The 125,013-nt window shown below is 40.8% G+C and overlaps 3 protein-coding genes across 6 annotated transcripts; 1 reads left to right on the top strand and 2 right to left on the bottom strand.

Moving 5' to 3' along the window:
* Positions 1-1,492: 1,492 nt before the first annotated feature.
* Positions 1,493-39,560, top strand: atp2a2a (ATPase sarcoplasmic/endoplasmic reticulum Ca2+ transporting 2a). 2 transcript variants are annotated; one of them, XM_053625563.1, is made up of 21 exons: positions 1,494-2,226; positions 7,339-7,356; positions 7,462-7,544; positions 12,052-12,156; positions 13,593-13,731; positions 25,378-25,458; positions 25,671-25,756; positions 25,999-26,463; positions 28,619-28,707; positions 28,817-28,919; positions 29,447-29,578; positions 29,696-29,815; positions 29,991-30,209; positions 30,617-30,952; positions 31,269-31,489; positions 31,942-32,144; positions 33,180-33,265; positions 33,408-33,541; positions 34,577-34,694; positions 35,490-35,610; positions 38,954-39,560. In XM_053625563.1, exons 1-21 carry the CDS (start codon positions 2,109-2,111, stop codon positions 38,965-38,967), a joined length of 2,991 nt encoding a protein of 996 aa, XP_053481538.1. In that variant the 5' UTR covers positions 1,494-2,108; the 3' UTR covers positions 38,968-39,560. The 2 variants fall into 2 exon arrangements, with proteins under 2 accessions (XP_053481537.1, XP_053481538.1); XM_053625562.1 differs by lacking the exon at positions 38,954-39,560 and having other exon boundaries at positions 1,493-2,226; positions 35,490-37,959.
* A 1,725-nt stretch (positions 39,561-41,285) lies between these two features.
* Positions 41,286-50,732, bottom strand: anapc7 (anaphase promoting complex subunit 7). The gene is made up of 11 exons (XM_053625564.1): positions 49,448-50,732; positions 48,392-48,578; positions 46,955-47,074; positions 46,742-46,853; positions 46,450-46,603; positions 45,929-46,071; positions 45,681-45,798; positions 45,199-45,395; positions 44,832-45,056; positions 42,996-43,146; positions 41,286-42,513 (listed from the first exon to the last, which is right to left on the bottom strand). The coding sequence occupies exons 1-11, from the start codon at positions 49,546-49,548 to the stop codon at positions 42,324-42,326; spliced, it is 1,698 nt and encodes a 565-aa protein (XP_053481539.1). The 5' UTR covers positions 49,549-50,732; the 3' UTR covers positions 41,286-42,323.
* A 1,955-nt stretch (positions 50,733-52,687) lies between these two features.
* Positions 52,688-93,311, bottom strand: rapgef1a (Rap guanine nucleotide exchange factor (GEF) 1a). 3 transcript variants are annotated; one of them, XM_053625568.1, is made up of 25 exons: positions 93,151-93,311; positions 86,834-86,982; positions 86,554-86,732; positions 86,102-86,258; positions 85,874-85,965; positions 83,635-83,790; positions 78,920-79,040; positions 78,424-78,604; positions 77,862-78,326; positions 76,172-76,374; positions 71,303-71,464; positions 66,931-67,023; positions 64,800-64,876; positions 63,838-63,943; positions 62,654-62,729; positions 60,964-61,048; positions 60,590-60,682; positions 59,901-60,086; positions 59,612-59,696; positions 58,695-58,789; positions 57,834-57,912; positions 57,653-57,754; positions 57,457-57,554; positions 57,199-57,327; positions 52,688-55,790 (listed from the first exon to the last, which is right to left on the bottom strand). In XM_053625568.1, the coding sequence occupies exons 1-25, from the start codon at positions 93,176-93,178 to the stop codon at positions 55,640-55,642; spliced, it is 3,348 nt and encodes a 1,115-aa protein (XP_053481543.1). In that variant the 5' UTR covers positions 93,179-93,311; the 3' UTR covers positions 52,688-55,639. The 3 variants fall into 3 exon arrangements, with proteins under 3 accessions (XP_053481543.1, XP_053481541.1, XP_053481542.1); XM_053625566.1 differs by lacking the exons at positions 66,931-67,023; positions 71,303-71,464; XM_053625567.1 differs by lacking the exons at positions 52,688-55,790; positions 66,931-67,023; positions 71,303-71,464 and having other exon boundaries at positions 55,814-57,327.
* Between the last annotated feature and the right edge of the window lie 31,702 nt (positions 93,312-125,013).

The following is a 125,013-nucleotide window of genomic DNA, read 5'->3' on the forward strand; positions in this document are numbered from 1 at the left end:
ACCCCACGGTGTTGGGTTGTACTGTTATCATACCATGAGTTTGACCCCATAGTAATTATAATGGCAATGTCCGAATTGTTACAGGACTGCAATGCTGTAATATACCATCTTCCTACTAAAGCTTGTTTAAAGAGCGTAATATAGTCTGGATTTAATTCCACTGAAAGTCAACAAAAATTCCAGCATCGAACCAGTCAACATTTGGAATCGTCACTGTCGTCTTGAAGTGGAACAAATGGAGAGGTTGTCCTGGGTGGGTATCCAGGTGATCTACTGACGTGCAGTGGACCTATTTGATCAATATTTGCTGGTCAGAACTATAGGTTGTGTCCTCTTCCTTGGCATCATGCCTGACAGTCCTATCTGGAACAGCAGCTTTTAAAAATAGGAACCAGGGGGTCATGAGGTCTACAGTGCAAAAGCTATTTTGCGGCATCTTTTAAACATTCCCACTCTTGCTCACTGGTTTTGTACGGCCTACTGAAGAGGCCACAAATATACCGTTTTCCTATTCAATAGTGTGAACAATGTACGAGACTGCACGCATGATTTAGTTTAGCCTGGCCATGAGATTGAAATTGTAACTCATAAGTATGATTTTACTTCTATGCTCGTGTGCGATTGATCATTTGTAAGTTCTATGTATAATTTTTGACTTGAATGTATAGGCGAATCAATTTCAAGATATAAATGCTTGAAAAAAAAATGTTCTCCTGGAAGTCATTATAAAAGACGTTGGGAACACTTCCATTAGTTGCAAAGATTTCACACAACAAATGGAAGTTGTGAAAAAAAGCTTTTTTTTATTTTCCAAAGAAGTGGAAAACCTCTTTTCTCATAGGATGTAATGATATAAGTACCAACATGTCTTGTGGCTGAATGGGCTAACTGTGTGCAAAAAAATGACCACAGGCACAGCTAGAAAAACCTACTGAAACCTAGCTTGCACGTTCTCCCCGTGCTTCAGGGGTTTCCTCTGGGTAGTCCTGTTTCCTCGCCCAGTCCAAAGATATCTGTTGTAGGCTGATTGGCATTTTCAAATTATGTGTGAGATTGTGCCCTGCATTAGGTTGGCAACCCGTCCAGAGTGTCCCCCGCTGTGTGGCATGAGATCCCTGGGATAGGCTCCAGGCTCCCTGTAACCCTGTGTAAGATAAGTGGTACAGAAAATGGATGGATCATTTTCCTAGAATGTGAAATACAGCATAATCTTTCCAGATGTCTGTATAAAAAAAATAAAAAATGACTGAAACAATGGAGATACTTGAGAGATACCCAGAGATACTTAGGTAATAAGTTCACTCCCCCACCGCCCTGTGTGACTCTAATCCACTCTGAATACGGTTTACAAAGTACGACAATCTCAACTCACGACCAAAGGATATTCTGGAATAGGAAAATCAGGCTGAAAATTGTACAATTGGTATATACAAAACAAACAAACAAACAAAAAAAAACCCCTTCACTAGGGACCTGTTTCTTCATAGTGAGGTAGGCAGGATGATAAGTTGCGGTTTGGGACGCACCCCTGTGTGGTAGTCACTGAAGGCTGGTCGCACGAGCTCCCCGAACGCCCCACCTTGTCCAATGAGTGTGCGGCGCGTGCGGCGAGGAGGGGCGTCCGCGGCGAAGCCCACGCGATAAAACAAGAGTAAACGCGGCGCCGAGTTGCCTTTGACCAGCAGGACTCACCGGAGACTCGTCTCCTGACAGAGCGCGCGCGCACTCGGGCTGAGTGGATGTGATGTACTACTGACCGAGGACGTCTCTCTCTCTCTCTCTCTCTCTCTCTCTCTCTCCTTCTCTCTCTCAGCTCCAACCTCTTCGGGGAAACAAACACAAGACCTTTTTTTTCTTCTTCTTCTTTTTCTTTTTTTAACCCACCCGTGGATAAGGTTCCCGGGAAACCCTCCGCATCTCTCCTCCGTCTGAGCTGCACAACTTTCATCCGCGTCTGTCTGCCGTCTCAGCTCGTGCTGCTAACCTAAATGTTCTGTGCGCGCGCAGAGACACACGGCGCTTTCTGATTCTCTCCTGGAGGAAAGGATTTTCTTTCTGGTCCTGATCTGAGTCCTGACACACACACACACACACACACACACTCAGCCATGGAGAACGCTCACATGAAGAGCGTGGAGGAAGTTTACAGCTATCTGAACGTGAACGAGAGCACGGGGCTGGCGCTGGACCAGGTCAAACGCCAGAGAGAGAAGTGGGGTCCAAACGGTACGTAGGTGCTTTTAGACCCCGACCTCACACACATTTAAATCTCAGAAACACTGCGCATTGACAGCACAGCGAGACGGTGTTTTCCCCCGACTCGTCGTCCGTCTGTAAACCGGTGAATGTAGTGACGTCATAACTCACGCCCTTTTTTCCGCCTTTTTCTGTCATTTTACAGTATTTTACAAACGGATCCGTAGTGACGTCATGTGTAACACGTCACTGATTTGATTCTAACCTGTCCCATTTAACCTTCAAAATGTATTTTTATTTTTTATTTTTAACTTTTTTTTTTTCTTCAACATGAAACTTTGTGCTTGACTCATTTATTATATTGAACATGAAAAAACAAAACAAACAAAAAAAAACCACAAATGTACTTTTTGGTGCGTCTGTTATACCCATGGATGGATTCGTAGGCCCTGGGCCGCTCTGTCCACCCGGCTATGCGTGAACCGGTTCCCGGAGCCCTGACCAGCTCACAACCCAATGTATACGATTCATTTCAATTCGAAGCTTTATTGTCGTATGCATAGTACTGTACAGTCTAATGAAATTCTTAGTTGGATGCCTGTCGTCAAGCCAAGACCAGACGCTAAACATACACAGTAAACATACAATAATAATAAACATATATAGTGTTGACATTACCGTTCAAAAAACACATTAGTGCAAAATGATATAAAAGTAAGATAAGGCGAATATAAAATACTCACGTATTTGAACAGTCTCGGTTCTGCTCAGAGGAAGGCCCGTCTTATCGTAGGCCACTGGATCCTTTCGTCACTTTTCACCTCGCAGACTTCTCACCCGAGCTGTTTAACAAGCTCGGACTAAAAGGCCAGCAGTGATAGCATGTTTAGTATTCCTTGGTCCATTTTAATCCAGAGTTTGTGTTCAATCTGACCCATTAGTGGAAATCAACATCCTGTCAATGTCGTAAGTACTATTCAGATGGAATGAGACATTTCTGGACATCTCGCTCTTAAGTCATGTTGCCATAGGACGTCTGTAGTAATTATGATTGATGCGTATGGGATCTCTGTATTGGAAATGACCGAAATGGGAGTGTCTTCACAATGTAGGCATGCTCATCACAGTAAAAATTCCATGCTTACTAGGTACATTTTAATACAAGCTGATTGTTTTGACCTTGATTAGTCAGTCCCGCCAAGATTTTGCGATCACAGAAATTAAAGCGAAATCAAGGAAACACAGCAATTTTCCCGGGAGCTCGCAATTGTTCAGAATTACCACAGATTTTCCGAAGATTTTCCGTGACGTCATCGCAACGCACATTTACGCAAAGCCCGCTTCGATTCATGTGTGCAAACATGCGTACAGCTAAAAGGTCTCATTTACCATAACATGTATGTAGGCCATAGCTGTGCTAGGAACTCAATTAATTAAAACACCCCGAAGCATTGCTTCTCTGAAAAGTCCTGTTAAACTATAGATAGACAGACAGATAGATAGATATATCTATATCTATATCTATCTATCTATATATATAGATAGATAGCTAGATAGATAGATTGATAGTTATATAGATAGATAGTTATATATTATATGTACTGTACATATGTACATTATTGTTGTGCATTTTAAACTCGCTTGTCACTTGATTTTGTTTTGGAGAAGATAGATAAGATTGCTTCCTGGAATGTGTTTATACTGAAGAAAAAAAAAAAAAAACTGAAGAAAATTCCACAGGATATAACAGATTTCTTTCTCAGATTTGGACAGGACTAAAATCCCACAATACTCCAGTAATACCTTCCCATCTAAAACTAATCTACTCCAAATAAAGCTTTATTTTGCGCTTAAACCCGATTACACACATCGCTGTTAGGACTAACCACAGACAAGACAATTGGTTTTGTGTGTCTGTACTGTTTCCCAAATACATACATGTATTCAGCATTGGTCATTTCCGATATTATTATCTGTCTGAGCTGCACAAAGTCAATAGAAACATTGAGCTGTACATCCATTGCTAAGATGTGAACAGGACATAAAGGTTAAATAAATGAAACTACACTAGTTTTGACTATTTTAATCCACCAATATAGAGCCACATCCAGAAATATTGTGCAGCACAGGTTCAAATTTCAAAACCCTTACAGCAGTGAATATTAAAGCAGCGTCCAGGGACCTCCATTGGCTCATAACATATAGATATGGGGTCCGCTCACTGTGCTTGAAAATGATATGAACCGTTATAGAAGTTGTCGTACTTATTATCAACGTTGTACTCCCTGTTAACCGGTCACTGGTGTTGAATGAGTTAATCCACATCTCAGTAACTTAAAAAACAATGATAAATGATGTCAGCTTATATCTAATTGTTTTATATATATACTCAGCAAAAAACAGAAATGTCCTCTCACATTCAACTGCTTTTATTCCCAAATCTCTTAACATGTGTAAATATTTGTATTAACATAAAAACATTCAACAACTGAGACAAACTGAACAAGTTTCACAGTCCCTGAATAAAGGGGGGGGGGGGGGGGGTCAATATCAAAAGTAACAGTCAGTATGTGGTGTGGCCTCCAGCTGCTTTAAATACTACAGTCCATCTCGTCCTCATGGACTGCTAGGGATTCCCTCTGGGTACTCCGGTTTCCTCCTCCAGTCCAAAGACATACGTTGTAGGTTGATTAGCATTTCCCATCCTGTCCAGGGTGTCCCCCAAGTTCCCTGGGATTTAAGCTCCAGGCTCCCCAAGACCCTGTGTAGGATTAGCAGTACAGAAAATGGATGGATGGATGATATTAAGCACGGCTTGATGTCTGAAATCAGAAAAACACTTGCTAATTTTGAAATTGAAATGACCAGTGACGTTTAAAGTTAAATGATTTTCAATGTTAATGTCAATTGCATTACATTAGTCATTTTAATAGAAAGTCAGCCATGTCAGATGCTGTTTTGAGCGTTGTATGGTCAGGGGTGGGCTGTATGGCAAAATTACAAAGAAGAAAAAGAATGGATGCGGCCCAAGGCAAAAAGCGGTGTTATCCTTACTACCTAGAACATATCATACTTTGTATTGATCTGTTTATAGTCACACGCCTGAAACAAGTTCGCTCCTGTTATCACTTACATTATAGCAGCTGTAAACATTTCCCTTACCTGCCTCTCTTCTTTTGAACTTAATAAAACAAAACAAACACACAGCATGTCATGTCATGTTACCTGTCAAGTCCTATGTCCTGATCAATCTTAACAATAGAAAATGGAAATAGAAAGTGTCCCCGTATAACTTTAAGAATCTTACTCACTCAGTCACTTTCAGTCCCACTGGATGCAGTGCCTATCCTGGGAACACTGGGAATGAGGCGGGAATACACCCATGATGGGTTGCCAGTCCATCGCAGGACACCATTGGCACACACACGTACACACACTCATTGACATCCTAGGGGTAATTTATTTTAGTCTGTCCACCTACTGGCATGTTTGTTTGTTTTTTGGAGGTAGGAGGAAACCAGAAAACCCAGAGGTAACGACAAGGACACAGGGAGAACACTGATTGTAAGATTTTACTCGAACTGGAAATTTATCATCACTGTCTCATATCCAGACACTTTGCTTTCTTGAACAAGTGTCATTGTGAGTTGAGTTGTCATTTATAGCAGAACAGACTGAACCAACACATTTCCATCGGCTTTGGGCTGTTCTGCTTTCTCTGTCCCTTCTGGCGTCCTCAGACTCATACTGAGACTCTGCCATATTTCACGGTAGGCTAAATATAAATCTATACAAGCTGTAAATGCGTTAGCTGTGTTGACTGGCTTCAGCTAATTTGATATGATAACAGTGCAAAAGCCATCATTGGGATGAGAAGAAAGTATCCATGGACCCAGAAATGCTGCTTTCTGCTAAACATTCCAAGAAACAGTGTCTAAAGAATCAAGAAATATATTTGTAACCATTTTAATAATAACTTTCTATGAGGTACTTTGCACTCTTTTTTTCTATCACTGCTAATGTGGACTGTTCAGGCTTAGAACGTTTTTATGATATCAAAACTAGTTGAATGACTTTGTTTACCTCCTGACCTATCCTGGAAAAAAATGTTTTTAAGGAATTCCCCAGTTGCATTTTAAGGAATTATTCCTCAAATACCAGTGTGATAACAGATAGTTTAGACTGCGTTTTAATTCTGTTTAAGGTTGTAAAACCGTTCTATTTTAAACCAGTGAAGTGTCCTTTCTCAATTGAAGAAATGAGAAAGTCTGATTAATAACATTACTGAGACAGTATGAGTAGAATGAATCTCCAACCAGGATGTTTTTGATACTGTAACTTCAAAAGAGGGAATACATGGGAAATTGGAGAGGGAACGAGTGTTTATAGCTGCTGTAATGTAAGTGCAATCAAGAAATCGTTTCACTGACATTCCACAACGGATAAAAAGTACCATGAACCCTTCATTAATGAATGTAAATTGTTACTGTTGAGGTGGGGCACAGTGGTTAAATGGTTTGCCTCACACCACCAGGTTTTGGGGTTTGAATCCTGTGTCAGTGGAGTTTGCATGTTCTCCCTGTGCCTCGGGGGTTTCCTCTGGGTATTCTGGTTTCCTCCCCCAGTACAAACACGTGTTGTAGGCTGGTTGGCAAAATTTCCAAATTGTCCTTAGCGTGTGAATGTGTGTGCGATTGTTCCCTGTGGAAGGGGATTGGTGAGGGAACAACTATTTATCCCCCAACTTGTGCCACAAATTCCCTGGGATAATCTCCAGGCTCCCTGCAGCCCTGTGTAGGATAAGCAGTATGGAAATTGAATGGATAGATAGAAAAATGCATAGATGGATGTTAGTGTTGACAAATTGCTGTGGCTTAAGAGGAATAAATCATTTCAGGGTATACTGGTATTGGAAAATAATCACTAGTAATCATCATCATCATCATCATCATCATCATAACAAACTGTTGATTATTTTCCTATAAAAGCAGATCCCATTGTGTTTTTTTTTTTCTTTACTTAGTAAATGTAATAAACACTCCTTATTTGTTTAAGCCTAATGTGAGTATTTAGTTGGAAGTATTTGCAATATTGTAATGAACTTTTCTCTTTTCTTCTCTTCTCACGTCTCACTGTGTGCAGAATTGCCCGCTGAAATAGGTAATTATCTTGTTTATTAATTTGCGCATTTATTTAAAATGGTGTTAAATAAATAGCTTTGCAGTTTATTAAAACGGATGCTTATCGAATTCTCCTGTCCCCTAGGAAAGTCATTATGGGAGCTGGTCGTTGAGCAGTTTGAGGATTTACTTGTGCGGATTCTCCTGCTTGCAGCTTGTATATCATTCGTAAGTAGAATTATCGAAAATAAGTGAGAATCTGTTTGTTAAAGACATTCAGATATCAAAGTCTCTAATTTCTGTATTAAAAAAAAGCTCAAATTAAAATCGTGTATTTGCTAAAGCAGACTTGGAGGGTGTGTGCGATGTGTTTTTGTGTGTTTTCCTGCGGTCATGATCGCATGTGGAGGTGCAGATGGCTTGTATGTTTCTCATGCCTTCGCCGTGTCTGGAGTTGCTCACAGATCAGGAGGTTAAACAGCTGAGAAAGCTGCTCCTGCTCAGGAATGGTGAGAGCAACATTCACTGCGATCGAGTGTCTGTCGCTATCCACCAGACAAGGCGTGTGAGCCGGACACTGCTGTCTTACTCTGACGTGTTAACACTCCTTTCATTAGCCTGAAATGCTCCTGGAGGAAGTGGTGTAAAGCCATGTTCCTTTCTGTCTGTCTTTGTTTCTTCATTTCCTTTTTATTATGTCTGTTGTTCTGTCTGTCTTTCTGTATTTCTTACTGACGCTGTTGCTCTCTCTTTCTTTTTGGTTGTATTCGTTTTCATTTGTTACTGTTTCTATCTTTCTCTGTTTTCTTTTTTTCCCTTGTATTTGTTGTTTATTCATTCATTTCATATTCTTCTTTTTTTGTCTTTTTCACTTTCATTCTCTGTATTGTTCTGCTTTCCATTTTGTCTTTTGTTCTTTTCCCTTCCTTTCTCTTTTCTTCCATGTATCTTTATTTCTTTCTCCCCCCCCCCCTTTTTTTGGTAGACCCATCTAATGCTCTTTTATTTGAATTTATTCGGACAAATCTTCAGATCAGGTGATTGATTTGCACTTGTGTATCTTGTGGTCTGAGCGAGGTCATTGCTCGGTTAAGCCGTTAAGTCTGTGAGCGCGTGCGGTGTAGTGAACTCTGAACCAAATGGTCGCGTGGGCCGCTTGCTACATCACAGCAGGCAGAGGCATGCGAGCCAGATGCCCACTACGCAGTGTACAGTAGAGATAGCAAGTGTTGGGCTTGGTTGTGTGACAGCTCTCCCAGAACACATTAGACCCGAGGGTATCGCTGCAGGACGAATTTAACTTCTGACCTTCAGTGGGATGTTGGGTGTTCCAGCAGCTGGATTAATTGTCCAGTGGTGGAAGTATTAACCATTGGCCAGTATTAAATATTATCCAATACCACTAAGCAGCAAGAGTGTGGGTCATGTGGATGATGGCTGCTGTTCCACAATGTTCCACAACTTTGCTTGTGACTTCTTTTTTTGCCAGGTATCCACATTACTCCTGCATATCCTATGGTTACTAAGGACCATGATGCTTGAATTGGGATCCATAGACCCCTGGCTATGTTACAGACAATGACATTATAATCATTATACTTATTATTATGCTATTATAGTTATAACCCTAATTGATTGGTCAGTTGAATCGAATGGATTCCAAAACTCGGTATCAAAAGAAAAAGTATAAATAATGTCAACTTTAACCTAAATGCAATTGTAATCAAACTAGGAAGTGTTAATGTGATACAGAATGTTTTGAATCTACATTTTAGTATAGTGTAGCATGTGTAGAAAGCTCCAGAACAAAAAGATGTAATGGCTCCAAGTAAGGAATAAAACACTAGGGGATGTTGTTATAGGAAAACAATCAACAGTGTGTGGTGTGATGTCTGACGCAAAAGCGGAGTTACTGTTATCACCCCCAAAATCGACTATTTTACTCAGCAGTTTGCTAAAACGAACAATTTTATATTGATTAAAGAATGACACATCGTTTTTTTTTTTTTTTAAATCTGTTAATAGATACGTTTAATGTTGTGGGAAATCAGCAAAGTAGGTTTGTTTCTGTAGCTGTAAACAGTTACTCCCTCACCAGCTTCTCTTTTTTATTATTATTATTTATGAAAGTAATAAGAAACAAAAAAAAAATGCAACTTGTTTTCAAGAAACAACAAAGCACCAAAGTCGTTCGTCCTGGAGAGTTTACCCTGGAAGAAACCGTCATGGAACAACTTCTGACAAAAAGTGCTGGAGGCTCCTTCCATAAACGTGTTCTCACAGAAAACCTGACCATATCCACACGTTTTATTAACGTTTATGATAATGTTTACAAGTTCCTGTGTAAGTTGTTACCATATGTATAATAATATATACGGACACGCGCATTAATATAAACCTCGTAGCTGGAACTTCTGTCAATGCTGCTGTTATAGAAAACTATTCGACAGCCTCTCACCAGAATCGATTATTCAACAGAACTGTGGCATAAATAAATATAATCCTACATGTTTGGCCTAATGGACCTAATATTCGAATTGCCCAAAAGCAATATTACAGCAATTAAACTGTCACGTCCTAAATACTAAGTATATATCGTGATAAAATAACCACTTGCTGCATAAAATAGGATTTACCCAAATATTATAAATCTAATTTTTATTCTGATATTATATATATATTTTTACATGAGCAGATTTTAGTTTCAGTGTAGCCGTTTTGTCTGTAATTTAGCCAGAAGACAAGAGAATGTGCACATGATCATATTATATTAGGACAGTGAAGGAAGCCAGACTGCAGCAGCGGCACTCTCCTGTGCAGCACAGAATTTCGATGCTGCTTTGTGTGACTTGTCAGCCGATCGGCTCGGTCATGCTCTGATGGCTGCCTTGCATTTCCAGTGAGGGATGAATCACTGCAGATGGTGGCTTTACGCATATAAAACAGCAACAACAAAAAAAAGGCTTTTGAAAAACGGGTACAGTTCAGGAGTGCAATCAGTACTGGAGGCTTGCTATGCTGAGCTTTAATGTTTGGCACCTTTAAAACAGACAAGTGGATTACTAAACCTAAACTGTATGTATTTAGTCTGGAGCTGTATATCAGCATCTAAAAACAAGATGGACATGTAAACAGCACAGGGCCACGCATCAGAAACGCATGAATAACATCAGATAGTGTATTTCAGGCTGTAAATTGTGATTACAGGATTATATATATATATGTATATATAGGTATATATGTATGTGTGTGTGTGTGTGTGTGTGTGTGGTGCTGTAGCAAGTCTCTACAAGAGCCTGAATTCATAGCTTTATGGATTCTATATCAACTTTCCAGCTTTTTTTTTTTTTGGAGGGCTACGGCACTGCAGAGTTTAGCGTTTGACCTCATTTCTTCATTTAACACACCTTATTAAAACTCATCAGCTAATTAGCAAGCCCTTCACAGGCTGAATTAGGTGTGTTGGAAAGAGAAAAACAAATCTCTGCAGTGTTGCGACACTACAGACTTTCTACTGTAGTCATAGGAAATGCAGCACTAAATACTTAAATAATAGTCTTCAGCGAGGTTTTCGACGTATGATTGGCGGTCTTAGAACATATAACGTGACACGCTGACTAGCATCCGATTTTGTGCCATTGTCACCGAAGACAGCTGGGGACAAAATGCTGACAGTTTATTAAAGAATGACCTCAGAGATTGACCGCTGCTACAACACTCATCTCAAGCAACGTGGGATTGTGAAACTCTCTGGATAAGTAGTAACATGACGAAATGTTAATGGACAGAAAAGAATATCCGTATTACCCCAAGCTTAATGTACTTACACCATTTTCTGGACAAACCTGAATCATGCTATTTAATGAAATCAGCAGAATGTAGTCACTGAGATGCCAGTGATCCTGACCCGTTCTGCTCTCCGGACCCGCCCGATCCATCCTGATGCCCTACTTCTGGTTGGAGTTCTCATCAATTGGAAGTCACATGCTGCTGCTGAGGATGGCCCTACATGGTGCAGCCTAAAGATCACCGAGATTACTGAGGATGGTACCACTGAAAAACCATGAAGATAGCTTTGGACCTCAATTCATATGAACAGTCATGCTATGATGGCTTAGGACTACAATTACCACAAATAGTTTTGCACTCAAGTCGCCATCATTGAACAGTGGAGAAGTTCAACAAAACAGACTTCATGTAAAAACTGTAATGAAATTTGACCATGTAGTATTAGCACATTTATAGAAGGGATTTATTTATTTATAATCGCACTGTCTGGTGTTACACAGATGAGGACGGGTTCCCTTTTGAGTCTGGTTCCTCTTACGGTTTCTTCCTCACATCGTCTCAGGGAGTTTTTCCTCGCCACCGTCGCCTCTGGCTCTCTCATTAGGGATAAATTCATACATTTAAAATGTATGTCCTGAATTGATATATTTCTGTAAAGCTGCTTTGGGACAGTGTCCGTTGTTAAAAGCGCTACACAAATAAAACTGAATTGAACTGAATTTTCTTTAATCACGGGTCTATCGTTAGAGGATATTCATCGTATAATCTGACACGGAGAACACATGATCATATAATGTGTACTGCACTTCAGACGAGATTTTACTGAGATCATCATGTACAATGTGGCAAGTACAAATATTAAAAGACTGCTGAAATGACAGTCTAAAAGGAACTTCAGTCATGTGACACCAGTATGAATACGGTATCTCTCTGTGTTTCTCTCTAGGTTTTAGCCTGGTTCGAGGAGGGCGAAGAGACAATAACAGCCTTCGTGGAGCCTTTTGTAATCCTGCTTATTCTTATAGCCAACGCCATTGTTGGTGTGTGGCAGGTGAGTTGATATTGGCACTTAATTCATTTCTAAAGTTGCACTCTCTTGCACACTTACACAGTTTGTAATATTTTGAGCCCCATGCCCTGTTTCAAAACTAGATATGAGTTTTAAAGTGATGTGTTCAGTTGGGGCTGGAGCTCATTTCAGGGACAGAAAAATGTAAACAGAGCTTTTAAACAGCTTTATATGAAGAAATTGGACCAATCCTTTGCAGGGCAATATTTCAAATCACAAAACTGTTAAAGTCCCTGTGAAGTGTCTTGAAACGCATAGCATTATTCAACATATTGACATAATTTCCACTGAAACAGGAAGTCATGGCGGGACAAATCGAGTGGCTCCTCCCCCTTTTTAAATAGCCAATAGCGTTTAGCTTACCTCACAGCCACAACCATGGATTTTTATAATGTTTGGAGTGGGACACTTCAGACTCTAAAGAGCATTTGATTGGACAGAAAATCTGATGGGAAGCTGAAGTGCTGAATGATGTCATCAAAATTATTGATCCGTATTGATGGTAGAGAGAGAGAGAGAGAGAGAGAGAGAGAGAGAGAGAGAGACTGTACATTTTGAATGCAAATATATCTTCTAAATGCAAATTTTGTCATTGTTTTGGAGCACACTAGCTTATAGATAACCTTAAGGCTAACATATTCATACTAAAAGCCATAAAACTTCCATTTTGATTTCATGGGGCTTTATAGTGTCTTTGAAGATGTCATTATTATATGTCAAAAGCACTTCTAAAAATTACAGACTGCACCTTTAACAAGTGTTTCCTTAGTCCTTTATGAAGGAGATTCTTTTTTTTTTCAATGAACACTGATTGAAAGCAGATTTGCGTATACAAAAATATGTGGTGTGTATACATCTAGAAACCTTTTTAAAATTACAAACTGCACCTTTAACAAGTGCTTACATAGTCTATTTGTTTCTTTGGTTATGTGGTTACTTAGTCCACTTTTTTTCAGTAGTACTGATATAAAGCAGACACATATTTTAAACAATTTTAGTTTTTTCCTTTTTTAAAACACACAAATATATGGTTGGTATACATCTAGAAACCTTTTTTTAATTATAAAACTTCACCTTTAACAAATTACTTAGTCTAGAAATATCAATTTTTTCCCTCACAGTTGGAAAACCTCCATACTTACAAATGGAGCACCTTGATTTTTCTGTCTGATTTGTATTTATAATAAATCGAGATCTGATTCTTCCTCCTGAACCTGTAAGCTAAATAAAGCGTCTCAAATTGGATCTTGCCAAAAAAGCTCTTTTCTTTCACAAAAATTCCAACAAAGATCTGGTGTCGCAGTCATAAGCACGAATCACTCAAGCAGAGATCGTAGTGTCTATGCAGGTTTAATGCAGACAGCCTTTTTCCTGCCTGTAAGCGTCCCCTGTGTCTTGTTTCCTTGAAAAATTGACAGGAGCGTAACGCTGAAAATGCCATCGAGGCACTTAAAGAATATGAGCCGGAGATGGGGAAAGTCTACAGACAGGACAGGAAGGCCGTGCAGAGGATCAAGGCCAAAGACATCGTACCTGGGGACATCGTGGAGGTAGCTGGTAAGACTGTTGATTATTAGGGAAAAACTCATGCAATTCCTTAAACATGCTCTTAAATAGCTTATTATGTAACGACGGCTCTGAATGCAGGGTGCTGTGTGCCTCTCTGTGCTTTGATTAACTACTATGAGAGATGCCATACACACACACACACACACACACACACACACACACCTCCACATTACATGCCTCTAGCACAGCTTTTGTCCTTCCTACGAGCTCTCAGCCTATCTTTCCTCCCTCTCATACTCTCTCTCTCTCATGCACACACACACACACACAGTGCTCACACATCGTTCACACAGCCCTCTGCTCAGTCAGCACCTCTCCACATGTGCAGAAATTCCGAAGAGTTCACAATCATACTGGAATGAAAAGAGGAATAAGGCTTTGATTTATTCAAGTCTACCACTTCGAAAAGTTTGGCAAGAGAATTTTGCATGTAGAAGCAGGCCAGCTTTTACATTCACTGTGTCGTGTGGTATATTTTTCACAAACCTGTTAGACCAGGCTTAGAAATTTTGGAGTACGAGTGTGGGATGTTGGCAGAGCTCGTAAAGGATTTTTAACTCTCTTTGTGCTTTTTTTTTTTTTTCCTTCTTCTTCTTTTGTTCTAAAGTAGTGGTCAATGTTATTTTTATCCGCATGTCGAGATCATGGAATGTGCTATGTATAGATCACAGTGACAATAGTGAAGATGACAGGTGTTGAGCTCTTCATGGAGGCCCAATCACCTCGTGTCCTCTGTCCTCACTGCCATACTGGAGTATTGCATTGTGTGACGTGAGGGATGGTCCACACAAATGTCAGCGTCGTCTCCAGAGTGTGACAGAATTATAATTGCAGTTGTGACTGGATAATTACTGTAACAACCTCACAATGTTCCAAAGTAGACAAACAGACTATTAATGATATGGAACATTTTAAGTGAAGATCTAGTGAGAACTGAATCACGTATATAGATATATATATTTTTTAATGTAGATGGACACAAGCTGTTAATCTTGCAGGGTAAATGAATCCAAATGCTTCCATGGAAACCTCTTTTCAACATCTGAGCTGTTTGTTAGAGTGCTGGTACGACATTCAGCAGTGTGAATGATGATCCGCTGCTCTGCTGCTAGGTGAAGAGGCAATCAGTTATCAGGATAAATGGAATGAAATCCTATTAATGAAGCACAGACAGAGGTAGCAGGAACAATACACATTAACTCGTACAGCATTTGTCAATTTGTAGTGTCTTGCTGAAATATTGAAATAGATTTTCTATAAATACAGCGCAATGTTATTTCATGAAACAGTATCAGTCATACCGAGGAAAAGAAGAACGATCAATGGTCATGTGTCCAGTCTAGAGAAAAAACTGACAGTGAGTCGTTTGGTAGCCGAAAGACTCGACTCTTGCGTCAAATTGAGCTGACTCACAGAAAAGATTCGGATTTGGCACCTACGAATGCTGATAGAGAGTGCTGTTTATTACAGTGCTTACAAGCTGAGCACTGTATTATGTCATATTTTGTCTTATTATTTCTTATTATAGGATTATGGAATCATTTATCCATCCATCATTTTCTATACCGCTTATCCTTCAGGGTTGTGGGGAAACTGGAGCCTATTCCAGGGCTATCGGGAGCATGATAGAGTCTTTATTAATCACATATACATTACATTACAGCACAGTGAAATTCTTTTCTTCGCATACCTCAACATGTCAGGAAGTTGGGGTCAGAGCGCAGGGTCAGCCATGATACAGCGCCCCTGGAGCAGAGAGGGTTAAGGCCCTTGTTCAAAGGCCCAACAGTGGCAGTGCTGGGGCTTGAACCCCCGACCTTCCGATCAGTAACCCAGAGCCTTAACCGCCAAGCCACCACTGCCCCACATCCGGGACAGGGTGCCAGTCCACCGCAGGGCACAATCACATACACATTCATACACTATGGACACTTTGGACATGCGAATCAGCCTACCATGCATGTCTTTGGACTCGGGGAGGAGTACACGGAGGAACCCCCGCAGCACGGGGAGAACATGCAAACTTCGCACACACAGGGTAGTGGCAGGAATCCAACCCTGGTGGTGTGAGGCATCATTTAGAATTTATTAAATCTTCAAGTTTAATGCTGCGTCCCAATTTGCCTGGTATCCGTCCTAAATAGTATCCGAGATTAGAATTAGTTTGTCCCAAATGGTAGTATATTTAAATGAGTATCCCAAGGGTACCTGGATGGTCTACTATATCCGGTCGATTTTCCGATAGAAAAGTGTGGATCCGTGGGCACTTTTTCAGCTAATATTTTCCACAACTCCTTGCACGAGGGAGAAGGTTTGCTTCATCGAATTCAACCTGCAAACATAGCGGATGAGTGTAATCTCGATGATGCGTATTTTAGAGAGGCGTAAATGAAATGTGGACAAGTCAATCAAAGGAATGGTAAATTCAATTATATGGTATAAATTAAGTAAGGAATAATGAATGAGGACAATCTGAAATGCAACGAAGAGTAACTAGGCAACAACGTTTTCTTTCGTTAAACGATGTGTTAGTGTGTCCCAGTACTTGCGTACTCTTTTGCTACACACTCAAATGTTTGTCCTTTTTCATCACAAAAGGAGCACATGCTTGTAGTGCATAGTATACGTAGACGAAATGGGACGCAGCATGAGATTTTCCCAATGAAATACCGCGACAGTGTCAATTCCAACTGATGATGTCACAGTGGGCTTCACAGTCGACCAATCAGCAGTTCCGCTTTAAAACTCGCACACAGCGCAAGCGCACTCACTCTCTCCCTCGATCACTTTTTTTTTTCAAAATCTTTTTTTCATTCTCCTTTTTCCTTATCTCCCTCTTTTTTATTTCTATTCGTTTCTTCTCATCTAATGTTCTTCCTATCTCATCTTATCTCTTCTTTCTTCCTTACTGTTTTTCATGTTGTCGTTGTTCCTTATCTATTCTTTCTTCAACTTTTGACAATTCTCTCTTCATCTGTGCTTCATTCCCTTCTTTATTCCATCACTGTCACACCCTTGCAAGTTTTTCCTTCAGGAAATGTAAACCTAGCTTCTATCTGTTACTTACTCTTACTTCTCTTAATTTATAAGCATGGAACTGGCTTCACAAGCTTGTTATATGCTCATAAAAGAAATTCCAAACAGCAACTAATAAATCACATAAAGTGAGTGATAAGTACAACTCAAATAAAGACAAACAAGTCTTTTGATTCTATATATGAATGTTTCAGTAACAGTTCATATCAACACTAGAGCTTAACATAAACACACTAATTACTGAGGCAGAGTCTAAGCTACCGTCGACATTGCCAGTCAGAGGAACATCTAGCTATAATTGGATTTCCCCTTTTATTTTTTGTAAATATATCATATTGTGATATGATATTCTTGCCATATTGTCCATCTCAACATACAATGGCAATGTCAATCACTGATACAGATAACCACAGGTCAGAACGTTGTCAGCTTTGTCCTGATGACAGCCAGATTATCTTTGTGCTTGCAGAAATAATTTGCAGAAAAAAAAGAATGTCCATGAGTAGAGTAAAAATAGCAGAAATCAGTTTCAGTGTTCAGACTTGACATACAATCTGCTTTCACCCATAGTATTGGAGAGAAGATCTAATTTTACTGCCGGTTTTAATCATCTTCAACGATGTGAAGTTTTGTTTTCAGGCATCTGCACATTCGAAACCTGGTGAGAGATGTTTGGCTCTTGGATTTTCTTTCATTGTCATCCCCCTGTGGTCTTAAAATGTGCCAATTTATCCATCACGTCTTGAACACGTTCTTGCACAGCGTTGACAATTAGGTTGGTAAACACAGTGATAACGATGAACAGTGACAGTGAACTGTGCCCACATGTATTATTGACTTCAGAGGGAGGGAGGCTTTCACCTGGGGCTCTTGGCCGAATGTGGAGAGGATTTCATAACCTCACGTTTTTTTTTTTTTTCACCTTCTAGCTCGCTCAGGATGCAGTCTGGAAGGGATTGTAGAACTGTAAGAGAGTTGACCGTGAACAGAATTACAAACAGCACAATCCGTCCTGACCGTCGGCACCTAACAGGGTCGTGTGTGTTTTAGTGTACGTGTAAGTCTCGTCATCATGTAGCCTGCTAGGTGCATATTGGGTAGTAAATTATGCACAAACCTCATGCTCTCTTGTCATGTCTAGAAGGATTAGTAATATTTATACCACTGTACCACTGAGCTCTAAATTCTGATTGATCAGACGGTGTTGATTAATTTTCTATAACAGCAGGTCTGACCATATTTCCAGCAGCAAGGTTTATATTAATGCATTTGTTTTAAGAACAAGTTACACAGGGGATTCTCTGGCTGTGTTTAATATTGTTGCTATGGTGACGTCTTCTTTGATGTTTATTTTTGGAAGGAGTCTCCAGTCTCAGCACTTTGAAACCGTCAGAGGTAAAGCTGTAATATTATATTTTCTGAAATGGGAACAAGATTTTGGAACTAACTTGTTTTTACAGATGTTCCAGGTCTTTAAACATAACTAAAAGGATAAAAAAAAAATATATGATGTGTTCTTCTGTAATAATTCAAATTAGCGCTCTGATATAAGACTCCTAAAACACGTCGGGATGTGCTGCATTTGCAAGTAATCAACTTTGGGGTGGTAACGGTAGCTCCATCACTGATTATTTTTCCTATAGCAGCGCTCCCTGTTGTGTTTTATTTCATACACACAGAATCAGCCGTTAGAAATGAACACGCAAAGTGATTAACACACAATCGAATCGATTCTGTATACAGCCTTGTGTATTCATTTAATGATGTATAGTGGTTGTAAAGCACAAAATGGCCACAGCTGAGGATAACCCATCCTACACCTTTCGCTCCGTCTTCTCATCTTTCCAACTGATTCGAAAGGCGATATGTCATACAGCACAATATGATATGTAATGGAAATGTTATAAGCGTTTGATTCATGCCTTTTAGTAACAGCTGTTGAGAATAAGAGGAAATCCCCCTCACATCAAGCCGGGTGGGATGCACATTGTAGCCTGTGATTGATAACAGCACTGAGTTCTGCTCCTATTGTTGGCTCCCAGAGACATGACCGAAAAAGGAAACGCTCGGACGGTACCTCCTCTTGCTCCTCCTCCTGTCCCAGGCAGGCCAACAAGCCCAACCTACTGTCCTCAAGAGCGCTGAGATTCCAAACACGCCGGCCGGCATGCAGGATTGCTCCAGAGCTGGCAATCATCTCCCGCCACTGAGGAGGCTCGTGAAGAGGACCGGGGCTGCTGTCAGGTGTATTGTGCCCTCACGCTGTCAGCAAGGAACCGCAAATGGCTGCGCTGGAATGAGTGCACTCTGGGCGTTGATCGCTGACAGGAAAGGAACAGGTGCCTAATGCACACTTTACTGTTAGTTACAAGCATCAGAACGAGTATCTAAGCAGCGGATGTCTTCTTCTGTTCTTCTGATTCTAATCAGTCAGATCCATTAGTTTCGGTGGGTAAGAACATGACCCTATCGCGTGTATAGATGTGATCCTGAGCTGCACACTTCGGTATGGTGTGGATTTCTCTAAGGATGTAATGAAAGCGGTAAATTTGAGCTATGATAACATCACAGTTCAGTTTATTTAGATAACACCTTTTTTTGTATTGATAAGTATCACATGGCAGCTTTATATAATATATAACGTGAAATGAACCAGTGAGCAAAATGAGTGCCATCAAAAGAAGTCAAATGTATCCACGCGAACATGTAGAAACCCACGTATTCGTTTTTGTTGGCGTTTTTCTTATTCATTGTTTGTTCTGGGGTGGATTTGGGGGGAAATGCTGCAAAATTCCGATCATAGGTTACATAATTTTATCAGTGGAATAGACTGTAAGTGATGCACTCAAGATAAATAATAATAAGATCAAATGTTGAGTACAATATTTAGGTTTTTGCACCAGTGTACCTGCAAAACAGCACTCAAAAACTACACACGGTTTTTAGCGAACGTCTATAAACATGTTATTTTCCATGGAAAAATACAAAATTTGGAACAAAAAATTATTTTTTTTGCCCAATTTAAACCCCTTTATTATGTTGGAAAAAAAAAAGTTACAGCCATTATGTTATGAGTCAAAATGACTTCCACAGTTTAAATACACACAAAAACAGCAAAGAACAGCTTAAAACAGTAAACCTTTTATCAAGACATATTTGCGTATAAGTTCATGACCCTAAATGAGGAAAGTCCAAAAATTTCAAAGAGAAAAAGAGAGATTAACCAGTATTTCAGCCATCTCAAATGTGGAAATGGGTCAAATTGACCTATAACATAATAGGAGGGTTAAGCTACTTGTTGACACATGGCCTTTTGTTTCTCATTGAACAAGCTAGAAAACAGTCATAACTTTATGCTGCAAACTTAAGAAGTACGCTAGCATTTTGAATTCATTGGCCAACAATAATGAACTAATAATGAACTGAAGAACTCTGATGTTTGCTTCCAAATGATTTATATCATTAGCGCAAAGAAAAAAGTCTGATCTACGTTTGCTCATTATCAGTCATTGTAATCAGTGGGTAATTCTCTTCCGTTTCAGCTAGCTAAACTCACTTTTTCCTGCATGACATTACACTTGTTGACAATCCTTGCCGTTGACACTGGCCACCTTTTACCTACGCCCATGTGTTTCATAACTAGTTCTGCTGTAGATGTTTTGTCTCTCGAGCTTGAGTTCCTACTCATCGCTCTGCAGATGGTGGCAGTCATGTTTATTTAACCTCAGTGCTCACTCTCATTGTATAGAGGAAACCACTTAACAAGATCCGTGTAACTGCTTATTTAAAGCAAAGTGCTGGGAACTCTGTAAAAACTCCAAGCAGCTTATCACCGTCTTGTTCCGTCTTGTCACCTACACCGTGTTTTTTTTTTGTTATCGTGTACATGATTGATTTATATGGCAGGAGCTATAGATTTGCTTGGCCTTTTCTCCCACTCCTCTTTTCAGCACCTGTCTGTGACTCATGTGTTTAGTATTGTGCTAGTTCTGGGTATGCAGTGTGTCCTGTGTAGGTGTTCTAGAGGGCTCAACGCTCTCAAACTGCCCGGTCAAGCTGAGAGGAGGCGGATATACAAGTGGAGAGGGAGGATAAGCAGCTAAACAGCAAGCGGAGGAGAGAGGAGGACAAACCCGTACCTGCAGGCCACTCTGCAAATAACTGTGCCAGGCTAGGCTTTGAAGCTGCTACTGTAGCTTCTGAAAACTCTTGAAGTGCAAGATGTGTTAAAAAAAAAAATGCGTTTCACCACTGATGTATTCTGGGTCATGCTAATATTTATGCATATGGTTCTTCAGTAGATGATCAACGATTGGAGCAAAGGAACGCTTCAACAAATCATATGCTTTCTTATACCACAGCGCTGCTGAATTCTTGAATCTGACTGATCAGAAGGTGTCGATGAATTTTCCATAACAGCAGCTCTGACCGTAGTTTTGGCTGTAATTTAAACGGCTTATATTAACACATTTGCTCTATCTAATATGTTGTCTATAGTTGTTATTCTGTTTCTTTAGTAGCAACATCTTCACAGCAGACACTCCACATAATCTATATCTGGTAATAATAACCAGATTTTAATAAACCTTGCTATTTAACAAAGAAAAACATTTAAGGAAGGAGTCTCCAGTGTCAGTGTTTTGTAACAGTACATTATACACCAGGGGAAAGTCTTTAGGATAGAGGACTTTGCGCTGTCTGGTTTCTCTGTAACGTGACAACCTGCATGTTTATCTTAATAACTTTAAAAAAAAAAAAAAAAAAAAAAGAATACAGAGAGGCTGGGGAGGGAACGACTGTTTATAGCTGCTATAACATAAGTGATAAAGGAACTAACTTGATTCACATGACCGGTGTGATTGTATGCTGATAAGATTTTAAGTCTAAGCATTAAAGATTACAGTCAAATGCATCTCTGAATAACCAGAGTTTAATATTCAAATCAGTTCATAACACTTGCGTCAAACATTTAAGTTTTGCAGAGGTTATGGGTTATTTGTGTTATATAAGGAATGAACAACTTGGGGCATGCTGTTATAGGAAAATAATCAACAGTAGGATGGTGTGACGCGGTCCAACACGTGGCAGAGTTCCACCTTCATTATTTATTGTCAGTAATAGTGATAAAGTCTTTATTAATCACATATACATTACAGCACAGTGAAATTCTTTTCTTCACATACCTCAGCATGTTAGGAAGCTGGGGTCAGAGCACAGGGTCAGCCATGATACAGCACCCCTGGAGCAGAGAGGGTTAAGGGCCTTGCTCAAGTGCCCAACAGTGGCAGCTTGGCAGTGCTGGGGCTTGAACCCCTGACCTTCCGGTCAGTAACCCAGAGCCTTAACCGCTATGAAGCTATGACAGCTGTACACAGTCGTTCTTTGAGGAGACTCCTTTCATAAATGCTAAATAAACGTCACCATATCAGTGGTTATACATTTTTCTTTGTTAAATAACAGCATGTTTTTAAATAAATAAATAAATAGATAGATAAATAAATAATATCCGCTTATTATTAGTACCATGTTCATCAATGTGACCTTTTACACCATGTGTTGTTGACGCATGTACGAATTTTCATGTTCACTTGCTCAAGTTCTATTTCTGCCCCTCATCATCAGCTAGAAACCGTATACAATACAAAACTAATGTGTAGACTACAGCCATAAATTAAATCAGTGCATGGCTGTGTGATATATTTCAGCCTGTAGACATGCTACAGCAGCACTCTCTCATCATTCATTTTAGAACTTTGACAAACTGCCTCTGGGCATAAATCTTACCAGAATAATGATTTATTTGGTCATATACAATAGTGATGCATGTACATAAGTATGTAATAATCTAGCAGTTGACAGACACTTGGTATCAATTCAAAAGCCTGTAACCTGAGCTGTGTTGCCTTTTGTGTAATAAGGTGTAAAACATCAGACTAAAAACCTCTCTCGGACCTCCTTGTGGTTTGAGTGATCAGATTTGTTTTAAATCTGATTTTTTGTGGGGGCATTTACATATACATTACTATTAAATAATCTGTCTCTGGATATATGAAAATCCTGTGTAGACAGGATCTTTGTCTATTTCTGAGATTGTTTTTTTCCAAGCAAAACCCAATATATATTAAATGTAAATAGAGCCCTGAGGTGTTGCTGTGTAATGGCACCTGACTGATGCTCATTGCATTGAAAAAGCAGCATGATATTCCCTTTGAGGTGGTTATAAAACATTCAGGACCTTTGACATTGTGTAATTAAATGAACAGGACTGTAGCTGCTGGCTGAGCTGTCCACCATGATGTACGTGCAGTATAACAAGTCCATAAATCTTTTACAAGACAGACGTCTCTGCAGGTACAGCACCATGGGAGCAACGTCTTGTGGTTTAGTTTCATTCAAACTTCTAGTCTTTAAATCATGTCCACAAACGAAGGAAGCTGTTGAACAGCATGTCCACTTCACACCCCGTCTGACCTCCGCGATGCGCTCATCCTTATTTGCTCGCTGAAATGGAATCGCTTTGCCTGCAAACAATGCCGGCTGACCTTCAGTGAAGTCTGGCACCCTTCATTCAGTACATTGTTCCTCATTTAGCAAGCTGAAACAAGTGCCTGAGCAGCATTAAGTCTTTCTGAGAAGAGAGCTGCCAGACTGGTACTCCGGTGCCCTCGCCCCTGCAGCTCTGGCCGATACGTAACGCGGCCCGTGTGTAAATCCGCTACGCTAAGATCAGGTTGCACGCGCCTACATTCTGGCCAGCGCCAAGACCACGAGGCAGCCATTGTTGTTGTCCATCATTTGTCACATCACGGTATTCAGCAGTAGCCTCAATGGAATGGTGCCGATTGACATAATGTTAAGCAGTAAACAGGTTGATGTATATCTCAGCAACATCACAAGATTTATGTATGTGTAATTTTTTTTAATCAAATATGTGGCTGGATTTCCTTTAAGAAGCCAATACAGTTGAACCCTAGACGTGCGGACAACAGTGTTATTGAATTACATTACACATTCTCCATGTTTGCTGCTTATTTGTATAATGGTTAAGTTTTGGGTGCAGAGAGCTGTTCCAGCTTCCAGTTCCAGTTTCACCCCCGGTTGTTTGATTGACAGCCGAACGCTCTGACCTCTTGCAGCTCTTCCTGTTGCAGGCAGCTGTTCTCGTGCGTCCACATTTAAACCTGATCGGTGGTGCATCAGGGAACAGATCAAAATAGTTTTCCCATGTTTGGCCCGGTGCATTGTTGCTCCCATGCTATTTTCTTCTCTCCTGCTCAAGGGCACGGGGAATGCGCGTGAGATTATGGGACTGTTGTTTTTTTTTTTTGTCTGGAAAAGGGAATCTTCTCCAGTCATATCTTTGTCTTGGATCTTGTCCTTAATTCTTTTGCAACTGCTTGGGTTGTGGAAAGAATTCATGCATAAAAGAGTAATTCATAGATAAGTTATGACACTTTGGAAGGAGATGATCTTTACTTGGAGTGCGTTTTTACATGGACTGATTACGCCAACATTTTGAAATCAACAAAATGACACAATAGATATTCTGTTCATTATATACCGACTTCCGTCCAAAAGTTATGTCCGGGTTTAAGCAGGGAAAGTTCCCGGTCAGAAGTCACTGACTCTAAATACTGCCTATAACTCATTTGCTACTGCAGATACCAATGACGAACTCGGGTCCAAGGGTTATGGCTTCTTCTGTAGGTCACATGATGCAGGATGTACATGATGAGACCTCATCCCATCTGGAGGAGAGCATGGTAGAACATTGTTCCAAAATCTCCTCAGAATATCAGATCGGTTGTGTCATGGTTTGTGTGGAAATGACATCGGTACTGGACTGTTTTAAACATTGAGTAGGGTTTCAACTTTTTTTGAAGGGGAGACAGGAAATGTGGATACTTCATGTCCTGAGATATGACAGCGATGTGTCTTTAAGAGAAATGAATGCATTATATAGAAATGCCAAAGCAATTGAGACAGCATTTGAATCTGAGGAGACTGTATTCTCTTGGTGTGTATTATTACATGCTCAATCAGTCAGTTTGCATTTGCAAAATGAAGCACATGTTGGACTAAAAAAGTCCATTTCTTTAAAAGGCCGCATAGAGCAATATAATTCTTGAAAGTGCCAAAATATTGGCAAATAATAGCGTTATACCAAAATATTAAGGAGACAGTTTGTTATAGGTAGAATGTTGTGCTTGAGGAGAAGTGCTAGCACTGTTTGCCTAATTTCTGAACAAATAGGATTAAATATTAAAGGCTCATGGTTGGGAGACAGCGGTCAAGGTTTTCTGTTTTTCTATTCTGTATTTAGTAATGGGTCAAGGACATGACCTACTACCAACCCACCAACCTACCAAGCTATTTATTATATTTTGGTGTTGTCTCATGAAGGGTTTTGAACCATTCCACCATCAAATGTTAAAAAAAAATACAAACAATAAAGTGAGTGTCCTGGTTTAACAAGTATCTAAAAGGTTTTAGTCTTTGAGTCTTTACATGAATTTTAAAGTATTGTCACACACACACACACACAATCTGATTTTTGACCTATTTGTCCCTCTTTTTTCTTTTTTTGCATCTGTCCAGTGGGAGACAAAGTGCCTGCAGACATCCGTCTCTGTTCCATCAAGTCCACCACACTGAGAGTGGACCAATCCATCCTCACGGGTAACAAACGGCTAAATATACACTTATAAACAAACACAGCAATCAGAGCACTTAATAGGAATGATGTGTGCATGTTAGCATGATTGTGTGTATGTGCTTATTGCGTATATGTGTATATGGAATATGAATTATTATCATTATATATTCCTCTATATACTTATACTTTCTATACTACATAGGCACTTTCTATCTTTGTCTGTCTGTGTGTACAGGCGAGTCTGTCTCCATCATTAAACACACTGACCCTGTTCCCGACCCTCGAGCTGTCAATCAGGACAAGAAGAACATGCTGTTCTCTGTGAGTGCCATCACACAACGGCTGTGCTGACCTTTCGGCTAGTTATCAGTGCAGCCCTGTCACTTCTTTGTATTACTTTTGTTAAATGGCTATACAGGAAAAAAAAAAGAAAAAGAAAACACTCTGGCTGATCTTACTAACTGAGCATTTTTGGAGTAAAAAAAAAAAGAACAAGCACGAAGGAATACATGCTTCTGAAAACAGTTTTGTGTAACTCGTTCGATTTTTTTTTTTTCATGTAGGGTACTAACATCGCAGCGGGTAAAGCAGTGGGCGTGGTGGTGGCCACGGGTGTGAACACAGAGATCGGCAAGATCCGTGACGAGATGGCGTCCACGGAGCAGGAGAGGACGCCGCTGCAGCAGAAGCTGGATGAGTTCGGTGAGCAGCTCTCCAAAGTCATCTCGCTCATCTGCATCGCCGTGTGGATCATCAACATCGGCCACTTCAACGACCCGGTGCACGGCGGCTCATGGATTCGCGGCGCCGTCTACTACTTCAAAATCGCTGTGGCTTTGGCTGTGGCTGCAATCCCTGAGGGTCTGCCTGCTGTCATCACTACCTGCCTGGCGCTGGGCACACGCCGTATGGCCAAGAAAAACGCCATTGTGCGCTCACTGCCCTCTGTGGAGACACTGGGGTGCACTTCGGTAATCTGCTCGGATAAGACTGGCACCCTCACCACCAACCAGATGTCTGTGTGCAGGGTGAGTGTGTGTCTGTCTGTGTGTGTCAATACTGATTAATGAGCATTAAAATTATGCCTTGCGTTGTCTTCTTTCATCAGATTAATCTTGTTCAGATTCTGGACTATTCAGGTACATGTTAGTGTCCTGAAAAAAGACCAGATACAACAAATAATGACTGTAGTCTTAGGATGTGTTTGGTTTCATGTTGTTATAGGAAAATAATCAGTGACCAAGTGGTGTGATGCAACCCGAAGCGAAGTGAAGTTTCAAAGTGGATTATTTTCCCATAACAGCATGTCTCGAAGCGTTTTATTCCTACCACATTATTACCACAGCAATGGAACGTCATACGTTTTATCCATTTACAGATACATGTAATGTTGTGGAATGTTCGCAAAACACAAATCACTTCTGTGTTAAACAGTCACTCCCCCACCAGCCTCTCCTTTTTTCTCTCTTTGAATTTAATAGGACAAAAAAATAAAAAGACGCAGCTTGTTCTTGTTACCAAGAAAATAAATATCCCTCAGTTCTAAATATTTTCCCGTGGCGGAAAACTTAAAAAAAAAAATTAGGCATTAATAGCCAGTTATGGTGTGGCGTATTAACAATTACTGCTGGCACTATTGTCAGAGCTGCTGTTATAGAAAATTATTCAGTACCTTCTGACCAATCAGAATCAAGAATTCAACACCACTGTGGTATAAATACATATAAGGTCAGAAACTCTTTTGATAACAAGTTTAAGGCCTTTCTGTTATGTGATGTGCTGTAGTTCATAACTGAGCCATTTGAATCCGATATGCTGTTCATCTTCTACCGCAAGCAGCCAGAGATCTGCGCTCTCTCTGAGTGTACATCCTGCAGCACTGTTTGGTGTTCTCCCACTCTCTGGCCCGGGAGCTCTGCTCCTCTTCCTGTGGAGATGTAGGTTGGCAGAAACACAAGTCTCAGATCAGTAGAAGGAATGTACAGACTAAAGAACACTTGGACTAAGAGCTACGACTCTGAGAACAGTTCGAGAGACAGCAGTCGCAGGAAGAGCTGCGGGTCTCGACTGTAAAATCTGATGGGCATCTGCAGGAATGGTTTTATTCCAAACCAGGAAGACTGTTTAACATGTCCAATTACGTATTTATTTCTATAAAAAGGGCTGTGATTACTGTAGTTCAACCAGAACATCTCTGAATGGCTCAGATTCGCTATTCATACTGCACTGTATTGTGGTGATTTCCTCTCCATCACTGCAGTCTACCATATAAGCCAAAGATTTCAAAAGTTATTTTAAAACCTATTAAACCAGTTCTCCGAACCTGTCTAGAGCCCGTCGACATGGGACTGTTTCCCAGAAAAATTACAAAAATGAACCTCTTCATTCTAAGACATGTGCGGAGCGTGCCCCAATTAAACACACGATGGTTTTAATGTGTGTGAGAGATGACAGCTGGGGTTTTGAGATCTGGGAAAGACATCCCGTGAAAAGCAATGTGAATGTGATGAAAATACAAGCTATCCCTTTCCTAGTATGAGAAAGATAAAGGATTGGAATATGATTTATAGCACTTCACCATACAGATGAATTAAAAGCAGCTTTATAAACATCACTGATTCATTCTAAGGAAGTAAATCCTGAAAGGAGTTAATACAGAAATTGCACACATGGGTATTCAGACCTCAGACGTACTGGAACTACAGACTACTCAGACTAAACAGTTGTGTGTGAGATGTGTGAAGGGTGGAGTTAGTCCTGTCCTAAACCCAGCTATGTCAGTTATGCACAATTTTGAGCTTGGACTCCAAGTCTTCTATGGTGTCATCTTATATATACTATAGCCCATCACCCATCACCCATTTCCATTCAATGCCCGCTGTAGCCTCAGATTCCTGTTTCTGGCTGACAGGAGTGGAACATGACGTGGCTGTTGTAGCCCATCCACTTGAAGGTTCAGCGTGTTGTGAGTTCTGAGATGCTTTTCTGCTCACCACTTTTGTAAAGAGTAGTTATTTGTTTATGGTAGCTTTCCTCTCAGTTCCTGTTAAGTCTGGCCATTCTCCTCTGACCTCTCTCATCGACACTGCGCTCCCGCCTGCAGAACTGTCCCTCACTGGATGTTTTTTGTTTTTCACACCATTCATTTCTTCTTTGTAGCTTTAACAAGACTTTGTTTTCTAGATGTTCATCTTGGACAAAGCAGATAGTGAGAGCTGCGCTCTGACTGAGTTCACCATCTCTGGATCAACCTATGCACCTGAAGGAGAAGTGTGAGTGTCTCATTACCTCATATCTCAGTTCAACTTAGTACTTTTATTATAAAATATTTCCTGCTTGTGAGCTGTCTGAAGAAGCTCCTGCTGTCGTGTCTCATTGCAGATATGTGGATAACCGACTAGTCAAGTGCTCTGCCTATGATGGTCTAGTGGAGATGGCCACTATCTGTGCTCTGTGTAATGACTCCTCTCTGGACTTCAACGAGGTAGCACCACACACACACACACAAACACACACACACACACACACACACACATGTGTACCTGACAACACACACTCATATTTACAGCTGAAATATCCATGACTTTGTGTTAAAGGTGTGGTTTGTAATATTAAAAAATGTTTAATAACAATATTTTCAAATATATTTTAAAGTGATCTGATATGTTGATATGCAGTCGTTGTTTTTATGGTTAGTTTTATTCATTTAATACTTCTGTTGACATATTTCTGGCCCAGAAACTAGTTCCACCAGAAGCATATATGTGGGAATATGGGATCATATGAAAGCCTGATCAGTTTAACTGTTGTTGGTTGGGGCTGGAAAACTCAATATTCAATCAATCAATATGTCAATATTTTCCCTTCATTTGCAGTTCACCTCTGACGCAGCGGAGGGGGAAAAATTACAAATCGCTCCTTTAATTTGGCAGTCATTTTTCAGTGACGTGAATGACTGAACAGAGATTTTTGACTTGTTTGTAAAGCTAAAATATCAGGGTGTGTCTGTAGGCTAAAGGTGTGTATGAGAAGGTTGGAGAGGCCACAGAGACTGCTCTGACCTGCCTGGTGGAGAAGATGAACGTGTTTGATACAGATGTCAGGAGCCTGTCCAAGATCGAGAAAGCCAATGCCTGCAACTCAGTAAATATCTACAGTTCAATTCAAATAAATTATAAACACCACAATATTGGACGGATTTAACACGTGTTAAGGCTCAGTGGCATAAGATGCATGTGTGTGGGTGTTTGTGTGTCTCAGGTGATTAAGCAGCTAATGAAGAAGGAGTTCACGCTGGAGTTTTCTCGGGACAGAAAGTCAATGTCTGTGTATTGCACCCCCAGCAAGGGCAAGTCCACCACCAGCAAGATGTTTGTCAAGGTGACTAAATATGAGCCATGCCAGATGTGAAGAGGATTAATGCCTTCAGAATAGAGGATTAATGTCTGTTAAGTTGCGTTTTTTAGAGGTGTAGTTAGAGCACGGCATTTATCTCTTAACCTGCCTCCTCCATCATGAATTAAACAGGACATTAACGCTAAATCCCTGTTTGCAGGGAGCCCCAGAGGGAGTGATTGACAGGTGTTCGTATGTACGTGTGGGAGCCACCCGTGTGCCCATGAATCAGGGCATTAAGGATAAGATCATGTCTGTGATCCGGGACTACGGCACTGGACGGGACACGCTGCGCTGTCTGGCACTGGCCACCCGGGACAACCCGCTCAGGAAGGACGAGATGGTTCTGTCTGACACGGCACGCTTCGCTGAGTATGAGGTACTGCTTAGCGCCCTCATATCAGCCTCTCTAGAGTTTTACTTTAAACCTTTACACTGTACTTGCTGTATACTATTTGCTTACCTATTTTATTAAAGGTGCAGCTTTTATATTATACTATATTATATTATGCATACGCTATAATATTCATGGAATATCAAAAAAATACCTTCATAAATGATTTGCAGTGTTGCCATGCAGTGAGTTGAGATGATGAGTTTCTTCGCTTCAGGTTTCAGCTCACATTTATTCCTGTCCAGAAATAAGCTCACCCCTTTCTTCTTCTTCTGTTTTTGGTTTTGTTTACAGGAAGTCTTTAATATTATTACATTATACTATGGACATTCAATGAAAGCTTTCCTAGTGACTTGAGATAAAGAGTTCCTCTCCTGTTCTGTTGTGTGCAGTCTGAGCTGACGTTTGTGGGCTGCGTGGGCATGCTGGATCCTCCCAGGACCGAGGTGTCTGCCTCCATCAAGCTGTGTCGTCAAGCCGGTATCCGGGTCATCATGATCACAGGTGACAACAAAGGCACGGCTGTGGCCATCTGCAGGCGCATCGGCATCTTCTCTGAGGACGATGATGTAACCCACTTGGCCTTCACGGGCCGTGAGTTTGATGATCTTTCCCCCCAATTGCAGCGCGAGGCTGTCATGACTGCACGCTGCTTCGCCCGTGTCGAGCCTTCTCACAAATCTAAGATAGTGGAGTTCCTCCAGGCCTTCGATGAAATCACTGCAATGGTAAGAGCATCAAAACCAAACCTGCGCTATTATGTAGATGTGGAATATTCTAGAGCTGGGTGGTACTGGTTTGATCGATTCAGCTGTAAAGTTCGAATTAGTTTGGAGTCAACAATCCAGTTCTTAGGTATTATAATAACATAGTTGGCATGTATTTGTTTGTCATCTCAATTACAGATTCATGCCATTAATGTACTTTGGAGTAATTACCGAAAAATAATAATATATATGACTTCATTTTAATTAGTCGATTACAACTACTGTACAAACTAAAACTGTTCATTATCGGTGACTGTCACGATCACTTCCTGCACAGACGGGAGATGGGGTGAACGATGCCCCTGCTCTGAAAAAGGCAGAGATTGGCATCGCCATGGGCTCTGGCACTGCCGTGGCCAAGACAGCCTCGGAAATGGTCCTTGCCGACGACAACTTCGCCACCATCGTAGCCGCCGTTGAAGAAGGTCGAGCCATTTACAACAACATGAAGCAGTTCATCCGCTACCTCATCTCCTCCAACGTGGGGGAGGTCGTCTGGTCAGTCAGTTTATCACTTGAGATTTTTTTTTGTTTATTAGAAATCTGTATGTGATGTGAAGTACCAGTCTCACTGGACCTTTTGCTTGCTGGTTTTCTCTCTGGGGTTTGGAAAAAATTAGGCGATAATAGCCAGTCATGGTGTGACAACATTAGTTAAGAAAATAGAAAGGTAAAAGTCTACTTCTGTTTGTATAGAAAGTGCACCATCTTGTATTCTACTGCTTTATGCTTCCTAGGTGATCAGATTTGTGGGTTGACCTAGATGAACTTGAGGCGAAATGAACCACTATTGGAAGTAACTGCTGATTACTGCATTATAAAGATCCTGAAAATGTGCTCTGTTTCTGTTAGTCCTGTGTTCTTCTCCCAGGCTTGGATCTCTGGGTTTGTGTGTTCTGTGTGTAATGGTGGTGTAATGGTGTGTAACGGTCTTTTTTCTTTCTCTGCAGTATCTTTCTGACTGCAGCGCTGGGCTTCCCTGAGGCTCTGATCCCAGTGCAGCTGCTGTGGGTAAACCTGGTGACAGACGGCTTGCCTGCCACTGCGCTTGGCTTCAATCCCCCTGACCTGGACATTATGAGCAAACCACCCCGCAATGCCAAGGAGCCCCTGATTTCCGGCTGGCTCTTCTTCAGATACCTCGCCATTGGCTGTGAGTTAATATGCTTCTTAATTGATGCCTCAAAACTTGTGTGTAAGATTCTAATAGACTGTTTAGGGCAAACCCAACCAGACTGGGTTCTTCCTGTCAGTCAGAAGATGCTTTGATTCCCTGTCCTCCCATGACCAGAGCTGATAAAACGTGTCCAGGATTTCCATGCTTCTGAATCACACTGAATCACACACTCTGAATGGCTGTAGGATAACCTAGCAGAGCTGAAAGATGAGAAAATATGTCTATGCCGCAAACTAAGATGGTGGAACAAAAGTGGTAAACGAAAAAAACAAAAACAATAGTGGACAACGTACTTGTTGTTTGGTCATATGATGGTCTGTCTGCTTCCTGTTTGACAAAATGTTCAGACAGATTATTGTAAGCTGTCCCAGTTCAATATTCTTCTACAGACTTGCCAATCTTTGTACATTTTGCGTAGTAACTCTGTATTTTAACTTAACTCTGTATTTTAATACAACTAGCAGTACGCTAGTTGCATTATAGTTGTACATGTATTGAACCATCCCATATTAAAATGCACGCCCTGGAAGCCCCGCCCCCTTCTCTGAGTCCGGATTAGTAACGTTTTGGCCAGTGCTCTCGGCTCAACTGAAGTGACGGCCCCGCTTTCAGTCCAGGTAAATGAAGATTGGTTTATGAGTGAGTTCATTATTATGAAATACAATCTATCAGTGTATGTATGTACTGTATGTATGTATGTATGTATATATGTATGACTTTGGTAACTATATTTATTAATGAAGCAATGATATTTTTCTTTACATTTTAAAAATTTTTTATTACTGTTTACTGCGTTATTCTTCTTCGGGGGTTGACAGGGCTGAAATCTGTGTAGTTTTATATGTTTATATCCCCTCTCTAACATATCAACTTCCATGTATTACAGTCATGAAACTCTGATCTGAAACTCTAAACCTGGCAGTGTGGAGGTCCCTCAGGAGTGGGCTTGAGAAATTGTGATGTAGCGAGCTGTAGGTGGTAATTGCAGTGTGTCTGTGCTGTGTCTCGTAGGCTATGTGGGAGCAGCTACTGTGGGAGCTGCAGCCTGGTGGTTCGTTGTGGCTGATGACGGCCCTCAGGTCACCCTCTACCAGCTGGTGAGTGTTCGGTCAGGCTTCAGGGCTGCACGTGGGATGTGGAACTGTTAATAATAACAGTTCATTTGTTCAAGCCTGACTTTTCTCCTTCGTTTTATTTTAACTGGTATATTTCCTGTCTGGTTCTTTTTGTTCCTCTCAGAGCCACTTCTTGCAGTGTTCTCCTGAGCATCCTGACTTTCACGATCTGGAGTGTCACGTGTTTGAATCGCCATACCCCATGACCATGGCGCTGTCTGTACTCGTCACCATAGAGATGTGCAACGCTCTAAACAGGTTTATATCACAGAGAAACACACACACACACACACACAAGCAATGAAATAATGCAAGTTCAGTTGGATAAAGCTGGTTCCAAAGCTGGTGTGAACCATTCCAAGTTTTGCAAAAGGGACAGTTCTGAGCCAGTAAACACTGACTTAGTACCAACATGAAGCTATAATGTCAGGGGGTGTGGGAATGTCTTATTTTATCGCTGCCACTACAGTTTTATAATAACTCAGTTTTATAATGATCATGTAAATAAATGCTTTGAACATTTTTTTATCGCAAAAATTTTTTTTTTAGAGAAAGCATTAATCAATGATGAGAAGAATAACATTTTAACAGGTAACTAAAAAACTAAATAGAATCAATATTAATTAACGCTGAAAAAATGTCCGTAGAGCATCTACCTACCTGGAATAAAGAGCCAAAAGCAGTCAGAACATGTATCTCTTGTCTTGCATGCTATTGTTTTCTAACAATATATTTGTGAGGTGATGCTGAAGGATTTGATTTTGGAAAGGAAAAGAAAACCTTCCTAAAACCGTAAAAGCAAACCTTGTAAAAATCCTCCCACGTGGTCATTGGAAAACTCCCACAATTAATAACATTAATTTAAAGCTCTCAAAAGCAGCAGAAACAAGATCAAGATCAGCAGATCCATAAACAAGCCCTGTGCTGGCGTTTATCAAGAAATGCAGTTATCAGTTATCAAAAGCCTTTGCACTGAGATGAGGATTACTGGTGAAGGTGTTAGGGAGATTTGTTGGAAATCACTACTTGGTGTAGTTGTCAGTGAATCACTGAAGGGCTCACTGAGAGAACGTCTGAAAGATGTCTTTTATTCTTCAGAGTGTTCTCGAGTGTCCTATTTTTATTTCCGCAAGTGACGCATAACTCTTAAGCTTGTACGATTTTATAACAGCACACACTGAGTCATCATTTTCATGCCGGTCTCCTTACTGTCAGTCTTTTGTTACTATGAAAATAACAGCGTGTTATCTTCTTTAATCCCCATAACAAATCTCTCTTTCCATTCATGCCCAGCCTGTCGGAGAACCAGTCTCTGCTGCGCATGCCTCCGTGGGAGAACGTGTGGCTGCTGGGAGCCATTTGCCTCTCCATGTCCCTGCACTTCCTCATCCTCTATGTCGAGCCACTGCCGGTAAGAATGAATGTAGGACAGAATGAGGAGGAAATTTAGGAGGTCCACGGATTGACCGAATTTAGTCTAGCTGAAGCTGAGAATAGGGTTTTATATATGTTCTATCGTTCCATCTACCTATCTATCTATCTGTATATCTATATGTAGGAAATTATCTTGTATTATGATTCATGTACTCTTATCTGGGTGATGATCTGGATGTTTCCGAAACTGAATTTGAAGGCCATAACAAAACTCTTTTTGTTGACCCAATGGCAACAAAAACTAAATAACCACCTCACTCCCCAAACCCCAAAAAACAGTATATGTGGATGTTTAAATGCCTTTGTTTGTTTACATTTTGCAATATTTTTGGAAAAAAGTTTGGCTTTAATTTGAATGAACTTAGTGTTAGCTTTTAAGCTTTAAGGGATATGTTTTTGATATTACATCTAACACACACACACACACACACACACACACACACACACACACACACACAAACACACACACACACACACACACACACATACACATACACACACACACACACACACACACACACACTGGAACGTGCCGGCTCACTCAGGCGAGAAAAGGGTAAAGCTGGTTAAAATCTCACACCTGCTGGTTATGATGAGAGGAACCACTATGGCACAACTCATCAAGTGGTCCGGATTCGAGCCAGTAAGGTATTGCCGTTGACTGAACGAAGTACTCGTAAAAAATAAAAATAAAGTACTTGCTTGGCAGTTGCTTGGATTTGCCTCTTCATGGAGACATTCTGAGAAATTCTTCCCCTTCTCTCCATTTCAGGTCATCTTCCAGATCACGCCTCTGAACGTGACCCAGTGGATGATGGTGCTGAAGATCTCCGTGCCCGTCATCCTGTTGGACGAGCTGCTCAAGTTTGTGGCGAGGAACTACCTGGAGCCGGGTAAAGATTTAGCAGTGGGGGCACAGCAAGAGAGCTGGAGTGTGTCTGCATGTGTCCAAGGCATCTCCTGGCCCTTCGTAGCTCTCTGTCTCCCCCTGGTGGTGTGGCTGTACAGCACGGACACTAACACGAGCCGCTCGCTGTGGTCCTCCTGACTGACCGATCACTGACTGAGAGCTGCGGTGACAACCACCACCCATTAACCCAGAACCACCATTAACCCAATCCAAGAGAATGTTTGCACAGGAATCCACATACTGTATGTTTGGTGTTTTTATAATTAGCTCTAAGAGTGATGACTTTATTATTATTCATTGTTGTAACTGTTCCATTTTAAAGCACACATGAATTGTTTTTATATATAAATATATAACAACTATATTATTATGAGATGTTATAAGCAGTCAGTGGATGAATATATTTATTAGCTCATTTTTTAAAAGCGGCATGGACCCATTGGACGTCCTCGCTGTCCACACTGTGTGTATTCATGTCTCAGTCCTGTACAGTAAAAAAAAAACCTCACATAAATTATATCCCAGATTATATTGTTTTTTTTTAAACACCCCTTTTCTAGTTTATGATATTTTGAAGTACAATTCAAGTACCACTTTTTTTCTCAAACAAATGGTTATTTTCTGCATTTGGCAGAATTCAGCTACCTCAGTTCCACTGCTGTCCACTTAACTTTAAATCTGATTTTTGTTTATTTGATTCTTTTCCCCCTTAGAAAACCAGTGTAGCTGAATATCTTTAAAGGGGCAGTGTGTAATTTTTTTATTCAACACTGAAGATGCGAGTTGAATTACAGTGAAAACCCTGATAGGCCTTTTCCATAACCCAACCCTACCGCACCCACTCTGTTCAAACCTCATGATTGGCATCTTAAGGAAGAGCAGCTCTCTTCTGGTTGAGGGTGGAGCTCATTTCCAGGCCAGAAAAAAATATAAAGAGAAGGCTGAAATGTATAAACAAGTGATATCTTTTCAATGACAGTATCCGAATCATATTTCTGTTCAAGTTATCTTTGAAATGATATGATTATTATATGTCTAGAAACACTTTTAAATATTATAGACTGCACCTTTAACGATTGGAAAAGGAACCGCTCTGTCTCCAAGCCATGATAAAATACTATTATATCACATTGATAAGTAGAATATCACATTGCTAAGTAGGTTTTTTTCTGTAATCATGCTGTACTTGGACACAGCTTGGAGTATATTTTTTATTAATTTTCCGTATGAGGTTGCGGAAAACGTGCACAATGCTGTGGCTTTACACATAGGTAAGCAGTGCTCTGTGTGTGTGTGTGTGTGTGTGTGTGTTGTACGTAAATGAACATACATTTGTTTGAATCGTCAATTCCTGCCATTAGAAAAGGAAGTTTGAGACTATGACAGATCCTATTTTTTTAATATTAGCTGTACTTGATAAAGAATGTCATAACTCTAGGCTCCCCGTTTGAGAGCATGCGTAACTCAATATACGACATAATAATAGTAATACTTGGCTTTTTCTCCCATTGCTTTGTGAGTGAGAACATAACTGTAACTTTCTGCTCCTGCACCTTCTCATGACTCTACTCTTACTAATACTGCAGTATTGCATTTGTATTCTTATAATGTGTTTTCTTTAAGTATCTAGTTGTGCAACCTTGAGAGGCAGGGTTGCCAGGTCAGCGCGTAAACAATCCAAAATTCAGAATGTGACGCATCACGAACGGTGTATTAAACTCCACAATTATGACGAGCATGGAGAAACGTATTGTAGTACGTACAAAGTAAGATCATGAATACATTTTTAAAATATGCAGTTTTTATAAACCGTTCTTTCTCTAAGCCCCTTAAACATCATAAATAAGAAAAACGTGCGCTAACGAGTAGCTCAATTCACTTTTCTGTTCTATAATGGATAATTGCAGTTACTGTTTCCTTCAAAGAAAAGTCCTGCGTACTTCCAAAATATTGAAATGTAAAGAATTGAACACTTGTGGGCATGCTGTTATAGGAAAATAATAAATGACAGGGTGGTGTGATGCTGTCCAATACCAAGCAGAGTTATTGGGGAGTGTTATCGGGCGGCTGTGACTCAGAGCGGGTTGTCCACTAATTGTAGGGGTGGCACTTTAATTCCTGGCCCACATGACTCCATATGCTGAAGTGTCCCTGGGCAAGACACTGAACCCCAAGTTGCTCCTGATGGCAGATTAGCATCTTGCACCGTGTGTGTGTTTGTAGATAGAATCACTTTTGTAGAACCACTAAGGTTAAAAGGCGCAATATAAGTGCAGACTTTTTACCACCCCGAAATTGATTATTTTCCAATAACGGCACATTGCAAAGTGCTTTATTCCTCTTACGCCACAGTTTCCTGGTTTCCTCCCCCAGTCCAAAGACATGTGCTGATTGGCGTTTCCAAATTGTACATAATGTGTGTGAAGACTGTGCCCTGTGATGTGTTGGCACCCCGTCCAGGGTGTCCCCCGGCTTGTGCCCCGAATTCCCTGGTATACGCTCCGCGACCCAATCGAAAATGGATGGATGGATGGATGGAATAAATTCCATTGTGCTTTTTATAGTTACGTGTAATTTTGTGGAATGTCTGCAAAACAAGTCAGTTCATGACATCACTTACATAACGTCATTCTCTCACCAGCCCCTCTTTTGTTCTCTGATCTAAGCTAATAATAAGCACCAAATTCAGCTTGTCACACAAATGAAAAACCAAAAATCAAAAATAGTCTGTTCTGTAGACTTCCCCCACAGAGGAACGTGTAAAGCGTTGATGGCGAAATCTTCCGTCATAAATGTTAAATAAACATCTCCTTACAAAAAAGCTTCACCAGGCTTGCATTCACTTTTTGTTGGATTTAAATGTTGTACCATGTCTCCCATACAAGTTCCCTGTTAGATCGAGCGCAATAATATAACCTGTGATTTGCCTTGAAGCTGCTGTTAGAGAAAATGAATTAATACTGTTAAGTCCCAGTCTAGGTTGGTCTCCTTCTGACCAATCAGAATTAAGAACTCAACAACACCCTGGTATATAATAACTTGATAAAAATCCCTTCAACCTGCAGGACAAAAATAAATTAACTTACAGCAGAGTTCGACAGGAAAACTGCAGACTTGGCAACCCTTTTAGAGAACTTAAAAGCATTTCTGCCACAGCGATGTATTTAGATAAGCAATGCATTTGATATAGCTTTTATTGATCACATGATGTTCTTCAGTCTTTCACTAAAGCTTATGTAACAAAACATTCCTTTCTTTTCATCAGTCTTTTGATATGATCAGCCTTTTTTTAATCTTTCCTTTTCTGTCTCTTTTTCCCTCCTCAGCACGGGCCCTGTGAGCCTGGCCCGGGGATCAGTATCCCTTGCAGAAGCTGTAAAGGTTTTATTAGTTTAGCTCGTGTGTTTTGAGCAAAACCACATCCTTCATGACCTGCATGCCAACTGCTACAAAGAAGTTATATTTTAAAAAATAATAAAAAATAAAAAAAAGTTTGTTAGTTGAGTGAGAGGTTCTACAGTAAAGAGACTAAACTGAGTGAAATGTTAAGGGAAATCAGGGTGCATGCCCCTTTAAGCTAATCAACCATGATGCTGGTAAAATGATAAGCTTTTGTATAGCACATCAACACTTAAATGTATGTATTTAAATACCAGCTGGCATTAGTGACAGGCACCTGTTATTTCATTTCTTTTTTTCCTTTTCTTTTTTTTTTGCAAAAGGACTTGTTTTATTTTGTGAGATGTGTAGATTAACCAAATGATTGTGACTGTAAGGGTTATTGCTTAGCACAGTGACATGCTTCCTGTTCTAGAGCAGATATTATACTATATTTTTTTGTTCCAGTGACGACTACAGGCAAGACGCCTCTAAACCAGTGTCTAATGTTGTAATTATCACAATGACTTGTGGTTAATAAAATGATAAATGACAGCGTGAGTCTTTCTTTGTATGAACAAGCTCACATGTTTGATAGATCGGTTCAAGAGGAGTATTTATTAAAAAACAAAAGCAAAAAAAAAAACAGCCGTCTAGACTATTTGCATATGACAGGCTGCTGAGAAACATACACTCATTATCTACCTCTATCCATCTCTATATACCCCTATCCACGACCATCCATCCATCTCCATCTATAAAAAATGTTGCTCAGCTCATGCACACATGACTGCTATTATTGGTCTAAATAAATAAATAATAAAAAATAAATAAAAAAGAAGCTGTGTAGACTATTTGCATATGACAAGCTGCTGAAAAACATACACACATTAACTACCCCCATCCATCTCTACCTACCCCTACCCACCACCATCCATCTAACCCATCCATCTCTATCTACCCCGATCCATCTCTACCTACCCCTACCCACCACCATCCATCTCTCACAACCCCTATCCACCACCATCCATCTAACCCATCCATCTCTATCTACCCCGATCCATCTCTACCTACCCCTACCCACCACCATCCATCTAACCCATCCATCTCTATCTACCCCGATCCATCTCTACCTACCCCTACCCACCACCATCCATCTACCCCTATCCATCTCTACCTACCCCTATCCACCACCATCCATCTCTCACGACCCCTATCCACCACCATCCATCTAACCCATCCATCTCTATCTACCCCGATCCATCTCTACCTACCCCTACCCACCACCATCCATCTACCCCTATCCATCTCTACCTACCCCTATCCACCACCATCCATCTAACCCATCCATCTCTATCTACCCCGATCCATCTCTACCTACCCCTACCCACCACCATCCATCTACCCCTATCCATCTCTACCTACCCCTATCCACCACCATCCATCTACCCCTATCCATCTCTCACGACCCCTATCCACCACCATCCATCTACCCCATCCATCTCTACCTACCCCTATCCACCACCATCCATCTAACCCATCCATCTCTATCTACCCCGATCCATCTCTACCTACCCCTACCCACCACCATCCATCTACCCCTATCCATCTCTACCTACCCCTATCCACCACCATCCATCTCTCACGACCCCTATCCACCACCATCCATCTAACCCATCCATCTCTATCTACCCCGATCCATCTCTACCTACCCCTACCCACCACCATCCATCTACCCCTATCCATCTCTACCTACCCCTATCCACCACCATCCATCTACCCCCATCCATCTCTACCTACCCCTACCCACCACCATCCATCTACCCCTATCCATCTCGAACGACCCCTATCCACCACCATCCATCTAACCCATCCATCTCTATCTACCCACCACCATCCATCTCGAACGACCCCTATCCACCACCATCCATCTACCCCATCCATCTCTAACGACCCCTATCCACCACCATCCATCTACCCCATCCATCTCGAACGACCCCTATCCACCACCATCCATCTACCCCATCCATCTCTAACGACCCCTATCCACCACCATCCATCTTCCCCATCCATCTCTAATGACCCCCATCCACCACCATCCATCTACCCCATCCATCTCTAACGACCCCTATCCACCACCATCCATCTACCCCTATCCATCTCTACCTACCCCTATCCATCCATCCATCTCTATAAAAAATGTTGCTCAGCTCATGCACACATGACTGCTATTATTGGTTTAAAAAATTAAAATAAAAAAAAAAGGAAATTGACAGCAACTAAAGAATATGTCATGATTTATTTGTTAACATTGAAAAATAGTATTATTCACAGTTCACAATGCCACAATATTGTTAGAAACCTTAGAATAAAAAATACCTAACACCACAAAGAGCACTTCAGGCTACATGAATTAAACTTGATCAATACGCTGATGGGAAACAAAAGTTTTCTTCTTTTGAAAGGGTTCGTTCTTCTGTACGGTTCTTTACTTACTGACGTCGGGAAAACTTGGATGAGGAACTATATGCGGGAAGAAGAAAAAAAAAGGGGGGGGGGGGGACTGTTCACAAAGACATCTTAAAAAAAAAAAAATCAAAATTAGCACAAGGTAAAGGAAAAGTCCACCCTGAACCACAGTAAATATGTTTCTATTGAAATATGTGTGATGTGTTCAGCAATTCTGGTGATAGTTTGTTAGTCTGTGCTGTATTTTCATTATTCGTGTGAGAAGTAAGAGAAATCAATGATCTGAGACACATGTGATGACACTAAAGCTTTGCTGTTGGGTCCTAAGAGCAAACGAGCTATTAAGTTCATGTTTCATTAGAAAATGGTTTGTGAGAAATCTTGCTATGGCAAAACTGGAAGAGAGAAAAATAAAAATAAAAAGTGACCAGGCTGCTCGAAACAGAAGCAGCATCACCATTAGATTCAAAATCGAAGCGCTGATGCAGAGCAGAGTTGTGTACAGTCACGAGACCTGTGTAAAAGGCAAAAGACAAACCTGATATAAAGGCATTGCTTTTGTTACACAGTGCCAAAGTGGTTAAAGTGTTTCCAAGCATCAGTGCTGTTCTTCAGAACGGTGCAACGGTATACGCACAGATTCGTCAGGCTTTTCTGTGCTCAGGCCTGCGCAGACACCAGCTCCCAGCCTGCAGGAGGCGCTGCAACACTTTCTGTAGGCAAGGCTTATACAGAATGCCTCAAACTCCACCAGAGTTAAGTGTTGATCCAGGATCAGTTTGTGTTCTTGAAATCCTGCTGAGCGATGATATGAGTCAGAAGGAGGCTGATCCGAGATCAGTGCTGCCGCTACTGCATACCGAACCACTGCTCCTGGTCGGCCCACTGCGCGGCCTCGCTGTCGCTGCCCTCGAGGTCGCCTTCCTCTCCGCTGCCCTCCATGTCGTCCCCGTCGATCTCCACCGTGGCGTCTGTAGGGCTCTCCTCTTTCTCCATCTTCTGCATGCCCTCTAGAGATTTCTGGTCATTTGGATCCAAACTGTGGGATGACAACACACTATTAAGGCTCAAATGGCTGGGAAAAGGGCATCATTTGACTTTTTATTATTTTTGTGTGATGCAATGAAATCCAAATGCCTGAGCAAACATTTTCCCCATCTCAGAGTTTCCCGCAAGGAAGCTAAACCAGTTAAACCACTTTTAGATTAGATTGTATAATGATGCTTTATTAGGAAAATCTGGGGTCTCAGATTCCTGTTCTTTGCTGACAGGAGTGGAACCCGACGTGGTCTTCTGCTGTTGTAGATCATCTGCCTCAGGGTCTGGCGTAGTGTGAACTCGGAGATGCTTTTCTGCTCACCACGGGTATAAATAGTGGTTTTGAATACATTTACCGTAGCCTTCCTGCCAGCTCGAACGGGTCTGGCCATTCCCCTCTGACCTCTAAAACTGCATGAATGAGCAGGTAAACAGCTGCGAAGTGAAATACTCGTCAAGGTCTTCAAAAGAAACCAAGATTACCTCAGCGCTATGCTGTACTGGTCCATGGCCTCCTGATACTCGTTAACAGCGACTAGAAAATCACCCAGCATTCTGTGCAGCATGCAGTCACTCTGATTGGCCAGTGTACTTCGCAGAAGTGTTATGCCTTCGTCGTATTTCTGTTCTCGACCTACGCAGGACAAAAACACACAGAAGGTTTAGTGAAAGTAGCAATACCGTAAAGTCCAATATAGAGATTTCCAGTATGTACTTGTTTTTTGAGTGGTTGTAATAGTGGTAGTTGTTCACAGTAATAGAGTAATAGTGGTAGTAATAGCAGTAGTTGTATTAATAGTAGTAGTAGCAGTAGTGGTGGTGGTAGTAGTAGTGGCATTAGTAGTAGTTGTAGCAGTAGTGGTGGTGGTAGTAGTAGCGGTATTAATAGTAATAATAGTGGTAGTAACTGTAGTAATAATAGTGGCATTAGTAATAGTTGTAATAGTAATAATAGTAGTAATGGTAGTGATAGTAGTAGCTGTATTAATAGTAGTAGTAGCAGTAGTGGTGGTGGTAGTAGTAGCGGTATTAATAGTAATAGTAATAATAGTGGTAGTAACTGTAGTAATAATAGTGGCATTAGTAATAGTTGTAATAGTAATAATAGTAGTAATGGTAGTGATAGTAGTAGCTGTATTAATAGTAGTAGTAGCAGTAGTGGTGGTGGTAGTAGTAGCGGTATTAGTAGTAATAGTAATAATAGTGGTAGTGGTAGTAACTGTAGTAATAATAGTGGCATTAGTAATAGTTGTAATAGTAATAATAGTAGTAATGGTAGTAATAATAGTAGTTGTATTAATAGTAGTAGTAGCAGTAGTGGTGGTGGTAGTAGTAGTAGCGGTATTAGTAGTAATAGTAATAATAGTGGTAGTAACTGTAGTAATAATAGTGGCATTAGTAATAGTTGTAATAGTAATAATAGTAGTAATGGTAGTAATAATAGTAGTTGTATTAATAGTAGTAGTAGCAGTAGTGGTGGTGGTAGTAGTAGTAGCGGTATTAGTAGTAATAGTAATAATAGTGGTAGTGGTAGTAATTGTAGTAATAATAGTGGCATTAGTAATAGTTGTAATAGTAGTAATGGTAGTAATAATAGTAGTTGTATTAATAGTAGTAGTAGCAGTAGTGGTGGTGGTAGTAGTAGTAGTAATAGTGGTATTAGTAGTAATAGTAATAATATTAGTAGGAGTGGTATTAATAGTAGTAATAGTATTAATAGTAGTAGTAGTAGAAATAGTAGTAGAAATAGTAGCAATAGTAGTGGTAGTGGTAATAGTAGTAGTAGTGTAGCTTTTAATGCCACGTCAGCATCTGTGGCTATTTTGATGGTAAATACGGACTTACGCAAATTACAAGCGTTGCATAAATATATTCAAAATAAAACCAAACAAAAGGAAAATACAGCAGTTAAGATTATACAAGATGTTTTATATATGATAAAAATTCTAAAACCTTTTCTGGTAAAAATTTAAGTCAGCTTACTACTCACTAAAAACACTGTCTACTTGCATTAAAAGCAGAACAGTCCAATAAAATATATTTAACGGAAAGCGGGGACTTGCAGAACATACATAGAGTCGGGTCGTCTTGTTGGTGTGAGAGGAATAGAAAATGTTGGGACATGATCATATTGGGAAATAAATCACCTTCAGGGTGGTAACAGTGACTTTGCTTTGTATCAGACCACATCTGACCACGCCATCATTAACTGTTTTCCTATAACAGCATACCCCCTAGTGTTTTAATTCTTACATTAGTAAAATTACTCTCAGAAGCAGTACACAAATGAACCACAGTTATGGTGAAGTGGTTACGCACTGAGGAGCTCTGCTTTCTTCACTACAGCTTTGATGTAGTCTGGCCGCTGGGCGAGCGCTTTGTCCAACAGGGTCTTGGCCTTCTCCTGGGTCATGGGGTCCTCCAGACACACCGTGGCCAAAATAGTGAGGGTCTGGGCATTGGCACCGAGAGTCTTATAGATGTTATTGGCCATGCCCATTGCCTCACGGATGCCATTGGACGCCAGGTAACAGTCGATCAGTCCTAAGAACCCAGGTCAAAAATATAATCAAACCACATCAGATATGGATCCCAGAAATGCGCCGTGTAAAATTATAAGCCACTGGTCATTCAAAGAATAATCCAATTATTCTCAATAGTCCGATTCTCCAAGTGATGCTCCTACCTTCGTAGCAGTCCAGACGACACGGTGCCAGCCTCATGGCCTCCCTAAAGTGGATGATGGCTTCCTGCACCCGGCCCATATTGCGCAGAGCAGCACCTTTCAGAAGCAGAGCCTGCACGCTGTTACTGTTCAGCTGAATGGCTTTGGCCCCCAGGTACAGTGCTCGAGAATAGCGCTTACTGTAGAAACTGTGGCACCTGGAGGGGGAAAACACCCACCCCAAAAAACAAAACAACTTGTGAGCTACAAGTGTATTGCATTAGTTATTAGACTGCCAAGGCTCACCTTTGAGCCATTTTCAACAAAACTAAACCAACATGTGAATGCTGCAGCTCCAGGTTACAGAGGCACAAACGAATCCAAAGGAAAATGAAAATATACCGCACATCCAAACCCACCAGGAAATCCAGAAACACACTCGTACCTTGAAACGCACGTAGCAATTAAAAACGAGTGGCGGGAGAGCAGTTCATCTTACTCACCCAGATATTACCCAGGGTTCCGCGTGCTGATCCGAGATGTTAAACAGTCGACCACCGAGAACTTCCACATCCTCCAAATGTCCTTCACGAGCCATAAGGTAGCCGTACACATCCATGCCTAACAGCCGGCACAGTGCTTTCGTCAGCATTCATCCGTCACAGTGTCCGAACGCGCTAAGCGTTCGTCCTGAGAAACTTTTATACAGAGCCACAACATGGACATGACAAATATACATTAAACTGCCTACCTTTGATTAAATAGGGGTCGAGCATCTGCGCCTGCTCAAATTTCAGAATGGCGTTCTTGGTGTCTCCGGCTCGGAAGTACACATCTGCGAGGCTCACCAACAGATCCACGTTATCCCTCAGGAGAGACTTCTTCTCCAGGGAGCTGTAGGAAATAAACCGGTAGGAGAACGTGACCATACGTATAAGCCTGCCTTAAAAATGCAAATAAAATAACAGCAGATGAGCCATTAAACAAATTAACAACCATTACATGAGACACAGATGCAACGGTGTTGCTTTTTAAGGACCATTAAATAATTAAAGCAATGGATCAGCATTCCCACTTAGACCAAATGTAATCAATTAGCCATGACAATTTAATTCATTATTGTCCAACTTGTAAAATAGTAAGGATAACATATTCTAGCCATTACCATTTTTATTAGTTTTATTTCTTTTAGGTAAGTGGTGAAATTGATTTTTTCTTCAAGTCATCCTTTTATAAGCTATATAAAAAGTCTATATGAAGTGGGCTCCTCACCAGATTGTATTGATGGCTCTGTGATTATCTCCTCCATGGATGAAGGCGTAGGCTTTGATCCAAACAGAAAGCCAGTCCAGATTGGGGATACTCTGGATCACATCCATGGTCATGGAGGCCACCTCCGCCCCTTTCACAGACAGAGACAGCAGCCCTGCAAAGCATCCCGATACTCACACTCATCTTCCTGAAACATTCGGTACTTCAAGCTCATCGCACATAAGAGCTAGAGACTCCCTGTTCCTGTCAGTAACACCACCAGTGTACGTAAAAGATATTTATAGTCACATACCAATAATAGCATCCAGCGCGAGAGGACACTGCCTCAGGACTTCCTTGTAGCTCGTGACCGCTGATCGTTCCTGTCCAGCCTTTCTGTACAGATTCGCCAGCATCATGTTGATCTGTTGGAATCGAGGCATCGTATACATTTTCATACATAATGAGATGAGTAGACTTCAGGGTAAAACATTGATCAGGTTTATCAGAGGAAATGCGGAAACACCTTGGGAGTCCTCTGCCTCGAGGGGATCCCGTCCAAAACCGAGATGGCATCTTTGTCCAGCTTCAAAATGGTGTAACACTCTGCAATCTTGTACTTCACCTCAATCTCCGAAGGCAAGTTCTGCAAAAATAAATAAATAAATGAAAACTCCATGACTTAACAGATTCCGTGCAAGTTATAAAACACAATTTTGCATTGTGCTAAACATGTGCTCCTAAAGTGCCAAAGCACTGCTAAAAACAATCCACCCTAGATGACTTGCATAATCATTTTTATCATTTAACATGTGATCTTCAGTGCAGTCCAAGATTTATTCTATAATTAAATTCCGAGTTGACTTCAGTTGAAAATTTCTCAACATTTTGGTCTCGTTTCACGTCGGTTAATGGTTTCCTACATAGCCCACACTGCTGTTTGACTAGTGGTGCCAGTGTGAGTTAGTCCTCACTTCATCTCTACCTAAACACAGTGATGCAACAGCGCTCTAGTCATTTAGTCTATCCTGTTCTTTCACATTTTCGTCAAAGATCATCAAATTGTTTTCAGAAGTCAGCAAAACTTTAGTCCAGGGGTGTCCAATCTTACCCGCAAAGGCCCAGTGTAGGGGCAGGCTTTCATTCTAATCAAGCAGGAGCCTGATGGGATTGGTTGGGTTTTGTAAACTCGAAACTAATCCCGTAACCCTGAGGCCGTTCAACTACCATTATGGTACAGGCCCCTGAGAGACAATGAACTGATTCTTTGGACGTCGATGTTTTTAAATCACTAGTCTGGGGGAACACAGAGACGGGAGGTTCTCCCCCAGGCAGACATACAGCCATAACATTAAACCCAACTGCCTAATATTATGTAGGTCCCCCTAGTGCCACCAAAACAGCTCGGAACCCTCAAGCCATGGACTCCACAAGACTTCCGAGTGTGCGCGTGGATGCTCATGACCCTGTCGCCAATTCACCGGTTGTCTTTCCTTGGACCACTTGTGGTAGGTACTAACCAATGCATACTGGGAACACCCTACAAGACCTGCAGTTTTACAGATGCTCTGACCCGGTCATCCAGACATCATAATTTGGCCGATGTCAAAGTCACTCATATCCTTACGCTTGCCCATTTTTCCTGCTTCCAACACATCGACTTTGAGAACTGACTGTTCACTTGCTGCCTAATAAATATATCCCACCCCTTGTAATGAGGTGCCACTGTAACGAGACAATCAAATGTTATTCACATCACCTGTCAATGCTTTTAACATGTTATGGCAGAATATGAGAAAACGTAAAACTAAGCATTATTAACTGTTTTGGCATAATAGTTGTTGACTGCAACTTGTATGATGTGATGATGGACAGGTTCAAACAGTGAAAATCAAATGTTGGGTTTTTTTTTGTGTGTTATAGGATGAGGAAACACTGGTATAACCAGTAGTGAACATGTCACCTGGGTTTGGACTGAAGACGTGCCTCCTGTGCTGGATGGACGCACTTTAGACGTTTTACTCAGCACCTTTTTCTGTTGCAGGGCCATGTTGTACTTGCAGGCCGCATTTCTGTACTCTTTATCGTGAAATATGGCATCAGCGTGATACACCAACAGCTGATACTTCTGTGCTGGAGAGAAGAGCTCCCTGTGGGACAAACACACTTTACACACTACACACACACACTGCAAATTTAATATCCTTAGCTTTTAACTGTAAATAAAGTGAGCTTCAACAGCATGTCGTTTTGAACTAAAACATCTGGGCCCAGCTGTTCAGAAGCAATTGGATCAGATCTCGGCCATCGGATCGGATCTAATCTTGAAAATGGGTTGTCCAAAAGAAACAAAAAAAAAGGAATCTGAAATCAGATTAGATCATGTAATCCAATCGTGCTTTTGCTCTGGATCAAACCTTCAGTCTGTGTTGTTCAGAACTTTTTAGAAGGACTGGGATACCTGTTAGCCAAAAATAAATAAATAAACAGATAAATAAATAAACAAACAAACAAATAAATATCAGGAGCCCAGCAGAAGGGTGGATTCAGGGAAGATTTCAAGAACAAAATGTAAAAAACTTTAAAACTGTTCAAATAATACAACATTTATGTCATATAGTATACACGTTTATCCAATCCAATCCAATCCTAACCAATCCATGATCCAATGCAGTGTAGCTTTGAAAAACCGACCGTAAAGTCAGATGGATTACTTGATCCTGGATAGCAAAACACAGGATTTTCTAATCATTCTGATCTAGATGGAACTTTTTAACAGCGGGGCTCTCGTGGTCCCTCCGGAAGTTGGCTGAAAAGAAATAGTAAACATTTTGCAGCTAGCAAGTCGCGCTAATAACAGCTAACGTAGCTAGCCGCTTAGCTTGCTGTTCTGACAAAAACAAGTCGCAGTTACAGGTGTAGATTTAAACGCGTAAGTTTTTCCAGAGCTGTAGAGGTTATAAACAGCAGAAGTGGCAGTGCTACAGGAAGGGCTAGTTGAATTAGCAGGAAGACTCACGGGTTGTTGGTGCTCATAGTCAGCAGCAGGCTGCTCATCAGCCGCACGTTAGAATGAAGGCCCGCAGCCGCCATGTCCCGCACATGATCAATAACATTCATCCTGAAATTAATCACTGATTAAACACGAAAACTTCTGGGGTTGTTTGGGTTTTTTTAGATGTAATCAAGCAGCTACCGCGCGAAAGATGCTGCAATGTGGGAACATAAACGCGAGATTTTCAAAATGGCTGGAAGACAGGTTACATTTCAAAATATAAGTCTGCTCGAGTACAGGGGCGTGGCCACGCTAACCGTCTCGACTTTAGTGGGCGTGACTAGTCAATGCGCTAACTCATAAATGGGCGTGGTCATATTAACCTGCTGGCTCATAAATGGGCGTGGTCATATTAACCTGCTCGCTCATAAGGGGTGAGGTCACATTAACCGCTCGCTCATAAGGGGCGGGGTCATATTAACCGCTCGTTCATAAGGGGCGGGGTCATATTAACTGCTCGCTCATAAAGGGCGTGGTCACATTAACCCGTGAATGCCACAGCCTGTTGTGGAGTATTGTTGCTGACCATGTGCATCCCTTCAAGGCCACAATTTACCCTTTTTCTGCTAATGGCTACTTCCAGCATGATAATGCACCGTCATAAAGCAAAAGTCCTCTCAAACTGGTTTCATGAACATGACAATGAGTTCAGTGCCAGTCACAGGATCTGAATCCAATAGAACCCCTTTGGGATGTGGTAGAACAGCATGAAAGTCCATCCATCCATCCATCTTCTATACCGCTTTATCCTTTTCAGGGTCACGGGGAAATGGAGCATCAGGCACAAGGGGGGGTACACCCTGGACAGGGTGCCAATCCATCGCAGGGCACACACATACATATCACATATACATTCACACACCCATTCATACAATTTGGATACACTTTCATACACTTTGGACCCATCAGCCTACCATGCATGTCTTTGGACTGGGGGAGGAAACCGGAGTACGCAGCACCGGCAGAACATGCAAACCCCTCACTCACAGGGCCACGGTGGGAATCAAACCCCCGACCCTGGAGGTGTGACGCGAACATGCTAACCACTAAGCGCCCACAGCATGAAAGTGCACCTGCAAAATCTGCAGGAATTGCGTGATGCAGTCATGTCAACATGGACCAAAATCTCAATGTTTCCCGCGTCTTGTGGAATCCACGCCATGAAGAATTGAGGCTGTTTTTGAGAGCAAAGGGAGTCCATACCCAGTATTAGTACAGTGTTCCTAATAAAGTGCTCAGTGAGGTTTTATGTTTATCAGTGTTTTCATCTACATCCCAATTTAAAATATTGCATTTTCAAATGCATTTTGTAAAGAGGGTTTTAGTGCAAACTAATATTGATATTTGATAATTGATTAAAAAAACCCCAATTTATTTCACTTGAATGGGATTATATGTTAATTTAATTAACTTAATGCATGCATGACACTCATTCCCCAAGCAGTGAACAAAAAGATTATCACCCAACTGGAGGGGAAAAAAAAAATCCAGAAATTATACATAGCCTGAGGATATATACTTTATAGAAAGTAAAGTTATGGTGTAAACTTTCAAGAAGCATGCATGTTTGATTTTTTTCTTCTTTTAATTTTTCATTTGACTTATTTGCTGATCTAAACGCAATGCATCCATAACCCAGATCTGATCTCCCTGTTGCACTGTCGGTCTACGGCACTGATGTGTTAGTTGAGAAGGAGATGTAGTAAGATAAGATTTTACTGTCGTTACACTGGCACTGGAATTTTGTTTAGCAGCAATCCTGCCAACACGCAGTTACAACATATACTATACAATTTGGGAAATAAAGTAGAGATGCATAGACGTATCGGCCTTTAAAGGCAATTTTTCACGCTTTAGAAACATCCGATGATCATGGCCGATTATATCCTGTCAATCAAAAGAGGGCGGGAAAACACATCGATTTCGTGCTGTGTGTAAAGATGATGTATCTTGTGTAGAATGACGACAAATCTGCAGTTTGTAACCTCTGTACTGATAAAATTATACACCGGACGCTGCAGCAGTGAAGCGGGAGTTTCGGTGTCGAGTCTATTTTTGTTTTCCGCGCTCCTCGAGCTGAATTAAAGCGCCTGTACGCTGTTGAAAGATTTAAATGAAGGTAAGTTGACAAAAAAGTATATATTTCACAGAAAAATATATTTGTAGAGTAGTATATTTCATATCCAGTGAATATTAATATATAAAAATGTTTATATTATATATTACCAGTTTGATGTTCAGTGATGAAGTAGAAATGTTTTTCTTTGTGGCGAGTGAATGTGAGACTAACAGGAGGTTTTTTAAAGTTCAGTCAATGTTATTATGAATGAATAACATTCAATAAGTTAAGAAATCTTACTTTAATCTTCAGAATTTAATTAATGTGTTAATGTTAGAGTAATGTGCTTTCTGTTTATGAGACCAGTTACTGTGAAACAACTTGTTGAAACGGAGAGAATAAAGTTTTTATTTGCATTTCTTTCAGAATTGTGGAATTAATTCTTATTAATTTTAAAAAAGGTATAAAAGGCAGAACTATCGGTATCGGCCGATATCACTCCGAATAATCGGTTAACGGTATTGGCTGAGAAATTTAGTATCGGTGCATCTCTAGTATAAACTAAAGTATTAGTTAGTTCCGTCCGCGCAGCGGGGCGCATCGGGCAACAAGCATTCGCCAGCGGGCTCGGTCGGAAGCGTCGATTTCCACATCTTCCCACTTGACATCGAGCGCTCGTAGATCTTCCATGAATGTTCGTCGCCAAGTAAAAACTAAAGTATATCGTGTATAAATGCAGTCTTAGTGCAATTGATAGGACATACAGTCCCTTCGGAAATTCTGATCTATCGTTTCGTATATCTTTTGATCTTAAACCCAAACGCCTTCAGTGTACAGCAAAAACAAAAGAACCGGCCTTACAGTTCCAATACTTTCGGAGGTATAATTCATGACTTACCTGTGTCTTACTGTTTCATACCGAATAAAATGCTGTGGGCAATGATGCACTCCTCGATAAGTTAATTGAACTGCATATATAAATTTGTAGACCACGGAGTATGTCCAACACACCTTCAAGTCAGGCTCTCATCAATAAAAATAATGCATCAGCATAAATACATGCGAAAAATCTAAATGGGGAAACGGTTGATCTCCTGGGATTTTCACAAAAAACAGTCTCTAGAGTTTACACAGAATGGTACTTAAAAACCATAAAGATGGCTTTGGATCTTGAGTCATATGAACAGTTATGTTATGATGGCTTAGGACTAAAATTGCCACAAATAGTTTTGCACTCAAGTCGCCATCACTGAACAGTGGAGAAGTTCAACAAAACAGACTTCATGTAAAAACTGCAGTGAATTCTCCTGCACAATTTGACCATGTAGTATTAGCACATTTATAGAAGGGATTTATTTATTTATAATCGCACTGTCCGGTGTTACACAGATGAGGACGGGTTCCCTTTTGAGTCTGGTTCCTGTCAAGGTTTCTTCCTCACATCGTCTCAGGGAGTTTTTCCTCGCCCCCGTCGCCTCTGGCTCGCTCATGAGGGATAAATTCTCACATTTAAAATCTATATCCTGAATTCATGTATTTTTGCCCGTTGTTAAAAGCGCTATACAAATAAAACTGAACGGTACGAAAAACTAAAACCAGTGAGCTGCAGATCCATGATGTCATCATTGATGAGAGGGGAGAGGAAATTGGCCAGCCTGGTTTGAGCTGACACGAAGTCTACAGTAAATAAAATATCCACTCTTTACAAACAGGGTGAGAAGAAAAGCATCTCAAAACACACAACACGTCAAACCTCAAGGTGCGCTGTTGCACAGTGGTCTTCTGCTCCTGTAGCCCACCTGCTTCCTCCGCGTGGTGTTCTCAGATGCTTTTTACTTCACCATGATTAAGTGATCCTCTTCACCTGTATCGGCATGACTTCACGCACTACACTGCTGCTACATTGGATAACAGCATGGATGAGCAGTTGTACAGGTGTTCCTCTTACACTGGCCAGCCAACGTTTAGAATAATAGTTTAAAGGAGCAGAAAGAACTGCATTTGCGGCTACGTCTACATTAACCGGATAGATCTGAGAACGGCATTTTCACTTTAAAAATCTCGCTCGTCGACACTGAAACAGCGGGAATCGCTTACATCCTTATACCGCGCGTGCGTAAAAATATACGAAGCTTTGGCCTGCATTTCTGTCAGGCGTTTATTTAAAAATGCAATCTGAAGGTTGTACAAGGCGATATTAATCTTGAACAAGGCTATCAAACTGGATAGCAGGCACACCAACTGCAGTACATCGTCCACCAATTTGTTTGTTTCGAGTCGAAGGGGTCCCATGACTGCGTCACATGACCAAAAATACGTTTTCGAATATCGGCGTTTTCGAATAACGGTCCACACTACAACGCAAAAACGGCGTTTTCAAATGTATCCACGTTTTTGAAAAGCTCAGTTTTCACTGGACAAAAACACTGGAAGTGTTTGGAAGTGGTTAGCTGGGTGCTACCTTGAGGGACAGAAAAATCTAAACAAAAGCCTGAAGGAAAGAAATTAGCAAGATCCAATGCAGGGCAAAACTGTAAATCACAGCTTATAGAAGATGTCTCTGAAATTAAATGATTATTATAGGCTTAGAAATATTCCTGATAATTACAAATTCTCAACGTACTTGATCATAATTCACAGAATAAATTGAAATTGTGATATTGTGGAATTTCCTTTTGTTTTTTTTTTTAATGCTTTCTAACACTAGTTTGGACCAAAACCCGGATGCAGGTCTCACAGCAGAAGCCGCAGGGTTTAAAAAAAAAAAAAAAAAAAGAAACTCTCTTAAAGCAAACATGATGAGCAGATTTTTTTTTTTTTTGAGAAAAATGTTGGAACTACAGACAGCTAATATTTCATTCTGTCAGTTGTACTGATCACTGACTGGGACTTTAATTCCACATCAATCCTTGTAATAAATGACTCCAGCAGTATTCACAAAGCCCACATCACCCTCACAGAATTCCTTCAGTCTTCTATACAGGGCTGAGCTCGGCATGGCAGCTCTTCATAACCTTATTCTTTTTGTTTCAAGTGCACACATTTGAACACTTTTCATACCGTTGATCTGGAGAGAGCGCATCAGCTTCTCCAAAAGTGTCCGTGTAAAATGTCTAACATTTAAAAAAAAAAAAAAAAAAAAAAAAAAAAAAGACACGTTATACAAAAATAAACGACAAATCATTGCACTATATGAACAGCGTTAGGCACTTGGTATCAGGTTATGAGCGCACACCGTAATAGAGAGAGTTGTAACCATACTACAGAGACGTAAAGTACTCCTACACACCTCAACACTTCCATCTGGATGACTTTGTATAAGCGTTAAATCACAAACATGAAATGTGGGAATCTGCAACGAGCGTATTTGCATCTACCAAATGCACACGACGATATAATTCACAACACGTGATATATTCCTCTGAAAAGTAGACACTTTTTAAAAATAAATACAACTGGAAGACTTGGTGTGAAGTGGTGTGAAGCCTTTTGTTTCCAGACAGTACGCATCACAATCGGCAAACACAAACGTTCATTATTCAGAAAGACCGAGGACCAGTGAAGTCCTGAAAAGGGACATGAGGAACAGTGTTAGGAGTCCGGCTAGCTCTGGTTAAACCTGTTCATGAAGTCCCATCACCTCAACGGGGCGACGTGAGCGAAGCTGTTTGTACATGGATGTAAAGTGCTAAATCTGTTGAGATTTCAAATCATGCCTTTTATAGCAACTGTCTATGAATACCAAGACCTAGTGCCAAATGCTGCAAGCTGTTGAAATAGGGACACAATAAATCCTTCTAAAGTCCGTCGTAAACAGTCGTTTATGTGCATTTAAGAAAAAAAAAAAAGAAAGATATCTATCTGGAGCCATGCGTCCAGACACTGAGGTCTTACTGACCCTCCCACTGCAACGTCCTGCACTCTCCCTTGCAAAATGTTCACAGGACAAGACGCAGTGCATTCCCCAAACTCCTGTAAACTTGTGAAAACGTTGTACGGTTCCCAACAGTCTCATAGCTGCCGTCATGGTCGCCTCTTAATTGCTTCTTCTCACAAGTCCACTTGAACAGAGTTTATTCATGCTGGGGAGCGAAGCCCTACGTCTTCTCCTCCCGCTCTGTTTTGCGGCGCGTGATGTTCCGTGGCTTGATCTTGAGAGAGAGCTCCCACAGCGCCTCCTCGGCGAGATGGTCACTGAAGTCGTTGAAGAAGGATACGATGTCATCGTTGTGTTTGAGATCGTAATGTCTAGAAGAGGAAAGGTTTACCGAGGGTTAATATGAGACGTACGGCATGAAGAACGCAGTGTTTATACACGGGATGTAAAGACCACACCGCCGATGTCGCTTGTTTTTTGTAACGCTACTCGGCGTGCAATTTTATGGGCTATTAAGCAAGGGAGAAAACATAAAAATAAATCAACACTGGGGCAGTGTGATGTGGCCCAATGTGGGGTCCAATTGTTACCATATTCTGCACCCCTTATCCTACGCGGGAGACTCCCTGGACGGGGTGCCAACCCATCGCAGGACACACTCACAGACCCGTTCACATGCTACGGACAATTTGGAGATGCCAAATCAGCCTGACCTGCAGCCTACATCAATCAGTATACCGTACAACGCATGTCTTTGGGCTGGGGGAGGAAACCGGAGGAAACCTCTGAAGCATGGGGAGAACATGCAAGCCCCGTGCTCAAAGTGCGGAGGCAGGAATCGAACCCCTAACCCTGGAGGTGTCATGCAAGCGTGCTAACCACTAAGCAATTTGCCAAAGATTATAATTTCTATTAACTAAATGAACAACATAAAGAATGGCATGCAAAATAAGTTACCGCTTATACATTAGAGCAGCTAACAAATAATCATTTCCGTCACTGAACACTTTTTTGCTCTCAGATTGTCACGTTAGAGTGAAACCGTGACAGAAAACCTGAATGCTACCATCAAATCACTGACACTGGAGACTCCTTCCATTAACGTTAAATACAGTTGCCATATCAATGCTTATATGCTTTCTTTTGGTCCCAATAGCTGTTGCTATAGATACAATAATGTATTAAAATGAGCGTGATACTAGTACCACTACTACTACTAATAATAATACACCTGTGATCTGCCTTCACAGTAGTGACAGCCGGAACTACTGTCTGACCTGCTGTTACAGAAAATTTCAAATCAACACCTTGTGACCGATCACAATTGAGAATTCAGCAGCGCTGCAGTGTAGCGCACTATTCTACAAATTTCCCGTACTTCCTAATACATTGCGGCTATTTTATTTCTGGCTCCTGTATTTGGTCACTGTGTTTGCACCAGACTGTAGGGAATGACTGGGCGTCTGTCGCTTTCTAAGGAACCGTACGGTGAAGAGTGGTGATTACACTGGAACCCAATTTCCTGGTTCCACTTGAAGCAGCTGTACCTCTTGTTTCCTGTTCACATGACAGTTTCTCCATGAACAACCGATGGTTTGTAATGTAAATGACGCTCTAGCTCAAAACTGCCAGCATAAAACAACACTTTAAATTCACCTCCCTTCAGTCAAACTGGTGTGTGTGCGCGAGATAAATGCTACAAATATATCATTTAAAAAAAAAAAAAATGAATCTGTTATGTACTGTAATGCTCATTGTGACTTCACTGAAAACACTTACACTTGCTGGAAGCGCCGCATGCTGTCCAGGATGTTGAACTGCTGCCAGCGTTTCGAAAAGTTCACCTTCCCTTCGATGAAGTCAGGATTCCCAAGGTGCACAAAGGTTAAGTCCTGAAGGATGAGACCCCTGCGTTTGCAATAAATAAATAAAAAATGGGGGGAAAAAAATCAAAACAAACAAGTCAAATATGAATTAAAAACAAAATCAAATGACTCTAAAGAAGTCTTGAGAAATCCACCGCGATGCCGTACGTACAGGTACGGTATACAGGGAGGCTCGACGTCTGCCAAGGCTGCTCTGTACGCCCGGAACGATGACGAGCTATCGATTAAAGTGCAGTATTCCTCCAGACCCTAACACACACACACACACGTAATGTCACATCATAATGATTAACCAACACAACAGGAGCTTGCATTCTGAAAGATGGAGCTGTGTGATGAAGGCTGACCTCTGAGGTTTGCTTCTGCCACTCCAGTCTCCTTATAGGTGCTGAATCCAGAGCCGACAGTATCGCCAAGTAGGAGTTAAAGTTATTAAGTTTTCGTAAGTGCTGCGAGAAAGCGGAAAAGGCCAGTCAGTTCACTTTATCTTGCAGATACCTTGATGATAAATCAACAGATTCGTTTTACCTTCATGATTTTGATAAACTTGAGGAGGAGTTTTTCTCGGTCTTGGGCTTTTTCTTGCAGGATTATTAAAGAACGCACCCTTGAGCAGAGAAGGAGGGGGGGGGATGAAAAATTACAGCCAGGCATGTAAAACAGTGGCACATGTGAGAACAAACAAAATGTTCTTGAGTGAGTGAGAAGGATAACGTGAAGTAAAAGGATTCGGTCACTAAATATTGACTAAGGATTCTCTTTCCACTGCACCACAAATTTTCAGTACCATTTCCAGAAATATAAACTTCGGATTAAAACTTTACATAAGCACAACTGAATTTGATATATATATATATATATATATATATATATATATATATATATATATATATATATATATATATATATATAGAGAGAGAGAGAGAGAGAGAGAGAGATACACGAGAGAGAGAGATAGATAGATAGATATAATAATTACACTACAATCCTAAATTAATAATATAATCTCACTTTCACTGCACCTTGTGGTTCCTGTTATTCACTGCCTTTAGGCATATTATTTTACTTGTGTTTACTTTGATCATAGCGTTTTAATTAGACGTTACAGATCTTACTCGTGCTCCCGCTGTTCATCACCGCGTCTACGTTGTGAGAGAGGAGCAACGCAGCAACTCGCACCAATTTAGAAAGAAACAATGCTAATCGCTGCAACTTCCTGTTGTCTCTATGACCATTTTAGTTTCTCAAGTCAGTGAAACATGAAGCACAACTAGAGCCCCAGTTTCTGCTGGTTCCAGTTTGGGCCAGTTTCATTTTTATTTCTGTATGAAAAATGGCCGATAACAGACAATAAAAGGAGGGGATGGGGAGAGAAGAACTGGACCATACCAGTAAGACATGTTATTGAAGTGTTCTGTGAACTGGGTGAGATTCGGGCTCTTCTCTTCATTCTGTTCTTTTGCCCACAGCAGAACTTCAGGGATCTACAGACAGAAGATTCACGTGTCAGAGAAACTACTTCCATTTCACAGGTTACTTTACTGCTCTGAACAACTCTTCGACCCTAACGTTAGCTATAATTCTAACACAATTCGCATCATGTATATACGGGGTTTGGAAAGTATAAAATGCTGCTGTTACGGTAGTTATATCAGCAACTTGCAACTAGAGGAGATTTACAAAATATTTGGTAATGCTAGCCTTAGTGCTAAGCAATATTCTGATTGTTTTCTAACTACATTCTTATAACAATTACAATCACTGAATGCAAGCAGCTGCTTTGATGTTGTGGTGAATATTTAAAATGGTAAAAATAGCAATATTTAATCTTTTTTCCCCTCATCTTTTTCAGTATTAAACAATTTATTTTTGTATTCTGTCAAATAAAAATATCAGTTTCAGTTTTCCAGTTCACTAAAACTCACGTTAGCAAACTCATAACACCACGTATGTATTGTGTACAGTGGAATGTTTAAGTATTACGATACGATATTTTTGTCATATTGCCTACCCCTAAATACTACCAGCGTTGATAAATGCTAATCTTTTCTTCTTATTAATCATGTAAACCTTAAAATCCAAATGAAGAAGAATCCAGGAAGTAACTGCAGTGTACCCAAGTAATTACTGTAAATGCAGTAAAAGTACATCAGGTTTCTAGACAAACAGGACATTTCACACAAAAGTCCTGCATCTAAAGCTGTAGAAGGTGAAACTCTACATCAGAGCTTGGACTTTATCAAGGATAAATCAGAGAACACCTGACATCCATGAGAAGTTATTAGGAGACAGCCGGATAAACTTACCTCTATTTTGTAGAACAGCTCTGCGTCCAGGAGAGTGAGCTGATCTGCGATCTCATGGCTACGGAAGTCATGAAGAGTACCAGGCCTGTGAAAACGGATGACGTCAGAAGGTCAGGAACGAAAGAAACCTGTTCGTATGCTAAACCAAGACGAGCATGTCTATCGCTAAGCCAATACGAATCCATATTACATGTTAAAACAGACAGAGCAGTGTGTGAATCTCAGCAAGAATCGGAACCTTCCCAAAGTCCCAGCTAGGAGATAACCTGACGCTCGGGTGTGTAATCACCTGGCGGCGACACTGCGGGCAGCTAGAGTCTTCATCGAGTTAGTGTAGCTCAGCAGCTTCTTCTGCTCCACTTTATCCAGAACGTTCTTACGGAGGACGCGGGCCAGACTGAGCTCCCCGCTACAAACCAGACTGACCACCAGGTCCATCAGGTGCTTCAGAATGTCTTCTGTCAGTTCCACCAAACTGGCGTACACACACACACACACACACACACACACAATAAAACCTCTTCTGATTAGTATCCTTCAATCACAACATAGGAACAGTTTTACCTTTCACAAAGCACTGACACGGGAAACAACGCCAAATAAACATTTCTTCACAGACAACTCGATCAATAATAACACACATTTTTAAAAGTCCATTCATGTGACATGCTGCCACACGACGCCTTATACGTCGCTATAGAAACAATAATGTATAACCTGAACTTCTATAACTGGAACTACTGTCAGACCTGCTGTAATAGAAAATTAATTAACACGTCCTGACCAATCAGAATGGAGAATTCAACAACGCTGTGGTATAAGCAACTCGGCAAGCTGTGTGGAGCTGTAAGCACAGATTCAAACCGCTGGCATTGTGATCGATATTTAAATCAAGCGGGAAAGTAGATTCAAAACAACAGAAACACAAAAATAGGAAAACTGCATGTCTTGTACTTCTGGACTCGATTGTTTACTCACCAAAGCTCGTCCACAACACGCACCAGCACGAAGAAGGTGTTTTTGCTGACTCGCTTCTTAACGGTGTCGGAACTGTGAGAAAATCTAGTATACGTGTTGAATGGTTAAGAATAAATAAATAATAAATAAATAAATAAATAAATAAATAAAACCCAAGCAGACAGACGCTATTTCTCGAGTGCTACTGATTATCTGAAATAACAAGCAGTTAGAGGGGTTTATTTGTAAATCATATCTTTTCTTTCTTTCAAAGTGAAGCAGAACGCGCCGATACGTTGCGCCGGGCCAAGTTCCCGCCCTTCTCTGAATCCTCGAATATGGAAATGTGCTTCTGTTCTACAGTCAGGCTTTTCACGCAGCACTGAAAAGGATATCTATAGTGGAGCTTCTTAATGAGGTCCTCTGGGGTTAGAAATGTCCTGTACGTCGTCAGGAAGGCTTCACAGTATAAAACCAGATCTGCAGAAGAAAACACGCTCTTCGTTAACATAAAAATAAATAAATAAATACATGAGCCTACACACCTTTCATCCCTCCCACCTAACTGAGCAGAGGGGAAGAAATGCTTCATTTTCCTGGAACTGAAAGGAGGGAGTGGGGCTGGGGGAATGGCAATTTTTTTTTTAGGATGTATTATAATGTTAGTTCTCCACCAGGGGGTGCTATAGGCCTACAAATGACTCGTGCACTCATTTTTAAAATATCACAATGAAAGGTGGTTATCATCAGGTTTCAGATGATTTGTGGTATACAGAAAGTTAGGAGGCAGCAAAGAAAATAGACATGCATTTGTCTCTACAGCCAAAAATCTCTATGCACAATTAAAAACACAGATGAGTGGCTACTGTACCATGTACTAGATAGCTAGAGATAGAACGAAGATTTTTCAGAGATGACCATATACATATTCCATTTTGGCTTTAAACAGAAGTGCAAACAATAGCTCCAGCTACAAACCATTCTGGGAGCACCTACTGGAAAGTCAAAAACCATACAGGAAAATTCAACTCATGCCTTGTTTTCATGATGCACAGATTAGCATCAGTTCCAAGCAAGCTCCATTTACCTAACTTGAATACAAACTGATTGCTTTGGCCTTTATTATAACTGCCTGCTGTATGACCAAAACGTGTGTAGGCCAAACCTGTGCTAGGGACTCAAGAGCTTGCATAAAACGATAAAAGCGTAGCCTCTGTGACGAGTGCTTTTAAACTGCATCTGTGCTTTATTGTGCCAAAATGTGGTATCAATTTGGTTCCGACAGGAGACGATATAATAGAGAGGATCCTGAAGAAAAAGTGCCAAACCTCTTTTCCTCATACAATATAACAGCATCTTTACCAACATGCCAATTCAGATGGGATATATGTATTATATATAAAATAAGGCGTAATCTTGCCATATGTGTGCATGCACAGTCTGTAAAAATGACTGACATGACATCTTTAGATGGGATTATAATCCTAGAGATGTTCCGGTAATAGTTATATTACCCCACCTCCCTTTCTGAAACTAATCCAATCTGAATAGGGCTTATGCCAGCACTTAATTACAATACTGTTACTGTCAACAGAGAGCTTCCACCATTTTGTGTAACTAGTGTTAAATATATCCAGTTTGTATTGTTACAGAAAGGTGATATTTGCTGGAGTTGAAGGAACGTATGAACGTTTACCAGACGTATATAGGGGGCCCAAACTTTTAAACACAACGGATTCTATACGCGAGTGCCTTTACCCGAGATACTCGAGTACCATTTTCATTTCGCCTTATTCAACATGCTTGATAGTTTCTTCAAATAAAATGCAAAATTGTTGTGCAAAACATATGAACCTCAGGTTTCCCTCTGCATACACCACACAAAGTCTGTTATACTGTACATCCCATAATATGATGCAACTCATTGTAGTGACTGAGAACTTTACTCCCACTGACTCCCATCCGAAAAATGAAAAGGAACCATGCGCTTCCTCTTACATGCATGCATTTGCACACGTAGACACTGAAAAGTGCTCGTGTGCACGCGCACAAACGCAGGTTGATCAGACCTTAAACTAATGTTACCTTTGCGATCCGTTTCTGTTGCGTGAACTAATAAAATGTCCCCTGATCCCGCCCGGACGTCTGGTCCGTCATCGTTCTGTTTCAAAGAGAAAACAGAAAAGAAAAGACAATGTTTTAAATGAGAACAGTGCAAATCTTTGTCTAAAACTACATCTTTAACACTTTAAGCATAGCTTGTGGTGTTGTTTGTTGACTCAGTCATCTGCCATACTGCAGATAAACAGGCTGTATAGATTGAGGTTAGAGATGAGCAACAGCATGTCTATAAATACACTCTGTGTGGACAGGAGTCTGGTTCTGCACACTCTGGGCGGGGGATGTGAGATCTGCAGCTACATCGACCTTGCAGCATTTCACACAAGTTCCAATATGGGCCTGGGTAAGTACTAGGGGTGTAATGCTTCATTTATAGTCTGATCTATTCGTTTAAGCATTAAAGTAAAACCTAAACTAAAATATTACGCAGACTTATCGTGCAACTGTGACACTCATCTCTCCATTCTGACTTTCTATCTTGTAATTGTGAGAAACGTTCCTTCACCTGCGACTCCCCCCACCTCTGCGATTGTATAAGGCGAAGCACAAACCAGCAATCGCAGAACAGATAAAAAGTTAAGATGAGACAAAAATACTTTACCACCACTTTTTTTCTAAGATAAAATGTGTGATAAAAACTCATAATTGTAGGATTAAAAAAAAAAACCCAAAAAAACGTGCGATATAAATGCAGCTGTGAGATAAAAAGTCTCAATTGTGTGATATAAACATGCAAGTGCAAAATAAACCTGTGTAATATTTTCTAATATGTAATGGAAGCAAGGTCCAAACAGTCCAGAGGAACAGCTCTGGTATTAATTACGCTATGTGAAGCTTTCTTGCTAGGGGGAGGAACATTCATATTTGTTTTTATATTAATTCAGAGCACTTGTATATTCTGAATCCTGTATTCATATTCAACCCTAATCATAAATCACACAGCAGAACTGCAGGTCTCAGTCAGGGCAGACAGGAGGCACTGTTGAGACAAAATTCATCCCTTTCTACAGCTAAGGGTGAGCACATGTTGGATAAAGAATCGCTGACAAGACAAGAGCCAGTGCGCGCGCACAATCCAGTTGCTCTCCAGCTGTGATGTGTTAAAATACACTGATGAATCGGAGGGCGAGGCACTAACAGGGTGTTACCTCTTGCTTTAGTGTGATGTGAGCCATGATCTCATTATGATCCACCAGGGACAGCTCGTCCAGCTCCTCCGAGCTCAGGTCCGAGTCTGCGCACTTCTGCTTCCAGCTGAGAGGAGAAACGAAGACACGTCAGTGGTGTGTATTAACCGCAAGAGAGAAGACAAACCCCACAAACACTTGCATTACCTTGGAAATAAAGTTTCTCAGTCATAGGTTAACACAGGCCCCTGTGAAGTAGCTGTTTTTTTTTTAGAAACAATAGACTGAGTGTATTAACATACGCTTGTGATTTGCATTAGAGCTGGAACTACTGTCGCGCTGATATAGAAAATGAATCAACACCGTCTGACGGCTTTGTTCGTTCACTGTATTTAAAATAAACCTTTCTGTTAACACTGACAAATCTACAAGCATCAATATTCTTGATGATAGCGTTCACTAGACAGTCTGGAACAGGGGTGTCCATTCTTATCCAGAGAGGGCCGGTACAGGTGCAGGTTTTCATTCGAACCAAACAGAATCGAATGAAAACCTGCACCCGTACCGGCCCTTTGCGGATAAGATTGGACACCCCTGCTCTGCAACGTTCCGTCAGCAATAACTGCCTATTTCCACAGATGTCCTTGTAACAGGACGTCCTATGGAGAACTGATGAAACTGCAAACTTCAAGATACTGAAGCTTGTGGCCAGAAAAGTGTACAAAAGATATCGGACACCCCACAGCTCAGGGAGGAAAGGTGTCTTGCTCTGTGCACACTGGTAAACCTTAGAGTAAGAAGCGTGAGATGTATGGATAGAATGGAAGGGCTTATGACTTTAAGCAACGCACATGCAACACTTGCATGTCAGGTGTGAATACTTTTAGCCTTCTTCGGCTTGTAAGATTACATCGTTTATACGCTGTGTGTTGTAATCCTTAGCACTTAGAATAGCTAAGGGTCTATTTTCTAGCGTAGCTCACCTGTCCGAGTCAGTCGGCTCCTTGCTGTGGTCCGAGACCGAGTCCTGGAGCGAGTCCTCCGCGCCACTGTTGGGGTCCTGCCGACAACAGAGACACACTAAAACAACAACGACAACAACAACAACGCCAACCCATGGTGTTTGTGCTTCAAACACAATGAGGGTGTTCATAAAAATAGGACAGCTCAGCAAACTAAACATCTAGCTGTGATGTTTCACTCAGCAGTGTTAACAACAGCGGGTCAAGAAAACGACAACGTGTCAGGAACAAGACGAACATCCAAATACGACATTATGCTGAGTGAGTTGCTGGTGATGGAGGTACGACATTAAATCAGCCTACTTTCACACCCCTGAGATCAAGGTACAATGATGTCTGACAACCACAGGGTGTAAAGCATATAAATGGATGAGGAGCCTGCCAGTCAGAGCAGACTCTGTATTTATTCAGAAAACTCACACGATCTAATGCGCTACTCAGGACGACATAGTGAGTGTAATTTTCCAGCCGAAAGAGAAAAAAAAAAACAACAGGTGGATTCACCAACCCCAGCCTTATAGGCGCGAGCTGATTGACGAAGGGAACGGGAAGCAGAGATAGATTCCGTATTGCAGTGGTTAATGAACCGGACAATTTAGATGCCGGAAAACGAGACGTCTGCAGCTTTAAGGACTTTCATGTGGCAGACGACAAGTCCCTTTATGCTCCTCGTGTCTCTCTCCACTCCATCTGAAGTCTGGCTTAGCTGGAAACGTAGTTGGAGTAAAAAAAGACTACTGCTTGAAATATAAATGGTAAAATTCAGCATGTGGCTGTATTGCTTAAACCCAGTCTCCTCAGTAAAATAAATAAATAAAAATACATGGACGCATATGCAGACATACAGCTCAGTTAGTCATTGGAGAAACGTGCATGCGCAGTAGCTGGCGCAACCTGGGAAAGAAGTTTTTCCATGTGATTGGAGCCAAAAACGACACATTCATTTACGCCATATTTGCTCATAGTTTTAACAGCCGTTTCGAACGTCATTATCGTCGCCAATCTGTTTCTGGTTTATTGGGTGTATCTACCCATTCGAATGACAGAAAATGACTTCCCAGGAACACTGACAATACGGCGGTCAGACTTTAACCAGAAGGACTTTCGCTTGTAAACCACAGGTTTTTGTATGGCAAGTGAAAAATCCTGTCTCTCTCATGTGATAACCATAGCGACAGGAAAGTTCAAGTTCGGCTACTGCGTGTCCGAATGAGAACCATTATTTTAAACAAAAGGCTACAAACCAAAAACAAAGATCGACCGTAAACAAAACCAAAAGTGTCCGGCCGCCATTTCGTGTATTAGTTCTGAAAAATAAAAACGTATCTATAAAGGGTGGTGATGTTCTGGCGGGGGTGCATGCTGGTCTCGGGTACCCTCCAGATCATCAGGGTTGATTAGCCATCCAGGGTTGCTGTATCATGGCTGACCCTGTGCTCTGACTGCAGCTTTCGAACAAGCTGTGATACGCGAAAAAACCATAACATATACGTGACAAATAAAGGCCTCTAGTCTATTGTATTCATTTATTTAAAGTCAAATGTTGAACAAATTTAAAAGGCTCAAATGACAGCAACGGCCACTGCGGGAATTTTCCGGCTATATTATTATTATTCTTATTAAAATATTGCTATAATATTAAAAGGAAAAATGTAGTGCCAAAACACAATAGTTAAACCCCTGCCCCTGATGAAACCATCATCAATCAGCGATTGTTAGAAGACCCAACTGGAAGCTGGTAGATTAAGCTGAAAAAATAGCAGATATATTGCACATGCATAACCCTACAGATCGACCAAATTCTAGCAGATGCGCTCAGACTGGGATTCAGAGCACTCTCACTGTCTGTGCTCCAAAGAGGGTTGGCCTAGTGCAAATATATCTGTCAAGAATGTCAATAACTCCATTATAAAAAAAAAAAAAAAAACCATGCTGCAGCACCCTCCACCCAGGTTTCCCAGGCTGCAGAATACAAACAATGGATCTCCAGGGTGCATGAGAGGAACACAAGTATAGCACAAGCAGCACACACCAGAGCACAGGGGTAAAGTTCTTTGGCTGCGAATCGAGCAGTGCGGCTCCTGCTACTTACACCGTTCGAGAGCGGCAGGTCTCCGTTGGCTTGGCTGGATGAATACAGATTGACGTACCCACCCTCGCCACTCTCGTCACTAGCATTCTGGCTCTACAGAAAGAAGGAGCAGAGGCGGAGAGGCGTCAGATAGAAAGCAGAAGCGGGATGCAGGCCTGGAGCCCACCCTAACACATCATGGACTAGGCTCCAGGCTTAAGTGGTAACAGTGAAAAAGGAAAAAAAGAAGTAGCCAGAAAAAGCATGCAAGGCCAAAAAAAAAAAAAAAAAATCAGGAAGTGCTACAGCACACAGCTGTTTAAAGATTTCATTGTGACTGATGTGCAGGAGCATCGCGATATCCGATAAACTGAACTGACTAGGCTTATGTCCATTTCACCATGTAGTGATCCAACATCTTGATCAACGCGTGACATTCACAGTGTACTTTAAACATTCTACTTTAAACCGGCTCCTTTACCCAACACGTTCTTTGCGGAACGCCTATGGCAAAAAAAGTGTATTATAAACAGAAAACCCTGATTTTGTTCCGTTTTTGGTGGCTACAGAGAGACAGCACACGTAATCTTAGCAATGGAGACGGTTACAAGTCTAGGACTAGGCTAAATCTGTCTCTGTAAGACTGCAACACCTAATACATCCAAGACAAACAGGTCGCACGCTTCCAGTCCTGAACTGATGATTTTAAATGCAGCAGTAGACAGATGAGGGCGTTCTGCCATACGCTCCACTACTCAATCATCCACAAAACTGCCTCAATCTGTCACCATGAAGTAGGTCCAGGGGTTTAAACTAAAATGAAATATTTGACCACTTGCTTCTTCTGTATGAGAGGAAAGAAATAAGACCCCCCCCCCCCCCCCAAACAAACACACACACAAGGTTTTCTGTAACCCAGAACATGTAGTCTGGTAATATGGATGCTCACGATGTCTAAATACATCTACATTTAGGCAAAGAGTCAAATTAAAGCCCTTTTCCATGGACAATGCATGATGCTGGCAATACTTCCAGAGATTTTCCCACAACAATCGGTCTGATTCTCAGCAAAATTGGTTCGGTTCCAGGATCAAAACGCGGCTGGTCGGGAACGGGGAAACATCGCCATGACAACAACAGATCTTATGTTTCTGACCAGCATGAAAGATAAGACATCAACACAGGAGGGCTTTGAATATAACTAATACTGTTGAAAAAGTCTGAGAATTGAAATATCGCAACCGTGAAATCAGCGGCGCAATAACGCAAAGCCCCGGCACGAATTTGACTTTAAATACTGAACGTGCTCGCAAAAACCAAAAGTAGATGGTTATTCATTTAATACTGCGCATTCGGAAACTCGACGCAACGGCTCGGCTTTTAAACCGGTGGAAATGTAGAACGGTTGCTTCATGCCTTGTCCAGCACAGACATGTTGTGAGTGAAAATGGTATATTATACATCACTCACATATCCTAATAAACATGATATTTCCCATCGAGTCAAAACAGGAAAAATAAATTCCGACATGAACCATGTTTGCTCAAAGCCTCCGTTGCCATTGCGTCAGTAAGCGATTCCTGTTGGAGCGTGCTGAAACACTAACCCAGGGGTGTAAAAGGAAAAACAATTAACCTTCTGTCTGAATTCATCCAGACAGACTCTGACTCGCCTCTGTTCCCTCTTTCTAAGAGCTTATCTCTCCAAATGGAGACTATGATTATAACACTGATAAGATGTATTGTAACCGTGTGTGTGTGTGTGGAGCTGTGATTCACATGACGTGAAAGGAGTGAAATTACATTTCCATCCTGTTTGAGAAGTGAGCAGTGTGAATAAGTCCAGTGAATAAGTGAGCGTCTACAAGTGGAGGCACGTCAGTCACCTTTTGCACTTTCCTGCTTTTACCCGACGAATTACACGTTTTTTTCAGTTCCGTGGTGTTTTCCCGACCTGAGTACCGAATTCCCTCCTCCTATCTGGGGCAGAGCTTAGTGTTTTCTCTGCTTTAGCACACCTCATGGAAATCAAGTAGGGGGGAAAAAAAAGGACTCCGTGGTGACTGGATATTCTAAGTCACTTTCATCATGGATTCAAAAGGTAGCAAACGTCAGTAGATGTTTAATAGCTATTTACAAACCATAGATTTGAAGAAATATAGATTGTATTTAGTTATAATCTAAAAAGAACCGTGTGGGCATGTCAGATTGCGCAATGATTGGTAGGGGCGTCTCCCCGGCAGAGCAAACAACCCGTCAACGGTGCCGGTGGTGGAAACGCAAGTATGATGAAGCAGAGGGCAGACTGAGTCACAATCGGGGGGGGGGATGGGGGGGCATGACAGAAATTGGTAGAACATCCAAAAAAAAAATAAAAAGTGAAAAACCACTTTAAATGTTTTCGGAAACCAAACCGCAGTAAAAATTCTTGCTAGATTACGGTAACTCTGATTTTCTTACTCGTGTGTAACATTAATAGATAATTAATTAATAATTCCTTAATTCCTTACATTTATATAGCGCTTCTCTAGACACTCAAACGCACTTCACATAGAATTTGAGGGGTGGGGGTTAAAATCTCAACCACCACTAGTGTGTAGCATCCACCTGGATGATGCGACGGTAGCCATAGTGCGCCAGAACGCCCAGCACACGCCAGGTATTAGTGGAGAGGAGAGAGTGATGTAGCCAATTCAGAGATGGGGATTATAAGGGGGCCATGATAGAGAAAGGCCAATAGGGGAAATGCCAAATCGGCCACGATTTACGATGCGCTTTCACAGCACAGCTCATTTGTATTTAGTTATGGTGACAAAACTCCATAACAGGCAAAGCTTACAGGGCTGAAAATGACAACGAAATGGCATGCACTAAATCTTCCAGTACTGAACCTCAGCCATCGCAGCACGTCAGCTACAACGACAGATACTGACTAATCCTCCTTTTATAGGGTTTGATTACTTTCATATTAATCCATAGACTTGCTTTGGTTTTCCTTCTTTCATTAAGGTGTTAATACTAAACGACCAAGTTTCACAAAATCTTCATTTCATTTGTGTGTGTAAAATATGAAATCTCAAAATAGGGTCATTTAATATAGGAGTGCTAATTACACAATTTGAAGCCTATCAGTCGAGGTTCACATTGACTACGTTTACATAGACAGCAGTAATTATTGACCTTATTCTGAGTAAGACAATATTCTGATTAAGGTGTTTACATGAGTCACTTTTAGAATACTCCTTTCATGTTCCTGTTTTACATGTTATAGAACATGGCGTGATTAACGGCACACGTCATTACGTCACCGCGCCACGCCGTCGCTCCGGAATTTCATGTATCGACATACAGTTCGTCTTCATTATGATACCGTATACAGTTTTGGGTGTTTCATTTTTAATTTTACGAAAGTTTCAAGTGCAGTTACTTATTTGTCATGCGGTACGTGCAAACAGACGACTGCTTGAAGCTGTGGGCTGCGTCTGAAACTGCGTACTTACCTACTACATAGTAGCTGAAATACGCGGATTACACCTACTATATAGTAGGTAAAAACACTGTTTCGGACGCGGCCGTGCTCTCGTTTGTTGTCAAACAGTTGAGCACTGCCATGTGTGATCGTGTCCTGTCGCAAAATGCGGTGAAAACTCCCACACGGCGTTAATAATGTGATTACATGTCTGTAATACACGTCGATAATGCGACTAGAACAGGAATACTCCACATGACTTAATTTGATTTGTGTTTACTTCGAGTATGACTTTAATCGGATTAAGGTCATCGATAATCGCTGTTTACATGCTAGTTTCTTAATCAGAGCATCGTCTTAATATAGGATTATTGTTGTCCATGTAAACGTACTGACTGGTGAGATTTCTTATATGGAAATATACACAAATGATACAAACGTTTATTTCTGGACCAACTGGATTTTCATGAGTATGAGGAACGTTTCTTTTTTTATGGAAATGCTTCAACGAACATTTTACGAATAAATTCATTCACATTCGGCTCGATTAATGAGGTCTATTGCGGTTTCTCTTTCAATAAAAGAATAAATTCACCACAGAAACTATAGTGAACCAAATATCTATTAATTAACAGCTATCGCTATAATAGCTTAAGATATTATTAACAGCTATAGCTAATAATGAAGCCTGGAAATAAGTTTAAAAATACACAGGAATAAACGCATACAACTAAAAAAAAAAAAAATCACTCGCATATCATTAAGACCCATCGCAATAAATCGAACCTGTGCAGCGACTGGGACTAAACGCCACATTTCACATGTTCTCACGGTCTCAGATCACAGATATATAAAAAAAAAAAAGTCACCGAGGGTTAGTACGGAAGTGAAGGTGTGAGCACGTACTGTAGTAGACAGGACTCACCGTGGCGGCAGGAGGAGAAGCCGGGCAGCCCAGAGAGGAGCTCGAGGCGGACAGACTGAGAGCAGCGTCCACCTCAGCAGAACTCGGGCCTCCACCCGGCTGCAGCTGGCACGACAGAGAGGAAGAGGAGGATGAGGAAGGAGACGCAGAGTGAGAGGAGGCCTGGGACAGGAAAGCAGTGGAGAGAAGAGAAGATTGCAGAAGAGAAGCAGAGCAGATCATGTTACTGCCGTGCACAATCAAAAGCTGGAAATTTATAAGGATGAAAGCAAATGCGCTTCAAAAGGTAGAGGCTGCTGAAAGAGAAGAAAGAGAGTTGAGGGATTAAAGAGAAAAGGCTAATCAAATCTAATCATTATTATTAAAAGAGGAAAGAGACAGAGGGATAACCCACACTGCAACAGGAAATCATGCCCATGTTTTTATACGCAATCCCTCTATAATTAAAACGTAACTGACTGCCTAACTTATTTCATCTTCTTAATCTTGTTAATATTTGAACATTTCAAAAATGCAGTCAGTATTACTAAGGAGCAATTTATACATTTGAGTAAACAAGTAATAAATAAAACACTACAGAGTGTGCTGTCACAGGAAAACTCATCAACAAGGGTTTTGCTAGTATACATATGTACATTGCAGCGGTGTGCTGCAGTGTGCTACTATTTACATCCTGTATGTATGTGTTTTATTCCCCTTATACCACTGCAATTTGCCAACTATTGTTTATTATTATTTTTTAATTACAGAATGACACTGTGTACTCTATGCTTCTATAGGTACAACGTGGACCGTCCGTCAAACAGGTTATTCCTTGTGTGATGGCAACTATAATCACTTGTTCCTTTACTAGACTTTTTTTTTCTCTCGAGGTTAATAATAAAAATAAAAAAATACATTTATTCAGCTCGTCATGTTACTTACAAAAGGCAAAAAAAGTACTACATCCCGAAGTCTTTCCCAGTGTGGGAAAACGTACGAAAGATAGAAAATGTATACTGAAAGATAAGCAACGCCTTCTGACCAATCAGATTAGAGAGTTCTAAATCCGTTTGAACAGTTATGAAGACTTCTAATGCACAAAGTAAAAGAAAAGGGCTGTTCCTTTCCATCATCGTAATCACCGTCAAGTGTTTTGTTCCTAAACAGGCTAGAATAAACGAAACAATCACTCTGTGGTTTAGTATTAAATAACTGGCAAGCTGAATTCGCCTACACCTGATTAAACACACACACAGACACAGACACACACACCTGTAGTTACTCTTGCTGAGTCACACTGAATCTTCAACAATAAACACTAAAGTGCAAGACAGGTCACAAGGGAGATTCAAATAAAGAAGAACAATACAAACAGGATCAGCACTTTTTTTTTTTTTAAATATAGATGCAGTGTCCAAACTGTGCAAACCTCAGCAGTCAGCACAGTGTACTGAAGGTCAGTCTCATCCTCAGGGTCTCACACAGATCAGAAGAGAACAGAGAAGTGCACAGACAGGATATTCGAGACTATTCTAGCTTCCCTCTCTGCGGAAAATAAAAATCACTAAGCTTCTGCACACGGGATAACAAATCGTGCATATCGGTCAGCTTTCCTCCTGAAGGATTATAGCGTATATTCCTGTATAGTGCAGGAAATATCCAAAAGAAATATTAACAAGAAGTCATAAATTCAACACCACCACCACCACCACCACCACTTCATGCACCAAATGAAGGAATACAAAACACGACGGAGCGACAGGAAACAGTACATTTGATTAAAGATGAAATTTTTTATTAATTAAAGACTCACATGGCGTACTTTTTAATCTGTTTATAGATACAGTTATTGGGGTCTGAAAGAGTGCAAAAAAATAAATAAATAAAAGTGCACTGTTACTAAAGTGTCTTTTTAAAAAAAAATAAAAATAAAAGATTTGATGGGGTAAACAGATTACGTGACTCTGTGAGTTTGTCTCTATTTCTTAGCACCAAGCTGCTTAAACAGCATGTCAAGTGTTTATGTAACACCTAATTTGTGCATTAATGGCCGTTATAAATAAATAAATGGCAGTCCTGCACGCAATTCTCAAAATACATTTATCGGTAGATCTGATACTACAAAACCGATATCCGAGTATGGAAAAACGCTTAAATATCAGGGGAAAATATCTCCAATTAAAGCTGCAAGCAGCATTTTTGGGGGCCAAGCACCCAGACTCGGTGGATAAGGAAAGGCCGAATAGCAATAGGTTGCCTAGGCACCTTCGGGGCTTGGCCCCCTACTAAGAAAAGGTAGGATAACAATAGGGTGTCTATGCACCTAGAGACTCTTTCCCTAAATCTCATTAGAGAAAACCTCACCATATCAACATATTTTTTTAATCAGTTTATTTACTAACCCTTGATATGTGGAGTATCCTCATATTAGTTCCTATGAATAGTATATTAGAACAAGCAAATTAATAGAAACCTGTGATCTGAATTATAGCCAGAGCTACTGTAGAAAATTAATCAACACCTTCCAACCAATCACATTCAAGAAGTCAACAGTGCTGTGGTGTATCAGCAATAACCTGAGAACAAAACCCACATCTGATCCTGAACCACCTCTCCTGGGCTTGTGCTTCTCTCTAGAGCTTTGGTTCTTATTTTTATGTACGTCACTATGGGACTAATTAGTATCTGTCTCTCTCTCTCCCTCTCACACACCTGGCACGTTCACAAACAAGCAGGCACACACCATGCTTGAGTCAGGAAGATGATGAAATGTGTAACAGACTCAGAATGAAAGAAAAAACAAAAGCGATGACACATCAGCAGTGTGTCACATCAACCAGTGCAGACTGGGCTTAATGAGAGCGCGCCTGCTGTGACATAGTAATCCAAAGCAAAATAAGTATGATTAAATGCATAACTGCTGTTTACAGAGGGAGGGAGCCAAACACACCGCTGTGCAGAAGCCTGGAGGAGAAGAGCTGAAGGGTGCACACTAACTACTGCTGTCACAAGTCGCAATATTATAATATGTAAGGATTTTAACGGCAAAAAAAAAAAAAAAAATCCCCATTTTTCTATAATTTGGCTAAATGACCTAAAATTATTACTATTATTTTATTTTCACATATTATTATAAATATGCAATAAAAATTTAAATATAGGTGATTGATATTGCACGTAAGTAATGTTTCCCATGAGTCGATTAGGTTACAAATGTAGAAGTAGGTGGACGTCCTTCATCGGATTTGGAATGAAAATGTAATTTTCTTGTTTTTCGTTTAACCAGATTGTAGAAAATGTATAAATTTCAGCATGTAAAGGCACACAGAATGAAAAGGATTACATTTGGGGTGTGTGCTGGAGGACATAATCCTGTGTAGAGACTGCATGAAGTTGAAAAAGGTGAATCAGAGTTTTAAAAATTTTTTTTAAATCAAACGATAAAATTATGATATTGCCCCAGCATAATTTTCTCACGCTTCAAGTCGCTATGAAATCAAAATTGAACTTTTGCGGCTTTCTGTATGAATATGTCAGCCTTTAGAATTCGCATTTAGACGATACATGCATTCAAAATGTACAGTCTGGATTGGCAGCCCTGATGACATCACGCTGCACTTAGGCAGCCTGATGACATCACACTGCACTTAGGCAGCCTGATGACATCACGCTGCACTTCGGCAGCCCTGATGACATCACGCTGCACTTCGGCAGCCCTGATGACATCACGCTGCACTTCGGCAGCCCTGATGACATCACGCTGCACTTCGGCAGCCCTGATGACATCACGCTGCACTTCGGCAGCCCTGATGACATCACGCTGCACTTCGGCAGCCCTGATGACATCACGCTGCACTTCGGCAGCCCTGATGACATCACGCTGCACTTCGGCAGCCCTGATGACATCACGCTGCACTTCGGCAGCCCTGATGACATCACGCTGCACTTCGGCAGCCCTGATGACATCACGCTGCACTTCGGCAGCCCTGATGACATCACGCTGCACTTCGGCAGCCCTGATGACATCACGCTGCACTTCGGCAGCCCTGATGACATCACGCTGCACTTCGGCAGCCCTGATGACATCACGCTGCACTTCGGCAGCCCTGATGACATCACGCTGCACTTCGGCAGCCCTGATGACATCACGCTGCACTTCGGCAGCCCTGATGACATCACGCTGCACTTCGGCAGCCCTGATGACATCACGCTGCACTTCGGCAGCCCTGATGACATCACGCTGCACTTCGGCAGCCCTGATGACATCACGCTGCACTTCGGCAGCCCTGATGACATCACGCTGCACTTCGGCAGCCCTGATGACATCACGCTGCACTTCGGCAGCCCTGATGACATCACGCTGCACTTCGGCTTCTTGCCGTTAGAACGCACACGTCTTATTCAGTTTTCCAACTGTAAGTCGGTTATGAAGGAAATGGCATAAATTCATTCACGTAAATTTTTTTCCAATTTAAATTTTTTTTTGTTAGGTACGGCTTAGCCTGGGCTGTGAGTTAAGCTAAATGCTATTGGCTAGTTAAAAGGGGGGGGAGCTGATTGATTTGTCCCTCCCTGACTTCCTGTTTCAGTGGAAATTGTATGAACATGTCGGCATTTCACAGGGACTTTAAGATATTTTCAGTCGGTTAATGTGAAACGAACTCGTGCTGTATCATCACCGTTAACATTTATTCTGTCTGCAACAGGATAATAATATAGGCTCGTTAATACTCACGTGCACTTGCGTCTGAGCCTGAGTGCACGATTCGAAGTGTGTGGCGTGCTTGTGTGTACAACATGCGGAGTGTTTGCATGATCAGTACGACGGCGAGTTCCTGTGAGAGGAAAAGAGAATGAGAGCGAGTGTGTACACCATGTGGAGCTCACCAGCTGCCTCTGTTTGGGTGGGAGCGCTGGAGGGGGGAGGGGCTCGTGCACAGAGTCACTGCTGCTGAACGAGTCGTTGAAGCCGTACACTTCCTGTATGAGCCTATTGCGCTGCTCGTAGATGCTCTCGCTCTGCGGCGTCTGGTAGAACACTGATGGCTGCGGTTCCGAGTAATCCTCCATAAACTGCATGTACTTCAGGACTGCGGGTTACGAAGCAAAAGGTGTTAGCGAATGCACATTTTCACTAACAAGCGCGCGCACACACACACTTCACTATCTGGTTAATTTTCATTGGCCCACGTTTAATGACTTCCATAAAATGGAGGTCAAAGTAACAAGAGGATCATAAGCTGTAGCCAAATCATCCGCGTTTCATCCTGATAACATACAGATCATATATTAAGCTACAGTTCTTATAACCTCCCTTCAGACCGAGAACATGCCGGAGGGAATCATCTCTAAAAAAACATACCAAAAACTTTGCAAGTGGAAATAAACAGCTGCTGCTGCTGTGCATAAACCTCGCTATTACACAGCATGCAGTTAGTATGCAGTGTATTACATCATCTCCCCACCCACCATCCTTCCCGCCCAAACAATGTCGGCTCTCAGAGATGCCTGGTGTGAGGTTATTTCCTGTGTGTCAACAGTTACGCCTAAAACATATTCTTGCAGATTTCACTGACACACTCATTATGCCATTTTGCCTTCAGGCTAGATCTGACATCACCATTTCACTATCCCTTAAGAAGAAGAAAAAAAAAACACCACGTGAGAGACTGGTAGAAAAATCTGGGGAACATTTTATACCATAACTTCAGCGCACAACAGCGTTCATTGTTCTATCTATATATTTAGATAATCACGGAGCCGAAAAGCTGCAGTACCAAACCATCTAGCACCTTTTTACTGGCCTACTTGTACCTTTTTATCAATCCAGTGCCAAAAGGTTCCAGGTTGTACTGTTTAAGGTACCTGCTTAAATTTAGCACTGAATTAAAGGAATTTGTGGGCGGGGCTAGCAGCATTGCTGACTGGTTACTCGCAAGGACATGCAGAGTTTTTATATTCCTGTATAGTCCATGCTGCAGAACTAAGGATTCCAGGACGTGGAACCGAAGCCCGAACACCCAAACACTGTACATTGAATTCATTAAGCACAGTTATCTCGCCTGAAACACACAAGAGATGTCGAAGCCTCCTGGACTTTTGTCTTGAATTCATCCAGGTGAGGAGGAGCTGGATCAGGTCCGACTTCACCTCCTGGACTTCCTGTTTCGCAGCAAGGACTATTTGCCAGTTCTTGTTTTTGAATGTGCAGTGAAAAGCTGCGTTTCGCAGGAATCAGCATGTACTACCCAACGCTGTAGGCGGTTCAGTGGATAACACGACTGATGAGAATCTGAAGGTCTGCAGGTTCGCTCCTACGGTGCATTGCCTTTATAACCCTGAGCGAGGCATTTCATTCCAAAGTGACTCCTATTGTGCAACCGATGTTATATAATTTAATCAGGGTGCATCTTTAAAAGATTAAACATTCCCATTAAAAATAAAGCCTCCTGTTCCACCCCCCCAGGCTCAAGGACTAAACGTCAATAATTTAAGGGATCGAAACGTGTTTGTTTATTGCAGAATTACTGCTAACTAAAATTTAAATTCTTAAGAAATCCGACACCCTAACACTCACTGTGTCTGCTTTTCTTCTCAGGTAGAGGTGGAGGAGATTGAGGCACGGAAGCGTTCTCAGGGGCGACAAAGTCCACCCCATATCCGACCACGGGAGCGAAGAGAGGGAACAGAGGGAACGGCGGCACGGGTATTTCCTCGTCTGCGACGTTGTCGTAATGGGAGTGCAGGCGCTCGAAGGGGGTTCGAGACGGCAGGCCGTCGAAGGGTGTGTGAGAGTTGCCGCTGCGCCGCTTCTTTTCTGGCAGGGCAGGAGGGGTGACGAGGGTGTGCGGAGAAGGAGCGGTGGAGTGATGAAGAGAGGCAGAACCGCACGGAACCTGGCCCGGACATGGGGAGGAGGACAGCTCCCGGTGGGACTCTGGTAGGGGGCTGAGACAGCTTCCGGGAGGCAGAGAGATCTGATCCACGCTGGACAAGTCCTCTCTGAGGAAGTCATAGTCTGGGTCGTAGCACTCTGCTGTATCTGAGTGAGAAGCCAGATGACAGTTAGCGAAGTGTAGATTTATATTTAAGGAAAAAAATTAAGAAAGGTTTTACGTGTTTGAAAGAAAACGCCTCACCTAGCGTCTCACAGCTAGTGTTGCGAGAGCACTGTCCGCTGTCCTGCTCCAGAGAGGACAGCTGCTCGTCTGATTTGCTCAGTTTACCCATGCTGCCGCAGGGAGAGCTGCGCGGCGACTCGCCACCGTATGAGTGACTGCCACCAGAAAAGCGCCGCTGTAAACCATCTGCATCATAGTCCTGAAAAAAAATATATGCATGACGGTGTTAATTCATGTCGCACAAATACAGGACATGAGCAGTATTTATAAAAACATTAAGGTCTTACGCATAATGTTTTTTCATTCTAAAAATAAGGAATAAAACTCTCCAGGGCACGCTATTATAGGAAAATAAAAATCAACGATTACCATTCCCACCCAAGCTTGATTATTTTCTGATAACAGCTTGTAACAATCAGGAAGTGAAAACAGATTTTCACCTATAGAGTGAATTAAAAATCATGCAACTATAGAAACAATAGATTAAAAGAAACACCTGCTAGCATGTACACACCTGTTTGCAGATGCCGATAGGAAGACTCGATCCGCTGGTGGCACGGCTCATCGGAGCAACGACGGCGACTCGGGTAGGAGACGGAGCTGACTGGCGCTTCTTAGGTGGAAGAGCTGGGGGACTAGTGACAGAAAATAAAAAACCCGGACAAGTTTAATTAAATTTCCGATATTATTTGTATACTGAAAAACCAAAGCTCTGGAGAACAAAATGCTCGGTCATCGCATCAAATATTGACGACGACGACAAGAAACAGTTGCGTGTATAAAATCAAAGCGTTAACCGGGTCTCAATTTGAAACGGATTCATTTTTAATTCCTCGAACGTTTATGTTCGAGCAACACGGCTTCGTGAATCAAAATGGAACGCCACGTCTCTCAGTCCTAAGCGCTCATTAATAGTCGAGTATGTAATACCCGCACTCCTCTCGCTATTCGGGCCGCACGTCGTGAAATATTTCCATGCTCCTGATTAAACGTCGAGTTACGTGTCTAACGGAAGTCGAAACTCGGATTCGATATCAGTGCCTGTGCTTGTCATAACTGCGAAATGAAGCGAGATGAGCGATCAAGGATGTGAACACGTCAGAAGCAAGAATCTTTCTAGCTTCATGAATGAGATAAAAATCAGCCAAATATGATAATGATGGCAGCTTTTGCATCAGGTCTTACAGATATAATCTGATATAATCTAAGGGGTTTTCCCTGCTAATTTAGGCATGAAAAAGTCAAGCGAAAGTTTTACTTGGAGTTTCACAAGGCAGGTGAAATATTCTACGAGAACAATCTGTACGAAAGAAGAAGGAATTTTTTTTAAAAAAAATTCCAGAAACACAGGCAGCGATCAGCCTGGTTTGCACAGCGTATATCTTTTAAGCTTATTTGGCACACTATATGAGATTCTCTCTATAAAACCACAGACAAAATCTGTAACCGAATTCTATTTGCTTGCTTAAATAGAAACATTTTTGTCGCTTCATCCTATAACGTCCTCCTAGATGAGCATCATATCAGCGGTCATCTTAGGGCGTGTCTCAATCAGCTCTCTAGGTGTTGAGTCAGTATATCATGTACAACACAAGTTCAGGCACTGGTAAAGACCCTGGCTCACAACACAATGGGGCACTGATGACTTGATTTCCGTCGACATGACAATGTAGTCGCGAGGTAAAACTTCGCCGTTGGCATTTATCAACAACAGGCAGGACCGATATCTTTCTGACATTATAGGATATATAAATCTGTTAGCTTAATCGCACACGTTTCTCTCATGGTACTTCAAGCAAGATCGGAGACAAGCTAGTGGATTTTTTTTTGTTTTTTAAAAATCATTAAACACTTAAAAGTCGTTGGACTCAAACAAACCATATATAGAACGTCAAATAAAGTTTGTCAGTAAAGTCAGTAATCATTTCAGAGCTGCAACAACAATAACAAGCTACTTACATTTGTAGACGAAGTTCGGTGAGAGGTTTTTTGTTTGTTTGTTTGTTTGTTTGTTTTTCCGAGCTGAGAGGCTTCAGAAAATATGACGACGTCATTTCCAGTAAGGGAACATAGCGAGCATCGATGCTCCCTGGTTTTCCAGTGCACTGGAAGGATTTTGCGATTGAGACAGCCCTTAAAATGGCCGACTCCCTGTTCACTGAACTAGGGAGCTGGTCGGAATTATAACCAACTAGAAATGACTAGCGATACGGCTGACGTTGATCAAGTACACTCGGGGGTAAAAAAAAAAAAAAGCAGGCCAAGGAAAGATTCTTTTCGCCCAAAAAAAAAGCATTGCACATAACCAACTCCATGTTAATGCACCTGAATATAAAGAGTGAATTAAAAAAAAACGTTAACACTACAATGTGTTGACAAACGACGGTACACAAGTCCATTTGAAGCAATACAGTTACATTTTACAGTCCGTAACTACTAACCTAATTATAAAGTCACGGTGTACATAAGGGTTAACATTTTATGGACAGTTTTTTTTTATTCATCTTTAATGCTACATTTGAAAGATATATATCTTTTGTGCTGTAACTATCACCAGTGCCATTTCCTCACACGTTCATTCCAGACTGCACCACGCAGTTCTCCAGACAGACGAATAATTAAAAGGACATAGTCTTCATTCCAGCCTTAATGTCTTCCACAGAGACCTCTGGATCAAACGCAGCTTCACTTTCAAAAGCCAGTCAGATGTGCAACTAGATTCGGCAATTCGTTTCCACTGTTTCTCGTTAAACGTGTTGGTAATAAATACCCCACTCTCTCCTGCCGGTCAGTGTGCAGTTCAAACCCTCGTTGCTCACTTCAGGAGACACGGTGAAGCCATGGCATGTGCACTGAAAAGGGCACAACCTGATACTGCCTACAAAATGTCCAGAAGGCACATATTCACTTTCAATTAGATTCAAATGTTATTTGAATAGCGCTTTTAACAATAGACGTTATCACAAAGCGGCTTTACAGAAATCTGGATGTAGGGTTAGATTTCGATCGAGCAAGCCAGAGGCGATACTGGCAAGGGAAAACTCTTTGAGAGGAAGAAACATTAAGAGGAACCACACTCATAAGGGAACCCACGCCCGAACGAAAGTATTAGGACTGCAACAACTTGTCTATAATAATCGAGAATTAAAATAGTCGACGACGGATTTGATTACGGTTTAGTCGGGTCTGTGACGTCACTGTGGATAATCCCAGTCAGTGACGTTACGTCGCTTCACGATGGTGAAAAACACATTTCTACGAATAAAACACATCTGAGAAACAGCGGAGGTCACAGAGTGAGCTGCTGAGGTAAAAGTGCACGATCCAGGTCGTTCCAAAACATGAGAATGTTTTATGTTAAGCGCTTCAAACAAACTCGTAAGTGTATTAACGCGGCTTGTCGTGTCAGACGCTGCGACACATGTGTGTGCTGTTTAATGTGTTCCGGACATGTTTTCTTCAGCACAGAAATCTTTATATCCATATCTGTACATGTTAGAAATTCATAAAGACTCGTCCTGACAGCAAGTGAGTCTCTGTTAAACTTCACAGAATGAGCGCGAGTCCACACGTGCGCGTCAATCAAACAGCACGCAATAGAAAGGAAGCGTGATAACTCTGACTAAAATATTCATTTTGAGCAAATATGTTGTTTGATGTTATATTTAGAAACTAAAGTAATTGTGTTTTTTTTAACGAGTGCAGTAACTGTAATGGGGTTATAACATGTATTGTATATAAATGTAAGAAGTGTCGTACATTTACAGAGTAAAGTAACGTTACTGTGTTCAGATGCGTGAATGTGTGCGTTACTGCAGAACATTCAACCTCTTACCAGTTCACACTTAGTTTGTGCTTTTTTTTTTTTTTTCTTTTATCATTTTTAATATAGTGATTTAACTTCTGCTTTAAAGCTTGTGGACAATCAGTTGTTTTTTTTGTTTTCAAAATATAATGTTAATATATTTTTTAAAAAATCCTTTGCACAATGTATAGCACAGCCCACATAGATACATTTCATAACTTTTTCACAGCCTTCAATTTGCTCAGTGTTTGAAGGACAAAATGGGTCAGAATGTGAAAATGTTATTTCGGGGGGAAAAAAAATACAGAAAATAAAAATTGGCCTTTTAATCCAACTAATCGATTAACCGAAGAGATAAAAATAATATCAAGATCAAAAATAATCGTTAGTTGCACTCCTAGTAATAATAAATAGTCACTATATACAGCTCCATTGGAAAACAATAATATTATTGGAAATAATAACATTGGAAATGTTAATATAATATATTAATGTTAATAATATATATTAATAATAACATTGGAAATAATAAATCTCACCAACACAAAGAGCTTCTCCCCCGCCCCCAAAAAGTAGCCAATAATAGGTATTTTTGAGTTCATGTATGCGAAAGAGGGCGATTAGCGTGTGGGTTTGCCTAGCCACACTGTGAACGACCGAAAACATGCAGCGAACGTGCAATACCTCATCCTCTCTGCTTTTTCAACCATCATGTGGTAGGAGAGCTAGGAAAAAAAATACCACATGGGGTAAAAATTGGGTTGATTTTATACTTCAGTTCACCATCATGTAGGATATGATTTAAAAATATTTTTTAAAAAAAATTTAAAAAAAAGGTTATGAATCTGATCATATAGGATATATCGTGTGAGCTCACTTGACTAATTACGTCCAGCCTTCATCTGACACGATCACATACCGTTCCCCCGCTACAGGAAAGACGCACAACCTGCTACAGAAAAATAACCTTTTTTTTCTTTTTTAAAAACAAAACAAAAAAAAACATTTGAAACCGCAGTTTGTCAGAGGAAGTGGAGGCCATACCGTCAGGTGTCTCTACACCCCTACAAAGACACAAGTGCTACAGAAGCACACTATTTTTAACAGCCTGTTTCACACCTTCCCATCAAGGCTTCTTGCAAACACGTACATTTGAGTGAAAGTGCTACGTGTCATCTGGAGAGAATATAACTCAAGCATAGCTAAAGCCCCAGCCTTCCCCTGCTTCGAGCTGCATCCAGTGAAACCGACAGGCTCTCAGCGTGCATCCAAACAGAAACCAAACTACACAATAACACCCGAATGATCATCTGCAAACTCATCTGGATTCGCGATCTGCCCGAATACGCCAAGGAACGCAACGGCAGCTGGTGCTTTTCTCAGGAGCAGACAGTGAGAGACAGTAGGAGCTGTGAATCACTTACCAGTGCTCGGGCACTTTCAGGCCAGGGAGTGGGGGTTTGGGAGGCGCTGCTTCTTCGGTGGAGGGGGCGTCAGTCAGGGCCTCGGAGGAACGACTCAGTGCAGAGGAGTTTGTCGAGCTCTCATCTTCCGTCTCTATAACAGGAGGCTCTGGAGCACTGAAACGACCAGAATGGTGTTAGTGCGTAAAGAATGCATGGCATGTGGGCGGTCAATGACTTCAGTGCACTACAATCACAACTTCATAGGTGCAGAAATACTTATCAGACATATGTCTAAAATATATATACTTTCAATGATCAAAAACACTTCACAAAAGGAATTCACATGGGACGATCAACAAAAGCGGAAAAGACGGCTGGAATTCCTTTAACGTACAGTGAGGGAAAGAAGTATTTGATCCCCTGCTGACTTTGTACGTTTGCCCAATGAGAAAGAAATGATCAGTCTATAATTTTAATGGTAGGTTTATTTGAACAGTGAGAGACAGAATAACAACAAAAAAATCCAGAAAAACGCATGTCAAAAATGTTATAAATTGATTTGCATTTTAATGAGGGAAATAAGTATTTGACCCCCTCTCAATCAGAAAGATTTCTGGCTCCCAGGTGTCTTTTATACAGGTAACGAGCTGAGACTAGGAGCACACTCTTAAAGGGAGTGCTCCTAATCTCAGCTTGTTACCTGTATAAAAGACACCTGTCCACAGAAGCAATCAATCAATCAGATTCCAAACTCTCCACCATGGCCAAGACCAAAGAGCTCTCCAAGGATGTCAGGGACAAGATTGTAGACCTACACAAGTCTGGAATGGGCTACAAGACCATTGCCAAGCAGCTTGGTGAGAAGGTGACAACAGTTGGTGCGATTATTCGCAAATGGAAGAAACACAAAAGAACTGTCAATCTCCTTCGGCCTGGGGCTCCATGCAAGATCTCACCTCGTGGAGTTGCAATGATCATGAGAACAGTGAGGAATCAGCCCAGAACTACACGGGAGGATCTTGTCAATGATCTCAAGGCAGCTGGGACCATAGTCACCAAGAAAACAATTGGTAACACACTACGCCGTGAAGGACTGAAATCCTGCAGCGCCCGCAAGGTCCCCCTGCTCAAGAAAGCACATATACATGCCCGTCTGAAGTTTGCCAATGAACATCTGAATGATTCAGAGGACAACTGGGTGAAAGTGTTGTGGTCAGATGAGACCAAAATGGAGCTCTTTGGCATCAACTCAACTCGCCGTGTTTGGAGGAGGAGGAATGCTGCCTATGACCCCAAGAACACCATCCCCACTGTCAAACATGGAGGTGGAAACATTATGCTTTGGTGGTGTTTTTCTGCTAAGGGGACAGGACAACTTCACCGCATCAAAGGGACGATGGACGGGGCCATGTACCATCAAATCTTGGGTGAGAACCTCCTTCCCTCAGCCAGGGCACTGAAAATGGGTCGTGGATGAGTATTCCAGCATGACAATGACCCAAAACACACGGCCAAGGCAACAAAGGAGTGGCTCAAGAAGAAGCACATTAAGGTCCTGGAGTGGCCTAGCCAGTCTCCAGACCTTAATCCCATAGAAAATCTGTGGAGGGAGCTGAAGGTTTGAGTTGCCAAACGTCAGCCTCGAAACCTTAATGACTTGGAGAAGATCTGCAAAGAGGAGTGGGACAAAATCCCTCCTGAGATGTGTGCAAACCTGGTGGCCAACTACAAGAAACATCTGACCTCTGTGATTGCCAACAAGGGTTTTGCCACCGAGTACTAAGTCATGTTTTGCAGAGGGGTCAAATACATATTCCCCTCATTAAAATGCAAATCAATTTATAACATATTTGACATGCGTTTTTCTGGATTTTTTTTTGTTATTCTGTCTCTCACTGTTCAAATAAATCTACCATTAAAATTATAGACTGATCTTTTCTTTGTCAGTGGGCAAACATACAAAATCAGCAGGGGATCAAATACTTTTTTCCCTCACTGTAGCTTGTCAGGGACGACCTGATTAAGTAAAAACTGTTGATTTCGGGCTCCTGAGTGGCGCAACATGAAAGCATTCGCCTTATCGTAGGCAGATCATGAGTTTTGAATCCTGACAATCCTCATTTGGGAGCAACCAAGAGGCCAAGGGTACCTCTCAACATGATGCTGCTACCACCATGCTTCATCGTGGTATTTTCAGGGTAATACTAGACTATGCAAGGCATTGTAAACAAGGCTGTGGAGTGCTGGTGTCCTTCACCTCTCTGAGCTGATGACTGATGGCACATTTTTGGCTGTGGGCGATGTTGGGGATGGGAGCTGCTGTTTCTCCAAAACCAGCTTTACTAGTTCCTGCAGGAAACCACAAACAGTATCATTACTGGCCACATCATTTCAACAGAACACCGAGTGGAAAACTGAAGATTCAGGAGTGCTTGTTGGATGTAAATGAAGAAAGAGAGAGAGAGATATGATGATGAAGCTTTACCTTCACCCCATCCAGCACTGCTTTGATGATGCTGGTAACATTTGCAACAGTGTCCTTCTCCTCCAGGTCCACTCCCTCCAGCATCACCTGATCAGACCAGCGGATGAGGTTCGCCAGACTCTGATACACTCGACTGAGGCAGGACGACACGGAGGAACTGCACAAAGACGAACCAAAAGTTATACCTCAGGAAGCGGGACCAAATAGAGCCAGAGTCATAATATCGAGCAACAAAAAACAAAAACAAATAAATCATATGCAAGTGTGGAATTCGTGGCCTCGGTCCAGACAACATGTGGTGTACAGCTGGAGAGGATGAATCTGACATATCCCAGAGCCTCTAATATGAGAGAAATGTATTTGTCAAAATCTTTGTCCAGCTAGAAGAGAAGTAGACTTGGACATTTTTCATTTCACGAAAATATAAAAAGGATAAAATGAAAAATCCCTACCTTTTCAGAATCTTGGGGTCGATTTGCACTACAGGCACGATAGCCTCCAACACTTTACTGGCCGAGCCGGGAAGCATTTCCAGAACTTTCCGGTCCACCACCATCTTATCAATGATCGTCTTGAAGTAACGCAAGGCACTGACCACTTCTTTCTCCTTCTCTTCCAACCGACTGAGATTCTGAACCGGGAAAAAGTGGAGGTGGATTACAGGCCAGCAAAGTGCGCAAATGTGATGATGATGATAGCCGGAGTATACATGCAGTGCACACACAAAGCTACCTTAGTTTCTTGCTTCTCAGGAGCCTTGACAATTCGTTCTATTGAAGGCTTTGATGCTTTCTTTGATGAATGCACTCTTTTTGGCTTGGGGGAGTGAAATCTGTCTATTAGCCTCATTGTGAAGGTTTGCAGGTTGGAGCGCTGGGAGTCTGAGAAGAGAAGAGAGAGAGAGAGAGAGAGAGAGAGAGAGAGAGAGAGAGAGAGAGAAGTAGAGGAAGAGAAGTAAAAAAAAAAAAGAGGGAACAAACAAGAAAGTCTTGGTAAAGCTGCACAATGATGGTTAAAATGATATTCACGATTGTTCTGTTTTATTGAAAACAATATCCAGTAGGAGCGGACAAGCAGGACTAACAGAGGGATCATTCTGAGTGAACAGAAAACTGACATTTCTTCACACACATTATAATCCTGCTCACACGTATAAATCTTTGACTGGTCCGTAGTTACGCCGGTCACGATAATTACGTTATCGACTTATCGACTTATCGTACTATATATGGACTTGACAGTAGGTCTGCAACTAGCGATTACTTTCATCATCGATTATTTGGCCGATAATTTTTTTTTTTTTTTTAAATCGGATGGGGGGCAAACTTTCAGGTTAGTAAAAAACTGACGTTTTCCATTTCAGACGATATTACCTTTCTAAAATTCATACACTAGACCAGTGGTCCTCAACCTTTTGTGAGCTTTGGACCCCTAGCATATTTCGAACAATCCACAGGGACCCCCCCTCAATCCACAACAATTATAGGATATATATTAATATTAATATATATATATTAACATTTCTATACATGTTTTTTCATTAAAGTCATTTCAATACTTTATTTTTTATTAATATTTAACATGAATAATATTAACATTAAAACTGAATCAAAACATTTTTTACATTTTATTGTTGGTGTGACTTTGAATTTGACTCTCTGAATTATCCTTTGTTTATTTTATCCAGCAATGCGATATTTGAACTTGTCTACCACTCAGGGATTTTTGCAAATTATCATTTCATTTGTAAATAAATTTTAAATAAATCCATCAATGAACGATCGTAAGCTCAGCTGACGTGATACTTGCGATTAACCAAACTGATTCATTTTAAAACATCTCATTTGAATACGTTTTGATACATTTAACAAAAAAAAAAATGTATAGATAATATTATTTAAACATTTTTCAAACTTTCCCACGGACCCCCTGCAATTACACCACTGACCACTAGGTGAGTTTTATTTTATTTTAAGATAAAAACGCATGTTCGAATGCAAAAAAAAAAAAAAAAAAAAAACCCACATTTTTTTGAAGAGGAAAAATCTAGAAAGACTTGTTCCAGTGTTTCGAATAATCCAGTCACAGTCGATAATGTCAGGCATTGAGCCTCTTCAGCTGCGTGAGCTGAAGCTGAACAGTGAAGGAACAGCGGTAAACTGACGAGCTTTACTAGCAGGTTAATTAGCCTAAACGCACCCTGAATACTCTTAAGAATTAAAAGTTCGTTGCGCTTTCAAAGGGTGTACTTGCAGTATTATGCTATTATTTAATCATTATATCAGTGGCATAAAACGGTCTTAAAATTATAATATCGTTTAGCGCAATTATTTCTGGGACAATATATCGTCCAACAAAAGTAGTTATCGTGACCGGCTTATCCAGATCACGTTAATTGGCAGTATCCTTTAAGAGGAATATATAAATACGCTCCTGAGTGGTGTAACAAAAGCTTTCACCTTTTCCTCAGGATATCACGAGGTTCAAATCCAGATGAAGACACAGGCATGGGTTCAAGAGAGTCTCTTTGGCTGAGAGTCCAAGAGAGCAAAAGTGTTCTCAGGGAGCGAGGGGTGGCATGCCATCTCTCTCACTCACTTGGTCAATCAGAGTGACATGAGACAATAGCCAGTGTCTGTGGGCTCATGTATGTAGAAGAGGGCGGACAGCGCTCGCTTCACGTGCCTCACGGAAACCCGTGTTAGCAATCTTGGTAGCTTTTGTACGAAGGAGGGGGGGAGGAATAAGCAAAGACTAAATTAGTGAAAAAATAAGGGCAAAACATGATTAACTTAATTAACTTAGTGGTTAGAAAAATCGGGCGGTACTCTGCTGATGGCGAAATCGGTGTCACGCGTACTGTACGCTGCTCCTAGCCGACGTGTAAAAAGCGAAGCATATTTCTGCTTAAGAGTTAGCAACACAGACTTACAGCCCTTTGGATGAAACGACTTTAACCCAAACATGGCCACATAAAAGGCTGCAAGTTGTACCTCATAACTCCTCCTCGCATATAAACAGACAGAAGGAGCAGCTTTCATGCTCGAGAGTGGCATGATATTTCAACCTTTTATGCTCTTCAAGAACACACACACACATGGGAATCAGGAAGAAGGGAGAGTGTGTGGCCATTGTGTGCAGTCAGATCCTCTTCTGTGACCTGAATCGGTCACAGCGGTGCTGCTCGCTCAGACACTTGAGCCGAAGCAGGCCACACTGGAGTTCTGGTGATGCCGCTATTGTGAAGGAAGCCATTTAGGGGAAATTTCCTCGACTCTTTCAAGTAAACTAAGCTTGAGGTTAGTGTGGGTGTTCTGTGGAGTTTCACGTCAGAGCCCACACATTGCACCTCGGAGCGAGAGTGCTAAACCGGTAGCAGACCAGATGACGCCTAATACACTCAGCTCTGCACTGCTAAAGGGGAATATAATACACAGAAAGTAAAACATTCAGTAAGTGACAGAACACGGTTAGTTTACGATAAGCAGCTAATGTGGTAGGGAAGTCCCTCTGAAGAGCTCTAGGCCACATCGGCACGAACGGTTACGTGAAACGGAACGCACGACCTCTTCGGCTCTGGGCCCAAAGCTAACATTTAAGGGGCGTACAGTATGAGGTGAACGTTCGGAGCCACAACGAGATTCGTCCCAGTAAGACTTCCAGCTGTGACTGTGATACACGTCTAACCATGTTATTAAACCGTCGAAAAGGGAGGGAAGTTCCCAAGCTTATCACTGATCATTCTAGCTGATAAAAGTGTTACAGTTAACAGGTGAAATTACCCATGAAAGCCGACTTCCTCAACGTCTGAGTAAGTGGCCAACCCGCTTGACTAATGAAAACAATACTAAAAGAAGGAAGAACTGCTTCGGGCGGCCGAAAACTGAGGAAGTAACTCAAATACAAATAGATTTGGTTTCATTTGGGCTTCTGACTCTTTCTTCTATAAATGATTGTCCGGCCTTAAATGTTGCACTCTAAACAGAAATGTGCATTTAGTCCAAGTTCTTGGACTTGGAAAGAGTCGCTCATTTACTAACAGCTCTTTGACAGCTAAAATTCCGCTCGCAAAGTCTGAATAGGAGCAAAAATAACCTCCATACTTTTTGAAGATACTTTTGAAGCAATGCTTTTGATTTGTTTGCCGTTTGGTCGCACATTGTTCAACAAACCGGAAAGAAAAGAAAAACGCAGTCTGACGGACGTGAGGCTGAAATTCTTTCATTCGCTGGTCAGAAATACGGCAACACAAAAAGCGTGCGTAGAAAATCACACAAAAAAAATCACCCAATAACAAGACACGGACTCTGCATTTGAGACATTTCCGGTATCGTACCCGTCGTTTCTTTTCTATTTTGCTTCGCTCGTCCAAACATCCAGAATTCTGCACTGCTACAGTGCTGTCCTTTGGCTCCTCATGGTTCAGTTCAGCAGTTCGCATCTACCAAAAACATTTCCACAACCCGTTTGTATCTCTACCGTGTTGAATCGCTTTCTCATTAGAGTTCACTCGGGACTGGACATCGCTCTCCGACCGGTTGTGAAATCGCTGTTGTCTCATCAGTACAATTAAACCACAACAAAGAAAAAAAATAAAATAAATAATAATAAAAAAGGCACCAGGGTCTGATTCACAGAGACTACACAGTGCATATGTGAAAGCACACGAAAAGAAAGTCGGTACTGGAACGTTATCAGGAACGCCAGGTAGTCAAGAGCTCTGATATCAGTATGAGGAATGGAAAAAGGGATAAGTGAGGTCATAAACAGAAACAATTCTAAATCAATACTAATATGCTCTATAGTAGAGCTGCAACAACTAATCGATAATAATCGATTATGAAAATCATTGTCAACGAATCTCATGATCGATTAGTCAGTCTGCGAGTGGCACATGGTACATTTACTCACTACATTACTTCTGTTCTGAAAACACGCTTCGGAGAGTAAATACTAAAGTTGTGTCCCAAATGACATACTATACACTTACACTATGCACTGTGTACTCTACCGTCTAGTGCAGTAGTTCCAAAACTTTTCCAGGGCAAGGCCCCCCAAACGGCATTAACATTTGACCGAGGCCCCCCTTTTGCAAGATGTCTTTAAAACACATTAAAAATACAGACTTCTGAATACATCCCCCCCTTTTTTTCAATTAATAATTACATCTTGCAGCTTTACATTACATTAGATTAGGAATTGATTGTGTGTGTGTGTGTGGTTGTCAGAGTGAGAAAGAGAAAATCATGTATTTATTTATTTATCACACCACATTGTTGAGGCCCCCGGGGCGCCCCCTGGCGGCCCCCACTTTGAAAACCACTGGTCTAGTGTATGCATTTTAGAAAGGTAATATTGTCTCAAATAGAACACTAGCGGTTTTTTTACTAACCGGAAGTATAAGTCGTTTCCTAGTCGACGGCGCATGACGTCATACGCACGTAATGTGATGCCACTAGCTTTAGCCAAATACCCAGAGTCACCAACAATAACTCTCTTCAGCTTACTGTTTATATACTTAGTTTATAAGTATTCGTGCATTTTTCTATGGATGCACAAAAAGCACTGAATTAAACTACAGTCCTGAATGAATTATATATATTCTCGTGTGTGTGTGCGTGTATTGGGTTCTTTTCAGTCTTATATAATGGGACAAACAGTCATGCAAAGTTTTAGTCTGAAGTTTATATTTGTAACACTCAAGTTTGTGAATTTTATTTTACATAAATGAAATAAATAAATAAAAAGGTACTGAAAGTTACCCCCACATCCGATCAATGGGGGGGGGGGGGGGTTAATAATCAGCCAACTAATCGATTATGAAAATAATCCTTAATTGCAGCCCAACTCTCTAGAGACTAGAGTCTACAGACTAGAGACTAGAGTCTAATCTATTGAACCTGAGCAGTGCTGTAGAGGTAACGAACTATCTTTCTTTCTCTTTCTCTCTCTCTCTCTCTGTCTGTGTGTGTGTGTGTGTGTGTGACTCATCCAAGTCCACCAAAAAAAAAAATGCCTCAGGACTGAAAACCAGACTCAGACTTTAGACACAACTCATGATTTGACTCAGACTCATAAATAAAGGTGAAGAGAGTTATGTAGAGTATGATAATGACCCTCTACTCTCTGGAGTCAGTTTAAAAAAATGCAGTATCATATTTTTTAACAGTTAACCCGTTACGTTTCTTATTTAATTTATTTTAAATCAGATAAGTTATATTTTCCAAGTATATCCTGCTTGCCCATTTATTACAACTTGTTAACGCTGTTGTTGTACACATCACAGTCGGATCCCAAATCGATCCTTTCACACTACGTAGGCGTCCTATACAAGGGTGTGGAATAATAGCGTACACACTCTGTGGAGTGCACTTCACCCCTAATAAGATGTCATTTGGGATTCTGCATCATTCAAGACGCAGGAGTATAGTAAGTAAATTATTTAGAGCAAATATATAAGCAGGTTTAAAATGGAAAATGTTTATTTAAAAAAAAAGAGTATTTCTTACTGGATTAAAAATTATTTTTAAAAAGAAAAGGAACAAAAATGTTTATGAACAGGCTACAGGTTCGTTCCTTGAATAAACAACAAGACTCTCAGGTTAGTAGTACAGCTGACCACCCAAGTTAAAACAGCTACGCTAGAATAAAAGTGTCGTATATAAAGGTTAAAATGTGTATATATTTATACACACCTAGGTTATGCTGTTCAAGTGTAAGCTAAGGCCCCGCCGTCCACACCCACCGGCGGAGCGGCTAACCGCTAATGCTAACCAATCAGCGATTAACCATTGTTGTTTAGCCGTCTAACTGTTACCATGAGCTGGGAAGGATAGCCAGCTGATAAACCTGTCGTTTTCTACCATGTATCCGCGATGTTCTGGTCAAAGCTAAAAGCTATAACGCTACAAAGCTCTCAGACGCTAGCTGTGGTCTCCAGTTCGGTCGTATCCACATCCAGGTTCTGTCCAAATTCGTTAGCTAGCTGTAGTTAGCTGTTGAGCTCTCACAGCAGTGAAGATTAAACCTGCAGAAGAATTCGCGCTTACCTTGCTTACTGTCGAGTTTCCCAGACATCTTCCAGGTAAATATGGGCTAGATGTTAGATACAGTGTGGATTCTGTGTTATTCCAGCATCGTAACAGAAGGTAGGCTGGTGGGTCAGTCACTCAGAGTGTCTCTCTCTGACTCTCAGTGAGCGGTTTTGTCCACTGTGTAACCAGAGCCTGCAGTGGAAACAGCACCACCTGGTGCTTGGTATGATAATAATAACGACAGATATTTCATACCCCCAGGACACATTTTCTCTACCAACATGTGTCCCGATACCGTCATTCTCACACATATATAGCAACACCATTCCCGAGAACACAAATCAGTTGGCATTATATGATTTCAATACACTCCGAGACTTCTGGTTGTGATTAGGGGTGTTGCTGTTATGAAATGTATTCATTCAACCCTGAACGGGGTTGCGCTGAATCCTGAGTCTAATCTAGGAACACTGGACCCGAGGTGGGAATAGACACTGGAAGGGACACCAGACCAATTTAGGGCACCATGCACTCACATTCATGCTCAGGGACAATTTAGAGTCGAAGGAAACCCATGTGGACCCGCGAGAAGATACGAAAATCCAACACGAATAGTAACCTGAGCTCAGGATCGAAACAGAGACTGTGAAGCTGTGACCCACTGTACCACCCAATAATAACGAGACGACTGCTACTACTGCTGCTGCTGCTTCTGCTACTACTATTATTACTACTACTGCTGCTACTACTACTACTACTACTACTATTATTACTACTACTACTATTACTACTGCTGCTGCTGCTACTACTACCACTACCACCACCACCACTACTACTACTGCTACTGCTACTACTGCTGGTGCTAGTACTACTACTACTACCACTACCACCACCACCACTACTACTACTACTACTACTATTACTGCTGCTGCTACTACTGCTGCTGCTACTACTACTACCACCACCACCACTACTACTACTACTACTACTACTACCACCACTACTACTACTACTGCTGCTACTACTACTACTACTAATACTACCACCACCACCACTACTACTACTACTACTACTACTACTTACTACTACTATTACTACTACTGCTACTACTGCAACTATTACTATTAGTACTACTACTACTGCTGCTGCTGCTGTTAGGTGGCAGTGGCACCTAAGTGGTTAAGGCAGTGGACTCCTGATTGGGAGGTCATGAGTTCAAATCCCTGCACTACCAACCTGCCACTGTTGGGCCCTTCAGCAAGGGCTTAACCCTAAACTGCTCAGTTATATAAAATGTAAGTTGCTCTGGTTAAGGCTGTCTGACAAATGCTGTAAATGTACTACCACTAGCCTCATTTGGGATTAAGCTTGTTAATATGTCACTTACATTACTCGTTTTAACTCAATTTTGTCCCTGAAATTTGAATCACAAAGAAAGCAGTTGTATTTTGGCCCTAAATTAGGAAAAAGTAATTATATTCTCCTTCACTGGTCCCTTATAAATATGATTAAAGCAAACATCCATACAGTTTATCCTGCATAGGGTTGCAGGGGAGCCTGGAGTGGCACCATAGTGAACATATTCACACAATTTAGAAATGCCAGTTAGCACACAGTGCATGCCTTTGGACTGGGGGGAGGAAACCGGAAGACCCAGAGGAAACCCCTGAAGCATGCGGAGAACATGCAAACTCCATGCACGTAGGACGGAGTCAAACCCACAACCCCAGAGGTGCAAGGCAAACACGCTAACCACAATGTCACTGTAACACCCCCCCCCAAACAAAATATACTCAGTGGTAGAGCAAACAGTTTACCAAGTACAACATAGCCATATCCTTATACTTATATAAGCTACTTATATAACTATTATGCAAAGCTAAACGTGTCTCATTCTACACATTTTCACAGTCTTTAATGCTTAATGTGATGTGTACAAGAAGTGCTTGATTACTGTGAGGTGTGTAAGGGCTGATTGTTTTTACTCGGGCTCCATCTTGTGGCCAAACGATGAATCGCCATTACAATACCCCGCCCCCCGCCCCCCGCCCGCCACATAATACAACGTTACACCATAATCTTTTTTGATCGATCATAAAGTTTCTGTAACAGCATCTCTGAGAGTAATACCAGCTACAATGCTTTATATTATTGTGCTTGTTCCAATGCTTTATCATTTCTATAGTTACAACTCACACAGAACTATTGTTGATATGGTGGGGTTTTTCGTTTGTTTGAAGAAAACAAGTGTGTGTGTGTTAATAACTTCAAGAGAAAAGAAAAAAAATGAGAGGCTCTTTATGCAGTAGCTGCTAAAAAAGAAATCAATTTAAGGGTGCTAATACTAATGCGTCGTATCAGGCCACATCACACCACCCTGTCATTTGATTATCTTCCTATAAAAGCATGCCCTCAAGTGCTTTCATCCTTGTATAGAAGACAACACACAACATACTGTATATTCACAGGAAAATACTGAAAAAATGTTGCACAGATCCATTGTTTTGGTTTTGGCTGATAGAGTGATGGGTTAAATAGTTTGTAATTAATATGCAAAGCAGTTCCTCTAAGTACCAGAATAAATATCAGACTGTTATTCCACATTGGCATAATGATTTTCACTAACCGAAGCTTGGTTGTCTTCCGCTCAGCTGTCAGAATGCACTTTGTGATTTCTGTGATCTCGATTGTTCGGTGCAGTGTGAAAAACAGTGGGCTTGTTGTTGAAATTTGGGATTTTGATGTTACATTCTCGAGTAGCCTGCTCATTGGTTTTAACACCAGCATTGCATTTTGTTCACACTGTATGAAGTGTGTATGGCTTTGAGAAAGGTGTTAAAACATTTGATAGCAGAGACACTTTTTCTGAAAAGTGTTTACGCCAGTGAGAAAAACTATAAACAGTTGTTTTTCCACAATGCCATTTGTAAACAATTCCATATAGAATAATGTTGTTTTTTGTTATAATTGATAGAACATTTCGGATGGGGGGGTTGGGCTAGCACATTTGCCTCGCACCTCTGGGGTTGAAGGATCAAATCCCGCCTCCGCCCTGTGTACGTGGAGCTTGCATGATCTCCCCGTGCTTCAAGGGTTTCCTCGGGGTACTCTGCTTTCCTCCCCCAGTCCAAAGGCATGCGTTGTAAGCTGATTGCCATTTCCAAATTGTCCGTAGTGGGTAATGGGTATGTGAATGGGTGTGTGATTGTGCTCTGTGATGGGTTGGCAAAACGTCCAGGATGTTCCCCGGCTTGTGCTCTGAGTTCCCTGGGAGAGGATCCAGGCTCCCCTGCGACCCAGTGTAGGACAAGCAGTACAGAAAATGGATGGATAGAATATTTCTACTAAGGTTTCCAAGTCAAGAAAATAAAGCCGTCTTACCTTGTATGAATGAATCATTTTCATTTTCATATGTTCTCCCTGTGTTCTCAATGGTTTCCTCAGAGAGCTCTGCTTTCGCCGCACCTCCCCAAAACATGCTTTTAGGTGGATTGTCTACAATAAATTGCTCCTATGTGGGAACCTAATGCTCTAAATCTCATCCAAGGTGTTTTCCTGCATTTCTATCAGCATTTCCAGGATATGTTCCACTGGATCCACAACAAAACTAACCAGGATTAAGTGTTATGCTTGTAGACATGCAGTGACACACTCTGAAGTGTTTGTCCTTAATAATTTTGATCAGTTGATATGAATCCTGTCCGTCATTGATTATATACACGACATAGCCAAAGGTTTGTAGACATCTGACCGTGACCATCAAACCAGTATGTGGTTCTTCCCCAAACTGTTGTCACAAAGTTGGACCCACACAATTGGACTGTATATGATGGCTTAGTATGCTCTAGCATTAAGATTTTCCTTCACTGGAACTAAAGGGCCCAAACCTGTTCCAGCATGACAAGGTTGGAGTGAAAGATCTCAAGTGTCCTGCACAGAGCCCTGACTTCAACCCCACTGAACACCTTTGGGACGAACCGGAACAATGTCGAACCTCACTAATGACCTCACTAATGCTCTTCTGGCTGAATGAACACAAATCCCCACAGCCACACGCCAAAAACTCGAGAGGAAAGCCTTCTCAGAAGAGTGGAGGTTATTATAACAGGAAAAGGGGGACTCCATCTGGAATGGGATGTTCAGCAAGCACATATGGGTTTGATGTTCAGGTGTCCACAAACTTCTGACCAGCTCCCATCATGTTCAGAAGTCACTGGAACTTGAGTAGCTTTTCATATGTAAGTACATGTACTTTTATTTTCATGTGAACTATTTACACAAGTTATTCTTCATATGTATGCAATGTGTTTTCATATTTAACTTATTAAATATTCACATAATGACATGTGAAAAACTTAGGACACCAGATGCTTCAAAAGACACCGCACTTATCATTAATACAGACAAACATAAGCACGCTAGCAAAGATCGATGTAGGAGCGTGTGAGGTAGCCAGCTACACACAAAGTAGTTGTGTGAACAGCCATTTTGTGTTGTTTTCAAGAAGGAAATTCAATCAGATTGCTAAAAATAAAACGTCACTTAAGCTGATATAGCCCAGTGCAGGAAGGCAGGAGGGACACCCCAAGGGGAAAAAGGCAAGGGCAAGTTGAGGGTGTATGTGAGGTAATGTCACACAGCCCTCGATGATGTTTCCCCTTTCAGAAATCATTTTCAGAACTGCTTCGTGGTTAGTGTGACTTTACCATCTGCTGAGGAGAAAAAAGCTGGAGGTTCGATTCTCGTCTTCGTCACTCAGAACAAATCTGGCAGCTCCAATTCTACTGTCCTTCGGCGCTTTCTGAAAGACACAGACGACACTCGCAGTCGCAGGCTGCCGCAGTGGGACCGTGTGTGTCAAAGCAAACAGACAGCCGGCCCAGAGCGCTCATCCATCAAATGCTGCCATGTCCAATCTCTACATTCCCCTTTTAACAGGGGAATTAGGAGCAAGCCCAGAGTCTGATGCATTATTTAAGAGGCAGAAATCTGGTTTTTGACTAGAGTGCTATCTATCTATCATCTATCTATCTATCTATCTATCTATCATCTATCATCTATGATCTATCTATCTATCTATCATCTATGATCTATCTATCTATCTATCTATCTATCATCTATCTATCTATCTATCTATCATCTATCATCTATGATCTATCTATCTATCTATCTATCTATCTATCTATCTATCTATCATCTATGATCTATCTATCTATCTATCTATCTATCTATCTATCTATCTATCTATCTATCAGTGGTGCTATTTAGCCTTATAAACTCTTCAAAATTAAACATTTCTTCAAAATAGAAACTAAAAAACATGCATTTAACCATTCAGAAATGTGTTCCCCAATCTCGGCCTATGAGATTTTTGATTTTTGATTTTACAAGGTTGCTTTTCTGAAAATTGGCCGCGTTATCTTAAATAAGTAACTTTGTTTGAATTTTCTGAGCATAGAATTGACAAATACACAAAATGGAGTTAACAATCATGCATGCAAATGACACGAGGACATTACAGACATTCTAACGATCACTAGTTTACTTTCAATCAATAATTTGAATCAGCGCGGTTGAATTTCTCGATTCTGATTGGTCAAAAGGCGTCGATTCATTTTCTACAGCAGGAGCTTTGATAACAGTGCCAGCTGTAATTTAGATCACGCTAATACATTCTTGTTTCTATAGTAACCACTCGTACATATGGGTTTGTTTGGCAGATGCGCCACATAATCGAAGGATTTAAAAACGTAGTGTTATTTAACAAGGAAAACTGTATAAGCATTGATTACGGTGGAGTTTTCTGTAAGGAGATTTATGGAAGAAGTCTCCAGTGTTAGCACTTTGTAACAGTCAGTAGGATTTCAGCCGTGAGAGACTCTTCAGGGTAGAAGACGTCCAGTTTCTCAGTAACATCAAAAAAAAGCGAAAATATCTTAAGTTATGAGATTATTAGAAATGAAATATAACATTATCCAGCCTGTTTTTAGATGCTTTTACAAATTTCAGAAGCAAATTTATTCTTTTGATAGAAAAAAAAAAGGTCAGCCAAAAGAATAAGACAATTTCAAGCTTGAAATTAGTAGAAAATGTCTAGAAATAGGGTTAAAAATCATGTATTTATTGTAATCTTATTATAGGATTTTGCCTATATTCAATATTTTCATCTTGCTTTTGTCTTGGAGAGAGAGAGAGAGAGAGAGAGAGAGAGAGAGGCTGAAGAAAGAAAGAAGGACTGTTGCTATAACGTAAGCAATAAGCGGAACTAAAATCCGGAAGATCCGCAACATAAAATGTAACTATAATCAGTTAAAAAGACATGTCATTAATTAATTAATACATTAAACATTGCAATCAGTGACAAACTGCTGTAGTATATAAAGAATAAAACATTTGGGCCAACACCATGCACACCAAAACACTACAGCGTCCTCTGATTATTTCATCTGACAGTATACTCTGAAGACTGTTTTTGTTTTGTTTTTTCTTTCTAAGACTGCGCCAGTGTGCAATCCGGGATCTGTCTATATCTATAAGTATCCTCTAATAAATTCAGTTTAAATTCATTTTAAAAAACCCCTCTCCTAGCTAAAAAAAGATGCCACAACATTTATTACTAATATGGACCTTGATGTGTGCATAATACTAATAAAGCAGAAAAGAAAAGAAAAAAGAAAAGAAAGGAAACGACCTTGTTAGCTTGTGTCTCTGGGTCTGGGTGATAAATGCTACGATTCAACAAAGACAAATTGGCCTTGGCTGCCATTTCAATAAGTCTCAATCTGTAATGGTTCACAAAGGAAAGGGGCGGCTCGCTGCGCATTTTGAAACCTATTTGACATTCCGAGGCTGTCGGTTTTCCATCAAATGTGGATCTCAATGTGCTTAAACGGATCTGGATAGAGCCACTGTCATCGCTTTAACAGTGCAAAGATGAACTGAAATTCAGGCATCAAAATGCAGCCTGCTGTGTGTGTGTGTGTGTGTGTGCTTTTTGTGTGTTTTTTATTTTTTATTTTTGAGAAATGTAAAATGTAAAATAGGATAAGACACAAAGATTACTTCCCGTAGGCTTCACTGAGGCACTGAAATGCATGCACACGCACAATAACACAATAACACCTGATCCTCCGATTATTGTGTGAAATATGAATGAGTATTTGAGCACATTTACAAAATTGTTGTTTCTTATTACACTGATAGTTAGGTTTCTGGTTATATTACCTTCACTTCACTACATTTTTTCGTGAGAAGAACATGTTTGAAGGCATGCTGTGCAACTCTACATTTATGTGTATATGTATATTATATAATAATAATAATAATAATATATATATATATATATATATATATATATATATATATATATATATATATATATATATAATGTATGATAAATTCTTTATTGTAATATTTTGAGATACTGGATTTTTGATTTCCATGAGCTGTAAGTCGTAATCATCAAGATTAAAACAAAAAAGGCTTGAAATATTTCACTTTATGTGCAATGAATCCACTTTTTGAATTAAATTACATAAGAAAATGAACTTTTCCATGATACTCTAATTTACACACACACACACACACATACAGTAATGTTATGAGTAATGATTTGCGAGTGCATGCAGTGCATCAACAATTATACAAATGTGGAGATTTAACACAGTCTCGTGTGAGTCATAACATAACAGTTATTTGCCAGGTTTTTCTATACAATGAACATAATAGCACGACTTCACGCGGTAATATATTAGAGTTATAAAAGCAGTTTAGTTGCTCTCATTTTATGCGGTACAATAATTCTTTGTAACAGTCTTAATTCCTAAGCCAGAAGTCCCACCATAGTCATTATAAACCCTCTGAAAACGTGTAGACAATATGTTTTCATAGAATAACCTGAGCTGCTCTTTGGAAAACTTACTTCACAACTTCACTGGAGTGAGAAGGTTTGCAAACCCTTAGGACATAAATAAACAAACAAACAAACAAAAAATGACACATTTAGTGTGTTAAGTTTCAAATATGTTCTTTTGTGATTATTCATTCATTCCTTCATTGTCATTAAATGCTGCACCCTAGTCAGGGACCTCGTGAATCCGGAGTCTATTCCAGGAACACTGGGTTTGAACTGGGACAGAATACCAGTCCATCAGTGGGAGGAAACCGGAGAACCCAGTGGAAACGCATACAACTCAGGAGGGAACCAGAAGCTATTCGCCATGCCACAATGTTGCCAATTTAGTTATCGTGAGTAACAAAATACTCTCAACCCCCTTTGTTCAAACAGCAAAATAGGTAATTTCCTACTTTTTTTTTACTAATTCAACTGAGGTCTTATTGTCCAAAATTTTGCACTGTACACCAGTGATTACTCACTTAAATGAAAGGACAGACGTGTACTAAAGTAGATCATAACTTTAAAAGTGGTTAGCACGTATTCCTCACTCCTCTGGGGTTGGGGGTTCAAATCCCCCCTCCACCCTGTCTGTGCGGAGTTGGCATGTTCTCCCTATGCTTCAGGGGTTTCCTCCGGGTACTCTGATTTCCTCCCCCAGTCCAAAAGACATGCATTGTAGGCTATTGTGATCACACACACAGGGCCATGGCTGGACCCGAGCCCTCAACCCTGGAGGTGTGAAGCAAGCGTGCTAACCACTAAGCCACCATGCCCCCCTAATGTTTCAGTATAGACACATTTAATGTGTTTCAGGGTGGAGTTTTCCTTCAATAGTTAAAAAAAAAAAAATGATATCAGTATGAAAGTCTGCATTTCCTTCGGATGTTTTTTAATAACGTATATGCTTGAGCTTTGTTTAGAAATCTCTTTTGTATTTCTCGGAACTTTTCAGTTGTAATTTCAGTCATGTCTGTTATGAATCTGTCATAATACTTCCTTCTTCAAATCAAGTCTGGTGATCAAGACTGTGAGAGAAACCTTTGAAAAAAAATTCTCTTGATTTTGACAGATGTCTTGGGTTGTTCTCTGGTGTCAGGAAACACACATTTTATTATTCCTGTAAGTTGGAGGTTCATTTTCCCCTCATAGAGACAGAGAGGACTTATTGATCCCTAAGGGGAAATTTGTTGTCACAACAGCCACAACACAAGAACAACAGGGAGGACTAAGGCTTAACATTTCCCAAGCCTTTAAAAATGCACAATAAACTCAAAGTATACCACAATTAATAGGGAATAGAAATATACACAACCTATAAATAGCTCTCCAAGTTATTTATAGAGTAAGATTCCTGTACAGATTAATTGTATGAAATATATTACAGGTTGGAAGGCTTAAAACTGTATATTAGACATGTGCGATGAGCAGTTGTGGGAGTGTGTGTATAACAATGTACACTAACATTAAGTAAATGGCAGTGCAGGTGTAAAGATGTGCACTGACACTGTGTAAAATATGCCGAGTAGTAGTCGAGCATACAAAATCAGTACACATGTCCATATATGTCTCCAATGTCCACATACTGTAGCTCCCCACCCTCGTTGTTGACTCATTGTAGGGTCAGATAAGAGTGAGCGAGAATGACTTCTTGTACCTTGTTATAGCGAAGCCGCCGTAGTCTACTGGAGAAGAAGCTCAGCTGTTTAACCAGTGTGGCATGGAGGAGGTGTTTGCTATTATCCCTGATCCTCTCAATTTTGTCCATCCGTCCGCCTTTCCACCACCACCTCCAGGATGACCAGTTTTCAACCCTTTGACCAGCCATCGGGGGTGCAAACTTTTGCATTGAACCATGTACACGCTACGAAAATGAAAAACTTTGTTACATCCAGCTTGATGTTGGATGTTGTTATAACCCACATCGGTACCTTTGTGCTGCCATCTGAGGGAGGAAAGACCGCAGTCCTCGCTGACCTTGGCCAATCAAACAGCTTAGTGATGCTCCTAAACGGGCCTGATCCCAGGAGAGGCAAGCGAGATGAAAGGCAGTGTGCATAAAGGCAGAGATTAAACCGGATCTGATGGGTCGAGCGCAGCGGCTCCCTTTGGTAACTCCTGCGCATAGAGGCGGTTTGACAGGGGCACCAGGCAAAGCAAAAGCCCCAGGGCACCTTGTTTAAAGACAGCTATGCCGAGACGTGCAGAGGCGTTGCTTTTCTAATGTAAATCTTTAACTTTTCAGCCTCCTGATCAGTGGTGTATAACAATGACTTACTGCGAAGCGCAGTCTCAGGCCAACATCAAAAACGAAGCAGACCTTTCATTTTGCATCACACAGACGAGCTGCAGGTTATAAATGATACATTATGAAGAACATGTCCGTCCTATGCAGTTTTATCTCTTCAACAGCTTTTTCCTACACCAACTTGTCTGAGCTATATGAAAAAGGTACCTAAAGTAGCACCAGCAGATAACGTATGACTATAAAATTATACCACTAAATAGATAGTAATAATGTGTTTATATATTCACAGGGAGATGAACAGCATTGCAGAGATTAACATCGTACATCATCAACTAAGTTATTTTAGAGTAAAAAATGTGCACATTTTCCATCCATCCATTTTCTGTACACAGGGTAAACCCATCACAGGGCACAATCACACACACATTCATAATTTGGAAATGGTAAATGTTCTGCACTTATATAGCGCTTTTATCCAAAGCGCTTTACACTGGTTCTCATTCACCCATTCTCACACACACACACACACACACCAGTGGTAGAAGAGCTGCCATACAAGGCGCTAACTTGCCATCGGGAGCAACTTGGGGTTCAGTGTCTTGCCCATGGACTCTTCGGCATGTGGAGTCCTGTGGGCCGGGAATCGAACCGCCAACCCTACGGTTAGTGGACAACCCGCTCTACCACCTGAGCCAAGGCTGCCCCGAAATGCCAGCGCATGTCTTTGGACTGGTGGAGGAAAACTGGAGTACCCTGGGGAGACAGTACTCCAGCACATGGCGAGCGTGCAAACTCAATCAATATAAAACAATTTCCAGCCAAAATGCTAAATTCCAGCTCCAAACGTTCTGAGAGAGGCAGGATTCAAACCCCTAACCCTGGAAGTGCGAGGCAAACATGCTTACCACTAACATGCACGCCACCGTGCCCCCCCCCCCCCCCCCCCGTGTATGCACATTTGAAATGATTTCATTTCAAGACTCAATCAATATAAAACAATTTCCAGCCAAAATGCTAAAATTCCAGCTCCAAATGTTCTGAGAGAGTGAAGACAGATGAGCATCCTTGGCTTAGTTCATCAGCTACCTTCATTATTAAAGCTTTCAAAGGAAACAGTGTGATAACAACCTGTAAATTATGCGAGCCGAAACCTGTGGTGATAGATGGAGCATTTCACAGCTCAACATCCAACCGGTGGAAACATGTACAACTAAGCCATTAGCTAGCAGACTAGCTAGCTGGATCTTTTTAAGAGGTTTTACACTTAAGATATCACTTCAATGTTCACTAGTAGTTGCCTGTTGTGTTAAATATATCTAAGTGTTGCTACAGCATATAGGTTAAAAGTAGGTTTTCAGCAGATGACTTATTTTACTCTTACTAGAGTGATTTTCTCGAATTATTAAAACAGTAACAGTACTTTTATACTCTCATGAGTAAGTTTTGTACTAGTGGTACCACTGTTAATATGATATTATTACAGTGTTATGCCACCAAGTTGTACATTTTTCTGAGAGTATTGCAGTGTCATTAGTACTGAAAAATTATTATTATTATTATTACTACTACTACTACTACTACTACTACTACTAATAATAATAATAATAAAATAAAAATAAAAATAAAATTTATATAGCACCTTTCTCAAACCCAACTGCACTTTTTATTTAAAAAAATTAATGAATGAATAAATTAAACAATTTATAAAACAACCACTGATATACACAGAGTTAATTTACTTAATTTTTTGTATAAAACCCCTTACTTTATCACATAATTAACGAAAATCCTACCAAAATCATTTTAGAACACGGAGAAACGTATCATTTACTGTTGGATAAAATTTGTTAGTTAATTTGTTTTTGACAGCAACATTTTTTGATTTGAGAATTTTTTCCATTGTATAAACTTTATTAGTTTGTCTTTTTGTTTGTTCGCTTGCTTGTTTATTGGTTTGTTTATTTTCTTTTCTTTTTTTTTTTTTTGAAAATGACATTGCTTAGAATTGATTAACTGTAGAATTTTATTTACCGTTTAAATTTCACACAAAACGAGGGGGAAGAAAAGATGAAAAAAATAGTTTAACCAACAAGAACTAATTAGTTTATTAGGTTTTCCAGATGATCCGTCATTATCATAAGTAGCAAAAATGTTCAAATAATGCATGTCGAGATATCACTAGTGAAAACAACAAGCTCTGGTATAACACTGTTTAATTATAACAAGATTCTGATTAGATTTTAAACTCAGTCTTTTTTTTTTTTTTTTTTTTACAGAATGTTGAATTTTTCCTCCTGATTTTTAATTTTTTTTGTAAAATAGTTTGGTATGTTATTACAACAATAGTTAAAGTAAATATCATGACAAACTAGTATGATTTTGCAATATATCCGAGGTTGAAGTGTATATAAGAAGAAAGAAAACGTGTCTTCAGATGCTTTCAGGGCTGAGATGTGTTCCTAGCCTACATTTAGATTGTTGTGCTATTATACAGATTAATTCCAGATGACTTCCATTGCCCCATGAGCTATGCGTCTGTAAATGCCACTTGTGAAATAAAATGTAAATTTCACTGTTGGCATAAAACACATTTCAGCTGCTTTTCTAATTACCAGCTCATCTGCTTGCAGGATTCCGGCAGTGAAGTGTAAAAGCGCACTAGGGGGCACTGCAATAACTACTTAGCCCAAGACGATCTGCTCCTTTTGGCTGGATTGGTATGATTGATGGATTCAGCACAACTCATATATAAATTTTCTCAATTAAAAAGGTAAGCCAGGAGCAAACATTACACTCACATTGTTTGTCAGTGTATTTTCGTTACACTCGCCTGCCTATCTGAGGATGGTTTACTAATATTTTTCACGAGGTGGGGGAAGTATAAACGAATAACTGATGCAGAAAATCACAAGAATAGACTCACACATGGACATAGATTCAGGTCCAAAACGCCTACGCTGCCACATTCATCTCCTGGAGTTTAAAGCCACTTTTCAGGGACTGTGTGGGTGGCAGTCTTAGTTCACAACGTGCTCCTCTCCAAAGCCATGTTTAGGAGGCCCACCAAGTTCATTCGCACGTTCTTTTCTAGCCGCCTGTATGGAATTAATTCTTCCTAACTGCGGAAACTATACACGCTGCTAAATTTTTTTTTTTTTGAAAAATGTATAAGTCTTGAAAGATATTCAAATCCATTTTGCATCAAAAGGAATGAGCGATGCTCGCTCCTCATCTGAATGCTCTCTCTGGTGCAAAGCCTTCACTCTCCGTTACTTATGCATTTACGATGAGACAGGAGGCGCAACACAGTCATAGTAATGAGCAGAGGAGACGAAGCAGCATTTTAAGGCTTCTGATGGACTTGTGTGCAAATGAACATCCTGCACAACTGGGCCCAGTGCACTGGAACTATATGAACAGGGCTTGTGTTTTGACAGTCTTATATCCCAGTGCTGTTGAATTCTTGATTCTGATTGAATTATTGATCAGATGCTCCACATAAATGTACACATGGTGAAGGTTTCTGTGAGGAGATGTTTATTTAGCATTTTTGGAAGGAGTCTCCAGTGCTTTGTAACAGTCAGAGCTAAAGTTGTAACTTCAGGTTTTCTGATGCAGGAAAGTCTTCAGGATGGAGGACTTGGCAGTTTCTGCTTTCTCTATAACGTTTTTTTTATTTTATTTTTATCGTATTAAGAGCAAGAGAGAGCGAGAGAGAGAGAGAGAATAAAGAGACGCTGGTGAGGAAACATCTGTGTCTTGCTGTTATATAAGATACTGTGAGTGGTAACAGGAACTAAATTGTTTCCTGGACGTTCCACGATATTACAGTGCTGTGGAAAAGTATTTGCCCCATCCTGATTTATTCAGTTTTTGTGTATATCTCATACTAAATAGTTTTAGATCTTCAAACGAAATACAACATAAAACAATATTTTTATTGAAGCAAAAAAAAAACCAAACAAACAACCAAGAAAAAACAATCACCAATCACCTAAAGACCAGACATTCTCATTTAGGATTTTCTGGTAGAGAGCAGAACTCACGTTTCCCTAAATTATTGCAAGTGGCCCAGGTCCTGAAGCAGCAAAGCATCCCCACACCATCACACTTCCACCACCAAGCTTGGTCGTAGGTATGATACATTGTCACATCCCGAGACGTAAGGGAGTTGAATACAGAAGCTGGTGCAGGTAAAGTGTTTATTAAAGGAGGCAGACAGGCAAATCCAAAACAGGCAAAACAGGCAGTGAGTCGGGCGAACAGGCAAACAGGCCTATACAGGGCTAAGCAGGAATCGAAGTCGGTCACAGAAAACGGGGTCAAAACACAAAACAAATAACATGAACCTAGGACTGGGAACTGGGAGAGGAAAACACCAGTATGGTCTAAGACAACTAATCTAAATTTAAACTAACTAAATCTATCGAGGTACCTAACATTATCTAACTACTATTTATCTATAATACTCCGCGAGGTGTACAGGGAAGCGAGAGGTATTTATCATGAACATAATCAGCGTTAAGTGCTGACAGCTGGAAACAATGAAGACACACCCTCGAACAACAACCAATGACAAAACAGTGAGGAGACAGAACAGAAACAAAACAAATACACGTGTTCACATTAAACAATGTCACAGTTGTCAACATTCGAAGAGCGTGCGCTCGCAGGGAGCACTCGCACACTTGGCCCGTGCACGCGCGCCCTCCGGTATTCCAAGCGCGCTGCAGGCTGCAGCTCTGACTAAAGAGGAGATCGTGACATACATCACATGTTTTTTTTGTGAAATTCTGTGCTTGTTTATGCCAGATGTAATGGGACCCCTGTCTTCCAAACAGTTCCACTTTCAACTCCTCAATCCACAGAACATTCTCCTAAAAGGTTTGAGGATCATCACGGTGTGTTTTGGCAAAATTCAGACAAGCCTTAATGTGGTTCTGGGTTAGCAGTGGTTTTCACCTCACCACTCTTCCATGGATACCATTTGTGCCCAGTGTCTTTCTGATAGTGGAGTCATAAACAGTGACCTTTACTGATGCAAGAGTGTCCTGTAGGTCCTTTGGTGTTGTTCTTGGCTCTTTTGTGACTTCTTGGATGAGTCGTTGCTGTGCTCTTGGAGGAATTTTGGAAGGTCAGCCACTTCTGGGAAGGTTCACAACTGTAGTTGTTTGGAGTCCCAGAGCCTTTGAAATAGCTTTGTAACCCTTCCCAGACTGATGTATTTCAATCACCTTCTTCCTCATCATTTCTGGAATTACTTTCAGTTTTGGCATACGTAGTGTGTTACCGGGTAAGTCCTTTTAACCAACTTCATGCTGTTGAAAAAATTCTATTTAAGTGTCGATTTGATTGAACAGGGTTTGCAGTAATCAGGCCTGGTTGCGTCTAGTCCAGCTGAACCCCATTGTGAATGCAGCTTCATAGATTTGGGGAATTAGTAACTATGCGGGCAAATACATTTTCACACTGGCCCAGATGGTATTGGATAACTTTTTTGCTTCAATAAATAACATTATCATGTAAAAACTGTATTTTGTGTTTACTCAGGTTGCCTTTGTTTTATCTTTGATTTTGTTTTAACTTCTGAAACAATTTAGTGTGAGATATACACAAAAACAGAAGAAATCAGGATGGGGCAAATACTTTTACACAGCGCTGTAAATGTAACTATGAATGAATTAATCATATGATGTATAATTCCATCCCTCCGTTTTCCATGTCTATCAACAAGGCACGGGACAACCTTGATGGGATGCCAACCTATCTTAGGCTACAATCACACACAGCCATTTTAACCCACTATGGACAATTTGGAAATACCGATCAGCCAACGTGCCAACAATTAAGTCACCGTGTCCCCCTTGATGTGTCTTTCTTTATTAAAAGAACCCGAACATTTCACACTTTAGTAGATTGCTGGCGTATAAGAAGAATTAAACACCTCAGGGTGTGCTGTTATAGAAAAATAATCATGCTGTCTCACATCACCCCTTTGTTTATTATTTTCCGATGACAGTACACTCTGTCCTGTTTCATTCCACTACAGATTGTTAACACAGCGCTACATTCTTCTGTATAAAACTGAGCTCTGTTTGACCTGTAATGAAATAGACTTGATGACAGTATTTGAATTAATAAAGCTCACTTTTAGCTAAGTTGAGCTTGCTGTGAACTATTGTCCGCTAGCGGAGATGGCAGGAGGAGAGTGGGAACGTTGAACATTCATACATTCTGTCATTTCTATTGAGGGTAAAAATGTCCCGAGGCCATCTTTTAAAGAAATGTATAATAACTTATTACTCTACATATAGTATTTTAGTGTAGCGTTTTAAATTGGACACACTGGAGTACATCTTTCATTTTTTATTGTACCTGAGGCACAGGAACTTAAGAACTACAGAAGGAGTTAAAACATCACCTCTGCATCCTCAGAACGTATTCCTGGCCATTAAAACTTACTTGCAAACTTGTGTGCTGCATTTGTAGGAAAAAGCATTGCAGCAAAGGCCACTGTAGCAGCGTGTGGTTAACGTATATGCACAGTGACAGGTTGAAGACGGTGGTGTCACTTCAGTCTGCTCTGATTGACTTCCTGCATGGTAAAAAGTGCTGATTCGTCAAATCCCGCTTGGCCGATTGCTTTAATGGTCTGCTCTTCCTCAGTCCCTGATTCTGAATCCCAAACGGCTCCCTTCTGCCTATATAAGTGCACTAGATAGGGTATGAAATAATGGCTTCTTCACTGGAGGCAGTGCACCTTATGTGCAATACAGAGCCATTTGGGATTCAGCCAGGGCTTTTTGGGGATACAGATTAGTGTGTAACAGAAAGTGACTGTCACTCTCCCCTACTTTTAGCACACTGAAGATTAAATTCAACAGAACTCTGTGATTTGATTTGGAGGGAAGAAAGGCATATGGCAGAGTGTTGCCTGGCACGGAGAGGTTACCTCCTAGCTTTTATATTTTTTCAAACATCAATTTATTGCATTTCTTTTCCGTGTCTGTCAGGCCAAGGCTTGGGATTATTCTTGTTGCTACTTTTTTCCTTAATAAGATGCTTTACTACTTCTAGGAGATTTGAATTAAGTACAGTGTATAAAATATGTCTCCAAATATATAAGTTCTGGGCACATTAGAAGGGTGCAAAGGACAATATGGAAGTCAAAATGATTACATACAGTGAGGGAAATAAGTATTGGACGCGTCCACATTTTTTTTCAGTAAATATATTTCCAGTGAGGTTATTCACATGAAATTTTCACCAGACATCAGTATTAACTCAAGAAATCCACACATATAAAGAATTCACAACATTACAGTCCATAAATAAAGTTGACACGGGAAAAAAGTACTGAACACGCTAATTGAAATGTATTTAATACGTTTATGTAATAATGTAGAAGCCTTTGTTTGTAATGACCGCTTCAAGACACTTCCTGTATGAAGAAATTAATGGGCCGCAGTGTTCAGGTGTGATTTCGGCCCATTCTTCTAAACATATTGTCAATTAATCTTGTTCAACTGGATTCAAGTCAGGTGATTGACTGGGCCATTTTAACACCTTGATTTTTTTTCCCCCTCTGAAACCAATCGATAGTTTTCTTTGCTGTATGCTTTGGATCGTTGTCCTGATCGTGGGTCCACCCACGTCTCATCTTCATCATCATGGTGGATGGCAGCAGATTCTTCTCAAGAATCTCCCGGTAAAGGGCTCCATTCATCGTTCCTTCAATTATATGAAGTCTGCCAGTACCATGCTGGAAGGTCAGACCTTTCAGACCTTGAATAAATGTAATATTGTAATAAATGCTAAATGAATAAATGTAAATGTACTATGCGATGAAAAACAGCCCCACACCATGATGCTTCCACCTCCACATTTCACTGTTGGTATAGTGTTTTTAGGGTGATGTGCAGTGCCATTTCTTCTCCAAACATGGTGTGTAGTATGGCAGCCAAAAAGTTCAATTTTGCTCTCGTCTGACCAGACTACACTCTCCCAGTATTTCACAAGCTCGTCCAAATGAGTTCTAACAAACTTTAAATGAGCTTTGACATGCCTTTTCTTTAATAATGGAGTCTTGCACAGTGAGCGTGAGCAGTGGAGTGCATTGCCTGTTGTTTTCTCTGTGACGTTGGCACCTGCTGCCTCGTCACAGTGTTTCTGGAGCTCTTTCCGAGTGGTCCTTGGCTCTTGGGCTACTCTTCTGACTTTTCTTCTGACTCCCTCGTCAGAAATCTTGCGTGGAGCTCCTGTGCATGGCCAGTTGATGATAGAGTGATGTTGTTGCCACTTGCGGATAACGGCCCCAATGGTGCTTACTGGAAGATTCAGAAGTTTTGAAATACGTCTGTATCCAATTCCATCAATATGTTTCGCAACAATAAGGTTGTGAAGGTCTTGGGAGAGTTTTTTGCTTTTTTTTTTACCTATCATGAGGTGTTTCTTGTGTGACACCTTGGTAACGAATAGCCTTTTTATAGACCATCAATTTACTAACCCCAGCTGATATTAATTTGCACAGATAGGAGGTATAATTACTTTCTAACTACTTACGGATTTCAGCTTGTTCCTTGCCTTAACTTGCCGAACTGCTTTTTCTTAGCGTGTTCAATACTTTTTTCTGTGTCATTCCACTTTATTACACATAACTTTATTTATGGACTTTAACGTTGTGAATTCTTTATATTTGCGAATTTCTTGATTTAATTCTGATATCTGGTGAAAATTTCTTGTGAATAACCTCATTGGAAATATATTTACTGAAAAAAATGTTGATGCATTCAATACTTATTTCCCCCCCCCGTACCTATTTAAAAGGGTAACAGGATGAAATGAAGAAAATGGAAGTAAATTATCTACAAATTCTTTTTATGTTTATGCCCAAAGGCATATTGCACTCAAAGCAGCTTTCCACAGCAAAAAGCAAAGCTAATATACTCCCACTTTTCAAGCCCTCGTATTTGGGTCTACAGTATGTAACCAACCAGGAGGCTGAGTAGAAAAACCTTGAGATTCTATTACCCAGGAACAGAGGCAGGAATATAGAAAATAACAAGCCAGGTTTAAATGGAGGGCAGGAAGTCTCTCAGTTTCTCACGGCACAGATAGCTGGCCTGCTGCAGTCACCATTGATTGGCTGATAAAGCACAAATTGATCAGCGCACAGTCATTAGCATCCTATTAGCCATGACCTATACCTACCAAGACACAAAACGCTCCACCTCAAATGGATTAACAAGTACAACAATTCAACCCGAGACAGAAAATCTGTGAGCGCTCATCCGAAGCCAGAAATCGATTGAATTTGATCATTTACCCCCGGCGGACAAGCAACACACCTTCATATCGTGACCTTCATTTTTCATATTCAATATTTTTTTTTTTTCACTTTTGAATTTAGTTACAGTAAGGACTGAGGTCTTGTGTCTGGTGTCCTCTGTAGAAATGGTTTATACCGTATACATTCTGCTAGCTCTTTCATCCCGTGTATTACACAAGCCAACATTTACTCCCACAGAACAATGAAATAAATTAAATTAAAACTCATTCTAAGCACTAACTTTTCCAAAATCACTAAATTCATGTAAATGATATAAGCAGCCGCTCATGGCCCCGGGCCACCAGGGGGCCCCATAAGAATGCAGGATTTAAAATAACAAACAAAAAAACAAACATATTAAAATTATAATCAGGTGTTCAAGATTGGGTGCCAGGGAATAGAACCTGCTTAGGGAGTGCAGGTGGACCCTGTCTTATTTATCCATCCATCCATTTTCTATACCACTTATTCGGGGGACACCCTGGACGGGGTGCCAGTCCCAGTCTTATTTATACCCCTCTCATATCTAGTGTCTGGGGTTCCCTTGAGGTGTTATTGAGGTGTGTGGTGTCATCATGACAAGATCTAAAGAGTTCTGTAAGGCCTTCAGAAAAAAGGCTGTGGATGCCTATAAGTCTGGCAAGGGATTTAAAAAGATCTTCAAATGATTTGAAATACAACACTCCACTGTAAGGAAAATCATCTACAAATGGCACAGATTTCAAACGACTGCCAATTTGTCCAGGACTGGCCATCCCAGCAAATTCAGCCCAAGAGCTCCAGGAACCCTAAAATTTCATCACAGGATCTGCTAGTAAGTCTTTCAACTGTTGGTGTCAAAGTGCATGCTTCTACAATCAAAAAAAATTTGACCAGCATGGAAGTGTGCCAGGAAAAAGCTTTTGCTGTCTAAAAAGAATATTAGAGCAAGACTACAGTTTGCCAATGAGCATATAGGCAAAGACCAGACCTTTTGGAATAATGTGCTCTAGACAGATTAATCAAAGATAGAGTTGTAAAGAGGGCAATACTAGCTTCTGAGGCCAAGGGTGTACTTACTTTTTCCACAGAAGAATAACTATTGATCTATCTATTGAACTTTAGTTCACATCTATTGATATTTCTGTTGAATAAATGATTGAAAAAGCTAATTTTTCTTGTGTTTTTGTTCTTTTTAATATATATATTTAATAGAATTCTGCAATCAACCACTTTATTTGTCTTCCATGATGTTCCAGATGTTCCAGACCTTTTGGTGTTGCTGAGCTCGACAGTGCATTCCTTCTTTGTAAGAATGTACCAAAGTGTTACTACAGTTTCTACTGTCTCTCTGCTAAGTCTGTTTTTTTTTTCAGCCTAATGATGGCCTGCTTCCCTTGCATTGACACCTCTTTGGACCGCATAGTGAGACTTCCCACGAACAACTACCAAATGCAAATACAATACTTGGAATCAACTCCAGACCTTTTACTGTATCTTCTTCATTTATCATGAAATAATGACAAAAAGTTCAGAGACAGCCCTGTTTGTACCTTTGTGCTTTCTACAACTTTATTCATTATTTCTAACACTTTATTCATGCTGATATCTTGATGCTGTCACGTAATGGAGGTTCAGACAGATGCAATTGCAGTTAAGAGCTTTAATGAAGATTATAATATCCAGAGGGCATGGCAAGAGACAAACAAAAGATAGGCAATCAGGTAAATAGGCTAAAGCAGGTAAGGCAGAAAGAATAGTCAACAGAGTAAACAAAGTCAAAAACCAGGCTAACAAACACTAGATTAAGGCTTGGACCATGACAGAGACAAGTCAACTGCACGGAACACTTCGCAATAGCTGTGTGTGTGATAGTCTCTTAAGTAATGTGGTGTGATTGAGAACAGGTGTGTGTGTGTGTGTGATTAGTCCTCAGGAGAAGGTGCCGTGTCTTTGTGTTCCATTGGGAAGTTTTCGGCCGTGTTTCTAGTTCGTGGTGCATTCTGGGAAATGGAGTTGCTGGTTTGCCCTGACACAACAGATGCATTGATATCTGTAGGGATGCTTAGAGCTTTTAAAAAAGAAAAAGGAAAAAAAAGAAGGAAAAAAAAGGGTGCATTGCACAATCAAAGGCTTGCACTCAATAATAATGCATAATATATAATATATAATTATTAAAGCATTTGTTGCATCTTAATCATTTGCCATTTTCAGCACACTTTTTTGTCACTACTATAAAACCTTCTAAAAGACTGATGACATCGTGGCAGCTTGACATGTTTGACCACGTAGCCTGATATTGTAGGTCAAAGCCCATGCGGCTTTCTTCAAAAAATACTGTTCAAGGACATTTTCTCCTTGTTTGTCCCACTTCTAATCTTGTTTGGCACTAGATAAATGATCTGCCTGTGCATTTCAACCTCTGGCTGACTTTTTTGTTTGGAAGATAATCTGGATTGTATTCTGTTGCTTCAACCAAATTAAGTCTTGATGGGTTGAAGACCTTGCTCACCCCATGTGTGCTCCTGTATGTGTCCTGAATTTTCTGTCTCCCATAGTGCTATAAACTGATTGTTGATATAACTCCTACACCTGGTAGCTACACTTTTTATTTAATAAAAAAAAAAAAAAAAAAAAAAATGGAACAGGGATTAGAAATGATTCTATTTGAATATGTTTAATACAAACAAATCATCTGAAGAACAAAGAACCAGAGCTGATATTCACTGTTGTGATGAATCCTAATATGCTGTGGTTCAACAGGTCAGTCACTCTCGGCCTCTTATATTGTCTAATAATTGGCTAATATTGTCTCTTGTATAGTCCTTTCAAATAACATCGAACTTCCAAGATTAATTTTACAGTCATGAACTTATCTATAATTCTTCTTTAGTTGAGAATGCCACGGTATGTAATAAAATATTTATAGGTATAGGGTGTGTGAAGGGAGGTAATGGTGTATGAGTGTAATAATCTTAGAAGAAATGCCCATCTTGGAAACCATGGAATTAACATAAATGTTTCTTTCAAAGCCCCCTTAAACCTTTCCACAATTTGTAGTTTTACAACCTGGACCTGAAATAGACTCAAATCAATAGTTGATATACACAGCATATCAAAATAATGCAAAATAATGTTTTTACTGTGAGACAAAGCATAATAATGCAGAAATGCAGTCATTTGTTGGTTGTATAAGCATTCATTCACCATGGGTCAATGTTGCTAGATCCAAGTACAGGCTTTGGTCGCAATTACAGTTGTCTTTTGGGATGTCTCGATCAGCTTTGCACATCTGGATCCTGATATTTATGCCCATTCTTCTTGGTAAAATTGCTTCTGTCAGATAGAGATTTTGAACAGCAATTTTCAAGTTTGTCAAAAATTCTCAATTGAATTAAGGTCTTGCGACCGACTTGGCCATTTGAACAAATTCAGGTTCTTGATTTTGAACCACTCATGTAGAGCTATGGCAGTGTGCTTAGGGTTGTTGTCATGTTGGATGGTGAACTTATGCCCCAGAAACAAGTTTCTTCTAGGATTGCTCTGTATTTGGCTCGATTCATTTTGCCCTCAACCCTGACCAGTTTCTCCATCCCTGCTAATGAAAAGCTTTTCCAAAATAATGATGCTACCGCCACCACTCTTCCCTGATGTTATTGTGTTCTCAGAATAAACAGCAGCAGTATGATTCCCCAAAACATAGCAAAACGATTCATTTGGGTCTCATCAGACCAGAAAACCCGTTTCCACATGTTTGCTGAATTTCAAACAAGATTTCATGCGGCTTGTTTCTCGTTTTTATTTATTTATTTATTTTTAATTTATTTTAAATAATGGTTTACTTGTCACCAGTCTTCCATAAAGCTGTTGTGTGTCAAGGCTATGGTTGTCCTGTAAACATCTTCTCTTCTCTGAGCTGTGGATCTTTCCATCTCCCTCCTTAATTAATATTCATTCGCTTACTAATAGACTTCTCAAAGAAGGGGGAAGCATTTTGCACACAATACATTGGGCTGAACTTTGTTTTGCTGGGGACAAGATTGATAACCAACAAACAAACAAACAAACAAACAAACCCAACACATAAGCATTTCCAAAGCATTTTATTCATCTATATCAGGCACATCCCATATAAAAGACGTTTAAAAAGAACCCTATCTACGAGCGCTCGATGTCAAGTGGGAAGATGTGGAAATCGACGCTTCCGACCGAGCCCGCTGGCGAATGCTTGTTGCCCGATGCGCCCCGCTGCGCGGACGGAACTAACTAACTAACTAAAAAGAACCCTTACTATCCAGCGTTCTAAAACTACTAACAGAACAAAGGGTGGTTTGGATGACTTTTAAATTTTTTGTTGTTATCTGTTTATATCACCATTGTATCGCACTGGAAGGAGCTCATAACCAAAGATTTTTGTAGGGCAGGCCGACATTAACAACAACATAACACATACTCGAGTCGAGAGGCTATCTCCCATTACTTTTTCTATAGGCTACTATCTAGTATATTTTATGACTAACCCCCATAATTGGCAGTTGAGAGTCAACAACACACAATCATGCAGCACACAGTCTAGCAGCTCATTTTTAAGTGGTTATAGGCATACTTTTGTTTAACTGTGTTCAATACAGCAGGTGTATATGATAGGTTTCAGCAAAATTTTCAGCCCAACTACATCTCAAAAACCACAAAAGGACATGAAACTATCTCAGAAAATGTGGGCATCTGAAATCTGAGACACATTCTTCTTCTTTTTTTCATCCTTTACATGAGATAAATGGTTCCTTACATCATAGTCACACTGTCTGCACTTACACTGTGGCTTTGTTGGTGGGACTTTATTAGTTCTTATAATAATTCTGATTATTTGCTATAAAAACAAGATCTTGATGCAGAACATATTTACACCAGCCCAGTTTGGCAACCCTCCATCCATCTTCTATACCGCTTATCCTTCCTTCAGGGTCACGGGAAAACCTGGAGCCTATCCCAGGGTGCATGGGGCACGAGGCGGGGTACACCCTGGACAGGGTGCCAATCCATCACAGGGCACACAATCACATACAGATTCACACACCCATTCATACACTACAGACACTTTGGACATGCCAATCAGCCTACCATGCATGTCTTTGGACTGGGGGAGGAAACCAGAGTACCCGGAGGAAACCCCCGCTGCACGGGGAGAACATGCAAACTCCAAACACACATGGCCCCGGTGGGAATCGAACCCCCACCCTTGGAGGTGTGAGGCGAACGTGCCAACCACTAAGCCACCGTGCGCCCACAATTTGGCAATCCTGTGATTAATTGTCTTGTGGACTGCTCCTTCACTGAGCATGGGCAGCGTGATTCATGCCCCAATGGGGCTCTATAAGTGCTTGTTGCAGTTCCTATTTTTGACCACTAGGTGCAATAATAACTCTGTGCCATTGCTTTGCAAGACAGGGGAAAGAGGTGGCCATATTAAGGTTCGGAGGTGTTTAATTAGCATGTTTATATAGTCTAGATTTCTTCATGCCATTTTTCTGTTCTTAAATAATATTTTAGTTTGTGGAAACATCACATGTTGTTTATTATTTAATCTAGAGGATATATATATATATATATAAAAACAAGTTTTAGCTAACTTCAATCCACAAAACAAGTTCTTCATGCCTCCTCTTTAAGTCAAATTAGATATAGATTTAGAAGCAATGCTCACACTCCTAAATGTTTTACAAATCCGGTTTCTGACTAACAATGTGACTCACACTATTCCGACTCTGTCTGAAGTCTGCACTCAACTTTAGTTCATGAGAAAGTTGTTACCATCTGCGATGAGCTGTTAAAAATTCTGCTTCCTTGTGTCCAAGAGCCTCTGAGAGCCTCTGATGCATAGTGGGTTTTGTCACTAGCTCTAGCGGTTGGTGATTCAACGTGCCAAGAGGATGAGCTCCATAATTTCAGACTGAAGCGCGAATCTCGGCTCCCCGCACAGATCAGATGACACATCGGCGCAAGGCGGTGTCTCCATGCCAGAGACGTTCAAAAATGGAGGGAATAAATTATCCTAATATCAGACCATCATTGTTGTCTTTAACAAAATCGCCGCTACAATATTTCTTTACCACGTACGAACCCTGGCATCACTCTCCATGTTGTGTGTGTGACATCGCACGGGTATGCATATGTCCTCTCTGTGTGTGCATTTATGTATTTAGATTTAGATTAAGCAGGAGCATGGGTCACCCATTGCAGCATTGCCGTTGACGCAGTACTCAGCATGCATGAAGAATATTGCCCTCTAGGATGCCCTTAGGTGTGTGTTCAGTCAGGAGTAGTGTATGCAGCAGCTAGCGGAGAGGTGCAGGGAACAGATGGAACGTGGATGCGGCCTGCGTCTGAACACGGTGCTGATGTACACACCTCCCACGTACTCCCGGGCCGCTTAGCATGGAGAGCTTCCAGACCAAGGCTGGCACCGAGGAGGATCTTGTCACCATCTGTCTCCCAGGACGACCTCCTAACACAGAGCCGTTGGCCCCCCCTCGCCACCCCGAACATGCTGGTGTGAGAGACTGAGAACCATGTCACTTAGCTACATGTGAGGTAGTAGTGCATGACTATTGGCAGCATTACCACCATTAGACAATTCTATTTGTATCCCCTGTGTGCACCACCTGCTGAGTCTACGAAAACAGATGACGGAACGTTTATTGTTGGGACACGACTTCTTAGCCAGATTCTTGGACTCAATAATAAAATTTTGGATCTTGGTCTAGTTGAGATAAACAGCAGTTGGCTGTAACTATAAATGTGGCTTTATACAGTATGCAACTGAAGGCCAAAATCTGGTGTGTGAATGTGTGCTTTGTAAGATTATTGCCCTGGTTTTTTTTTTTTTTTTTTTTATGGATGCTTGCTTTATGAGTTCCACAAATGTACAGTTAATATCAGACCTATTTTATTTGATTGTGTTATGAGATCTTGCTCTTGTAATACTTATTGATGCTGATGCATCACCATGAGGGATGCTTGTAATATGGCTTGTAAACTTTGTTTAAGCAATAACAATGCTCAAGATAAGACTGAAAGAAGAAGAAGACCATCTCGGTGTCACCACTCCCAGATAAAAAGTTCCTCTTAAAGTAGCACCTTAAAGCATTTATCCTTTTGGGGGAACTTTTAAAGATTCTAAAAGGTTCCCCTTTTACAAATAGTTCCAAATGCAATATAGGCAGTTGGAAATCATCAAAAGAACTGATGAACTTCTCAGAGTGTACTGTGATTTCTCTCTTCTCACTTACTATCAGTAACCGTTTTTTTTTTCTGGTCAGTGTCACAGTGGATCGTAAGTGGATCCCAGGAATGCTGCGAGTGAGCTGGGAATATACCCTGGATGAGATGCCAATCAGTGACAGGTATTCTTTATAATGTGTCTTTATTTAAATTTGCTTGTTTACCTAAACTTTAGGGTATCTAGAATCCTCGGGGGGATCACATATTTTTAAAAAAAGCATCCTAATATAAGGTTCTTTGTTTTGCCCCTCAAGGGGAACTGTTAAAATTCAGTGCGGAACCTGACAACAAGGGCTTTTACTTATGAAAAGTTCGCAAGGTTCCAAATGGAACTTCTTTAGGAAACTAGAATGCTTAGACAAGGTTCCAAAGGTTCCAAATGGAACTTCTTTAGGAAACTAGAATGCTTAGGCAAGGATCCAAAGGTTCCAATTGGAACTTCTTTAGGAAACTACAACGCTTTGGCAAGGTTCCAAATGGAACTTCTTTAGGAAACTTGAGCGCTTAGACAAGGTTCCAAAGGTTCCAAATGGAACTTCTTTAGGAAACTAGAACACTTAGGCAAGGTTCCAAAGGTCCCAAATGGAACTTCTTTAGGAAACTAGAACACTTAGACATTTAAACAACCCTTGGGGAATTCGTGAGTAGTGTTGCCACCTCACAGCTCCAGGGTCTGTGGTTCGATCCTGAGCTCGGGTTACTGTCTGTGCAGAGTTAATGTGGAGTTCCATGGCCTCTCTTTGTCTGTATGGGTTTCCTTCGGGTTCTCCGGTTTCATCCCACCTCCCAAAAACATGCCAGTATGTGGATTGGCTAAGATAAATTGAGTATTTATTTTATATTATTATTATTATTTTTTTTAACAAATCTCTGCCTCACACCCAGTGACCCCATATTAAGCTGGATCCACATCAACCCTGACCAGGATAAAGCTCATACTGAATATGTGCCATTTTGGGTCACATTCAATTCTAATATTTAGCATAAAATCGATTTATGGATACATGTAAACCTATCAAAAGCCTGTTCTAAAGACAAGCTGGATTTGACCACTGCCATCAGGTGTGTGCTGTTGAATGGGTCAGGAATCCAGTGGAAAGAATACAGCAAGGGAGTGATGTGATGATCAGTTATGTGAGATCGTGAAGATTGATGAAACGAGACAAATGGCAATACCAGCTGGGAATAGGGTCTAATGTTGCAGAGCACATAATCATTTGCATTAGCATATCTAAGAACATATTCCATCTCTAACCTTATTCTTTTAAGAATGTGAAGACCAGAGGTTTTCAGGTTGAGAAGCCAGACTATTACCACCGAACAAAACTCAAAGAAGCAGGCTGGGAGATTGATTGAATGATTATTCAAAAATGTTCTATTATTTTGTGAAGAAAATTAAATGCCCATTTCCCCACATCACTAGGGGAACGCAAGACATTAAAATCCAGCTCAACATCCAATTCAAACATTCGATTCACTACCAATCTCTTTACACCATCCCATCTTTCATCTTCAGCAGATTTTGATAGACCAGAGAAAGGACAACGAGTGTCAGGCACTGGGACTCGACACCAATCATTAACATGGGTCGGGATCAGTAATTACACGTTCAGAGGGGAGGCTGTGGAAAGATCTGGAGAACAGAGGCTAATGAGGCCACAGTTCAGGGGCGGATGAGCGACAGGCACAAAAAAAAGCATCACACGCACTCACAGACACACTGGGGGAGGATGAATCAACAACAATAATAAGGCACCAACGTATAACTCAGGGCTGAAGGAACCAGTGTAGAAAACAAAGTTAAAAGATCAGTGAAAACAAAACCGTGTGCAACATTAATTAGTTACCAAATACAGGGCCAGTCTAAGACAAGATGGAGGAAATGCTGACTTGTGCTGATGTTGGAGTTGAATGTACATGTATAACGCACTGTATTTAATATATAAGGAATAAAACACATCAGGATGTGCTCTAATAGGCAGTTCAACCCGTGGTTGATTGTTTTCCTATAAAAGCATGCCCCAAAGTGTTTTATTCCTCTTATCTCATGACAATTTGACAACGCTAACAATTTTTTATTCGTTTACATTGAATCATTTAGCAGACGCTTTTATCCAAAGCGACTTACAAATGAGGAAATACAAGCAAAAACTATTCATTAAAAAAAATGTACTTTTGATCCTTTTTTCATTCAACATTTAATGTTATGAAACATCTGCAAAACATGTTAGTTCCTATTATCAATTAGTAGTAGCAGCTATAAACAGTCATTTCCTCACCTCAGCCCTTTTTCTCTGTCTTGAAAGACAAAAATCACACATTTTCAGGTTACTGAGAAACCATAAACCACAAAGTCCTCTGTCTCGAAAGACTACAAAGCATTGGCACTGGAGACTCCTTCCATACATATTAAATGAACATTTCCTCAATAATTATACGTTTTTCTGGGGGGTTTTCCACACCAAAATAACGGTTTTTAAGATTGAGTGAAGCATCCAGGGAAGTCCTTGTGAATCAGTTGTTATTATAGAAAGAATCATTTATTAGAACAAGTGCAAGGGCACCTGTGGTTCAGGTGGTGGAGCGGGTTGTCCACTAATCGTAGAGTTGGCGGTTCAATTCCCGGCCCACTTTCCAAAGTGTCCTTGGGCAAGACACTGGCTCGCGATGGCAAGCTAGCGCTACCATTGGTGTGTGTGTGTGAGTGTGAGAGAATGGTTGAATGAGAACCAGCGTAAAGTGTTTTGTAGATCCGCTAAAGTTTAAAAAAGCGCTATATAAGTGCAGACCATTTACATAAACGTGAATTGAATTGGAACGACCGCCAGCGCTGCTGATATATAAAATGAATGAACCCCTTCTGACCAATAAAATTTGAGCATTCAGTATGCTGTGGTATAAATATAGAATAAAGAACACGTTGAGTAGTTTTCACTGTAATAACTACACAAAGGTGGGGTTTATACCAAATTCTCAGGTTGCATTAATTGGTATTTGTTAATCACAGTAAAGCTGCTTGGAGCACTAAAACACTGGAGAGATGAAGAGATATTACATTCCTGTGCAGAAGCAGGTGCGTGGTTGGTGGCTCTGGGAGGTAGGTGAAGCCTCTAGATCTCACCTCGTGCTTCCAGTCAGAGCTGCAGGCAGTCTGCGAACAGAGCGACTCTAACGCTGCCATGTTAAAAGACTGCTCGAGAGGGGCTTCTACATCTCCCCATCCCTCCACTCTTTAAGCTTGTCAGCACAAGACTCTTCCTGTCACCTTGCGTAGGATGGGAACTGAAGTCACTTTCAGATAGCTCACAAAGTCGCACAGAGTTCTTTTATTCAAGCATCTGGAGCTGCGGTGCAGGGTACTGTAGCACACTCGGTGAGAACAACCTCTGATTAGTGGGAGTAACCTACACGAGACCCACATCTCCTGCAAAGTTAAACAAAGTTTGAATTGAGTTTTTGAATATTTTCAATTGTATAACAACTGATGTGATGCCTTAGGGAACATTAAAGTTTCAGTGTTTTTCCTCAACCTAATCTCTATGAACTATATCTGTACTGTATGCATGTTTACCACATGGATATCTGACATTAACTTATAATAGAAGCCTAAGGACAGTTTATGGGGCAGTCAATCAATGTTTTTGCGATACTGTTACGTTTGTATGTTTTCACGATTTTTTTTTTTTTGACTCAATCTATTTGTAAATGAAACTCAAAATATGTGCTCTTGAAAAAAAAAAAAAAAGTGCCCTTGAAATGGCTCATGAGCCATGATTTGATTCCTTAAGTCTTCAGTCCTGAAGACTTTCCCATGGATGAAACTTACTCAACAAATGTTAAATAAACATATCCTTAGAGAAATCCATACCAGATCAACAATTATCATCATGTTTTTCTTTGTTTATAGATATATAGTATGTACTAAAAGGAACATATATAATATAAGGGGTGCACGGTGGCTTAGTGGTTAGCACGTTCGCCTCACACTGCCAGGGTTGGGGGTTCGATTCCGTCATGTGTGTGCGGAGTTTGCATGTTCTCCCCGTGCTGCAGGGGTTTCCTCTGTATACTCCTCCCCCAGTCCAAAGACATGCATGGTAGGCTGATTGGCATGTCTAAAGTGTCCGTAGTGTATGAATGGGTGTGTGAGTGTGCCCTGCGATGGATTGGCACCCTGTCCAGGGTGTACCCCGCCTTGTGCCCGATACTCCCTGGGATAGGCTCCAGGTTCCCCGTGACCCTGAAAAAGGATAAGCGGTATATAGGATGGATGGATGGATATATGTAATATATTACATATTACATATATATACACTACATATTACACATATATACTACATTTGATAGAGTGGATCAACATTATTAATAGGCACTGTTCCAAAGAGGATCAAATGTTTGCTTGTCCAAATATGTACAAAAATAAATAAGAACAACAATTTCCATGGGGTGTACTTATTTTTTCACACGACTGAATATACGTTTGAAACCTTGCATTATCCTGTGCAATCTCTGAATGTTTTTATTATTTCTGTGGAAGGCAATAGCTAAATTCAGGTCATTTGACTAAATTAATTTGTTTGGTTACTAGAGATTAAAACGTTGCACTAGACGGTTTTATTGCACCAAGAGTAACAATGCCGTGTGCGACGACGGTCCACATGTTCACCCCATTATGGTTAAGAAGACCCACAAAGACAGTCAAATTATTCTCTCTGTACCAAGGCCATGAAACTTTGAAAACATGCACACACAACTTGATCTATTGACCAGTGATTCTTCTTCAGACATATCGTGATGTAAAAATCAAATGAAAACCCAATTTTCTATGAAGGCATTATTAGACAGAAGGTTTAAGATTTCGACGTTTCCTCTAAAGCAGATATGCCGACCCTTGACTCGAAACAAATACACAGTAAATAATTCAGGTCTTGGCATATAGCAAGATCACATACGTTACAACCCACCAAGGTACCATGCAGGCCCGGCTTATTAAACTATCTCCAAGTTCTGTTTGTTGCCTGCACCAACCCTGCTTTACTTTTTCACCTTTAGTTAAATTATGCATGACACGAGAACTAAGGGTATAATTTCTAGGTCACAGTAGTGTAAAAATGCACCTCCTGAGTTGCAGGCTTGAGGCGCCCTGCA

This window comes from Ictalurus furcatus, chromosome 5 (assembly GCF_023375685.1).
Source record: "Ictalurus furcatus strain D&B chromosome 5, Billie_1.0, whole genome shotgun sequence".
Lineage (NCBI taxonomy): Eukaryota > Metazoa > Chordata > Actinopteri > Siluriformes > Ictaluridae > Ictalurus > Ictalurus furcatus.

Coding starts and splice junctions, on each gene's coding strand:
- atp2a2a (XM_053625562.1), top strand. CDS start 2,109: ATGGAGAACGCTCACATGAAGAGCGTGGAGGAAGTTTACAGCTATCTG. Junction 28,708..28,816: donor TATGCACCTGAAGGAGAAGT/GTGAGTGTCTCA, acceptor GTCTCATTGCAG/ATATGTGGATAACCGACTAG. Junction 30,953..31,268: donor TCGATGAAATCACTGCAATG/GTAAGAGCATCA, acceptor CTTCCTGCACAG/ACGGGAGATGGGGTGAACGA.
- anapc7 (XM_053625564.1), bottom strand. CDS start 49,548: ATGAATGTTATTGATCATGTGCGGGACATGGCGGCTGCGGGCCTTCAT. Junction 46,072..46,449: donor AGAGCCATCAATACAATCTG/GTGAGGAGCCCA, acceptor TATTTCCTACAG/CTCCCTGGAGAAGAAGTCTC. Junction 43,147..44,831: donor GAAGAAAGCAGAGCTCCTCA/GTGCGTAACCAC, acceptor TGTCCTGCGTAG/GTCGAGAACAGAAATACGAC.
- rapgef1a (XM_053625568.1), bottom strand. CDS start 93,178: ATGTCTGGGAAACTCGACAGTAAGCAAG. Junction 85,966..86,101: donor CAGTGCTGGATGGGGTGAAG/GTAAAGCTTCAT, acceptor GGTTTCCTGCAG/GAACTAGTAAAGCTGGTTTT. Junction 57,913..58,694: donor TTCAATAACATGTCTTACTG/GTATGGTCCAGT, acceptor TCTCTGCTCAAG/GGTGCGTTCTTTAATAATCC.